General features: G+C 43.1%; 1 protein-coding gene across 1 annotated transcript; it reads left to right on the top strand.

Annotated features, from left to right (window-relative positions):
- Nucleotides 1-74,377: 74,377 nt before the first annotated feature.
- On the top strand, nucleotides 74,378-126,305 carry LZTS1 (leucine zipper tumor suppressor 1). The gene is made up of 4 exons (XM_004763331.2): nucleotides 74,378-74,594; nucleotides 116,852-117,329; nucleotides 118,623-119,426; nucleotides 121,946-126,305. Exons 2-4 carry the CDS (start codon nucleotides 116,985-116,987, stop codon nucleotides 122,615-122,617), a joined length of 1,821 nt encoding a protein of 606 aa, XP_004763388.1. The 5' UTR covers nucleotides 74,378-74,594; nucleotides 116,852-116,984; the 3' UTR covers nucleotides 122,618-126,305.
- Nucleotides 126,306-144,179: the final 17,874 nt, after the last annotated feature.

Here is a 144,179-nt window from a genome sequence, read left to right as displayed (position 1 = left end):
CTTCCTTCTTCATTCCTACCCATGTTCCAGGTAGTTGACATAAACCATATGATATACATAAAGTCTGTCTACTGGTAGTCAGAGTACTCAAAAGCATACCTAGATGAGAATATATTGGTTTCATGATGATCTTAGCCAGTATAAGAGAAAGTAAAGAAAAGGCAAAAAGAAGAAAGGAAGTGAGGAGATGAGATCTGGAGAAACTTTGTTTCCAAGATTAAGCCATAAGAGCAGAGGTGACATTAGTAAGAGACCTAGGCAGGTGACATGGGCAGACGGCATGGGGTGGTAAAGGAAACTCTGGTGTTTGCTCCCTGTCATCTTTATCAGACCCCTAGGTTATACCAGTGTATAATCCAAGTACAAATAATGTGCAGTTATAAAACATGGTTTCACAAGAAGGCCTCTAACTCTCTCTTCAGAATATTGTCACCTCTAAGCCCCTCCTGCATAAAAATTCTGGGATCCCCAGCATTCAGGAAATCTGCTGGGAAGTCCTGACTTCCCAGCCACTCTCAGATAGGGTCTTCCCCAAAGATAAGTCAAAACATCATGATGGGTGATGGGTGGCCAGGGGTTTCCCAAGTCTGGAGGGAGCTCACTTCTTACCTTGCCCCCCAGAATACCATCTGGCTAAACCTGGACCACCAACAAATAAACACCAGAACCTACAGAAGTCAATCAATCCTCCTTTGTGGTCTGAGTCACAGACGCGTATCTGACATCAGCACGCACGCACACACACAGACACACACACACACAAACACACATACACACACATACATGCACACACTCCCACATGGGCCCTTCAATCCAAGGCCCATGGGAAAGACAGGCATCTGTGCAGCCCAAGGACCCAGCTTCTCCAGGCTGCAGTAGTATTCACAAGGGGTGGGACTAATGGGAGATGCCTGTGTGTTATACAGTTAAGAAGATAAAATGACCTGTAAGGCTGGTAATAACCATCGCTATGAAGAGAGGCGAGCAACACTGAAACCATCATGCTAGGAAAAAGAAATGATTGTTCATACTTCTTATATTCACTGTCCCCACTGGTCACAGGAATCATAGACATGTTTGGTGATCTACTTGGACTTAGCTGGGGCTGGTGAGGAAACGAATGGAGCCAGGCAAGGATGGGTTTATTTTAGTTCAGGCAGGCATCAGGTCAGTGCTAGGCAGTGTGGCACAGTGGTTCCCAAGCCAGTGTGTTTCAGAACTACCCGGGAGACTTTCATACCAAGACACAACCTAGGGCCCTTGTGACACTTGCAGCATCAGCATCAGATATCTGCAATGATGTTTAAGGTTCCCCAGGTGATTTTGCTGCAATTTGTCCAGGGACTGGCGTTTAGAAACCACTGCAGTGGGGGATATAATGGAAGCATAAGATCTAGTTTGTCCTTATGGAACTTATCAGATAAGCAAAGAGGTAAGACTCATTCATAGGATAGAGATTTAATTATTCCCTCATCAATGTTCACAGAGTGCTTTTATACGTATCTCTACAGTGCTTTTGTTTCCATGGTTTGAAAATGTTTGTTCGTCTCTCTGTGAACTATTTGAACTATTAAAAACTATTGTGTTTATTCACTGTGGGTACATTTATTCACACAATCATCTAACCACTTGTTCATCCTGTTACTTCGACAAATACTGAGTCTCCAGGGTGCCAGGTGCTTTTCTAGGTGCTGGCAATGCAGCAGACTGACAAGTCACTGACTTCCTGGAACTTATATTCTCGAGGGGCTGAGGGCGGGGAGCAATAAAATAAACCAATGAATGAAATGAGTGTTACAAAGAAGATAAAACAAAGCCATGGGAAAGAGATGAATCAGGAGGCCAGGAGGCAACATTTAATAATACTGTCATGGGAGGCTTCTCGAGATAAACCCCAAATGATGATGACACAGAATTAGTGTCATGAACATCTGGAAAGAACACCCAAGGCAGAAACAGAAAGTGCAAAGGCTCAGCAGCTGGAATGAATTGGGGAGCTGCAGAAACGGAAAGCAGAGGAGGGGAGGCTGATCCCAGCAGCTGGTAAGGGAGAAGCAGGATGTGGCTGGGGGAGTGGGCAGGGGATGAACAACAAGAAGCCTTGGAAGCCGTGGCGGGAGAGGATTCTATTTTCTGTGTGATTCTAAGTGCAATAGAACACCACTGGATGGTGTTAACCAAGGTGATTAAACCATATGATCTGGTTTCCTCCTTTAAAATTCACTCAGTTTTGTGGAAAATGGCTTACATGAGAGCAGGAATCTAAGTGGGAAGCCAGTTTCAGAAGAATGGACAGGCAACAGTGGAAAAGGCAGAAGGAGCACCAGTGCAAATAGGAGACTGGCACAGCACACACTTTGGTGGAAAAGAAAGGAATCAGGGATGACTCCCAGATTAGTGATTAAGCCCAATATCTGGAACATAATAATAAGCATTCAATAAATGATCATCGAACAGTTGCATAAGTGAGTATGAAACAACTCGACACCAACATGTCCAGGGCAGGCAAAAGTACTTTGGGCCATCAAGAAAGATGTCAATGTGGATTCTGATTGTCCAGGAAATGGGATGTGAAATTTGACTCAAAGATGAGGAGCACAAGGATAGAGAAGAAAACACTGGAGGAAATTCTAGACCAGAACATTAAAACAAAACAAGACAAAACTGGTATGTTCTCTTTTTTGGAGGAGGGTGTTTTTTTTTTTAGCTCTGGGATTTCTTAAGGGATGAGAGGTCCGGGAAAGTACAAAGGCAGCTGTGTTGGCAAAGCAGAAGATAAAGATGCAGTTGGTTGGATATGAAAACAGGAGAAGAATATGAAGCCTCTTGAAAACCAGGCAGTAGTTTGGATTCAAAAAGCAATAGAGATCCATCATGCCTTCTTGTCTAGGAAAGCGGCATGCTAGCAGCAGGTGACTTAGATCTTGAATTTAGATGGCCTGGGGCTGGAAGTCAGGGACACAATACTATGAGACCGCAGATCAGATAGAATTAGAGTAACCTAAGCAATAGGTCCACCAAACTATCCTCTCTGGAAAACAAAAACAAGAATATAAACAAAAAGCCATAATGTTCCAAGCCTGGGCTCCAACTCAGAAGAGAAACACATGTATAGAACCAGAGGTCCTTGAGGTCTGCCAGGGGGACAAGGCAGGAGAAGAGGTGGGAAGTAGTCATTTGAGAGAAAGTAAGTCATCCCTGAGCCAATAAAGCAGCACTCAGCAAAGCTTGAAGAGGACACAGGAGTTTTTAGCTGCAGGTAGCTGGGTGCCCTGGAACAATTTGCATATTTTCCTTCTCCTTCAGATTCCAAATCTAAGTAGAATTCTTGGTCCTCCCCAGGGCATTTGCAACTGCCATGAGTGGGCCATGTCTATGGAGAACATACTCCTTTGGAGATTCAAAGACCAGCCATGACCAAAACCCAGCCTCCCAGCCCTTGCAGTGTGTGTAGAGATAACTCGGCAGAGAGAGGAAGACGGAGAAGTAAGATTTTTTTCTTTTCATGTTCAAGATGCTGCTGGAACATGGCTTTTCCCATGATGTATGTATCACAAATCTAAGAATTTGAGGACCTCACCCCATACCCCAGTGGGTCAGAACTACACTTGGTCACTTGGAAGTTCAGACCACAGGGAAGAGTGATGGACTATGGAGTCAAGCCTCCTGAATAGAAAGGAAATGACAGAATGAAAGAGAATGGAGGCGGCAGCAGCCCATGATGGAAACTTGTCATCTTACAGCCTGGAAGTTGTCTGGTTTTTCCAACGAAGGAGTCAGAAGAGGCAGGAGCAACACCCAGTTAGGCAGGAATACAAAGCCAGATTCCACTAAAGAGGTTGGAATGGCTCTAAATGATAACCATCTGCTCAGGGGTCCAGAGAAGCCTAGTTGGTTGGAAATTTTTCATGGTCAGGCCTCACTGGGCCTCCTAGATGATCATGCACCAGTCTTCCCTGTGGTTCAGCACAGATGGCAGCCTCCACCCCCTATTTGTTTCTGAAGGACAGCAACTAGTTTACGGACACAGAGCCAGGGACCAGGCATGTTCCTTCCCACCCCAGGTTCCTGGCCTGTACTGCCTATACTGTAAAAATGCCACATGTGTGTGCTTGCACTTGTCAATCATGCAACATAGATTTCTTTAAAAAAAAAAAAAAGATTTTAGGGGAACCTGGGTGGCTCAGTAGGTTAAAGCCTCTGCCTTCAGCTCAGGTCGTGATCCCGGGGTCCTGGGATCGAGCCCCGCATGGGGCTTTCTGCTTAGCGGGGAGTCTGCTTCCTCCTCTCTCTCTCTCTGCCTGCCTCTCTGCCTACTTGTGGTCTTCATCTGTCAAATAAATAAATATCTTAAAAAAAATTATTTATTTATTTGAGAGAGAAAAAGGATGAGCAGGGGAGTGGCAGAGGGAGAAGTAGACTCCCTGCTGAGCACGGAGCCTGATACAGAGCTCCATCCCAGGACCCTGAGATGATGCCTTGATCTGAAAGCAGCCCCTTAACTGACTGAACCATGTAAGGGCCCCTCAACAGACATTTCTTGAGCATCTAATACGTGTCACAGTGTTGCTAAGATTGGTACAGAAGATGAACATGGCAGCGTTCCTTACCTCCAGGGGAAGACAGTTGGGAACACAGATCACAATCTGTAGAATACTGCAGCATTGTTACAAAGAGAGAAGCCCAGGTTGCAATAGTTAGAGAAATTTTATCAAAGACAATATATTTGTGCTGTCCTTCATAGGAAAGGAAGGATTTTCCCCAAACAAAAAAGAGTGAAAAAGAAACTCCCAGAAGAAGAACAAGAATGTAAAATGTACAACATCTTGAAAGAGTCTAGGGGGAGGTCCAGGAATAACAAGAAGTTTTCTATGGCCTACAGCAATGACAGAGAAAATGAAAGTGCCTCCGTTAGCTGTGGGCAGATTATGAAAGGCCTTTGCTAAGGTGTCTGGATTCCTAAGCAAGATAGAGACATAATCAACAGTGCATCAGAAACAAACAGATGCTGACATCTGGTCCAAGAACTTAGGACGGCCTAATTGTTCCCAGCAGATCATGTCCTCCCCACGACAATTTCAAAGGCACTTGCACACAAATGACATTATTCGTTGTGCAAGCCCTGTATTACCTCAATTCAGGACTCACCAGGAGAAGCTTCACTGGAACGTGTGACTTAGGTTCAAAGACTTACGTAGGAACTTCTATTCTCTCTGGACCAAACACATGGGTATGTCTTGTGAGCACAGAGCAGGAAAGAAAGAAGGGAATTGTGTGACTAGGCCCTGCCTCAATCCTTAATCCTGCTGCTTGTGCCCAAAGTGCTGTGGCTAGATCGCCCTCTGGAGGCAAGAGGCAGAAGAGCACCAAATCTGAGTGCAGAGGACTTCAATGGGGTGACAGGAAATTAAACATTATCCTGAGTACCATGTAAAAGGTGACATTCTGACCCCGGTTTTCCTTGTGATCTGTCACTGTGATCTCTGGAAGAATCCTAGATATAAACAAGGCTCTTTCTGCAGCACAGGAGCCTTCCTTCCATACCCCAAATGTGAACTAACCCAACCACAAGTCTTCCAGGTGTTTCACTGTTCCAAATTTTCAAGGGACGTATAAAAGATACACAACTATATCACTGCATTGCACCCCAGAACCCAACCTCACTTCACAACACTAAAGATATAAGCAAAGCGTTTGCATTTCCCAGAAAAAGCTAATTCCAACATTGTTGCTGGTCTGAAATACAACAGAGTTGTAAATATCTACCAAAGGAGAAAAAAGAGACTCCTAAAGAGAAACTCACCATTGAGTTGACTTGGTCACCATCTGCAAATCTTAGAGAAACTTAAAGCTTTAATGAATCTGCTCAGGTCTGAGACAGGTGGCAGTAGAAGCCATCCAGGGTAATGGCTCAGTAATGTGACCCACTAGTACCCACGGAGTGAAGGGTAGGGCGGGAAGGGACTAAGCAGGTGGACCCTGGACTATGAGATCAGCAATTCCCCAGAGCATCTCCAAAGGCCAAATGAGAACAGTTTCCTCAAACGTTCTATTCCCAGGACATTGAGCTTCACTTCCCCAGTTGCAGCCCAAGTATCTTCTATTACCAGGTTTCCTCCTGCAACAGGCTTGACTTCCTCAAATAATAATATGAAAAATCAATTACCTCTACTCATGACATCTTCCCTCATGCTTCCAGCTATAAATTACGTTTTTTTTTCTCACTTAGAAAACCCCTGGCCCTTATCTTATCTTTGCCTTTCTTGTAATTGTGTGTGTGTGTGTGTGTGTGTGTGTGTGTGTGTGTGTAGTCTCTCTTTTCTATTGAAAGATTACAAACTCCTTGAGGACAGAACTAGGAACAATTAAAACTGAGATCCCCCCTCCCTTCTGTATATAAGAGAGACTCCATAGAGCTCTCCCTTGGAGTCCACTATTGTTTTGCAGGTCCCACTACTCTCAAGGTGGCCCCAGGTAATCTTGAGGGTCAGACACAGGTGGCAGAAGTGGTCATACACATGCATAGCAGGAAGTGGCTTGGGTGGTGTGCTTCGGGGAATGCAAGGAATTTCCCAATTTTGTCCCCAAACGTCCTACCTCCAAAACCTGAAATTCCACCAATTAGTAATACATTCTTTTCAGTCTTTGAGGTTTTTCTCTTTTGCAGCCCCATCTTGAATAAAGCCTAAATAGCCCATAGAAGGAAAGCATCATAAGTTCTACCCACGCAACAACTTAGCAAGGGATTCACTGGCTATGAGATGTAAGTAAAGCTGACAGGAATGTGTGACTGCGTGAGTGCTTCAAGGGCCTGGCATTACAGCAAAGATCTGAGAGTATGAAAATCCATGAGGGAAAGGCTTGTTTGTTTTCTTTACTTCTGTAACCCCAGCACTTTTTATGGTGTAGGAACATAGAAGGTGCCTGGTGAATGTTGTTGAAAATAATAGATGAATAAGAATGATGGGGAGAAGTCCAGAAGACAGGTATTCTCCGGGGGAAGGTCCGAAGGCCAGAAAACAATTACCTGGGGAAAGGATTGCTTCTTTGTTGTTCTTATGTGGCTTCATAGTAGCTCAGACAGCATAAGAACTGCTCAAGAAACTCACTACAACGGATGTATCCTTGCTCTCTACAGTCTGGCATTACACAGGACTAGCTGGCCCTGCCTGTCAAAACTCGCCACCAGGGGGCAATGCAGACCGACTAGCAAGGTTTTCTCATCTAAATCCCTGGTGGCTGACGGCTGGAAGCCCCCAAATGTTATTTGGGACCACCAAATACAGCATCCCCCTCCCTGCGCACTCATTAATATCAAAATGTCATCTAATCAGTGTTGTTTCTCTGACCTGTAACAGAGACAATAGTTAAAAAGTCAGACTGAGGGACTGAGTGGCTCAGTCCCTTGAGCATATGCCTTTGGCTCAGGTCATGATCCCAGGGTCCTGGGGTAGAGTCCTGCAATGGGCTCCCTGCTCATCTGGAAACCTGTTTCTCCCTCTGCCTGCCACTCCCCTGCTGTGCTCTCTTCTCTCTCCCTCTCTGAAAAATAAATAAATAAATAAAGTCATCCTGAAATCCACTCAATCAATAAAAATAGTGGCCTGGGGGGTACCTGGGTGGCTCAGTGGGCAAAACCTCTGCCTTCAGCGCAGGTCATGATCCCAGGGTTCTGGGATCCAGCCCTACATCAGGATCTCTGCTCAGCAGGGAGCCTGCTTCCTCTCTCTCTCTCTCTGCCTACCTCTCCACCTACTTGTGGTCTCTGTCTGTCAAATATATAAATAAAATCTTTTTTTTTTTTTAAATAATAGCCTATATTTGGGGACAGGAAGAAGAAAACGAAAGCTGGTACTAAGCTCACTGTAAGGAACATATATTTTTCTAAGCAACACTAAGGTATTATCCCTATGGAGCCTAAAGCACCCCACAGATTATTCATATTTAATTGATAATTAATATGCAGGGAGTACCACACAATATCTATGAAAAGCAAACATAAATTTTCTCAGGATTGATGCCAAGCACTAAACTGTTATCTAACATTTGGAATCAAACTGGGTCAGGGTCTTAGATAATAGTCTGACGCCTTTGTTGTTAAATGGTAAAAAGAGGTTGAAAGTAGGAAAGAGACATGCCCAAGTCAAAGAAAGAAGCAAAAAGGAAATATTTATTAACTTAGATATTGTATCCCATTGAACATATATAGTACCATACTTGTTCAACCTCTACCAGACCAACACCCATTTTCTCAAATGAAAAGACAGGCATAGAGAAGGATTACAACACTGTGCTTTATTTTACTCGTTCTTTCATTCCTTTATTGAGCTCTTCCTTGGGCCAGGAACTATGTAAGCAATAAAGATAAAGTAAGAATATAAGACCTAAGTTGAGAGGGACAGAAAGACACAGAGATTTTCATAATTGAGTGTAGAGACAGATTAGCCTCAGTTCATCTCTTAAACCAAGGCTATATTTTACTGCCTTCCAGTATGTAGTTAACACAACATTTCCCAGGGCAGGATCTGTCATGTCCTCTTTGTATCTCCAATATTAGACTAGTACTTTGTTGTCCTCTATAAATGAATATGCCAAATGGATGGAGATATAGATGGATGGATGGATGGTGGGCCGGCAGATGAACAAATAAGTTTATTCTAAAGACCATCAGTCAAAAAGGAGAAATAAATGAAGTGAGATAGTAAGTAGACCTTATTTATAACTATATTCAGTGAGATAGTAAGTAGACCTTATTTATAACTATATTCTTATTATCTGCACAGATGTTTGATCTCTTAGTATGCTATAAACTCCTTTAAATCAAAGAACTTTCCCTTGTCCACCACACAATGTTAGGTATCCTCAGTAAAATTTGTGAAATCAAACAGAATTTTTCCATGTTTGACTTCATTCTCTTTCCTGATCCTTTAACAACTTTGTACAAGAGAGTGGGTAGGTTCTTCCACCTTTCATGCAACGGGAAAGACAAAGCCACAGAAAAGTGAAATGTATAGGGGTCTAAACACTGAGTCTTAAAAAGCTAGCTTCTGGAGCAAATCAGTGAGAGAGCAATAAGCCTTTAGAAGAAGCATCCCAGAGATCTCAGCCTTGAGGACTGAGAAGAACCTCCCACCTGTGTCTGGAGGAAAGCTCCAAGTCTGAGTCCCTATGAGCTAAAAGTGTTCACAGGCATCCACACATGTGAGAAGCTAGTCACCCCTGCCAAAGAGACAGAAGTAGGAGTGGGGCTGGCTACTCTACAAGAGAGGGAATAGAAACCCAGGGAGGGGCCTCGGTGGAGTGGCAAGTATAACCCTCCACAGCTAGCCCAGGAAGCTCAGAGCTTGTCCTCCTTACACCCCTCTAGCCCAGCAGGGATAAGGGTAGAGGTCATCTTAAGGGGTCAAGATCCAGTTAGGTACAGAGAGACAAAGAGAGAATAACCATAAAAACAACCTCTTCCAGACATACAAATGGGCAACAAACACATGAAAAAAAATGCTCAACACCACTTGGAATCTGGGAAATCCAAATCAAAACCACAATGAGATACCACCTCACACCAGTCAGAATGGCTAAAATTAACAACTCAGGAAACAACAGATGCTGGCGAGGATGCGGAGAAAGGGGAACCCTCTTACACTGTTGGTGGGAATGCAAGCTGGTACAGCCACTCTGGAGAGAACAGTATGGAGTTTCCTCAAAAAGTTAAAAACCCAGCAATTGCACTGCTAGATATTTATCCAAGGGATACAGATATAGTGATTCCAAAGGGTACATGCACCCTAATGAATATGGTAGCCATGTCCACAATAGCCAAACTGTGGAAAGAGCCCAATGTCCACCAACAGATGAATGGATAAAGAAGAGGTGGTGTGTACACACACACACACACACACCATGGACTATTACTCAGCCTCAAAAACAATGAAATCTTGCCATTTTCAATGATGTAGATAGAACTAAGTGACATAAGTCAGTCAGAGAAAGACAACCTTATGATTTCACTGCTATGTGAAACTGAGGAGATAAAACAGGTAAACATAGGGGAAGGGAAGGAAAAAATAAAATAAGAGGAAGACAGAGAGGGAGGCAAACCATAAGAGACACTGAACTCTGGGAAACAAACTGAGGGTTACTGAAGGGGAGGGGAGTGAGGGGATGGGATAACTGGGTGATGGGCATTAAGGAGAGCACATGATAGGAATGCAGAGTGGTAGAGCCACTGTGGAAAACAGTACGGAGATTCCTCAAAAAGTGACAAATAAAGCTACGTTGTGACCCAACAATTACAGTACCAGGTATTTATCCAAAGTATACATATACAGCGATTCAAAGGGGCACATGCACCCCAGTGTTTATTGTAGCAATGTCCACAATACCTAAACTATGGAAAGAGCCCAGATGTCTATCAACAGATGAATAAAGAAGATATCTATCTATCTCAGCCATCAAAAAGAATGAAATCTTGCCATTTGCAATGATGTGGATGGAATTAGGGGGTATTATGCTAAGCAAAATAAGCCCTCTAGGAAACCAACTGAGGGTTGCTGGAGGGAAGGTGGGTAAGGGGATGAGATAACTGGGAGACGGGCATTACGGAAGCTACATGATGTAATGAGCCCTGGGTGTTATGTGCAATTATGAATCACAAAATTCTAATAATATACTATATGTTAATTAATTGCTTATAATTTTTTTTTAAATCTCTCCCACACCTGTATTCCTATCTCTTTTAAAGAGATTTTGCTTCACTTATCAGGAAATGGAGTTGATGTCTCCTTTCCCTGAATCTTAGTTTGTCCTGTGACTTGCTTTTACAAACAGAAAAAGTAGCTATAATACTGTATGACTTCCTAGTTGATGTCTCAGTAGGACTTGTGGGTTCACTCTGGTTCACTTAGATTAGAATTCTGCCATGACCACATGACAAGGCTGAGCCAGCTTTCTTGAGAATGAGAGACCATGTGCAGACAAAGGCCTGGATAACAGCAGGCACTGACCACCGGACATGTGGGTGAGGCCCTCTCAGACCACCCAGGCCCACCACATGTCTGCAAATATATTAGTGCCCTCTGCCAAATGGGCCAAGTCTGACACCACCTACTGGTCTTTCATTTTCTGTCAGGATCTTCTTTCAGAGTGAAGCCATTCCAAATTGTTGATCTGCAGACTTGAGAGGAAATAAAATGACTGTTGCTTTAAATGTTACCAAGTTTTGGTATAAAGCAAAGATTGTAATATATGTACACGTGTTTTTGTGTCTATGTGAATAGCTGAATGTTATATAGATACCAATATCAGAACTAGTCAAGTAAATAAAGCCTTAAGATTCAGATTTTGGGGACGCCTGGGTGGCTCAGTTGGTTAAGCAGCTGCCTTCAGCTCAGGTCATGATCCCAGTGTCCTGGGATGGAGTCCCACATTGGGCTCCTTGCTTAGCAGGGAGCCTGCTTCTCTCTCTGTCTCTTCCTGCCACTCTGTCTGCATGTGCTCGCTCTCTCGCGCTCTCTCTCTCTCTGACAAATAAATAAATAAATAATCTTAAAAAAAAAATAGATTCAGATTTTGTCTTCTGAATCCATTAATAAAGAATTTGTTTGATGGAGCTTTTTACCTCTCTTTTCTTTCAGCAAGAGAAAAGAATAATTAGAATTTGGAAGAAATTTACCTAGTTCTTCAGAATGTCAAAGATGTAAAGGAAGGGTCCAATCTATGGGTTTTTCTTTGATGCATAAAATGCTCTACAGCATAAGGTCAAGGAATTGAATTGGAAACCAGGCAATGATGGCTTGAGGCCTGGTTTTACCACTCATTTACTGTATTTTTTTTTAAATAAGTGTACTGTTTTTCAACAGGTTTTTTTTAAAGATTTATTTATTTATTTGAGAGAGAGAGAGAGAGAGAGAGCACACTAGCAGGAGGGGCAGAGGGACAGGAAGAGAGAATCTCAAGCAGATCACACTGAGTACAAAGCCCAACTCAGGGCTTGATCCCATGACCACGAGATCACAACCTGAGTCCAAATCAAGAGTTAGACGCTTGGCACCTCTCATTGACCGTATTCTTGAGCATGATCAGTTTCTTCTCTGTGTACCTCAGTTTCCTTATCTGTAAGAGGAAGTTTCATTTCATAGCCTGTAGGCCTCTCTCATCAGTAACATTCCTTGAGTTGCTGGTGAGCATGTGTTAACCCTTTTCATTCACCCCATCACATATTCCTTTGAGTTTATAAAGAGCAGTAGATATGGATGGGGAGTACATTTGTCCCTTTGGGGGTCAGAAAATAAGACTTAGAAAAGGGAGTTGAGACCCTTTAGATTATACCATAAAGCAGCAGGGGAGTCAGAGATAGAATATACACATAGCATCTGCATTTTGAAGATTGGCTCAGACACCTGGGTTATTTTGGGGCTTGGATCCAGAGAATTGCATATAATCTGTCCAGGAAACCTAGGTTAGAACTCAAAGGACATCATGATCTTGAGTAGGCCTCAGAAATGGCTGTGGAAAAAGATGACTTTTTTTCTTGATACAGGTCTGATTGGAATGTACAAGGATAAATCATGCCTGCTTTCTCTGCCCTCCATCTATTGCCACCATTTTTCTGATGATGGCAATGACCATTCTCCACAGAAGGTCTATCTTCCTAACCACCTTATATTGACAACTTTATTTGTGTCTTTTCTTTGATTTTTTATTTGTTTCTTTTTAAATGTGAAGAAATTAAAATTCAGAATGGTGAGGTACATTGCCCAATGTGACATAATTAAGAATTTCAAAGTCAGGAAATAAACCCAAATTTGTCTGATTCTAAAACTTACCTTTTCTGCCACATCATTCAATCCCTGGCACCATCTAAGAGTCTTCTACTTCCTACAATCTTTTCCCAGAGCTGAGGCCAAGTAGGGGAAGGGACTCTGTCCAGAAGAACATATACACAACACCTACATCATAAAGCTGTCCTGAAAACCGAGCCACTTATGAACAGGGCAACAGCACTTCTTGATATGGCTGTTTCAGATCCACCTTGAATAGAACCTGGATTGGATCTACTTCATCTTAAATTCTAAACCTCTGGAAAATTGAGATATTATATAATTCCTGTGAATAAAGAAACATGAATAACTGCAAAAGCTTGGAGCCCCTGTCTGAAGCTACATAAGATGTGGCTTCAGTCCCTCCTCCCAAATAAAAAGCAGTCAGAGATTACTACTTATTAGGCACAAGTGCAAGACTGCGGGCCCCAACCCAAGGGAGGTTAACCTCTGGACCAAATAAAAAGACAAATCATGTAAAGGCTGAGCTCTGTGAAACTAAATGACAGTACAACAAGCATAAGAAAATAAAGATCCTTAAGAGCTAGAGAGGAAAGAGAAGAGTTCATGGAACAAGAGAAGTTTGAGCTGAGACTTGAAGGAAAAAAATTGGCTCAAAGAAGGAAGAGCCCTCAAAACATTGGGAACAACATGAGAAGCAGCTTGAGTGAGAGGAATGACCAGGCTTATATAAAGGACAGTGAGAAAATAAACCTGTGTGAGGACTAAGTCATAGGAGGAGGAGATGGTAAATGGCCTCATAATGGATTGGAAAGTCAGTCGTTAGCAAAAGGGAGGGATTTGGTACCTAGGCCCCATTCACCTATCTATCTCACTCTCTAGAAGACTGAAGCCAGTGCTCCTCTACCCACACCAACCAAGAGGCAGACATATGCATGTGTTCATATGCATGCACACACACCCCCTACTTTGTGTTTGCTCCTATCAGAAACCAGCCTGTGAGATCTCTGTGGATTCCTGAGGAGGGTGGGGAGGGCCAAGATAGGAGATCATTGAGGCTCTAATTACATATCTTTCAGGTGGAAATTTAGTAAAACCACAGACTTGGAACAACATAAAAGTGCATAAAACCGTCTCATCCGTTCATTATGCAAAGGAATTGCTCATTTATGGAGTTTGGATTACAGTAGAGAGCTCATAAAGCAAAACGATGGTGCTTTATGGAATCCCATAAGTACCAGCATGTTGTTCTTGTCATGAAGAGCACACCTGTTGGATTTAGCCTACTCAATGCTGTGGTAGGTCCCCCACCTACTGAGGAGTGGCGCCACAGTGCCATCCACCTCCAGGAGTGATGAGGAAGAAAAAGCACCAAGGAGAAGCTAGATGGAAGAAAAACCACCTATAACAATTCTGAGATCATAAGGAAAAGGTTCCACTAAAGAACTATTTATTCTGAGGAAAATACTGTAAGTGATGCACATATTGTCATACTGGGGGCAAAGGAGTGATGAGGAAGAAAAAGCACCAAGGAGAAGCTAGATGGAAGAAAAACCACCTATAACAATTCTGAGATCATAAGGAAAAGGTTCCACTAAAGAACTATTTATTCTGAGGAAAAAAATACTGTAAGTGATGCAAATATTGTCATACTGGGGGCAAAGGAGTTAGAAAAGGGAGATAAGACTTAGTCACTGCCTTATACACTAACTGAGTCACATATTTGTGATTCATGGAATTCTCTGGCACTTGGATCCCCCACTTAAAAAAAATCTTGACTTTTGGGGGGAGGAGTCAAGATGGCGGAGAAGCAGCAGCAGGCTGAGACTACTTCAGCTAGCCGGAGATCAGCTAGATAGCTTATCTAAAGATTGCGAACACCTGAAAATCCATTGGCAGATCAAAGAGAAGAAGAACAGCAATTCTGGAAACAGAAAAACAACCACTTTCTGAAAGGTAGGACCGGCGGAGAAGTGAATCCAAAGCGACGGGAAGATAGACCCCGGGAGGAGGGGCCGGCGCATGGCAAGCGGCAGAGCAACCGCGCACAAAATCAGGACTTTTAAAAGTCTGTTCCGCTGAGGGTCATCGCTCCAGAGGCTACCCGGGGCAAAGCCCACACGGGGTCAGCGTGGCCTCAGGTCCTGCAGGGTCACAGAAGGATCGGGGGTGTCTGAGTGTCGCAGAGCTTGCAGATATTGGAACAGGAAAGCCGGCTACAGAGACAGAGCCGACAGTAAGCTCGCAGCTCGGGGTGACCTTGAACCGGTCGCAGGCTCGGTGAGCTCGGAGCGCGGCCGGAGGTCAGGCAGACGGGAGTAACTGGGCGCGGTTCTCTGAGGGCGCACTGAGGAGTGCGGCCCTGGGCTCTCGGCTCCTCCGGGCCGGAGACCAGGAGGCCGCCATTTGTATTCCCGTCCTCCGGAACTCTACGGAAAGCGCTCAGGGAACAAAAGCTCCTGAAAGCAAACCCGAGCGGATTACTCACCCCGGCCCCGGGTAAGGGCGGTGTAATTCCGCCTGGGGCAGCCACTTGAGAATCACTACAACAGGCCCCTCCGCCAGAAGATCAACAAGAAATCCAGCCGAGACTAAGTTCACCTACCAAGGAGTGCGGTTTCAATACCAAGGAGAGCAGCAGAATTCTAGAAGAGGAGAAAGCAAAGCACAGAACTCATGGCTTTTTCCCTGTGATTTTTTTTAGTCTTGCAGTTAATTTAATAATTTTCTTTTTCATTTTTTGTTTTTTTTTCTCGCCTTCGGGTAAAATTTTTTTAACTGTTACCTTTTCCTTTTTTAACGATTTTTTACTAGTTTATCTAATATATATATATTTTCTTTTTTATATTTTTCTTAGGTGTTTTCTTTTTTTTTTCTCTTTTTTCTTTTTTTTTTCTTTCTTCCTTTTTGAACCTCTTTTTATCCCCTTTCTCCCCCCTCACGATTTTGGATCTCTTCTAATTTGGTTAAAACATATTTTCCTGGGGTTGTTGCCACCCTTTTAGTATTTTACTTGCCCCTTCATATACTCTTATCTGGACAAAATGACAAGACGGAAAAATTCAACACAAAAAAAAAGAACAAGAGGCAGTACCGAAGGCTAGGGACCTAATCAATACAGACATTGGTAATATGTCAGATCTAGAGTTCAGAATGACAATTCTGAAGGTTCTAGCCGGGCTCGAAAAAGGCATGGAAGATATTAGAGAAACCCTCTCGAGAGATATAAAAGCCCTTTCTGGAGAAATAAAAGAACTAAAATCTAACCAAGTTGAAATCAAAAAAGCTATTAATGAGGTGCAATCAAAAATGGAGGCTCTCACTACTAGGATAAATGAGGCAGAAGAAACAATTAACGAATTAGAAGACCAAATGACAGAGAATAAAGAAGCTGAGCAAAAGAGGGACAAACAGCTACTGGACCACGAGGGGAGAATTCGAGAGATAAGTGACACCATAAGACGAAACAACATTAGAATAATTGGGATTCCAGAAGAAGAAGAAAGAGAGAGGGGAGCAGAAGGTATACTGGAGAGAATTATTGAGGATAATTTCCCCAATATGGCAAAGGGAACGAGCATCAAAATTCAGGAGGTTCAGAGAACGCCCCTCAAAATCAATAAGAATAGGCCCACACCCCGTCACCTAAGAGTAAAATTTACAAGTCTCAGTGACAAAGAGAAAATCCTGAAAGCAGCCCGGGAAAAGAAGTCTGTAACATACAATGGTAAAAATATTAGATTGGCAGCTGACTTATCCACAGAGACCTGGCAGGCCAGAAAGAGCTGTCATGATATTTTCAGAGCACTAAATGAGAAAAACATGCAGCCCAGAATACTATATCCAGCTAGGCTATCATTGAAAATAGAAGGAGAGATTAAAAGCTTCCAGGACAAACAACAACTGAAAGAATTTGCAAACACCAAACCAGCTCTACAGGAAATCTTGAAAGGGGTCCTCTAAGCAAAGAGAGAGCCTACAAGTGGTAGATCAGAAAGGAACAGAGACCATATACAGTAACAGTCACCTTACAGGCAATACAATGGCACTAAATTCATATCTCTCAATACTTACCCTGAATGTGAATGGGCTAAATGCCCCTGTCAAAAGACACAGGGTATCAGAATGGATGAAAAAACAAAACCCATCTATATGTTGCCTCCAAGAAACACATTTTAAGCCCGAAGACACCTCCAGATTTAAAGTGAGGGGGTGGAAAAGAATTTACCATGCTAATGGACATCAGAAGAAAGCAGGAGTGGCAATCCTTATATTAGATCAATTAGATTTTAAGCCAAAGACTATAATAAGAGATGAGGAAGGACACTATATCATACTCAAAGGGTCTGTCCAACAAGAAGATTTAAAAATTTTAAATATCTATGCCCCCAATGTGGGAGCAGCCTACCATATAAACCAATTAATAACAAAATCAAAGAAACACATCAACAATAATACAATAATAGTAGGGGACTTTAACACTCCCCTCACTGAAATGGACAGATCATCCAAGCAAAAGATCAGCAAGGAAATAAAGGCCTTAAACGACACACTGGACCAGATGGACATCACAGATATATTCAGAACATTTCATCCCAAAGCAACAGAACACACATTCTTCTCTAGTGCACATGGAACATTCTCCAGAATAGATCACATCCTCGGTCCTAAATCAGGACTCAGCCGGTATCAAAAGATTGGGATCATTCCCTGCATATTTTCAGACCACAATACTCTAAAGCTAGAACTCAACCACAAAAGGAAGTTTGAAAAGAACCAAAATACATGGAGACTAAACAGCATCCTTCTAAAGAATGAATGGGTCAACCGGGAAATTAAAGAAGAATTGAAAAAAATCATGGAAACAAATGATAATGAAAATACAACGGTTCAAAATCTGTGGGACACAACAAAGGCAGTCCTGAGAGGAAAATATATAGCGGTACAAGCCTTTCTCAAAAAACAAGAAAGGTCTCAGGTACACAACCTAACCCTACACCTAAAGGAGCTGGAGAAAGAACAAGAAAGAAACCCTAATCCCAGCAGGAGAAGAGAAATCATAAAGATCAGAGCAGAAATCAATGAAATAGAAACCAAAAAAACAATAGAACAAATCAACGAAACTAGGAGCTGGTTCTTTGAAAGAATTAATAAAATTGATAAACCCCTGGCCCGACTTATCAAAAAGAAAAGAGAAAGGACCCAAATAAATAAAATCATGAATGAAAGAGGAGAGATCACAACTAACACCAAAGAAATACAAACTATTATAAGAACATATTATGAGCAACTCTACGCCAATAAATTTGACAATCTGGAAGAAATGGATGCATTCCTAGAAACATATAAACTACCACAACTGAACCAGGAAGAAATAGAAAGCCTGAACAGACCCATAACCAGTAAGGAGATTGAAACAGTCATTAAAAATCTCCAAACAAACAAAAGCCCAGGGCCAGACGGCTTCCCGGGGGAATTCTACCAAACATTTAAAGAAGAACTAATTCCTATTCTCCTGAAACTGTTCCAAAAAATAGAAATGGACTGAAAACTTCCAAATTCATTTTATGAGGCCAGCATCACCTTGATCCCAAAACCAGGCAAGGATCCCACCAAAAAAGAGAGCTATAGACCAATATCCTTGATGAACACAGATGCAAAAATACTCAACAAAATACTAGCCAATAGGATTCAACAGTACATTAAAAAGATTATTCACCACGACCAAGTGGGATTTATTCCAGGGCTGCAAGGTTGGTTCAACATCTGCAAATCAGTCAATGTGATACAACACATCAATAAAAGAAAGAACAAGAACCATATGATACTCTCAATAGATGCTGAAAAAGCATTTGACAAAGTACAGCATCCCTTCCTGATCAAAACTCTTCAAAGTGTAGGGATAGAGGACACATACCTCAATATCATCAAAACCATCTATGAAAAACCCACTGCACATATCATTCTCAATGGAGAAAAACTGAAAGCTTTTCCGCTAAGGTCAGGAACACGGCAGCGATGTCCATTATCACCACTGCTATTCAACATAGTACTAGAGGTCCTAGCCTCAGCAATCAGACAACAAAAGGAAATTAAAGGCATCCAAATCGGCAAAGAAGAAGTCAAATTATCACTCTTCGCAGATGATCTGATACTATATGTGGAAAACCCAAAAGACTCCACTCCAAAACTGCTAGAACTTATACAGGAATTCAGTAAAGTGTCAGGATATAAAATCAATGCACAGAAATCAGTTGCATTTCTCTACACCAACAGCAAGACAGAAGAAAGGGAAATTAAGGAGTCAATCCCATTTACAATTGCACCCAAAACCATAAGATACCTAGGAATAAACCTAACCAGAGACACAGAATCTATACTCAGAAAACTATAAAGTACTCATGAAAGAAATTGAGAAAGACACAAAGAAATGGAAAAATGTTCCATGCTCCTGGATTGGAAGAATAAATATTGTGAAAATGTCTATGCTACCTAAAGCAATCTACACATTTAATGCAATTCCTATAAAAGTACCATCCATCTTTTTCAAAGAAATGGAACAAATAATGCTAAAATTTATATGGAACCAGAAAAGACCTCGAATAGCCAAAGGGATATTGAAAAAGAAAGCCAACGTTGGTGGCATCACAATCCCGGACTTCAAGCTCTATTACAAAGCTGTCATCATCAAGACAGCATGGTACTGGCATAAAAACAGACACATAGATCAATGGAACAGAATAGAGAGCCCAGAAATAGACCCTCAACTCTATGGTCAACTAATCTTCGACAAAGCAGGAAAGAATGTCCAATGGAAAAAAGACAGCCTCTTCAATAAATGGTGCTGGGAAAATTGGACAGCTACATGCAGAAAAATGAAATTGGACCATTTCCTTACACCACACATAAAAATAGATTCAAAATGGATGAAGGACCTCAATGTGCGAAAGGAATCCATCAAAATCCTTGAGGAGAACACGGGCAGCAACCTCTTCGACCTCAGCCACAGCAACATCTTCCTAGGAACAACGCCAAAGGCAAGGGAAGCAAGGGCAAAAATGAACTATTGGGATTTCATCAAGATCAAAAGCTTTTGCACAGCAAAGGAAACAGTTCACAAAATCAAAAGACAACTGACAGAATGGGAGAAGATATTTGCAAACAACATATCAGATAAAGGACTAGTGTCCAGAATCTATAAAGAATTTAGCAAACTCAACACCCAAAGAACAAATAATCCAATCAAGAAATGGGCAGAGGACATGAACAGACATTTCTGCAAAGAAGACATCCAGATGGCCAACAGACACATGAAAAAGTGCTCCATTTCACTCGGCAACAGGGAAATACAAATCAAAACCACAATGCGATATCACCTCACACCAGTCAGAATGGCTAAAATCAACAAGTCAGGAAATGACAGATGCTGGCGAGGATGCGGAGAAAGGGGAACCCTCCTACACTGTTGGTGGGAATGCAAGCTGGTGCAACCTCTCTGGAAACAGCATGGAGGTTCCTCAAAATGTTGAAAATAGAACTGCCCTATGACCCAGCAATTGCACTATTGGGTATTTACCCTAAAGATACAAACGTAGTGATCCAAAGGGGCACGTGCACCCGAATGTTTATAGCAGCAATGTCCACAATAGCCAAACTATGGAAAGAACCTAGATGTCCATCAACAGATGAATGGATCATGAAGATGTGGTATATATACACAATGGAATACTATGCAGCCATCAAAAGAAATGAAATCTTGCCATTTGCGACAACATGGATGGAACTAGAGCGTATCATGCTTAGGGAAATAAGTCAAGCGGAGAAAGACAACTATCATATGATCTCCCTGATATGAGGAAGTGGTGATGCAACATGGGGGCTTAAGTGGGTACGAGAAGTATAAATGAAAGAAAATGGGATTGGGAGGGAGACAAACCATAAATAACTCTTAATCTCACAAAAGAAACTGAGGGTTGCTGGGGGGAGGGGGTTTGGGAGAAGGGGGTGGGATTATGGACATTGGGGAGGGTATGTGCTTTGGTGAGTGCTGTGAAGTGTGTAAACCAGGCGATTCACAGACCTGTACCCCTGGGATAAAAATATATGTTTATAAAAAATAAAAAATTATATAAAAAAAATCTTGACTTTTAACTTATTAGTTTTTCTACACTTTATTATCTATTTTCCTTTTAATTCACATTAAAATTAATTTGGGGAGGGGCGCCTGGGTGGGTCAGTGGGTTATGGTCTGCCTTTGGCTCAGATCGTGATCCCAGGATCCTGTCATTGAGCCCCACTTGCTCCCTACTAAGTGGAGACCATGCTTCTCCTTCTCCCTCTATTGTTCCCCTGTTTGTGCTCTATCAAATAAATAAATAAAATCTTAAAAAAATCTTTGAGGAATGATTAAGTCTTAAAGATCACTTCTCAAAGTATTGTCTTGTGGAATACTAGTTGACAAGAAATAAAAAATGTTTGGTGGATAAATACATTTGGGAAATCTCAAATTAAATCCACACTCCATACCATACCCCTTGGATTATATAGTGAGTGAACATTAACTTTAAGGTGTTAAAGGCTCTGAGAAATCTTACAAAAATGAAATTTAAATCTGTTTAACTTGTTATTTCTAAAATCTAACGAATCAAGAAACTTATTTTTGTTCATTTATTTATTTTTTTATGTACAAAAAACCTACAGTTGACCCTTGAACAATGCAGGGTTTAAGAGTGTTGGCCACCCCCTACTTCCGTGCAGTCAGAAATCTGCAAATAAGTTTAACTTTTGGCTGCCCCAAAACTTAAATAATAACAGCCCACTGTTGACCAGAGCCTTCACGATAACATAAATAGTCGATGAGACATATTCTGTATGTTCTATGTATTATACACCATGTTCTCACAGTCAGGTCAGATGGAGAAAAGCAAACTTAATTTAGAAAGCCGGAAGAAAGGGGAACTTTGGGTGGCTAAGTCAGTTGAATGGCCTGACTCTGGATTTTGGCTCAGGTCATGAGTGTTGTGGGATGGAGCCCAAAGTCAGCTTTTGGCTCAGGGTAGAGTGTGCTTGTCCTTCTCCCTCCCCCTCTGACCCTCCCCTTCTGATCCTGCCCCTGCTCACACCCATCATCTCTCTTTCAAATTAATAAATAAACATTTTTTTAAAAGAAAACCATAACCCTTAAGAGAAAAATGCATTTACAAAACTGTAGTATATTTGTAAAAAAAAAAAAAAAAAAAACAAGAAATCTGTGTATAACTGGACCCATACAGTTCTGACCTGTATTGTTCAAGGGTCACCTGTATTATCATCCTGAAGAACAAATGTTTTATTAGATAAGTTTTGAGAAATAATGACCTTTTGGCTCTTTTCCATTTTCTGTCTCCAGATATAAATTTGAAAAATTGTTCAGTGACTTTTCAATACCTATTGCTTGATCCTTTTGTTTTAGTACAGCCTGGTAAAGTTCTGTCTTAATCCTCTTATACAGAGTCTTATTACTTACTCATAAAGAGATATGATTACCGGGTTTCGGGGTAGAAACAGGGAACTCATGAACTGCAGGTTTTCTGAGACCTAATAATTCATGTCCTGGTCCCCAGAGATAGGAGCGGAATCAGAATGTTCTGATCAGGAGCACTTAGCCACACCTGGGTACCAAAAAAAAACATGTTAGAGTGTCCAGTGTTTGTATGTCAGAAAGCAATGGTGAAACCGGAAACAACCCAAAAGCCCATCAACAAGTACCTGGATAAATAAATTGTGGGTTATCCATACAAAGAATTAGTGGTACCCATCAATCAAATGAATAAACTGTGATATTGGCACAACAGGAATGAAACTCAACATCATTATGCTGAGTGAAAAAAGAGGACATACTGTATGATTCAGAAATGTAAGATTCTAGGAAATTCTTATCATCTAGAGTGACAGAAACCAGATCAGTGATTTCCTAGGGATAGGAATAAAAGTAAAGGATTGCAAAGAAGCACCAGGAAATTTTGGACAGTGGATGATGGAAATGTTTGATCTTTTTTTTTTTTTCTCTCTAATACTTTTATTTATTTATTTATTTGAGAGAGACAGAAAGAGAGAGAGGGAGTGTGTGTGTGTGTGTATGTGTGTGTGAGTGAGAGAAAGAGAGAAAGATAGAGTGAGCAGAAGGCAGAGAGACAGAGAATCTGAAGCAGACTCTACGCTGAGTGCAGAATCAGATGTGTGAGATCATGACTCGTACCAAAACCGAGATGACACCATCCAGTTCCCCGGAAACAGTTGATATCTTTATTGTGGTGATGGTTTATAGGTGTATACATATAGCAAGACTCATAAAAATTGTACACTTATAGATGTACAGTTTATTGCATATAAGCAATATCTCAAAAAAGCTGTAAGATAAATTGAAATAAATAACATTAAAAAACATAACAAATTAAAATATTTTCTCTAGGAAAAAAAATTAACATGATGAGAAATATATGCCTGGCTTGCCTCTGATTAATGTCTTTAGTCATCAATGATTTTTAGGTAATTGAAGTTGGTAAGAAAGCAAATGAATGAGTTCAGGACCCCATGGGCTTCGTTTCTATATGCTGCTATCTACATTCCTTTGTAGACCACGTAGAAAAAAGTAACTCTGTCTTTCATACTCTCTTGACAATGGAAGAAAGAGGCTTTGAAAGAATTTTATCTGGTTCCTAGAAATTTCAGGGACACAGAAGAAGAGGCCTGTCCATTGACTTTTCTTTCATAGCAATAGCAAAGTTTCTCCAGAGCTAGTGTGATCTATGGGAATGAACTGAGCTGATGGTTCGAGTCAAGCCTTAGCTCACCTTCTCTCATTGTACATCTTTGGTGGCATCATTTTTTCTGTGTGTTTTGGATAATCAGACATTTCACAGATGTAACAGATTTAAAGAATTAAAAAGGTAGCTCACCTTAGGGGGAAATAAGACAAGAAAAGAGTCTCTTCATTCCTAAAATAATGAGGTGGGAAAGTTCCTTCTTATCTGACATTTTATGGTTCTTTGAATTTTCCTCTGCAAGTAAGAATGGCACTTTGAGCATTCTAAATGCATGGATGAGTTTGAGGAAGAGGAAAAAGAGATGAATGGGGACAAAAAGAGGAATTAGCTATAGTAATGCTAAAAGTCTGGTCTTTGTAGTTGGACAGACCTTAGCTTCACCCCTGAATGGTGACAAGTCATGGTGAGCAATTCACAGCTCTGTGTCTCCTCTGCAAACTAGAGTTATTAGTAACTACCACACCATTATTCTCAAAAGTAAGTGAAAAAAAAATGTTTGTAAAAATACCCAGTACAATACATATATAGGGGGAAATGTCAGTTTCTTCTCTATCTTCCAGAGACAAATAGCTCAAAAAACATTTTGCTAAGAGGCCTATAAGCTTACTGGCAACTATAGGTCCAAAGTATCCCAAATCCTCAGAACTGATTCAATGACAAAACCTAAGCCCTCCTCAAACTATGAGGATCCTAGAATCCTCTTTGTTTCACTGAATCATTTAAGGTGTTTTTTTCCTGGTGACTCATTGCCTCTGGAAGGAACCCCACAACTTAGCAGGGCCTTTCTTCCCCAGCTATTAGGCTCTTTTCTTCCATGCCATTTTCCCAGGCTCTAAAGGGCTGCTTTTGGCATTTTGACTTCAGTTGCCCACCACTCCCAATCCATCTTCAACCTTGTTTCCTTCCTTCTCTCCTTCCTTTCTTCCTTCCTCCTTCCCTCTCTCTCTTTCTTTCTTTCTTTCTTTCCCATCTTCACTTTTTTTTTATTAATTATTTTTATTTTTTTACAAACTCCCCTGTTCAGTTTTTAAGGGGCAGCCCAGATCTAATACACCTCTAAAGATCAGGATGGTGAAAATAGGTAGACAATGTCAATTGAAGGGACCCCTTCCCCTTGCCCCTTCCAGTATCTGGTGGTTGTTTTCCTTGGCAGTAGACATATCACTCTAACCTGTGCTTCTGCCAACACATGACATGGCATTCTCCTTATGCATCTCTTATCCCTGAGTCTCTGTGACCTTTCTTTCTTATAAAGACACCAGTTTTATTGGATTGGGAATAACCTAACCCAGTATGAATTCATCTTAATAACACCTGCAAAGACCCTATTTCCAAATAAGTTCACATTCCAGGGGTCTGGATAGGCATTAAGTTGAAGGAGACACTATTCAGCCCAAAATAGCATCCTGGATGTCCAATCCACATGAAGAGAATAAATCCTAGAGACTAAAGTAATCTAGTCTAAATTATATGGCCAATTAATTAATGGCAGAAATAAAACTGGCATTTAGGCCTTTTGCTCCCATATCCAGGGTGGTTTCTAAAGCATCAGTACATGTCTCCAAGGAGCACCAATTTGGCTCCAAGCTCAGGGTAGGGAAAAGCAATGATTTAATTTGGGAGGCTTCCTATGTGAATTAGGATTATTATAATAATAGCCAGTATGTACTAGGTTTTAGAGGCATGGTCTCTAATGTCTATGACAATAGTTAATGTACTCAGAGAGCCTATTATAGGCCAGCCACTATCTTTAGCACTTAAACATGTATTAACGTATTTAATCTTCCCAACAAACTGTCTGTCTGAACCCATAGCTATGTCCATAATCTACCACCCAACTGGCTTGAATGAGAATTTAGAGTGAAAATGGCACTTTAGATAATCCCTTCCACCCCCACGGAATGCCTTTGAATAATTTAAAACTCAGTGGAATTTGAATGTCCACCTAGGCTGAGAATGAGGATACCACAAAGGATAGTTTTTTTATCCAAAAGCCAGCTGCAAGACAATTGTCTGGGAACCTCCCAAAGCCAAATGTTTAAATGTGCCTGTAGATTGAGACAAGGAATGGTCAGTTAAGCTCCTTCCAGGTGATTGCTGTGGTTTCTGGCCAGGGCAACCAACAGATGTGTATCAGCAGCCTCTGCCAGTCAGGATGCAGATGTGGAACGAATCTCTCTGGCATGATGCTGTTCTAAAACAAGTAGAGGCAGAGAAGAGGAGAGCAGCTCAGATCATCACTGCAAACAGCTCAGATTTTAAGGGCTTCTAGCTGATTCCAAAGGCACTGGCTCACCACTCATTACATGCTGAGGGACTGTGGGCAGTAATTAATGATTTTCTAATGACATCAATTAAAAACCAAGTAAAGAGCTCAGTAGGATGCATTGACTCTCAGAGAGAAAGTACAGAAAGAAGGGCAGGCCTTCTCTTCCTGGGCATTTGGGGATGGAAAGCCCTTGTGGATGCCACAAAGGATTTTCAAAGGGACTGGAATTTTTTTTGCCTCTGCCACTCCCTTCGTAATGATAGTTCTTATTTGAGGGAAAGCATATGTGAAGGATTTGGGCTCTGAAGAGGACTTATTTTAAGATCACACGCTGGGTGCTGAACCAGGTTTTTAGAGGAGTCTGAACATACCCCTACTTGTCTGTATTTGGAGTGTAAAGAAAACAGAAGTGATTCTCTCATTTGTAAGGATACTAAGGAAGCAGCAAAGATCACCGACCTGGAGACTTGAGACCTGTGGCTCTCTAGCAACTCTACCACTGTCTTACTATGTTACTCTGGATAAACCTTTTAACCTAACTATATCTGAAATTCCTCATTTCTCATGTATGAATGACAATACATGGGGTGCCTGGGTGGCTCAGTGGGTTAAAGTCTCTCTCTGCCTTCGGCTCAGGTCATGATCCCAGGGTCCTGGGATGGAGCCCCGCATCTGGCTCTCTGCTCAGCGGGAAGCCTGCTTCCTCCTCTCTATCTCTCTCTCTCTCTGTCTCTCTCTGCCTGCCTCTCTGTCTACTTGTGATCTGTCAAATTAAAAAAAAAATCTTTAAAAAAAAAAAGAATGACAATACATGTTCTTTTCTTCTCTGTGGGCTATTAGAGGACTTAAATAGGCCAGTATACACAGAAACATTTTTGAAAAGCACAATTTTGATAGTGAGGACAGAAAGTACTGATGACTAAGAGCCAAGAGGAGCCACTTAGCTAACCAGCCAACTAACCAGCCATGGGAAACTGGGAAAGTTATCATAAAACTCTAACAGTTCACTACAGTTTTGGTTCGTGGAGTGTTTTGTAATCTACTCAAAGTGATGAACCTAAGGGCCCAGGAAAATGCCCAAGCAAGCATTAATGTTTGCACATGACTTCAGAAGCTTCCTGGCCTTTCTAGGATTATCCATAGGCCTCCAGCAAGTTCCTGAACCCCAGATCAAAAGTGTCTGCTCCCAGGACCAGGAACATGACAATAACAGCCCAGATTTGAGCTAATATACCTTGAAAAAGAATGTGTCACTGGGGCCATTCCTAGCAGACTGAAAGTGAGGAAATATATTATTTCCTATATTTCTCAAGATTACCATGAAAGCAACATGATACATGGTCTATTTTTCAAGCAGTATTTAAGGGTAACCTGCAGCACTTTCCTAAGCATTATCTAAGATACAGCTTGTTCTACAGTTTATATTTCCATATGTTCCCATCTACCTCCTGTCCTTTAGAGATTCATAGAAATTTGTGGGTACAGAGGCCCACCCCTGGTGTTTTCAGCACAGTCATGAACTGATTTCCTTTTTATATCTCCGCCGTTATTTCAATGGGATTTGGGAAGCAGGGTAGACACTCAGTCTTGATCCAGAAGCTCCTCTTTTCTTTCAGATGGTATAAATCTCTACCATTTTCACTCCTGGAAGGCCAGGTTTGCTTTTGCAGTGTCATGTCAGGCCATCCTGAGCCCTTGAATGCCAGAGTCCCTACAAGGGACAGTACCATCTCAGTCAGCATGAGCCAGGATAGCAACAGGAATATAGCACTTAAACAAATGTGTATCAGCAGCCTCTGCCAGTCAGGACGCAGATGGGGGTCTGGATAGGCATTAAGTTCAGCAGCAGCCATATCTTAGTTGACACAACTTGAGCAGGAATGTCTCAACATGACAGGGGACCATTTGCAGCAGTGTGCATATGTCCCTGTGGCTGAGATCACTGTTGTGCTTCCTGAGAGACTATGTGGCCTCTGCTGTTTGGGCAGGTGTGAGCATTCATGCTATGTCCAAGTATGTGAGTTTACACCCAAGAGTCAGGACAGTACAGAGGTCAAGAAAGCATACTCCAGAAGTACTCAGCTGCATGATGTTGAATAAATCCTCTAACTTTTTTGGGTCTCAGCACTGTGAACTATAAGATAGGGGCAATATTTACTTCATGTTGCTGCTATGAAAATTGAATGGGTTAATACAAAGTGCTTAGAAAAATGTCTAGTAATCATAGTAAGCAAACAATAAATGCAAGTTATTTAAGGATAGGAATAAAGGAGTATTACTGAGTGAGTGTTTGTGATCCCCTAAAATTCATATGTTGAAGCCCTAAGCCCCAATATGATGGGGATCGAGAGATTTGGAGGTAGGGCTTTTGGGAGATAAGTAGGTCTAAATTAGATCATAAAGGTGGTGTCCCCATTATGGACTTAGTGTCCATGTAAGGGGAAGAGAGACCAGAGCTCTCTCTTTCCACCATGTGAGGACACAGTGAAAAGGCACCCATCTAGAAGCCAAGAAGAGGGTGCTTACTGGGACAGAATCTGCAGGAACCTTGACCTTGGACTTCCCAGCCTCCAGCACAGTGAAAAATAAAAGCCTGTTATTTAAACCACCCATTGCATAGCATTTTGTTATAGTAGCCCAAGCTTACCTAAACAGGGGGTGTAATAGAGTTCTCTAGAGAAACAAAACTAATAGGATATGTGTGTGTGTGTGTCTGTGTGTGTGTGTCTGTGTCTGTGTGAACAGACATACCTCATTTTCCTATGCTTTGCTTTATTGTACTTGCCAGATAATTGTGCCCTTTACAGATTGAAGGTTCAAGACTATAGTGGAAATGACTGCAGGTGTGGTAGAGATAGAAAAAGAATAGAACTGGAAGTGGAGCCTGAAAGATGGGATAGAATTGTTGCAATCTCATGATCAAATTTGAACAGATGAGGAGTTGCTGCTTATGGATGAGCAAAGAAATTGTTCTGTTTTGTTTTTGAGATGGAATCTACTCCTGGTGAAGATGCTGTGAAGATTGTTGAAATGACAACAAAAGATTTAGAACATTACACAAATTTACTTGATAAAGCAGCAGCAGAGTTTGAGCGGCTTGACTCCAATTTTGAAAGAATTTCTACTGTGCATAAAATGCTATCAAACCTACTACAGAGAAATCATTCATGAAAGGAAAACTCAGTGGTTCAACCACTGTGTCAAATTTCACCATTGTCTTTATCTTAAGAAATTGCCAGAGCTATCCCAACGTTCAGCAACCACCACCCTAATCATCTAGCAGCCATCCAACATCAAAGCAAGACCCTCCAGCACCAAAAGATTATTGTTTGCTGAAAACTCAGATGATGGTCAGCATTTTTTTAACAATAAAATAAAAATAAAGTATTTTTTAATTAAAGTCTGTAATTGTTCTTTAGACATAATGCTATTGCACACTTAACAGACTACAATATTGTCTAAATGTAACTTTTATATGCACTGGGAAACCAAATAATTAAATTGACTGGATTTATTATGATTCTTACTTTATTGTGGTGGTCTGGAACTGAACATGCAATATATCTTAAATACAGGTTTGCTTGTATTTAAAAATTGGTGTATGTAAATGTGGGGGCTAGCAAGTCTAAAATCCATGGGGTAAGACAGTAGGCCAGAGACCTAGGAAAAAGTTGATGTTGCAGCTTGAGTCCAAAATCAACCTGGAGGCAGAATTCCCTCTTCCAGGAGGGACCTCAGTCTGTTTTTTCTTAATGCCTTTGACTGAATGAGGTCTTCTACACCATGGAGGGTAATGTGTTTTATTCCAAGTCTACTGATTTAAATGTTAATCTTATCTAAAAACTATCTTCACAGTAACATCTAGACTGCTTATTGACTAGTTATCTAGGTGCTATTGGCCTCACAAGGTTGATACATATTAGCACTAGAATTAGCATCACAAGGATGACTAAAGATAATGGGCAGATGTACATGTTCTCATCTGGGTATACTTCCTCAGTGGCAGATGGACACATACCATATATTTAAAATGTCACAGAAGTGATATCTGTCTCTGGATTGGGGTATCCTGTCCCTAAATTTGCTGAAAGTAATTGTAGAGGGCTATGTGGGCCCATGTCATTAGCACACTTTGAGCAGCAGCTCTCAATGGAAGCCAGATAGCAAGGGTCTGCTCTGAGGGCAAGTATAGTCTCAGAGCCCTCTGCCTTGGACAGGGTCCAGGAGGCTGCCACTCAGGCCTCCCAATAATTGTTTTCTGCTTGGTGATTTGTGTACATTATCTCCTTTGGTCTGCATGGCCACCACGGAAGAGGCTGGGTAGGGATTCTTATGCCCATTTCACAAAGGCATGTATATAACTAGAGACTACCAACTAATAATCACAAGAGTCTAAATTAGACCTTCACATTTCTGGCCCTTACTTCAAGGCATTTTTTTACTACATTAAATGGTGCTCCAAGTCTACAAATGGGCTCAGCCTATGATGTCAGGGGGAGGGAACCAAAGGAATTAAGAGGAAGCAGAAAATATTATCTCAAGCAAGTCAGTTCACCAATCTGAGCCTTAGTTTCTTTGTATACAAAATGACACAACTAAGTCATAAGTTCCTAAAGGATGGAAACCTTGTCTTTCCCTCCTAATACATCCTTGTCCAGTGTGTTATATGGTGAGCATTCAGTATATGTTTGCTTAATAGAATGGTAGGTAAGAGACTGTATTGGTTTGTTAGGGCTGCCATAACAGAGTACCATAGATTAGGTGCCTTGAAAAACAGAAATGTGTTTTCTCATAGTTCTGGAGCACTGAAGTCCAAGATTAAGATTGGTTTCTTCTGAGGGTTTTCTCCTTGGCTTATAGATAGCTGTCTTATCCCTGTGACATAGTCTTCCCTTTATGTGTGTCTATATCCTAATCTCCTCTTCCTATAAGAACACCAGCCATAATGGATTAGGACCCCACTTAACAACCGCATCTTAATTGCCTTGTTAAATTCTAAATACAGTCATACTCCAAAGTACTGGTAGGGGTTGGGTCTTCAACCTATAAATAAGGGGGTAGAGGCATAAATTAGCTCAAATTACTCTAGTCTCTAGAGTAATTCTAGCTCTGACATTTGACTTTTCTGATGGTGAATCAGGAACATTGGCTAAGCTTTCCTCCCACTAATAAACAGTTTCTGGTGAAAATTGCATGTTAAATTCAACAATAGAGAACAAAGAACCTGATTTTTTAATTGACCAAAGACCTTAACAGACTTCCCATAAAATAAAGTATATAGATAGCCAAAAAGTGTATGGAAAGATGTTTGAGGAAATACAAACTTCAACAACAGTGAGACACTACTACACACCTATTAGAATGGCCAAAATCTGGAAACCCAAAAACATCAAATGTTGACAAAGATATGGAGCAATGGAAACTCTCACTCATTGTTGGTAGGAATACAAAATGGTACGGCCACTTTGGAGGATAGGTTAGGGGTTTATTACAAAACCAAACATAACTCTTAAACAATCCAGCAATTTTATTCCTTGGTATTTACCCAAAGGAGTCAGGTCCACACAAAAAGTTGCACATGGATATTTACAGCAGATTTATTTTATAATTGTCAACACTTGAATCCAACCAAGATGCCCTTCAGTAGGTGAATAGATAAATGAAGTATGGTATATCAACACTCTAGTAGTATTTAGTGCTAAAAATAAATGAGCTTTCAAGCCATGAAAAGATATGAAGGAAACTTAAATGCGTATTACTAAGTGAAAGAAGCCAATCTGAAAAGGCTACATGCTGTATTTCAACTATATGACATTCTAGAAAAGGCAACATTATAGAGACAGTAAAAGATGAGTGATTGCTAGGGGTTGGGTGGAGAGAGGGATGTGTAGGCAGAACATAGAGAATTAATAAGGCAGTGAAAAACTGTGTGACATAATAATGGTGGATACATATCATTATGCATCCGTCCAAACCCATAGAGTGTAAACAGCAAAAGTGAAACCCACCATAAACTATGGACTTTGGGTGATGCGGATGTGTCAGCATAGGTTCATTTGTTAACAAACATAACTTTCTGGTAGGGTATGTTGATTAATGGGAGAGGCTATGCATGTGTGGGGGAAAGGAGTGTAAGGAAACTGTAACTTCCTCTTAATTTTTCTGTGAACACTAAACCTGCTCTAAAAATAAATTCTTTAATAATGTATTTTTTTAAAAGATGACACTCCACTCTTTATATAATAGCCTGGCAATGGGCAAAATCTGGGGAGAGAGGAGGGAAGAAGAGTGCATAGTCCAGTGATGTTTGGCCTCCAGCAAGAAACCATGTCAATCAGCCAAACAAAACATTCAGGCTTTAAAAAAATAATGAGGGGAAACTGTTCAGAATAATTTACTATTAATAGTAAGAGAACAACACCATTTAAGGTATTTAAGTATTTTACGATCATGTAAAACCATGTATTTTTAAAGCTTATCATTTGTCAAATATAAATTTTAAAAAATGAAAATGTCAATGCATTGTAGATATTTATTAGTGTCTATTCCTAGGCCTGGTTGGATTAGAGCCTGGATGTCTTGACTAGGCGGTACATCCATGTAGTGCATACCCCTCAATAATAAAAGGGTGTGAATTATCAGTAAATGCAATTACATGAGGAATCTCAAAGCAATATGCTGTTTTCAATCAATAGCAATCATGCAAAGACTAAGGACTGTCCATTTGAGGCAGACACAATTGTACTGGAGATACAAAATTTCTTAGCAATCAAATGGATATAGTATTTGCTTTTTTAAATTGCAAATTGTTTTCTAAAACTAAAATAGTTGCATTATTAACTAATATACTGAGTGAGAGAAGCTGACAAAAAAAAATGTGCTGTATGATTCCATTTACATAAAATCTAGAGAATGCCAACAAATCTAGAGTGAGGGAAAGCAAATGAGTTGTTGTCTGGGCAAGTGGGTATAGACAGAGATAGGAGGGCAGCTTACCAAGGACATGAGAAAGGTTTTGGAGATGATGGGCATGGTCACTATATTGAGTTTGAAGATGGTTTCACAGGTGTATACATTTGTCAAAACTTATTAAAGAGTACACTATAAACACATGCTGTTTACTATATGTCAATTTTACCTTAATAAAGCTGTTAAAAGCAGTTCTGGAGACATGGAAACAATTTATCTTACAACCTCAAGACTGCAGAGAGAATACCAAGAAGACTGGAGACAATTTGCCCATAGATTCCTGAGAGATTCCAGGCACACAGGAACCCATGGTGAGAGGAGATGGTGAAAAGAAGATGAATGGATGAAAGTCCATTCAGAGAGTGTGTGGACCCCTAGGTCCCTGCCCCACCTCATGCACTGTAGTGCCTACTCCTCCAAGACTGGACTAAAGATAACATGAATCAGACTCAAGTTCCTGGACTCAGGTATCTGAACTGAGGGAGATTCATGGAAACTATTTTTAAAGCTGGGTAAAACCAAATTGCCCATCTGTGTAGTCCATCAGGACTTCCTTATCTTTAAGTAGTTTTGACAAAAGGAGGCCCAGAGGACCACAGTGAAACCTGGCCGACAGCCTCCACTTCTTGAAAGAGAGCATCCCCCCACTGTCCTGAAAGGAGGACAGGACTCTCTCCAAGGCCCTGCTTGGGATACTGGTTCTATGTCCTGGACCTCCTGTCTAACATGCACTGTCATTTCCTTTGAAACATTATCAACCAGCTGCTCAAAGCACAAGAGAGGGCAGGCACATGGATACCTAATTAGCCCTTCTAGTTCAACTACAGATTGCAGCCTTGCCCAAGAGCAAGCTTCTTAACCTTGGTGTTCTGTGTCCTCATCTAAAGCAGGGGTAATAACTACTTAGCCATAAGGCTTTGGTGGTATTGGCATTTAGAACATTGCTTATACTCTGGAAGGATCTATAGCTATCAGCACTTTTGTCTCATTTGAGGAGATGTTGTTCACACTCCTTTCCTTTTCCTTCTGGTTTAACTGAATTTTCTCTTTCAGGTCTTCAGACTGTGGGGTTTCTTCATGCCTGTCTTCAGGTCATCACCAGCTTCTGAGTTTTGATCTGTGCTCATTCTACCTCCTGAACTCCATCAAAATATCTTCTCAAGAAACTGGGATCTTCCAGGGACTTGACTTTCCCCTTCTGGCCCCCTTCTACCCACCTCCCCCATCCCTACCAGGTGTGTACATCCCCAAAGCTCCCACCCACATCTCTAAGCATCATAGCCCCGGAGCACACATTTCCCCTCTTAGGTCCCCAGGACCTGCGGGGAACTAGACCAGCTCTTCTGGGCACACTTCTCAGCTTCATATCCTTCATCAAATGCCCATTAGTACAATTGGCGTCTGTTTTGATTACTTCTGTTTGTTATTTCAGATAGTTTATTTGTTAGTTTTAACACACAGGATTTGGGGGAAGGTCTTTGTTTTCATGAATTGACTATTATCTGTAAACTAGAAACTGTTGCTATCAAATACACAGATCTGAACATGACATGATGTTACCTGATACTTTAAAGAGGAGCTTAAGAGATGGCTAAGGGCCTGAGGGATTGCCTTTTACGAAGCTATAAACACCACATCTGTGTCTAGAAAATCCCCCACCGGTGTCTGCAACACTTGAATGGGGAGATACGTGGCAAGGGAGGAGAAGATGAGGCACTTGACAGACTCTAAGCAAACTTTCTCTCAGCCCTCACCTACCCTCAGTTTTTTTCCTTGTTGTGATTGCACAGGATTGTTTATTATTTGGATGTGAGAAGGAGAGGCAGAGTAGTGCAAGGCAGGTGGGGAGCAGGACAGGCAGAATAGTGCAGGGCAGGTGAGTAGATGCTGGTGTTTTATTTCCAGAGTTTGAGCCTGGTTCTTCTGCCTAATGGCTATGAACCTCAGGTAAGGCACTTAACTTCTCTGGACCTCAGTTTTCTCATCAGCAAAATAGTGTAATTAATCATATCTATCTCAAAATTGATATAGAGAACACATGGGATAATCCTCACTCTGTTATATGAGCTGTTTTATCTACTCCAGCTTTTTTTTTTTTTTTTTTAAATTTAAAGACTGAGAGAGGAAAAGAGAGAGATACCTCACCCAAGGCTGAAGGGGCAGTTGGATCAAGGAGATTAAATCCAAACCTCCAGACTCCTTATTCAAAAACTTCCCACTAGTAGCACATTAATGGCCCTGAGCACACTCTATTAAAATGCAAATGTTCCCCAGAAGGCCTAACTCCAAGTCCTTAGCACCTTAATGTTAGTGATGTGCATTGTGTTAACATCTTCTTTTTTTTTTTTTTTTTTTTTTTTTTTTAATTTAACTCAGTCTGGTTAGAAAGGTATACAGAAAGAGGTTGGGGAGGAGCAGACTTCACTCCTGTGATTTTGGCAGCCCTTCTGACAGTACATGTTGCCTCAGGGGAAAAAAAAAAAAAAAAAAGCTGGCTCCTCTAATGTCATCATGGAACAAGGTTGAGATTCAAGTTTTAGGATCAGACAGCACAGTGGAAAGTGCTGCTCCCAAACACCCTGCTTCTGTGATCTGACTACCTCAGAGAAGGAAACTGGGAACAACTTGTGATCTAAAACTGACTTCTGAGGTGAGCCTGGGTGACCACACAGGCAGGAGCAGGTATAGACCACTTCAAAGACCTTAGCCATTGCCCAGGCAGGACAAGGCATAGATTATCCATTAACTCTTTCATTAATTTGTTCATTCACTCAGCCACATGTCATGAGTACCTACTTTGTGCCACAGATGAATGAGAGTCCCAGACCACAGAGAATGGGTCCTATGATAATTGTTTACTGATGTGAGAAACAAAGGCAGAAGAAAAATTATTAAATTTCCTTACTACCTACAGGTTCCTTTGACAAGTTCTTGAAACAAGCAGAGTGACATTCAGCTAGGGACTCAACGCTTCGATGTTAATACTTTGCTAAGTGAAAAAGGCAACCTTAGGCTGACATATAAAAATTCCTTTAGAAATTTCCTTTAATTTTAAACCCCCCAAGATACGCGCTGGCAATCATCCACCAAGCACGTGGCCAACAAATACACATCTGAAGGGTCATATTACCCCAGTGAAGCTCTTTCCACCCACAGATCCTGTCCCCATGCTTTAATAAAACCACCTTTTTGCACCAAAGATATCCCACTAATTCTTCCTTGGCCATTAACATCAAATCCTAACATCTTTCCTACATCATTGACCACTAGCAGTGTCATGGGCTCCTGATGGCAGTCAGGCCTCAAACACCCAGATCCAGAACTTTCAATCAAGCCACCAAGATGAGGTTATAAAACCTGCTGGTAGGAAAGAATATCCTATCAATATCAAGACAAATTGTGTTATGAATATTGGATAGCCACATGTGGAAGAATGAAACTGGACTACTTTCCTACACCATACACTAAAATAAACTAAATAAACTAAAATAAACTCAAAATGGATGAAAGACCTAAATTTGAAACAGGAATCCATCAATAACCTCTTTGACCTTGACCACAGTAACTTCTTACTAGACACATCTTCAAAGGCAAGGAAAATAAAAGCAAAAATGAGCAATTGGGACCTCATCAAAATAAAAAGCTTTTGCACAGCAAATGAAACAGCCAACAAAAGTAAAAGGCAACTATGGAAGAGGAAAAGATATTTGTAATGACTTATCAGATAAAGGACAAGTATGCAAGATCTATAAAGAACCTATCAAACTCAACACCCCCCCAAAAAACAAAAAATCCAGTTTAAAAAAAAAATGGGCAGAGACATGAACACACATTTCTCCAGAGAAGACATATAAATGACCAAGAGACACATGGAAAAATGTTCAACATCACTTGGCATCTGGGAAATCCAAATCAAAACCATAATGAGATACCACCTCACACCAGTCAGAATGGCTAAGATTAACAACTCAGGAAACAACAGATGTTGGTGGGGATGCAGAGAAAAAGAAACCCTCTTAACACCATTGGTGGGAATGCAAGCTGATACAGCCACTCTGGAAAACAGTATGGAGTTTCCTCAAAAAGTTAAAAATGAGCTACTCTACAACCCAGCAATTGCACTGCTAGATATTTATCCAAGGGATACAAAATATAGTGATTCCAAGGGGCACACACACCCCAATGAATAAGGTAGCTATGCCCACAATAGCCAAACTGTGGAAAGAGCCCAGATGTCCATCAACAGATGAATGGATAAAGAAGAGGTGGTGTGTGCACACACCATGGACTATTACTCAGCCTCAAAAACAATGAAATCTTGTCTTTTGCAATAATGTAGATAGAACTAAGTGAAATAAGTCAGTCAGAGAAAGACAGTTATCATATGATTTCACTCCTACGTGAAATTTAAGAGACAAAACAGATGATATAGGGGAAGGGAAGGAAAAATAAAATAAGAGGAAGACAGAGAGAAAAGTAAACCATAAGAGTCACTGAACTCTGGGAAACAAACTGAGGGTTACTGAAGGGGAGGGGAGTGAGGAGATGGGTATTTGGGTGATGGGCATTAAGGAGAGCACTTGATATAATGAGCACTGGGTGTTGTACGCAACTACGAATCACTAAATTCTACCCCAAAACTAATAATACAGTATATATTAACTAAATTGAATTTAAGTAATTTTTTTTAAAAAACCCTGATGATATTCATGCAATACTCCCCAACAAGGAAGGTAAACCAAGGGTTGCATAATGGGATTGCTCCCCTCTCCTGCTTCTAGACAGAAAATTAACACCATAGGTTGTTTTTGTCCTTAATTAAACTCTGTAAATTTGAACCTACTTCTTGAGCTCTTTATCCAGGGAAAGATGGACTAGAGGAAATATAGGAAGAAAAATATTCTGGCAAAGAGGGGGTGTTGTGTTTTCATTATTCGACTCACATTTCCAAGGACTTATATGGCTTTGAAATTATATTTCACTTGATCCTAATGAACTCTAGGAAGACTAAAGGTTACAGGCATATGTTTGTTTATTATCCGAGGCCAGTATGAAGGGCAGAACTGGAATTGGAAACCAGCCCTGCCTACCCCAGAGGGGCCCAGACCCTTCCAAGGTGCAGCTTCTCAAGACTGTCCAGGGCCCCACCAGCAGGCCTCTACCCTCACACTGTCACTCAGGCACTGGTTCCTTAGTCCTTCTCTCCTCAGATGCATTGTGTCTTTTTTTTTTTTTTTTAAAGATTTTATTTATTTATTTGACAGAGAGAAATTACAAGTACACTGAGAGGCAGGCAGAGAGAGAGAGAGAAGGAAGCAGGCTCCCTGCTGAGCAGAGAGCCCGATGCGGGACTCGATCCCAGGATCATGACCTGAGCCGAAGGCAGCGGCTTAACCCACTGATCCACCCAGGTGCCCCTGCATTGTGTCTTATATCCATGAAGAAAACCCACCCTCAAATAGAGGTTCCCACCCATATTTTGGTGTTACCAAATCACCCAGTATCCTTGCCACATAGTCTCTCTTGTTTAAGAGAATTCATCAGAACAAAAACCTAACGTGAATTCCATGATGCTTTACAATTAATTCATATTTTAATAATCACAAGTATATCTACACACATTTGAAAACAGCTTCTTCAGAAAACATTACCCATTCACTCTGACTAAAATATTCCCTATGCCCACGGAAGTAGAAAATATCTTGAAATAATTCGACTTAAAATCCCCAGTGGTTCAGATTGGCTGAGGGCACTGCTTTCCATCTCATAATCTTTTCTACCTATTGAACCATCAGAGAGATCTGTTACTTGGAAAATGCTTTATTTTTTTTTCCCTGTTTATTACAAGCTAGAATTTTACCCCCAACACAGTTAGTAGTTAGCACTGAAAACCCTCCTGGCCATCACACTCATTCCCAAAGTTATTCTGACCATCTTTTCTTTCATGACAATAAATAACACAGCAGAAAAACATTTTGTAGTACCCAACAGTTTACACAGCACATTTATTATATTAACTCATTTAATATTTTAATCAACCCCACGTAGTTATCTTTGCCATTTTCCTCAAAAACTGGGACTCAGAGAGATTTAAACAACTTGCTGAAGGTAGTCCAGCTCATGAACCTGAAAGCAAGACTCTGATCCTAGGGTGACCTGTTCTCCCCCCTACAATATATCCCTCCCCACCCTCCCTCTCACCCCGCCACCTCCTTTACAATCACGGCAACAGGAGCTCCTTGGCTGGCTCCGCATAGGTACTCTATTTTGGTTGTATAGGTGGAGTGCCAACATGCCTGTCTTCACTGCCCACATGGCCTCATTCTCTTGCCCATTTGGCTTCTTAGGCACCACACCAGCAAGAACTGACAACCGTGTTGGTAATAGGGACTGTTCTGCTTTCCATTTCCTATCCCAAGAGGCTCTAGGAGACACAGGAGCAGTCTTTGTGAGGAAGAAATCACTGCTTCAGGGAGCAAAGGTTCATGGGCACAGCCTCAGAAAAAAAGCACCTGCAAAGGGCATTCTGACCCGTTCAGCCCTTGAGAGGTTTCCCTTAGACCATTAGTCCCATTTGCTCCTCTACTGAAGCCTCGGACCAGAATACACAGTTTGAGGAAGTGCTTCCTTTGTTCTCTCTAGGTTTGTCTTTCCCTCCACCTCCCTTCCAAATGGCTTCACCTATAGCTGAAATCCTACCTCTGGTGTCCAGGGGTCCAGCATCCCAAGCCAGTCTGTCTTTAAGATTCTGTCCCACCCACACCCCATCTCCACAAAGGTCTCAGCAGCAGAGCTGGCTACCACACTCTGAGGTTAATCTTGAGTGTCCTCCAGGCCCCTCAGGTTAATTGCCAAACAAACAACTGCCTAATAAAGAGGTGTTTCTCCTTCCCTACCCAATACGATGAAGGGTGGGACAGAGTTTGCACCATCAGACCCAAAGGCTGTGGCCCATCTGGTCTCTCACCCTCCCTCTTCTACACTAAACAATTTCAGGCAGCGGATGGCCAGCTGGTCTGAGGCCCTAGGGACCCCTCCCCCTAGACTCACCAGAGTGAGAACCCACCCCCATTCAAGGGCTGACAGGGACCATCTGTGCCTGAGCTCCAGGAATTGGCCAGGCAGTGCCCCACACCTCCAAGCTCTCCAAGCTCTGAGGAAATCTGCCAAGCCCTCAGCTCCTCCCCTACAGCCCCTGATACCAAGTATAATCAGCAGTTCTCCTGCCTTCCCCCACCTGCCTGAACCAGAGAGCAAGTGCCAAGCCTATCTGATTTCCTGCAATCCACCCTGGGGAAATTCAACTGCTTTAGGGCAGGAGAGAAGCTTTTGGCTTCTGATTCTACAGCTCCTGGTATCCAGACAATTCAGGCTGCTGACACGGGAGAGATATGAAGAAGGAACAGAAACCAAGAATAAGCCTCCAGTCCCACCTTGGACAAAAGAGGTGTCAGCTAATATCGAGAACACGGAACAAAGAAGAGGAATCCTGAAATTTTACAGATACAACTTCACCTTTTATAAAATTCAAGAGCAAAAGAGTAGATGATATAGTTCTTTAGTCCAAGACTTTTATTTTACAGATGAGAAAATGCAGCTCAGTAGAGGGTGTGACATGGTCACTGCTAACTTATGGCAGAAACAGGGTAAGAAGCCATCTCTCCTCTCAACCCAGGGCTCTCCCCGCCCCCTTATCTTCTGTTCTCTCTCACTGCAGAGCTCCCTCATCATGAGTTCCATACCTTAGACTCCCTGTGTATAAACATTCTGCTGCATTGAGAAGGGCACATGAAAGTCTTGTGTGGGAGACTGTCCTGCAGATGGTTATTCATGGGTTCTCCATCTCTGTACAGAGGAAGCACCCCTAAAGGCACTCTCTCCCTCCTCCAGCAAGTGAAATTGGAGTCCTGGGGTGTGTAAGGCAGTGTGGTATTGTGGGAAGAACTCCTGAAGACAGCAACTGGGTTCAAACCTCATTTCTGACATTTACCAGGTCTGCAGTTCCCATACAGCTATACCCCTTTTACCTCCTGATCTCATATATAAAATACATACAGAAACACCAACTTCAGCTTCCTTGTGCACAGTATGAGATATCTATTTTAAAAATACTGCCTTGGGGTGCCTGGATGGCTCAGTCATTAGTCACCTGCCTTCCACTTGGGTCATGATCCCAGCATCCTGGGATTGAGCCCCGCATTGGGCTCCCTGCTTGGCAGAAAGCCTGCTTCTCCCACTCCCACTCCCCCTGCTTGTGTTCCTCCTCTCACTGTGTATCTCTCTGTTAAGTAAATAAAAAAAAATCTTTTAAAAAATAAAATTAAAATACTGCCTTGACAGCTGTTCCTTGAACCTGCCCTTGATAGGATGCTTAATGATCTGAGGTTGTTAAGAGTTCTCTATTATCTTATAGACCTGGACATCTGAGCTACTCCAAACTAAGAGAAGGCCTGTAGGTGAATGTAAATGATACATACTCTTTAGATTGGGCTCATCTCAGGAAGTAAAGTTGCTTCCTCTGGCTTTCTTCATTGATGCATACGATATGTCTGTGCTCCTCCTTAAATGTTATTCCTTCTACCTGTTCAAATGTGCTCCATCCATAACTGCCATCTCTGCAGTGAAGAGCCACCCCCAGAATATTCCAACCTTCCTTGATATTCTCTAAATTCTCACTGTGATCCAGCTTGTCATTTTCTTTCTTCTTGTCTTTTAACAAGATTGTAAGTTCCTAGAGAGCAGAAATCATATCATGTTTATTCTTAAATCTCTCTCATAGTGGTCTAGTGCAAAGCCAAATATATGGATTAATCGAGGGGTCTTAGTTTGTGTAAGACCATTTCTTCCCTCACCCTCATGTTCCTGTTATGGTTCTTCTATATGTCAGTAAAATAAAACTACAGCTCCAAGAAGATGGGTACAAAGGAGAATTTAGCCACATGCCTGAATATTTGAGGCTTTCTTTGTTCATTCATTTATTTCTTCATTCACTAAGGAGGAGAGAGTACCTACATCTGCCAAGTATAATTCATGCCTGCTGGACTTTGGCCATAGATAGGCACAAACCTGGGACACTGCACCAGAACTTGAGATAGAATCTTTGTATCAACAATAATTGCTAGATGGTTTTCATGCATTAATGATTATAAGAGCTTTACCTCTATTTACACATATAAACCTTATAAGCATCTTTCAAAGCAGGGGCCATCATCATCCCCATTTTGTAGGTAATGAAACTGAGGCATAGAAATGTTAAGTCACTTGCCTAATGTCTCTTGCTAATAAGGTACAGAGTCAGATCAAAACCAGGCCATCTGGCTCAGGGACCATATGCCTAAGTATTTCACCGTATTACATGTCAGGTAGGAGTCATGGGGCATCTGACGGTGGAGGGACACAGGGGTGGGGGTGGGATGCTTTTGAGAGACTACAGAACCCTGATAAGGTAAAGCGATGGAGAGTGCCAGCACCTCAATCTGAGCCACTCCTCAAACCTCGAGAGCCCCTCCTTAAAAGGACATCTTGAGCCCCTCCTGTGAGCTCCCCCTTGGAGCTCTGCTGATACAGTTTCTGAGAGGCAGCCTGTCATTCCTGTCTGCCTGAAATTAGCCAGGCCCCCAACACAGGAATCCTTGATTGCCACAAAACCTGCCCTTACATTTCTATGCAATTTCACTCTGCACTGATCTGGTAAAATCCCCCAAAACTACCCCCACACACTTTCAGATCACCTAATAACAGCCATAGAATCTTTTTCCTCTGTTCTGTGGGTACGGTAGCAATGAAAAGGGAGAAGTCTGGTGAGGACATGAAAGATAATCAGAAGATGATAAAAAAGGAGTGGATTCTCATAGTATTCATTGCTGAGAAAACTGGGGTTATAGTCAAGGGACCCACCACCTCTTGGGCAGGTAGGAAACCAAAACCCTGGTGGGACACTAACAGAGAGGAAGAGAGAAGCTCAGAGCTGTGTCTAAAGTGATGTCTTGAGCAGTTAAGGCTGTGCATTATTACAGAGTGAAGGCCACTGCTAATAGTTATGGCTGAGTGAATGTGAACAGGGAGTGGCTAGGACACAGGAACTGTAGGACCTACAACAAACCTATATGCAAGTGGAGATTGCTGACATTGTCCATATAGATGTTTAAAGCAGTAATTCTTAGAGAAACCTTTACCAGCTGTTGGTTCTATAGTCACTCTTGGAAAAGCAGCCCCCATTTCATGTCAAGTCAAGTACAGACTGAGAGATAGCATAAGCCCAAGCCAGGTAAGCCAGGTTTATGCCTGATGGTATGAGATTAGCTGATCAGGTAAATAAGAAGAATTGGGCTTGCCTAAGGAAAACCAATGGAAGTAAAAGGAGCCAAGGACAGTCTCTTCACTCCATTATTCCCTTGTTAACTTTGACAGTTCCAGGTGCAGTTCACCAGTGGGAACCACCCAAACTGGAGGGGGTGGGGGGTGTGAGGATGAATTATAGTCAATAATGCTTACTCTGATACAGCATGTGGGTATTTTCCTGAGGGGCTTTTAGGGCCTATCAGTATGTAGCCCTCCACTACTTCTCTGAATTTCTCCCTTACCAGTCTCTCCTGCCTCATTTTGATTTGGCCACACTAGCCTCCTTTTTATTCCTTGAACACATCAAGCATGCCTCAGGGCCTTTGCACTTGCCTTTCCCTCTGTCTAGAATAGTCTTCCCCTCAGATATCCAAATAACTGCTCTCTTTCTTTTGGTTATCTGTTCAAATGTCACCTTATAAGAGAGGTGACCTGATCTCCCCGTATATAATTCACCCTCCCCTAGCAGCAGCACACTCCTGTACCCTTAGCACTGCTTTCTTTTCTCCAGATACCCATTGTTACCTGATGGCTGTGTGTGTGTGTGTGTGTGTGATCTGCTTGATCCTGATAAAGTCCAAGCTCTCTTAGAATAGACTAAGTTTTAGGCTCCTGGGTGGCTCAGTCAGTTAAGCATCTGTCTTTGGTTTGGGTCATGATCCCAGGGGTCTGGGATGGAACCCCACATTGGGCTACCTGCTCAGCAGAGAGTCTGCTTCTCCCTCTCCCTCTGCCTCCCCTGTTTGCTTGTGTTCTCTCTTGCTCTCTTGCTGGCTCTCAAATAAATAAATAAAATCTTTGGGAAAAAAAAAAGAAGAAGAATAGATTATGTTTTATTCATGGCTGTATTTCTGTGCCCAGAACAGTAGCCGATAAATAGGAGGCACTCAAAATACTTATAAAATCAAAGTGAATTCTCCTCCTTTAGTCTCTGAATGATTTCCTTTTGAATTGGGCCTAGATATTTCCTTGTTTGTTCTTAATGTTCTTCATTTATTTGAGCAAATAAACAAATGTGTTTTCTGAACGCATCAGTAAAAGGTAGAAGATGCTATTTCCTTTAATTGCAAAGTGATCAAGGCCCTTGAAACAAAGCTTCACTTCTATTCCTACCACCCCCATAGCAAACCCCCACCCCCAAAGTGTGAACCCTCTGCCCCTCCACAAACTTTTCTGACTCATTCTTGTCTCTGGACACCAACTGGTTTTGTGTTCCCCACCAAATATGAACTCCCTTCTGTTTATCTAAATCCTGCTCATTTTTCATTTTTCCTTTATCTCTTCATTGTTATCACCATTCTGAATTCTTATGTCTCTTCCATATTGTTTAACACTAAAAGTTTAGAATGTAATAATCTTATCTCCCTAATTAGACTGTAGTTCTCTGGGGATAGACAAAATGTCCTCCACATCTTCTGCATCCTCCTGGGATAAACCTTGTGCAGGGAGGGAGTGCCTCTGTGTTGACCAATTTCTCAAAAAAAAAAAAAAGAATTATAGGACATTGTGGAACTACATTTCTCTTTCTTGCTGATGTGGCTCCTGTTATCCCCATATTAGTATCTCTTAGATCACTGAGTGAGATAATGAAAAGCTTAGAGAAGGAAAGTCTAAGGCAGAGATCCTATGGCCATTAGGTCACTTAGTCAATAAACATTAATTAAAGGTCCAGCACTGTGCTAGCCAGTTTGAAGACAAATTTTAGAATCACAGAACATTGAGCTAGAAGGCACCTTGGAGAGTGTATCGTCCAAACTGTGGTATTAATTAGGGTACCTAGGTGCAAGCAACAGAAACTAACAAAGGCTTCATTGTGCTGGAAAGGAATGTGTTAAAAGGATGGTAGGAACACTGAAGAGCCCAGCCTAGCACTGTACTTCTAGGAGTAAAGCCCGACATAATGGTCAGGTGAGAAAATAGTTGCCATGCTCATAGACACTAGACCCTGAAGCTCTAACTGTGGTTGTTGTTGCCCGTTTGCAAAGTTACCACCCCCAGGAGGGTGATCCACTATCCTTGCTTCCTTTTGGTTCAGACTCTGGCCAAAGCACATCTGCCTCAGAGAGCCTAGGTTATTACTCTCTACCCTGCTGCAAGAGAGGGCCAAAAACAAGCATATTTTCACATTCTTTAGTGAGATGTGGGCTCTGCTTCTGACCAAAATTCTTTAGTGGAGAACCCCCTAAGGAAGGAAGGTATTCAATGGCAAATGTCCACCTATTCCTCATACCACAACAGAGGCAATGGTGATCCACAGAGATAGAGCAAATGCCCCAGGCCACATCATAAATTGTTAGTAACTAGGACAAGAATCCAGGTCTCCTGACTCCTTGTCTCAAATTCTTTCCACTCCTCTATGTATAAAAGAAACAAGTAGTGAAAAGATTAGATAAAAATTAGGACAAATAGCAGGGATCAAATGACAAGTGACCCATTTCCCTGGCATGGTAAAAACCATCTCTTAGATTTGATCACTATTCTGTTTTTAACATTTACTCCTCAAAACAGCCTGATCTCAGACATCACCTCCTCTAGGGAAGCTGTCCGGAATCACCAAGATCTTTGGTTCTGACTTAACTCTAATTCAGTCCTATTTATGTGGAAATATCTATGTATGTGTCTCCTCCTCACCAGGCTGTGAGAAATTTGAAGTGTTTATTGACTCAGGAAGTATTTTAAGAGAAGCATCACCATGAATGTGTATAGGAAGGACTACAGGACACTCACATTTATGAATCCCTATAATACTGGCCCTCTTCTTGAGTCAAAGCTATACCTGTCATCCACTTCTTATTTCCAGGATGCCTAAAATCACCTTCTCCAAGTGTGGCATGGCACAAAACACAAATGCTAAAGGCTAGCACCTTTGTGGCCTCACGAAGTCTTGGTCAAGTCTCTTCCTGGTACTGGTAGAAAACTAATGGCAGAGTTGGCAAAGCAGGTCTATGAGCCCAGGAGGCTGATGTCTAAGCTGGGCAGACTCTGACAGGACAAAAAGTGCAGGAAGGTACCTAATGCAGAAATAGGTTCTTGACACCTAAGGCCCTTGGAAACAACAGGAACAGGCATGCAGAGACCCTGAGTCAGCAAGACAGATGTCACAGGAATGAGGTAAGATCTCCCTGGAGGGACAGGTGGCCTTCTCTTAACCTTGGAATGAAAATACTTTAATATTCATTTGAACACCTTTATAAGTTCACTAAAACACTCCCTAACTCTTTAGGTTAAGCTGGGTGCAGCCTCCACACTGACCATCACATGACATTTGCATTGCTATCTCTGTGGCTTCCCATAGCTTTTGCCAAGCTCAAGGAATCCTTATACTCACCCTTTTGAATTCTTGCATCCTGTAAAACCCAGTTCAGGTGCTAGATCCTCCAGGAAGCTTCTTTGTTCATACCTAGTTCCCTGCTGACATCTCAGAGAAATACTGGTTCTACCACTGGCTTTGACATTTCTTTCCTATTGTAGTCTATACTACATTATTTTCTGAGGATAGAACATATCCCCTAGACTAAATTGTAAGTCTTTCAATGACTAACCATGTCAAAAATTCCTTTTTCTAAACATATTGCACAATTTTATTGCACATAACAAATATAAACAATACAACCCATGAAATATTATCTTCAAATTCTATATTCTACATTATTTGGCTTCCACTGTAAATGACTTACTGGTTTTTAAAAACCTCTTTTTAAAATATAATCTAATTATCAAAATAGTACATACTGACAGGCATATATATTACATTCAAAATAATACAGACACCAGAATTTGGCTCAACCAAGAATTCTAAGACATTTATTCCTGGTCTGCCTATAGTTATGAGACCCCCAAAACTAAGATACTCAACTTCCCAGCACCCTTTAGAGCTGAAGAGGGCCAAAGAGCACACTTCTCAACTTTGGCCATTAAGATTGAAGTAGTGGGCTATTATGTTCCCACTTTCCCAATTTTATTTCTTTTTGCCGGGAACGAAGATATTAACACTGGAATTTCAACAGCTATCTTGTGGCTCAGGTGACAAATGTGAGGAACTATATTCTTTAATAAAAACTGAGATATTTAATTATATTGTTTTCTATGGTTATTTAACCATATATCATGAACATATTAAAACCTTGCCATCAAGAAGCATTTTATAGCATTATTTTAGGTGATACATATCATAATTTATTTTATTAACTCCTTTCCACTTGGTTGAACATAAGGTTCTTTCTAATACATCACTTTTTATGCACACTGTTGTATAAATATCCTGGTAGATAAGCATGTGCATAAAAGATTTCATTAAAGACTTTTATCCCAGAAAAAAAATTAGTAAAATTTCCCAATCTTTAAGGGAGGTTTTTGATGCACTATGCTAATTTTCCTTCTACAAATTTTATACTATTTTTCCTAATAGCACAAATAATAAAAATTTTAATGAAATGTTTGTAAATAATTAAAGAAAAATAAATGCCTAAAAAAATCAAGCTAAATATATAAGCTTTACAAGTATGTCAGAATTAAAAATTTTTATGTGGAGATACAAAAATGTATCCCACCATCATCATCACCACCATGGCTTCTGTCTACTTCTCTATTTTAAGAGAAATACATGGACAAAATCCAAAAAAATGCATTCCAAAAAATAAAAAGCAGTCAAAATGAAGATGAAATACATTCCCTAGGGAGTTTTGCATGGGAAGATAAAGGGGTCAAGTATTTGAAGCACATTTTTCTTGAAGGACATGGCCAGATTGAGAGAAATGACAGAGGGAGCAGTGTTGTAGAGGCAGGAAAACATGGAGAATAAGATTATATTCTAGAGTAACTGAGTTACAGACTCCTAGGATTCCGGAGCATGAAAGAATAGGTGAGGAGAAGGGAAATTGATAAGAGAGTCTATAGAGTACACTTAACATCCTCTTGAATAACTGTGAGAGACACCAGTAAGAATCTGGTGTCCTGCTTAGATTGTTGTTCTTTACATGTGACATAATTCCATGACGAGACTATATGAGTTAAGGCTTTTAAAAGGGTTATCCAGTCCATATATACAATGGAATATTATGCCTTCATCAGAAAGGATGAATACCCAACTTTTGTATCAACATATATGGGACTGGAAGAGATTACGCTGAGTGAAATAAGTCAAGCAGAAAAAGTCAATTATCATATGGTTTCTCTTACTTGTGGAGCATAAGGAATAACATGGAGTACACTGGGAGCTGGAGAGGAGAAATGAGTTAGGGGAAATTGGAGGGAGAGAGATTGTGGACTCTGAGATATAAACAGGGTTTTAGAGGGGGGAGTGGGAGATGGGTGAGCCTGGTGGTGGGCATTAAGGTGGGTAAGTATTGCATGGAGCAGTGGGTATGGTGCAGAAACAATGAATCTTGGAACATGAAAAAATAAATAAATAAAATTACCAAAAAAAAAAAAAATTAAAAATAAATAAATAAAAGGGTTACTCAAGATACAGTTTACTCATCTTTAGCTTGTTGCCCACTACAGCCATCCATCTTTTCTATTTTCAACCTGCATCTTCATGATGACAAAGATCCTTTTAAGACTCACTCCACAGGGGAGCCTGGGTGACTTAGTGGGTTAAAGCCTCTGCCTTTAACCCAGGTTAAAGCTCAGGTCATGATCTCAGCATCCTGAGATCGAGCCCCACATGGAGCCCTGCATAGAACCCTGCATCGGGCTCTCTGCTCAGCTGGGAGGAGCCTGCTTCCTCCTCTCTCTCTTCCTGCCTCTCTGCCTACTTGTGAGTCTCTGTCTGTCAAATAAATAAATTAATTAATTTAAAAAAAAAGACTCACTCCACAATGATTTCCAGCATCTTTAATGTCTTCACCATCTCCTCATCCCACACATCAAACAAGAAAAATATGTCAGTTTTGTCAATGTAAGGATTTCCTGTTTTATTCCTAGTATTATTAACTTATATCTTATCTTTTTCACTTGTTGAGATCAGTCTAGCTAGCAGTTTATAAATTTTACTTATCTTTTTAAAGAATAAAATTTTATTCTGTTTTGTTGTTTTTTGTTTCTTCTATTTCTTTGTGATTATCTGTTTACTGATTTTTGCTCTTTATTTTCTCCTCTATGTATTTGCTTTGGTTTTATATGCTCACTTTTTTCTAGTTTTCTAAAGTGAAAGAGTAGCTCATTTAACTGGGTTTCTTTTATTATATCTTCAAGTTCAGTAATCTTTTTTTTTTTTTGCAGTGTCTCTAACCTTCTACTAATCCCATCCAGTGGATTTTTTATTTCATATTTCTATGCTTTATTCCTAGCAGTTCCATATGTTCTTTTTAAATATATTTCTTTTACTCATATTTTCCTTTAAATTATGGGGCATATTTGGATTAGTTGTTTTAAATGTCCTTATCAGCTAATTTTATAGATTTTATGATTTCTGTCATTTCTGGGTCTATTTCTATTGTCTGATTTTTCTCCTGATGGGTCACATATTTCTTTTCTTCACATACCTAGTAATTTCTGATTGAATGCTAGAGATCATATTTTATATTTTTGTGTGTTGAATTCTTTTTTAAGGTATTGGGAGATTGAACTTTATTCTGGCAGACAGTTAAATACCTTGTGGATATGCTTGATCCTTTGAAAGCTTGTTTTTAGTTTTATGAGAGTGGGTTTCAAGAAGTCCTTACACTATCACTAGTTTAGCACCACTATTAAGATAGGACACTTCTGAAGTTTCCACTATAAGCCCTGAGTGCTCAGTGAAGACTTTCAATGCCAGCTGATGAGAAGCTAAATACTCTCCAGACTGTATTCATTTTAGTGTTTCCCTGAATTGTCCTTTGGCTGGTCTGGTAGAATTTTACTCTATGCATGTGCAGTTTAATATTGAGCATAGATCCAAAGGCACTACTATGTGGATTTCTGAATCTCTTTTTCCATGTAACACTATCTCTGGCACACTGTTACAGAAATGCTGACTCCTTTAGCTTTCCCAAATTCTGTTCTCTGTTTGCTCCACGACTTTTTCTTTGTGCTAACTTTGAAAGTACCTCCCAGCAGAAAAGTTGAACAATCTTAGAACTCATATTATTATTTCTACAGTACAGTCTAGGGACTACAGTCTTATTCTATCTATCGTCCAATGTACAAAAACTATTGCCTTTTTTTTTTTTTTTTTTTTTTTTTTAGTTTTCTAGTTGTTCACAGCAGGAAGATGAGTATAGTCCCAGTTATTCTAACATAGACTGATCTGGAAGTCTTATATCTGTTTAATAAACTAAGCCACAAAACCTTCATAGGTTTGAGCAACAAAGAGCTCTAGAACAGTCCCCCAAGGACCCAGCATGGTTCTGACAATAGGACCTAATTATGAGACACCTCTAAGAAGATGAAATGCAATGGAGAAAATTCAAGACTGCTTTTATTATCACCCTTTTTCACCTAGGGAGCTTTTCTTGGCTAAAACATTAGAATTCTCTGTATAATATTTGGGTTTCACAGCTCTGAGAAGAGCAAATAGAGAAAGTAAATTGAGGCCTCACCAAGTGATTCCAAAATTTTTATAAACATAAACTGTATATTTACATTTCAATAAGTAAATTTATGATAAAATGAGTTCCAAAGGTATATTTTTCCTTGCTTAATGCAAGTCCTTCTCATTGATTCTTTACTTCAAGTTAATACAGACTGTCTGCTGGAATCATTTTGATTAAAGTCCGCTCAATTCCCCTTCCTGAGGATCTCATAGAATGAAGGAGATATGACCAATCTTTCTGAGGTATCAAAGAAAATTGACACTTTCTATGGTCTCTTTGTTCTGATTATACCAACCTAACCTTCAAAAGTCTATCTCACAGCTATCACCCAAATTCTTCCCCATCACCTTGCTCCTGGACTACTACCACCAGTCATCCCCACTTTAAGTCAACCTTCTCAAACTGTTTGTTAATAGTGCCTATAATTCAACTTTAATCACAGCATTCCCTGGTTGGAAAAACTTTATAATTCTTGATTGTTATAATGTTTTCCATAATTTGGCCACAGTCTTCCCTCCTAACGTTCTGTCTCATGTTTTTCCTTCACTGTATTCTAGCCAAGACATGAATTTCTCGTTCCTGTGCATGAACCATAATTTCACAGCTTTTTTCTCTCTCTTAGTTCACACTTTCTTTTGTCTTTCTGGAATATTTTCCTTATCCCAAATATTTGAATATAAAAATGTTACCTATCTTTACAAGCCTCACTCTAAGACAATCACATTCATGAAAACTTCAATATTCTTAGAAGAAATCTCTCTTTCTTTTCTAAATGATACTTAATCTAAATTTCATTTATCGTATGTATCACTGTCTTCCTTATATTATAACCCCTTCGGTAAACCTCTAGAGCATAGAGTCTGTTTATCATTCTTTTTTGTTATTCTTTAAACTTTAAATGGACTGAATTGCACATATGGGTTTTCAGTAAATGTTTATTGAGAGAAGGAGCAATTGATTGGATACCTCTGTATAATTCTTGTTGTTCCTAATGGTTAATGTAAAATGTATTAGTTTGAACCATATAAAATTGCTGTAGATTCAAAAATAGTCAAATATCAGCAATTTAAAATGATTTAATTTTGTACATTTTCTTTCCCATGTTAATGTGAACTACCCTTTCACAAATTGTATTACATTATTAAAGTCAGAAGTTGTCTAAATTAATCAGGGCTAAAGGACTTTCACTAATGAAATAAAAATGTCAGAAATAATTGTTTATGAGAGCAGAACTGAATACAAAACTGACACATATCTGTTAAAGATCTTGTATATGTAGAAAACTAGATGTCCATTCAAGTCAAGCTAGCTTCCAAAAGGGAAGTGTCAACAGGATATTGGAGAATCTCAAGGTCTGAATAAAGTGGCACTGGTAAGAGTAAGAGTCAGGACAATTTTGAAGGCCTCAGCAGCAGGAGTTTCTGGGCTTTCATTTCTTTCTTTTTTTTTTTTTTGTTTTTTTGTTTTTTTGTTTTTTTGTTTTTAACTCTTAGCCTGTTTTGCTTTAAGTCTTAAATTCCTGACATATAGCATTTTGATGACTTGGCAAAGTAAAGGATCTGCCAATCCTTTAGTTAAGGTGAGAATATTGCTTGGAGCCTGGTCCTTTGGACTAGGAGGTAGAGAAGACAATGGGTATAGATACATGATTTTGAAAATAAAATGCATACAAATTCAAAGACATTTGTATATGCCATTCCAGGGGAGATATTTCCTCTGCTTTTCCTTCTGGAGAAAAGTTAGAAAATCTTCAAGTTAGATCATCTTTATAGTATTTTCAAACTTAACATTTTCTCAGTCAATAAATCATATGTGGCCAAGTGTTTTCTTTTTCCTTCTCCAACTTAGCTTATGGTTTTTCAAGTTCATCTGTAAATGGCAATTCTTCAGTTTAGGATGTCTGAGGTGGTAAGAGATAAGAGAATTTGAATTACTGACTCAGGTTGATAGTGAGAGAGCTGAGATGAGCTCTCTTTTTATAATCCTTTTACTCCATTTATAATCCATTTATAAATTTATATTTATTTATATCTTTATATTTATTTGTTCAACATCTACTCTGCAACAAAATTTAGCACTTAAGAATACAAAAATCATAATACCCAACATTGGTACATACTGTGAGAAATACAAAGGAATATAAGGAAAGTTATGATCTGATGAGGAAACACAGAGGCAAGATTAATAACTATGCAAGTTCAGTGACTAAGGGTAAAAATGTGTGTCTCCCCAGATGTAAGTGCTAACATAGATTATTTCATTGCAAAATGTTACATGGACATAAACCATTATTTGTTACAGAAAATTGGCAGTAACCACATCTACAGATCCCTGCATTTCTGAGTCATCTGCCAAAATTTGGAAATAGTGTTCTTCAAAGCTCACCTTGAAAAGTGATTTAATTCTATTCTTTTATGTCTATCCTACTCTCAATGCTGAAAAACAGTGCGTTGGGCCTAAGGTCTGAACTACCTCACCATCCCCTTCCTACCAAGGAGAAACCAGAAAGCTTTCCACAGTCTTTGTCCACAGCCTTTAAAAGGGAAATAAGACACATGCAGGGGGAAAAAGCAGCCTGAGGAGTTGAAAAGAGATATGAACTAGGAGCCAGGAAACTTGGTTCTGGTCTTACCACTGGTCCTAACTTACTGTCATGTTTTGAACAAGTCTCTTAACTTCCCTATGTCCTACTTTTGGCCCACGTATAAACCGAGAGGGGTAGGAAAATTTTAAATTCAATATTTATTATGAACCCCTAAGCAGTTGACCTTGATTATTTCCATTAAATGCCTGTGGACAAAATTGAAAGCCTAATTTCAAATCACAGACCTCCAGACTGTCTAATAAAAAATTAATGGTAAGTCATCTCTTCTCCTTTTCCAAACGAGTTACATATCTGATTATATGGACCAAGTACCTCCCCTCTCTGATGCAGTGAAACTCTCAAAAAAAGCTAAGAGAATAATCATTTGGGGGATGTGATCACAGCTCTGACTGAATTTTAACTTCTTGAAAACCATCCCTTGCAAAGGCATTGTGAGACTTAACTGTGATTCTATATACAAAAGCTCACAAACTAATCTGGCCTATAAAGCATTTCTACCAAAAGTTTATTGTTGAAAGCTGTGGGCTTTGATAAAGTGTTACCCAGGGACAAGTCCCTCTATTCTAAAAACCCTCCTCCTCTTCTGCCTGTTTATGCTCTTAGTTCCGGTGCCAGCTCTGACTCACAACAGCACTGTGAATATCCTGACTCTGGTGGGCTACAGGGCCTGAGATGTTTATTTCATTTCCCTTTTATTCCATACTCAGCTGGGCTCTCAGAGATGGAAAGGGAAGGGAAGCAGCCCACGCTGATTCATTAGCCCAGAAATATTTACTGAGCACTACCCAAGTACTGTGCAGTATGAGGAGACATAAAGACATGTTTCAAGCCCAGGGCTTCAGGCTGCTCCCAGGCTTTGTGAGAATTCCTGTCCTGACCACCTTAAACAAGGTCACCAGTCCTGAGAAAAAATACTTTGGCCCTTGGAATATGTAGGGGAAGAGGAGGGGCCTAGTATAGGAGGTTGCTGGAAAGTGCTTATGACCTAGGGGCCTCTGTGCATTCATGCATTTAAACATGTCCCCAGAGAGGACAAACTTCTCTCCAAATGTGATGACTTGGAGAGTATGAGGAGTGTCCTGAGGCAGGGCAGCAGAAATGTGGGAGAGGCAGCTCTATGGCTCTTCTGCTCTCCTCTGGCCCTGACACTAGGACCAGCCTGGAAGTCCTAAACTTGAAAGGACTGAAGTCACTGTTTTGCATGTTTTAGGGACTGGGTCAGCTGCCTTTTCTCTGTCAAAGCACTCTGTATAGTTGATTCACAGAGACAGGGAAGGGAGATGTCACAAGTCTAGGGCCCTAAGAACAGCACAAACCAGAAGTTGTGCGGCTTAGCCTAGGGTATCTCCTCACCACACTGTCTCCAGTGAGCTTTTGGCCCAGTCTAAGGCAGAAAGAATAAAAGCTGCTACCAATTCTGGACCACATTCCAGGGACAAGATGCTATACTAAATGCCTCAGCTGTATTATCTCATTTAATCTTCACACCACCACTGCTTCCCACCCCTCCCCTCTCAGCAAGTTATAATTATCTCTACTTAAGAATGAAGCAAAGGGGCGCCTGAGTGGCTCAGTGGGTTAAGCCTCTGCCTTCAGCTAGGTCATGGTCTCAGTGTCCTGGGATCAAGCCCCGCACTGGGCTCTCTGCTCGGCGGGGAGCCTGCTTCCCATCTCTCTCTCTCTGTCTGCATCTCTGCCTACTTGTGATCTCTCTGTTTATCAAATAAATAAATAAAATCTTTAAAAAAATTAAAAAACAAGAATAAAGCTTGGGGCTTTATTAACTAAGTTAAGGGGCTAAGTTAACTCCTCTGAGTTCATATAATTAACAAGAAAAGGAGGACAGATGTTAGTTCATGTTTATCTGAATTTGAATTTTGTGCTTCTCAGTACCTGATATGGTTAACCATAAAAGAATCTGAAAACTCCAGGAAGAGGATAGACGTGGAGAGAGGGTGAGTATAGAAGCAGGGGGAAGATAGAGAAGAACTGATCCAGTTCAACATGGTAGGAGCCTCAGGTTTGGTTTCCTGGAGGTGGCATTTGAGTCCATGCTCAGTACAAAGTGACAGGGGGAATACCTATAGACCAAAATCTTGAGCAGAGATTCTCCAGAGATGGAGAACCCACAGTAGGACCTGTGAGAGCTCCCGCTTTAGAGCTGCATGGAGGATCTCTAACTTGTCTAGGCAGAAGTGTACATGGAGGCATGACACAGTGCCCCTGAACTTTCGTGAGTGATGGTGACAATATGAGGGGACCACAGGGACAGGGCAATTCAGTTGCGATGAACTGTACAATAAGCAGCTATAGGCATTGAGGGAACATGGCTGGCTTTCCAATGCCTGTTGTTCTTGATATTTCTGGATCCAGCTTTCTCCAAGTTCCTTAATAAAACAGCAAAGGAATTAGATGAGCATGGAGAAGTGAACATTACCTCTGCTTGATGCAGGCCTCAGAAATATCGTTAAGAAAATTAAAATGTTCATTGATTTCAATGACATCAAGTCTTGTTAGGTGGAAGCTCAACCCAGGGCAAAATCAATGAAGCCCACTCCTTTTCATACTCATACATATTGCAGAAAGAATCATGAGAATGGTCTCTGCCTTTAAGAAATACACAAATTCTTTTGCCTTGTTTTCTTAACAGCTTTATTGAGATAGAATCTGTATAGCACACCATTCACCCAGTTAAAGTGTACCATTCAGTGGCTTTTAGCATGGTCAGAGTTGTAATGCTGTCACCACAAACAATTTTAGAACATTTCATCTTTCCAAAAGAAACCCTGTTCTCTATGTGTAGGCACTCCCTATTTTCCTTTAACACCCTATCCCCCAGCCAGAGGCAACCACTAATCTTTCTGTGTCCATGGATTTGCCTATTCCCTACTTCATCCCTTTTTATTGTGAATAACATGCTATAATATGAATATAGCACATTTTATTTATCCATTTATCAGTTGAAAGACAGTTGAATTGTTTCCACTTTTTGGCTATGAATATTCATGTATAAGCTTTTGAGTGCATATAAATTTTAATTATCTTGGGTTTATAACTAAAGATGAAATTTCTGAGCTATATGATAACTTTATGTATAACTTTTTGAGGAACTTCCAGACTGGATTCCAAAAGAGCAGTACCATTTTACTTTTTTACTAGCAATTTATGAGATTCCAACTTCTCCACATCTTCACCAGTACATATCATGATCTCTTTTTGACTAGCCATTCTAGTAGCTATAGTATCTCACTGTATTTTGGTTAGGTTTTCTTCATGACTATATTGAGTAAATTTTTATGTGTTTATGAAGCATTTCTATGTCTTCCTTGGAGAAATGTCTATTCAGATACTTCACCCATTTTCAGACTTCTTTATGTATTCTGGATATCTGATGTCCCTTTTCAGGTATATGATTTGGAAACATTTTCTCCCATTCTGTGGGTTGTCATTTCACTTTCTTGATGAAATATTCAAAATTTCATTTGCAATACAATAATTTAAATTAATCTATTTTTTATTTTGTCAATTAGGCATTTACAGTATTTGGTGTCATATCTAAGGAATCATTGCCTAATCCAAGGTCAGAAAGATTAAGAATTATTATTTTCTTCTAAGAGTTTTTTGGTTTTATCTTATACATTTATATTTTTTAAATTTTATTTTTTATTTAAATTCAGCTAATTAACATACATTATATTATTATCTTTAGAGTTAGAGTTCAGAGATTCATCAACTGTATATAACAGCCAGTGCCCATTTCATCATGTGCTCTCCTTAATGTCCATCACCCAGTTACCCCATCTCCCCAAACCCCTCCTCTCCAGCAACCCTCAGTTTTTCTCTCATGATTAAGGGTCCCTTGTAATTTGTCTCCCTCTCTGATCTCTTTCCATTCGGTTTTCCCTCCCTTCCCCTATGAGCCTATGTGCTATTTCTTATATTCCACATTGAAGTGAAACCATATGATAATTTTCTTTCTCTGATTGACTTATTTCACTTAACATGATACCCTCTAGCTCCATTCACATTATTGCAAATGGAAAGATTTCATTTTTTTATGGCTGAGTAATATTCTGTTGTATGTATATATCACATCTTCTTTTCCATTCATCTGTCAATGGACATCTGGGGTCTTTCCATAGTTTGGCTGTTGTGGACACTGTTGCTCTAAACATTGGCGTGCAGGTGCCCATTTGGATCACTACATTTTGTATATTTAAATTTATCATCACTTTTGAGTTTTTTTTCTTGGTGTTGTAGAAAGCAGGGATCCAAATTCTTTTTTTTTTTTTTTTTTTGCATGTTGATATTTAATTGTCCTGGTAACATTTGTGGAAAACACTATTCTTTCTCTCACTTACTGCCTTGGCATCCGTGTGGAAAATCAATTGCCAGTTAATCCTATTGTTGGAGAAGCAGGTTGCATAACTAAAAAGGAGAAGATACTCTATGAGACTTGAGGCAGCCATAGGTATTTCTAATGTTAGATTTAAGGGAAAACATTCAGATAGTTAACTATTTCAAAGAGAAATTAAACAATGGTAAGGATGGCAGAAGGTTTAGAGGTAGAATGAGTTGGAGAGCATGATGATAATAATAATAATAATAAAATAAAAAGCAAGCATAACAATGTAAAGGGTTTATTGGTTTGTTCATTTTTAATATATCTCTAGAGCAAAAACTAAGGAAAAGAAGACATGGAATCCCTGTTTAGGAACTAGTTTGCATAGTCAATTTATTAAACATCGTTCTTATAATCCTTTATAATATAATTTCTCCTACATGGATGGTGGACAATTCCTCCTCACTTTATTTTTTTTTAAGATTTTATTTACTTATTTGACACAGAGAGAGAGAGAGAGAGAGAGAGTACAAGCAGGGGGAGCAGCAGGCAGAGGGAGAGGGAGAAGCAGACTCCCTGCTGAGCAGGGAGCCTGATGTGGGACTCCATCTCAGGACCCTGAGATTATGACCTGAGCTGAAGGGAGCCACTTAACTGAATGAGCCTCCTTCTCATGTTAGATGCTTCTTCTAAAGGGAGATGTGATACTCCTGGTTTCTCTTTACTTCTTACTTTCCAGGGGAAAAGGTACCATTTAATTGGGTTAGTGAATTAAAGATAGTAAACTAGGAATGCCTGGCTGAGCTCATTTCTTCCCTTTTCCTCTTAAAAAAAATATTTATTTATTCAATATAAAGAGAGAGAGAGAGAGAGACAGCACAAGCAGAGTTAGGGACAGAGGGAGAAGCAGACATCCTACTGAACAGGGAGCCCTAGGCAGGGCTTGAGTCCCCAGATCATGACCTGAGTGAGCCAAAGGCAGACGCTTAGCTGACTGAGTCATCCAGGTGCCCATCTCTTTTTCTTCTGCCTATGGGGAATTGCCATTCTCTTCTACTCTGTGCTAGGTCTTATGTCTGGAGAAAAGGAGGGGAGTCCTCCCTCAGATTGACATTTTCTATTACTTGTTGGATATGTGTGTATAATTCAGGAAATTAGAAAACTCATTTGCCCACAGATGTAAGTCATGTTTTATATCTTTGCCCTTATCTACATCAGAGGTGAGGTGGAAAAAAAGAGGTACCTTGATTGAATCCACTGAGGGACCTCATCATTTGGTGCATAGGGCAGAAAGTTGAATTTTCAGACCAAAATGACATATTGAAAGTCTTTTGATGGGGCCAGGGTATTACAGGAAAAATAAATTATTCTGACACTTGTCAAACAATGATAGGGAAGACTTTATTAAGGGGGCCTATTATAATACTTATGGGGATTACCACAATGGGGTTTTGTCATAAGGGAGAGAGATTGGGCTCAATTCTAAATACAAAAAGAAAAAGTGGAAATTAATAGCCAAGGAGCAGGGTAGAGACTGGCGGATGGAAAGTTACTAACAGGAAACGCCAGAAGTAAGGGGATATTTTGATAAATCATCAAAAAGGATTCTTGCTGCAGATGGCCAGGATGATCAGATATTACTTGGGGGGTGATACGGTATGAAGAACCTGAGTAGATATCAGGAGTGATCAGATATCAAGGATGGGGGATTCTGGATTAGCTGATTTAGCAGAATTCTTGATAAAACTGAACTCTTAAGAAAATGTGCAAGGACCAAGCCTAGTTGAAAAAGAGTTCAGAGGAGTCAGAACAGAGATTGATCAAGGAGAGAATGTTTGTCTGGGCTTTGGGGAAACAGAAAGTCTATACTGTAATAACTAATTGTTCTATCAACCAATCAAGCTCCTTAAAACTGAGGTATATGAGGCTTGGCATTGGATTAATAAAACTCTAAGAGCCTGAAGGAATTAGAGTGAGGGTGCAGCTGCTGAAGGAATTCCAGTTCAACCCAACCATCAGGAAGTTCTCTGGCTGAGTCTAAGCAGTAAGAAAATGCAGAGGATGAGTTGTAGACTTTAATTTCCTTGAACTTTAACTCATAAAAGCAAGCAAATTTGATTATGGAGATTAGTTTCTTTGAACTTTGACTTGGCAAGGAAATTTAGTCTTTGAGCTTTATATTCCCCTTGGGAATTTGATAGTAAGTGACATTTATATTCAAATCTGGGACATTCCTAAATAACTGACGTTTTATTATTGAATTGTCTTTATAGAGTGTATAATTGAAAAATCTTAGTGGGTCATTTAATTTCATTATAAAACCTTTGGTATACTATGTTGGAAAATGTGATTAGATATATTTGGGATGGGACAGCACATCAATTTTCAACCATGAGTACAAAATAATCTTGGATTTATTTAACTAGGGGACTGTTCTGACCAATTTCAGAGTTCAAGGATAAACTAAACTAACCTACAGAGGTCCCAGGAAGATACTCAAAGAAGCCATAGCTGGTCCCTGAGAAGTGGGTGTTCAGGGGACAACACAACTGCCTTGATTTAGCGCTGGTCTCCAATCTTGAAGAGGAAGGCCATGTTCATTTGTTGACTCAGCTTAATGGCTAAACCCTGTGGGTTAAACATCTAGAGTTGTTTGGGAGAAATACTTCATCCCCATTCTTGGTATTTCTTTTAATGTGAAGTGTGGCATTCTTGACTTCTCTCTATCTTCCCACAGAAGGGTTTCTTTGTATATTAAGAAATACATTTGTCCACCGACTCAATCCACATTCTCCAATCTGGTCTCTGTTAGTAATAAAGATGGTATATCACGTTTTCATCCCTACCTACTTTTTCTTTGTCCTATCAACAGTTGGGTGCTATGCAAAATAGAAAAGAATGGTGCGATTCAAACCCCCAAAAGAACATTATCTTCAAATTGTATAGTAGTTTACAAGGCTTATTTCCCATATGCTTATATATGTGTATGTATGATATAGTATCTATAAAATATAATTTTATAAATATTATAAAGGATGATATATTTATATTAGGTTTTTAAAATATAAAATATATTTTAAATTATTCATAATAGTGAAAATATATATTATGTTTACAGTTGTCCTTGAAAAAAATTGGTTTGAACAGTTTGAGTCCACTTACATGTGATTTTTTTTTCAGTAAGCAAAGTGGAAAAATTTGGGGGGATTTGCAACAAAACTTGCAGACAAACCATATAGCATAGAAATATTGTAAAAAATTTAAGTATTTTAAGTATTATTGTAAGAATACAGTATATAATAAATACATATAACATATAAACTATGTGTTATTCAACCATTTATGTTATCAGTTGGGCTTCAGGTCAACAGCTGTCTATTAGTAGTTAAGTTCTGGGGAGTCAAAGTTTCACATGGATTTTCACCTGCACACGGGTTAGCACCACTAACCCCCATGTTGTTCAAAGGTCAACTGTATATGAAATATATGTAAGAATTATATATGTAATATATTAACATATGTATATATATATATACATACCACACATATATACACATACATACATGGTTTTGTCATTTGCCATGTAAACATCTAGAATGTACATCTATTTGACTTTTACCCTGATTAGCAATATTTGTAAAAATAAAAGTGACCCTGGTTCTCAGACTAAAAGCAGTGATTCTCAGAGTGAACATGTTTTAAAACCACCTGTTAAAACATAGATTGGTAGCCCCCACACCAGAGTTTCAGATTTAGTAGGTGGGATCTTCTTTAGTAGGTGACACCAGCCTGGGAATTTGCATTCCTAAGAAATCCCCACATGTTGAAGATGGTAGGAAGAACAATAGGAGTATATTGATACCCCCCAGAAACATCTATCTTTCAAGACTTTAGTTTCATACTTAAAGGACTTCTCTTGACATATTGATCTTAACATATATTGTAATGAATATAACCAAGTTCTGATTTTATGAAGCCCAGCCACTAGTTGATTTCACCTTCACTCTTTGCTTACTAGCAACCAGAGGGGTAATTGTATTCCACTTTTGAAGTACACAGCCAATGAAACTTGGCCAAGTACCATTTTTAATGGCAGTCTTCGAGTTTTGAAGAAACTATAAAGCTTTCCCAAACCAAGAGTGCTGCAATGGCTAACCACAGGGACCACAGCTGTACATGTCCCTACCTCTTCAGAGAGCCAGACTCTGAGTCTTCCTTTCCAGTTGGGCTTCAAAGGTTGGATAGAATGACAAGAAGAGAAACTCAACACCTGCCAACTCTCCTTTAAGTTTGGACTGTATCTTTGTTAATGCGTAAGACATTCCTGTTATAACAGGCATCATTTAGATTAAAAGTAGTAAATCTCTTTTGGTTCAAGTGACAAGTGGTTGGGATCATGATTCTTGCTTTCAGCATACATGTAAAGTGGAAAGGTGAAACTACTCGTTTTGTAAGGGAAGTACCAGGTCTGAAACTGAGACATGAAAGGATAAAACTCAGAAAATAGAAAACAAGTATTTTAGCGAACTAAATCCCTATATAGGTAAGGAGAAAATTAAGAAGCACTCAGACACTATTAGTGCCTTCAAGAGAATGTGTTCTGGGGCCTGCATATCTACACTCTCTTCCAAGAGATTCTTATGCTTGTTCCCATGCAATGCCACATCCTGCCCATAGATGATTAGATTAAGGATGGAACCTGATCCAAATAGCCAGCACCATACAGACACTTGATTCTTGAGAGGGATGGCTGACTTAATCAGATCTTTTAGGAGTTGAAAAGCAGCAAATGCAGTTGACAAATAGTGTAGAAGTGGAAAGACACAGAGAAAAGGCAACTGGAAGAAGTCAAGAATAAAAAGAAGTCAAGAAAAAAAAAAAAGAACAAACCACAGGGAGACATAGGAGGAAAAGAATAGAGAGTAGAATAGGAAGAAGAGGTAGAGAAGTGAGAATACTTATGTGGCAGATGGGTCCCCAGGGTTGTTCTCATTTTGCTGCTGCTCTGGTCATCTCCTCTTCCCTCCTCTGAAAGCCCTTTGTGGGATCTGCAGAAGCTATTGTTATCCTTACAATAAACTCTTATAAACTAGGATAACCTGAACAAGTTTCTAGTTCTTGCAAACATATCTTTGTTAATAGAAATGGAGATAAAAAGAAATTATTACAGATTAGGATCCTGGACCAAAACCAAGATAATGAAATCTAATACAAGTAAATTGTGAATAACTTCATTTTCAATGAAGTTTTTTTCAATTAAAAAAATTAATCAGGTCTGACTGGACAATAGATCATATAGACTTGAGGGGACCTCAGTACAGTGCATCTGGTAAAAAGCAAACTCCATCTTACCTTGCTTTAACAGATGTTTAGTGTGTTGATAGAGAGAGAGAGAATAGCTGCACTCTGCCTTGGGCAAATTCTTGGGTTAATGTGGATTCTCCACTGCCCCACACTTTATAGAGATCCTCACTAGAAAGCCTATGGGCACACAGCAACACAGATGGCTAGCAGCAGCACAGATTAGGTGTCCTCCCTAGCATATTCCTAGACATCCATGTACTTCCTACAGCACCTTGCTACACCTTATTTTGTTTGTTCAATGACCATAGTCCCCACCAGACTGCAGGTTTTAGAAGAAAAGAACACATTTGTCTTGCTCCATGCTCTGTTCCTAGTACGTAGCACAGGGATGACTATGGTTGAAATACTTGAGGGGAACCTGGGCAGCTCAGCCTGATAAGTGTCTGATTCTTGGTTTCAGTTCATTTCATGATCTCATGGGTCATGAGATCTAGCCCTGGATGGGGCTCTGTGTTCAGCTGGGAGTCTGCTTGAGATTCTCTCTCCAACCCCTCACCCCAACTCTCTCTCCCGCAAAGAATAAATATTTTTTTAAAAAAGGAAATACTTGGAATATCTTGAAATGTTTGTTGAATAAATAAGAAAATCACATTGCATGATTAATGGTAAAGTAAAATGGGTACATTAAATTTGGAGAAGAGGAAACTCCTATCCATTAGATTTTGGACTTCTTACACTAGATTGTGGTTTTCAAATTTGCAAGATTTTCATGTGGAAGAGGGAATAGGCTTATTAAGTTCTCAGGTGTGCAGAATTAACATGGTGTTGGGGATAAAAATACCAGACTGGCAGTCAGAGCCAGAACTCACACCCCAACTCATGAGAGAATTATTACTTAGACTGGAGCCATCATTTCATCAGTTCTTCCTTTCTAAAAATATTTTATTTATCTATTTATTTATTTATTTATTTATTTGATTTATTAGATAGAGAGCATGAGCAGGGGAAAGGTCAGAGGATGAGGGAGACAGAGAATTTCAAGCAGACTCTGCACTCCATGTAGAGCCTTACATGGGGCTCGATCACCCCTGAGATCATGACCTGAGCTGAAATCCGAAGTCAGATGCTCAATCAACTGAGCCACCCAGGTGCCCCTCATTTCATCATTATTAAGCTGCAACATTTAATGAACCATTAAATGATAGGTAAATATTACTAGGAGAGAGATTTTTATTTTAATTTCACCAAATTCCCCAACACATACAGATGTCAAAAATAGAATAATCAGAAATAGAATGGTTTGTGAGTTCTTTGTTAAAATAATCAACAAACAGAATTGGCTAACTTCCTGCTTTGTGTATCATAGTTAGGATTCTTGCGCTGGGTGAAATGTTGTACAGGATAATTTTTACCCCTATCAAACTCTAAGAAATTCTAATTACAGGGTGATTTTTTCAGTTTGGATCAAGAATGTGAACCAAAGAAAGAAGTGGCTTCTGTTTTATTCTGTGGTTTGTTAAATATGCAACTTAATCTTACCAAGCCTCTGTCTTCTCATCTGTTAAGTGGGGATAATAACACCTGCTCTTCATACATTAAAGGATTGGCCAAGATCAAATGAGATAATGTTTGCACTTCAAAAGTATAAAGTGCTCTACAAATAGATTAAGTCTCTGCTCTGGAGGAAGAAAAGAAAATCCTGCAGCACCATGTCTTCTGATGTCCAGGCCAAAATTCTGTCAAACTAAAGTGAGACTGTTTTTCCTCAAATCCCCCTAGACATCTTAGAGATAGTTTTCACCTCCCTTTCTCTTTCCCTGCCTGGGGATAATAAGACTGTTAACTTGTTTTTTGGTTGTGGTGATTTCGCTTGCTACGTAAATGTCAAGTTCCACTTGACTAGAAGTTAATATATAATGTCTTCCCTTTCCTCCTGAGTACAATTCTGTTAAATTATCTCTTTATGCTCACATTGATTTTTTTTTCTTCTGCTTTTCAGTTTTAAGTCCTAAAATAGCATATTTTACCCTACTGCTTTACTGCTTTCAAGGCAATAATGATGGTGCCTGGCATTGTGGGAGTTTAATGCAAATCTAGTGAAGTTGGCTGTGCCTCAGCATAGCAGGAGCACTGCCAAAGGGGCGTTTATCAAGGATGCCTGACAACCCCAGAAGTCTAAATTACCTCACATTTGCAGCCTTTTCTTCACTATCCTCCATCACCTTTTTGCAGACTGAAGGAAGCACAAGACACATTTTGTTAGCCCCATTTTACTGAGAGGAAAATGAAGGTACATAACAGTTAAGTGCTTTTATAAAGTCAGGAGGCTGATGCTGGACTTGAGCTTAATAATTTGGCTTCATATTGGCGAATTACTCTTAATACTAAGCCTTTAGCCACTGTAAGATATTTGATGATTCTGCCTTTCCCATGGGTTGGTTCTACTCCCAATTCACTCTTATGATATGGCATGCAGATATTTCTCTTTTTTAAAAAAGATTATATTTATTTACTTGAGAGAGACAGAGATAGTGAGAGGGAGCATGAGCAAGGAGGAGAGGGAGAAGCAGGCTCCCTGCCAAGCAGAGAGCCAGATGCCAGGCCTCAATCCCAGGACCTTGACACCAGGAGCTGAAGCCAGAGGCTTAACCAACTGAGCCATCCAGGAGCTCCAGCATACAGATCTTTCAACCCCTGCCCAGTCTGGCTAGGAAAGGCTTCGACATTTATCATGGCACATTTCTAGACAACCTAAAAGAGGCCCAGGCTAAGAAAGGATCTTCAGGACAAGAGGAAATAACAAGGAAAGAAAGCTTGTCCTTGTGAGATTTCAGTGTTTGGCCCTGAAAGCTTATTAGAATATTGGGGAACAAGTATATAGTAAGGGCTTAAAGCCTGCATCAGTGGGGCAGACCTGGAGTGAAAGGGATGCATCCGCCTTGTGTCTACAGTGACTTGAGTTTTAAAAGAACTTTTATATTGTCACCTGATTTGGTCTTTGTGACAACCCAGTGAGATATATGTGACACATGTGTATGAAGAGTTGCTCTGTGCACTTTATAGGTAATCAGCTGAGGTTAAATGACATCCATGGTCATAGCTAATAAGCATCAGAGCTAGCCATGAACTCTGACCTTCAGATAACATTAGAAGATTTTGTCTTGCCTGTAGGTGAATCTCAAGTACTGACTCTCACTTACTTACAGGAGTATATTTAGGAAAAGAATTTTCTTAGGATCTCCCAGAAATAATACTATAGAAGGAAGCACTGTCCACTATCCTTCCTCTGTAAAAGGCTGAGCCTACATTATTAATGGTACATTCACTCACACATTCCCTCTTGAAGGCCATGGAGACCTCTTTTCCCTAGATCTGGTTTTTTTATGAGAACCCCAAAGACAGAATGTGTTTTTAAACCAGTTAGAGAACTCCCCATGCCCAGAGGGAGAGGCACTTTCCCAGAATACACTCTTGCACAAGGGCCCCTTCTTTTTTGTTTCTCCCTGCCTCACCTACACCTCAGTGGAGAGTTCCTCACCTTCCTCCCAACACTCTCTCACTACCAGAACAGTCAGCCTGCCAGCCCACACCTCCTGCCTTCTCCCCAAGCATCCTCTTCCTCAACACAGGCCAGGGACAGGACAGTAAAATCAGGTCTGAGGGTGGGGGAGTCTGAGAAGTTCTTCTAAGAAGCTGTGAGCCAGCCAGAGTGGCCCTTCCCCCTCCCAGCCCTGGGCTTAGCCCTGCAGCAGTGGTAGCAGGGAACCTTACCACTGCAAGTTGAAACAGGACTCCCCGCCTCCCCTCTCAGCTTTAAATAGGATTAATGAGAGAGAACATTCTAAACACTGCTTTGAGAGGTTCCAGAACAGGCAGCAGGCTACTTCCTCTCAAGCTGCCATCTTGGACAGGGTCCCCTGGTTGCCTTCCCCTTAACTTGGAGCTCTTTTGTTCTCGGCAGGGAACCTAACCTTGGAATCTCAAAGACAGGATGAAATGCTATTGCCCTCCTAGGTGCCTCCTCTACCCACTGATAGTGCCAGAAAATTCACTCTTGCCTCATTCATTAGATTATATTCTTTGAAAAAATTCAAAGATTTTTGGAAAGGGAGTGAAAAGTGGAGCTGGGAAGGAAGCGATATAAAGCTGTCAGTGCCCATGCTCCATTCACAGCATTCATGTATCCCCAATAATTTTAGTAAACATATTTTAATCTACTCTATATTTGTGTGTATGTGCCCTTCCCTGTAGAATTATATTGTCAATAACATTCAAAAGTGCCAGAAACAGAGGATAAAAGTAAGAAACGACCCAGCTGAGTTTCTGACTTGGGGAGAGTAGGTGGCAAAGAAAATCATAACTAAAGGGGTTTCCTGTGTGACAGGTGCTGTGCTAAGCACTGTGAGGTAGGCACTAGTACTAGGAAACATCCAGAAAACTGATGTTATTTGACATTTTGTCTTGATTGTTTCATGAAAGCAAAAATCTTCAAAGTTTACCAAGAACCTCTTCTGGATGGAATGCTTACCTGACAGGGGCAACAGACCTTCTTTCTTGTTTCTAGCAAACTTAGCTAAAAAGAGCCACAGGATGCTGGAAAAAAACCTCAGAGAATAACTGTGACAGCCACCCACCACCTCCATTCCTCTGTCCCTTTCTCTAGCTCCTCTATTTTTGCAGGCAATGAGATTGAAGTCTTTTCATGATAACTATGGTCAGTATGGGGATTAAAGCAAAACATGTACTCAACACCTAGCCAAAGTACAGGGAGTGGGGTTAACACCAGAAGACTTAAGGGGAGAATGGCAATGCCTGTTGAGAAGTGCAGTGACCTGGAGGATTCAAATAGAAATCCAGGCAGGCCAGTGGGAGCCCAAGCCCAAGGTAACCCCTCATCCCAGAAGACCAGTCTCTGATTCTACTGTTAGGGTACAGCATTGGCCTGTCTTTCTAGGATCACCCCCACACCAGAAGCTTCCTGAGAAATGACTGAGTAAATGTGTAAGTTAAATTTCAGCACTGAGGGTCTCAAGGCGCTCTGATATTTTTTTCTTCCCCCTGGGGGGGAAGGAAATGATCATGCCAGCATTCCTCATAGGGGAACTAAATGATTTCCCAGAATTCATGGTCTCATATGTTCTATTTCTTTAAATGAGTTCAGGGCTACAAGTAAATGTGAGCTTGACAGGGTCCATTTGGCAAATGGACCCCTCAGAACTGACAAGGGTCATGTCAACTTCTTCATCTGCATGCCATTGCTCAGCCCTGGGGAGAAATTAGCCTAATGCCAATTAGTCTATTAGTTACCACCCATGAGCTCAGCAGCAGGCTGAATGTTATTGGGGATATAGAAAAATAAGAGGCAGTCTCTGTCATCATTTAATCATTAAGTATTTGTTGAGTACCTATCATGGGCCAAGCATTGGGTTGAGCACTTAAACACCTACTAGGAAAGTGAGACACATTCACATGAAATAATGGAACACAAACTACAAAGTGCACAATGAATGAAAGAATAGCGGACATGGATGTGCTATTTGATAAGACTTCAGTGAAGTGGAGATGGCGATCTAGGAGGGTAGGTCAGGACTTGGGGAGGGCCTTGGAAGACCTCTATTATGGTTTGAATGAGAGCAAGGGCTGAGAGGTGAATGTGGCCTTGATGAAGATGAGGAGGTAGTATAGAACTGAGACAAACATGCTGGATTAAAGGGTGAAATTAAAGTGAGTAGGTAGGGAAGGGGGCAACACTATGGAGATGTTGGAGACATTATCTCTTCTGCTTTCAGTGGTTCCTGGAAGTTTTCAATTCATTTTGGGAGTCTCTAGCTTGGGTAGAGCTAAGAGTCAACTCTAGTGAGATAGCCTGGAAGAGTAGAGAGAGCAAAGGCTTTGGATGAAACTGCATTCCAGTCCTTTTTCCTCCACTTACTAGTGATGGGATTTGGAGTACATTATTTAGCCACTTTGAGCTGCAATTTCTTCAAAAACAGATAATGATTTCTATGATTATTAAATAAGATACTATAGATAAAATGTCCAGATGAGGTACATAATAGGCAAGCAATGGCTGTTTTTCTCCATGGCTTCCCTCTTCCCCCTTGAAAATAAAGGTAAAATGCATGGGTATGTCCCAGTATCTATTCCACCCCAGCCAACTGGCCAAAGACAATAATACTAGTCTCCTTGAGTTTGTCAATGATTGTTAGATGATGTCTCTAATCCTGTCTAGTGTCAACTGAGAGCCTTCCAGGAAAGGTTTCCTTGATCTTAAGAAAGAGATGCAGGAACAAAGGTCCTTTATTCCTTAACCCATTACTGGTTCTGGGTGTGATAACTAGGCTGGCAGATCCAACCAAAGTCATGAAACAACCACCATGAGGGCAAAGCCCATAGTTCAAGAATGGCAGAACAGAGAGATGCAACGATCTGATCTATGATGACATTGTGAGGCCATGGAATGAACTAACCTGGAAGCTGATCTCTTAATATATTAATTGATGAGATTTTTGTTGCCTGTTATTTACCGGTTTAGTTTATGCTTTTTTTTACTTATAAGTAGAAACATTCTCCTGATTCACAGTTTCAGTTTCAGACAAACTAGTTAAAACAACAGAAGAGATAGATTACAGAAAAGGTGATAGGCCAGGCCCTTTCACAGCTAGGATCTTGAATTAGAATAGCCTATTTATCCTACTGAAATGGTATTTGGGGTGGTGCAGGACATGTCAAATCGTAATACTTCCTCCTTATTTCTCTGTAATCTAGTGCAGCCCTGCACTTGCAATGAATGGTTTGCTAAATGGTTGTCACATGAACCTTGTCAGCTGATGGCTGAAAAAAGCCTATTCACACTAGAAGCTAATTAGTTCCATTTGAGCCTGGTTTTGCATTGCCAAGGTAGCTGGTTTGCTGCTCTCTGCTCAGAGGAAGGCTGCCTTCCTCTGGTCTACACTAACCAAACTAAACCGCAGCCAGGCACTGTATCAGTTATAAGGTTTCTGAGAAAGTTACAGGACACATGCTTCGAAACCCTAGGGTCTCAGCTCCAGTAAAGCTGGGAAAATTTCTCAACTTGCTCTTTGACTCAGTTTTCCTTTCAGTGAAAGAGTGGAGTGGACATACTTCTTAACATCAACTTGAGCATGTTTGTGTGAATGAGTCATCACTGGATAGGAATTCTGATGTCAGCAAGTTCTCCCTAGAGCTCCTAAAGGTGTTTTATTCCTTCTACAACTTCCCGGGTTTCCTGAATATAGATTAAGTACTCAAAATGAAGTTCCAAAAGATAATCCCACCAATGATAATAATTAACTGTTCCTTGGAGTTATTAGGTACTTTCTAGGAAAGAAAAAACATTATTTGCATTTTATCCTATTTGTCTTCATAAGCCCCAGAGAAGTCAAGGAAGAGATGTTCCTCCCAACACAAATAAGAGTTTACCGAAGTTCAGGGATAAGAGAGGCAAGGTGCCCAGGGATGTAAGGGTAAGGAATGTAAACTCTAGTTGTAAAAACTTCACACCCAGGGAAACTCCAGGGAAATTTTGTTTGTTTGTTTTTGTTTCTGCTTATTCTGGAGGGAGACAGGACACTGATGGTACTTCCTTTAAGGTTAAGAGGCATTAGGCTGTCCATCAAGAAAATCAGCCTTCCTATACTTTCCTGGGGTAGCTTGGAGATAAATGGAGTAGTGGCTCGGTGACATATCACTATATTTTCTCATCTATTTTTGCAGCCTCAGTTTAATATAGTTAGCTTTTTGAATTTTTTAAAAGATTTTTATTTTTTTAGAAGCACCTGGGGGGCTCAGATAGTTAAGCATCTGCCTTAGGCTCAGGTAATGATCCCAGGGTCCTGGGACCGAGCCCTGAATTGGGCTCCCTGCTTGGCAGAGAGCCTGCTTCTCCCTCTCTCTCTACTGTTCCTCCTGCTTGCGCTCTCTCGCTCTCTCAGTCAAATAAATAAGTAAAATCTTAAAAAGAAAAAGACTTTTACTTTTTAAAGTAATCTCCATACCCAACATGGGGCTTGAACTCACAACCCTGAGATAAGAGTTGCATATTCCATCAACGGAGACAGCCAGGCATGCTACTATAGTTAGGTTTTCTTATTCTCTAACACAGGTATCTGGTTTTTTTTTTAAGACTTGAAATAATGTTTAATAATTATTTGACATTTTTTAACCTTTCTTACCAGATTCATTCTGACTGTTTCTCCTCATCTTTGCATCATTGTCACAAAATAGGTAAGGCTAATGTTAATAGGCCCATTTTACCAATGAGCAAATGGAGTCTCAGAAAAGGTGTGACAAGACCACAAATTTGAAGAAGTGGAAATAGATGTGAATCTTCTGTATTTGAGTCCATGCCTCTCTCTAAAACATTGTTTTTCTCCCTTCCATAGAATTCCTTCAAATATTGTATGAGTGCTTTCTGTGTACCAACAATGTCCTGGGAATTCAGTATTGGACAAGAAAGATGCGGTCTTTGAACGAGAAACTTTTAGAAAAGTTGAGCACACAAACAAGAAGATGGGCAGTTATTTAAATTTTAATAAGTGAAAGCACACTGAGAGAGGCAGAGGCATTTCTAATCCAGAGAAAATGTTGGGTTAATTGGTCCACAGGCCTGCTCCTATGTGACCAATCTAAGGCTCTAGAAATGAAGGACAAAATCATAAGCCAGAATGGTAAACTGACTGAATCTTAGGTGGTGAACAGATGAGGGAGGTAGGGAATTGTTTACAAAAATATGTTTTGTGACCCAGCTTTCCAGACTCAGCTCAGGCAAGGGAGAGCCTGAAGGAAGCAGAGGTTTGGATGGGACAACCAGGGCCCAGTTGGGGCAGTACTCCTTCACTAAACAAAGGAAAGAAGAGGTGCCACATTGAGAATCCCACCAGGGGTGTTAGGAGCAGACACACCCAGTCATTGCATTACCATACCCAACAGCTGAATCAGGGAGCTAATTATGGCTTTCTACTTCTGGAGACCACATTCCTGAGGCTTTCATGAACACACACACACACACACACACACACACATGCTATACCATGGCAGCTCTCCTCTCCTTACTCTCCTTCCTTACTTCTACCCCCCCTTTCAATGCACCCTACTTTACCTCTGAAGAATCCCTTGCACAGGGTGCTTCTATTGTTTCATACTGTATCCTGGTTCCACCCCTCACATACACACCAACACACTACCCACACCCTTTGTCTAACTCCGTCATTATAAGAGAGCTACATGCCATGCCTTATCTTCCACCAAGAATGTCTCTGACCGAGAACCACAATACATCAGTGCTGGAGTACCCTTAAAGAGTCTTACCTAAACTACCCACTTTGCAGATAAAGAAACTGGCCTAGCCAGGAACATGGGTTATCCAAGAATATTTAAATAGTAAGTAGTAGGGCCGAAATGAGGAACAGGCTTCCGGGATTATTATCTTTCCCCTTTCATGGAATTCCACATTTAAGAACACAAAAATGAGCTTGACTGAAATCTGAAGCCTGCCTGATACCTTATTCTACCTTCCAAGATTCTACCCCCACCCTTTTTTAATGATGAGATGTTTGATTTATATTAATCTATTCAGCAAATGTTTTTGAGAAACTCCCATTTGTGAAGCACCATATCTGTCTCTGGAAATGTAGAGTCCAGTTCCTGACTCTAGATAGCTCATAGTCTAGGGGAAGACAGACCTGCGGTCACAGCCACCATGCAAGCAAGTGTACATATGCTGTGCCAATGAATGGGACAAGAGACCTGGAGCTTTAGAAAAAGGACCTGTAATTTTGACTGAGGTGATCAAAGATGGTATGAATAAGGATTGCATTTTAGGTCTCAAATGTTGACAGGTAAAGAAAGGTCTTTCAAACAGGGACAAATATGTGCAAAGATGGAAGAGAAGAGGTGATGTTCTGAGAAGGCTAAATACACTTTGGAGTTGATACAGAGAATTTGCAATGTTACCTGTAATAGCTACCATGTGTATGTACATACCACATGCCAAGGATTCTTATTTAGTCCCTCCAGCAAACCTATAAACTAGGGATTGGTTCATTTAACAAGTAATTATAACATGACTATGATATACCAGCCAAGCTCTAGGTGTTGAGGGTACATTCTGTGAACAGAACAGACCCAGCCCCTCAGCTATGAACAAAAAAGAACAAGTCCCTGCCCTCAGGTTTACATTCCAGGAATTGTTACCCCCATTTCATGAAGGGGAAAAAAAACACAACAAACAAACAAAAAAGCCCTGGGATATAAGATGTTTAAGGCACTGGCTCAGGGTCACACAGATGATAATTAGCAGAAGCTGTCTGTGCTCTTAAACTATGTTGTGTTTCCTTCCAGGAAGCCTGGAATTGAGAGTTGGGATGTTCAGGATCAAGATCTGAAGTAGTAAGGATCTCTTAGGAGGTTCTGAGCAGCCGGGTGACTGAAACAAAATGGTGTTGCTTCTCTTTGAGCTATCTTCCCCCACAACACTTAACAGTCAGAGACCAACCACCTCAGTCTTCTGTCCTCCACACAGACATACCTCTTTTGGCTGAGGATGACATTCCCTGAGTAGAGCCATGCCTGGTTTTAGCAGATTAGCCTGGGTGAACCCTCAGGACCAGCGTCTCGGGCCACACCGGGTACCCCAATTAACTGGACTTTTGTCCTACCAAAAAGCTTGTGAGTTTGGTTTCCTTCCTAGCCCAACTGCTAGAAGTCTGAAGGGAGAGTGGTAGAGAAAATGATAATGTTAAAAAGGTCCTGAGTGAGATTTATAGCTATAAACTTGGAACAGGCCCCAGTTTTCACCCGAAACCTAGTCCCCGGGAGAGAGCTGAAAAAGTTTGCCTTTGAAATGTCTCGGGAGTGGGAGTGGGTCTTCTGGGCTCCGGTCTGTAATCCCAGCTTGGTCACTCAGCGGCTCGTCCCGTCTTTGAACCTAGAAATCCAGCCTTTTCGCTGGACTTTGGGGTTGCAAAGACAGGGCTGGGGAAAGGAAACTGGTGAGTAAGAAGAAGCGGTGAAAAGCAAGCAAGGAATACGGGGCGGGGGGTGGGAAGGCGAAAGCGAAGGAACGGATCCAGGAAACGCGAGGAATAAGAACGGAGAGCGCGCTAATAAAAGGAAAAAAGGAAGGGACAAGAACAAGACAGGAAAAGCGGGAGAACGGGAAGGGCCGGCGGGTGGAGAGAAAGACTCTGACAGGGCCGCTCGGCGGGGTCTGAGGGAAGTGAGAGCGGAGAGATAGAGGGCGGCGGACACGGAGGAGCCGAGAGGTTCGGAGCAGCCCCAGCTGTCAGCCGGGAACAAAGGCAGCCGAGCGGCAAGTGAGAGGCTGCGGGCCGCGCCTCAGCCAATGAGCGGCGCCGGCGGAGGCCCCGCCCCGCCCCGCCCCGCCCCGCCCCGCCCCGCCCCGCCCCGCCCCGCCCTCGGCTCCGGGACCCGGCGCGGAGGCTGGCGCGCGGGGAGCTGGCAGGCGGCGGGCGCGCGGGGAGGCCGAAAGTTTCTCTGGCCGCCGGGTCCGGTGAGCCCGAGCCGCGGGCTGCGACGGCGCCGCGGCACCCGCCGGGCCGGCGGCTCTGGGAAGACAGCCGGGAGCACATTGTAAAACACACTGAAAAAAAATTCTCAAGTCAGTCCGAGGAGCAGGGGGCCAGGTAAGGTGCGGTAGACGCGGGGTCTTCCTCGCTCCTGCCGCGGCTGCACGGGCATTCCCGGGGGAAACTGCGCTCCCCGCGGCGTGCGGGTGCGTCCGTCGGTCTTTGTCTGTGTCAGGGTCTGTCTAGGTGTCTTTGTCTCCGCATGTAACTGTCAGGGTCTCCACTTCTGCGAGGGTGGGTGCTGCTGCTTTGGTCCCAGCCTGGAAAAAGGGATGCTGCGTCTGTCCTTCTGTCTTTGTCTCCGTCTCTGGCAGGCTGGTTTTATCTGCTCCCATCCTAAATCTGATCTTGATGGACATTAAGTGTTGGGTGACACTGATGTCTGAGATGAGGAAAAGGGGAATGTGCGTGATCCCGGAGGGACGCAGGCCCCAGACAGAGGGCCTGACAGCTGGGGTCAGGCCACTACACTTTCTGTCTGGAACTTTGGTGATGGGCTGTGTCTGCACTCACAGGGTGGCAGGGACACTGATGCAGTTAGAGGTTTGGAATGTCTCACTGAAGGTATATGTCACTGGGGCTGAGGTGGATAGAGAGGGTGTTGATGAACATGGAAATTGGCCCCCTGGAGTTGTGGGCCAACCAGGATCAGTCCTGGACTTGCCATTCAGCCAAATTAACACACACAGTCCCACACCTACACACAGGCTACATTCACTTCTTTCTCTCACCCACCAAAGGCAGCCAGGCCCTGACTCCCTCCCCACCCCTGCGTGCTTGCGCGCGCGGGCACACACACACACACACCCCGTCTAACATGCTGAACTCCAGCTTTCATAGCATACAGCTCAGTAGCAACAGGCATCAAAACACCATAGGCCAGAGGATCTTTGTCCTTCCTGCTCCAAGTGGAAAGGAGTGAACAGTGGAGCAAATGAATGTTCTCCTGGCCCAGGAGTGTGTCAGGCCTAGAAAAGTGCTTAGGACCTGCTAGCTTCAGAGCCCTCAGTTCCCCAGAAACAGAGTGCTTAGGGATCTGAGCATCTGTATTTCCTGGATCCCTTCTCTCCCATTCACACCTTCCTGCCTTGGGTCCATTCACATCAGCCCTGCTCTTGGGTCTTAAGTGCTGACAAACTAGCGTGGAGGCACTGAGCTCTGGAGAGCTCTTGGCAAGAGCTGTGCCAGATAAAGGGTTTCCTGCTCTGCTGGAAGCACCACCTAATTGCAATCATGGGAACCAAGGAGTCCAGCCCCAGATAGATGAGTTGTGTGCTTGGCAATTCTTCCAGCACCAGAGACCCTTGAGAAGAGTCTGTGGGTAGGGCCTAGAGAGTGTTTATAACCTGAAGTTGTTCCAAGTTCAAAAACAATTTTCTGTAGGCATGCTGGGGAAAATACAGGTGCTGAAGTGTGTATATATATGTTGAAATGTGTATGTATATGTATACACATGTACATATATATACACACATATATGTACATATATACACATATGTATATATGTATATGTATATATATGTATATACTCATTTGAAAATAGGTATGAGAGACAGCGTTTACAGGCAGGAAGGGTGTTTGTGTTCAAGGGTGGAGAATAGCCGAATGTGTGGGTGGAAATCTGGGCAGAGGCATACACACTAATCAGGTGTGGTATTTACACCTTATATTTATCCAGTGCCTTTCTTCTGAGGTGCTTTCTGCACATCACAGACGTTATCTCATTTGTTATCTCCTTTATCCTCACAACGTAACTACCAGGTTGGCATGAAACATAGTTAATTCTCTGTGTTCTACCGTGAAGAACTGAGGCACCAGAGGGGCAGGGCTTTCCCTAAGGTCCACAGCTAATGCAGACAAAATTAGGTTTAGCAAGTGGAAGTCCAACTATGAGGTCTCACCTGAGAGGATGTATGTGTGGACATTCACTCCTCATGAAGTGAGAAAAAACCCAGGTAAGAGAAAAAATGCAACCTTCCATGTGAACAAGAAGGATGGGACATTTGAGATGCTTGTTATTTAACATTTATGGCCCCCTCTGTGCACCTCACAAAGTAAAACCTTTTTGTGCAGCAAAAACTATTCAGCTTGTGCATTTGGGTGTCCGTAGAGGAGCCTCCTATCTGTCTGTGTGTGCCCCAGTAGATGTGTGTTGCTGCCGTTAAAGGTATGCCGCTGTACTGTGTGTGTTGGAGAGAGCCAACGCTTTGGGAGTATGTGGGGGAAAGACTGGCCAGGGAGTTTTGAGAAGCCATGTTTCTGCCTGTATGGACAGAGGTAGAGGGGCTCCATCCATATAAAAGTGGCTTTCTAATCCTGAAAATGTATTTATATGTCTTTGCACTTATTCGACATTCACTTCATAAATACTCATTGGGTGCCTACAAAATGCAAACCTCTGGGCCAGGCAATGAGGCTACAAAGACGAATAAGGTAATGAGGGCAAATCTCTGGTTAATCAGCTTATAGACTGGTGTAATCAGTAATATTTAATGACACATAATACCGTTCACTAAGTGTACTATGTGCCCAGTACTCATTATTCATTATCTCATTTAATTCTCAGCACAGCCCTGCAGGGTGTGTATGATTTTTAAATGAGGAGAGTTGAGTAATGTAGCTAGGGTAGAGAATGAAAGAGCAAGGGTTTGAACTCCACTCAGCTTAGACTTGGCTCTTTCCGTGTTCTTCTCTTACCTTTGAAAATAGAAATACGTGTTTCTTCGCTGTCAAGTATTCTTGCCCTATCCCTCTCCCTCCACCTAACAAGCTCCCACTTGGACTTCTGGTTTTAACCATGAGAATCAACTCTTCCAGGAAATCTTCCCCTCTCCTTTCCCTTAGTCTTCATTACATGCCTTCCTCTGAGTTCCTACCATCATTTCACACTATCCCAGTATTGACCCACTGGTCCTGAAGAGCCTGCAAAGTTCTTAGAGACAAAGATGCCTGACTCAGACTATACTGTTTGGCTACTATGAGTAGGGGGCTAGTAAATGCTCGTTTAATAAAGTAATGGGAAGGGGACGAGCTGTCAGAGACAGTTGGTAGGGAGCATTTTCCCAACAGCAGATTTCTGCAGGGACACATTTTGTTGGTGTGGCCTCTGGCTTTCCTGCCTCTATTACTGGGTCATCTCCTTCAGAGCCTCTGCCTAGACAGGGCTCCTCCATCTCAGTTTCTGACTTTAGTTTGGGAACACAAGGAAAACCTAGCCCCCACCATGCTGCTAAGCTGGACACTCTATCCCAGGGTCAGTCAACCAACAAATATATACCAGTGGGAGTTGCTAGGTATAATATAGAGTTAAGGTTTTTAAAATTGTCTACTTGGAAACCAAGGAGGACAGTGGTTCCAGAGCAGTAATGAGGTGTTTCTAGGGGTTTTCCAACAAAGAAGTATCCAACTGTCTGGGGAATCTTTAGGCAATTTAAGTGGTAGGTCTTTGAGTTTGCTTTTGAATAGATCTTTATGCTACTGCAGTCTGAAAATCGCTGATCTAAAATAGACACGCTGTTGTTTGGAATGTGAATTGCAACCATGTTTGGGGAGGTAATCTGGTCATGATTTGCCCAAGGTCACATGGTTTCAGTCTGGTGACTCCCTTCCCATGCCCTTTACACCACCCCATTATTTCTCAGAGCAGGGTTGCCACATGCCTTCTCAGGGGTTTGTGATGATTTTAGTTTCCTTAAAACTGTACTTCATTATTTTTTCAAGGTTTTACCCACTCAAGGTGCCAGGAAGGTGGGGGATTTAAAAAAAAAAAATGGTTCAATAATGGCTTGAGACTAAAATTTGTGACGAGAATTAAGAGGAACCAGCACACACGAATCTTGACAAGAACATTGAAAATTGGATTGTACTAACTTTGAACACAGCAGCTGCTGAGCACGAGGGAGGTGAACTCAAAGACACCAAGGAAAAGGTAGTCATGAACTGAACATTGAAGTTGAACCTCAGGAAGGTATAAAAATAGTAGACATATAGCAGCAAGGTCATAGTTCCAAGATGCAACCTGAGACCTGAGGAGATGGAGCTTTTTCTTCCCAAGGGAACCCAGGTGGGAGCCTGTTTCCTCCTTCCATGCAGCTCAGCAAGACACCCAGACCAGACAGAGCTGGGAAATAAAGGATGGGAAATAAATCACCTCTAACAACTGCCTCCAGCAAAATGAGTGTTCATATTGGCTCTAGATCCCCTTCTCCAAAGATTTAGAGAAGTGGGTGGAGATGTGTCAAAATCAAGCATGGCTGCTTTGGGCTTTGGGCTAGCTGCCGATTGGCAGTGCTACCTCTGTATCGGCAATATCCATCCTGCTTCTGTAGCTCTCCTGCTTCCTGCCAGACATCAACTTCCACCCAACAATCTATCACCATCTCTAGGCTTCTGGTAATAATAATCTTAATAATCCTTTTTATTTGTTCATGACTTCACAGTTTAAAAAGGGACATTATTATTATTATTAGTGTTGTTGTTGTTAAGTATCATCAATCTCTTGAGAAGATATATTCCACAATTTGGCATACGAGAAAACTGAATGAGCTTATCCAGGGTGAAGGAGTTCACCCAGGATTTTAAGTGGAATGCTGGAATCCGAACCCAGGTGTCCTGACTCCCAGTTCTGAGCTATAATCACCCAATTAATTAGCAAACAGAATGTGAGTGTGTGTGTTTGTTAGCTAAAAGTTAAAATTAATTGTTCTAGTCAATCCAGTAGACTGGTGATTTTTCTTCCTAAGTGTTAGGCCAAATTGGTGTCTAAGCAGATATGATATGGGTTTTGTCTAGTACCTGGAACAAAGATAATAAAAAGTTGCCCTATCCAGATCACCCATAGATATGCTTCCATGCACTGTGGGAGAAGATAACTGCCTTCAGGATGACTGCCAGCAAACACACACACACACACACACACCAAATTCATTCATTCAACTCTTCCACTGAGACATGTTCTCCTCTTCTATCCACACTCACAGTCACATTCCATAACATGAATCCTCAGACGTCCCAAGATAGCAGGACCTGGAAGAGCCACACCTATGTCTACTTGCATTGGCCTCTCTGTGGCATGATATAAAGTGTGCTTGGGCTAACCCTTCCTTGATGCCACAGAACCTCAGTTTCTGCCATGCCCAGAGCAGTCTTTTGAATTTCCATCTTTCTTCAGAACTTCAGAAGCTCCCCAGGTCACAGTATTCACCCGGCAAAGAGGGATAATTCTAGGTGAGACTCTCACACTGAGGAGTACTCAAGGACACAGGCCCTTCAAAAGTGTCAAAAGTGGAGCTGAGATCAGGGTGAGGGTGGGCATTGCTTTGAAAATCAATTGGTGTTTAAGGATGAACCCTGCCCTGTGCATGAATCCAACTGTAAAGCACAGACTGCCAAGTGGCTGAGGCAATCCCTGCCTGAGGCGCCAGGGCAGGGCAGTGCACTTGGCTCACTGGCCTGTTGGCTTTGGGGGCATCTTCCTTCTCCTTGCTATTGCAAAGCCATTTGCTGCTAAATCACCCTCCTCCTGGCACCCTGGACTGCTAAATTGGTCTCAACTTGCTGTACTTCCACCCACTACCTTAGTCATTATTCGCTGGCAGCATTCAGAGAGTGGGTGTAAAGCAGCTGAACATTATATTCCTGCTGAAAAGAGAATTGAGTATAGGCATGCAAGGGAAGGAGGTAAGAGAAAGCTAAGGAGGCAGGGAAACAAAGCTTGGTTCTGCCAGCACCTTTCCCGGGTAACTCCAATAACGCAGGAGTGTTGGGTGGTGAGCAATAGGTGAGTGTGTTCTGGCTAATAGGATGAAACACAGGATTCTAGGGTGAGAGAGGTACACTCACTATTGAGGGGCTGCACCTGCCTGGTCTGGAAGGAAGAAAGGACATCAGCTGTGGGGAGAGAAAGACCCCTCCACCCCAGCTCCCTGTTCCTTAAATTTTGCAACATGTACTATCACACCCATTGAGCATCTGTTCCCATGTATTATTATTTAGCTTCTCTATCCTTCCTCCCTACCTAGATTTTAAATCCCTTGAAAGGAAAATGTGTCATGTCTCAGGTCTATAGCACCAGGCTCTGGACACAGTCAGGGCACAGCCCCAAACGGCTGAGGGTAATGGTGATGAGGCCCTTGGTGACCCTTCCATCTCAACCCATTCAGATCTCCCTGTGCTGTCCAAGGACCACAGAGTTTGAGAACCCAGGCAGGCAAGAGGAGAAAGAGTAATGGGAGAACTTTCAAGGCTGGGTCTACTATCTCAGTGGGAAGCTTCAGGGAGGGAAAGGGTTATACCACATAGGAACAGACCAGCTAGGGAAGTAGAAACTTAGAGACTTTCTGTCCTGGTGCAGAGGCTCCACGTGATCTCCAGCCAACAGATGGGGCACTCTTTGTCAGCTCATCAGCACCCGCGATTGCACTGGGGCTGGTAGGAGGTGGAGAACAGAGTTGGTTCTCATGTCAGACAGCAGAGACAGCATCAGGCAGAACAGAGTGACCTTGACAGGAGGTTCTCTGAGTCACTGATAACATTTGTTTGGTCTCCCAAGGAGGGGGTTGGAAAGGGAACACAGCACCAACACAAGCTGGCCTGGAACCTGATGGATCGTCCAACCCAGGTTCCTTCCCTCTCACTCTCCCCTTAAGGAAGTTAATAAGAAAACCCTGAGTGTAGAAGCCACCACACAACTAGGGAGGCAGGGACAATGGGGGATTCACAGAGTATGTCAAGGGATAGAAGTCTAGGGGAATGAGCCCTGAGATTGGTCTTCACCTTCTGCCAACTTCTAAGATGCAATCTGACCAGTGGGTCTGGGGGATGCCTGTGCTGGGTCCACCTGGCCACCTCAGCAGCAAAGTCAGGGACAGCATTGTTTCAGAAGGATACTTTAACCGCTCAGAGCACCTCCCTTATTTATTGAAACCTTCAGACATTCCAGCTTTAGCTTTCTTCTTCTCTTTCCCAGTGAAGGGCATCTCAACAGTGCATACACGAAGGAGCTGGGAAGGATTAGAATGTGCTCACATATTGAAGAGACAGCCTTCCCCAGCCCCAACACTTGAGTGGCACCAGCAGGCAAACTGAACTGCAGGAAGGTGGGGAAAGTGAGAGCCACCAGGCAAAGCCCCAGCCTCCACCTGCACTGAAAAGGCAGTGCTCCACTGAAGGGAGCTGCCTGCTCACAGCTGCCTACACTTCTCCCCTCCATGGGCCTGCAGCTACTTTGCTCAGAGGCACTGCTCTAGCAGGGAGTAGGTATGGGCAAGATGCTTGGTCTTTCCTGAGACATTGCCTCATCTACCAGGAGCACCAAGCTTTCAGCTCCTCAGGATTTAAAAACTTCTCTTGACTTGAGCTACTTCTATGCTAGAGCAACAGATAGGACCTCCAAGCCCAAGGTTCCAAGATTTATCAGGAAACTAAGAAGACTGTGCTGATGATATGTCCAGTACTCTGCATGGAAACACACAATCTCAGACTTGAAAGGACATTTAAGTTCTATACTATGCCCTATTCTCAATCCCCCCAAAACCCTTCTAGTTACATTCTTTTAAAGCCAGAGAAAGCTAGGTTCATATCAAACACTCTACCAGATCCTAAGAGGAGCAAAAAAATGAGACACACTATTCCAGACAGGCTTGGTACTGGGGGAGACAACAGATGCATTGGAAAATATCACTCTACAGAGATCACTCTACAGAAGTACCCTGTGGTCTGAGTATGATTTTAAGAGATGGAATGGGGTAGGTGGCAAAGATAGGGGACAATAGGTGGTGGGAACAAAAGCAAGTTAAATCAAATTGAGAAGGGCCTTGAACATGCCTTGGGAGTTTGCTTGTTATTTGGTAGGCAATGGGAAGTGATGTGATAGGTAGAGGAGTGGTTTATAGTAGACCTTGGTTTTAGGACATTAATCTAGCAATGGAGAAAAGAATAGATTTGAGGGTGGAGAGGATTCTTTCTAGGAAAAAAAAGATTATTATTAGAATGACTTTCTATCCTCCTTCTTATCTCCAGGTTGATAGCACATGTTCCCAGAGCTCTGACATAGCCTGGAAACATAGGGTGCCAAAGCTTCAAGGAGAGGAAAGTTCCTAGTCTAATATCAAAGGTCCAGGTATCTGTATGTCTAGAAAATTATTTATGATGGGATACATGGGTAACCCGTTGCTTTGCACCAATTTGGATGTGGAATCACAGGGGGCCTTTTCCTTGTTTCTTGTTTGTTTGTTTTTTGTTTGTTTGTTTGTTTTGGTTTTTTTTTCAACAGGTGAAGACTGGGGAGGAACTTGCTCAGGGCCCCACAGCTCGTTAGTGGCAGAACCAGGACTGGTGTTCCCCCTTTACACTAACCCACTGCTATTTGTGGACAAAGATAGAAGGGCCAGTGGAATTCATCAGATTCTCAAATCTTTAGTGTTAGACAGGTTTGCCTCAGAGGACATATGAGAACATGTCAATAATGAGGTGTTCTCAGTCTTAGTGGATTTCCCCCCTCAAGCCAAAGGAGTCCCTTTATTTTGGTGACAGTTAATACTCATGGCCTCCATTTTTCTGTCCTTGTATCTCTGGGGTCTCCAGATGTTTGATTTCCTTCCTTTCCTCCTCTTTTTCATTTGTTCTAAGAGTTCTAAGACACTCCCATCTAATGTGATAGTGAAGGTTTACTATGCCAGTCGCAGTTGTGACCAGTTGTCACCTTTCCAAAATGAAAATCAAGTTTGCTGTCTCTGCCTCATATGTACTCAATTTAAACCAAACCCGAACAAAATGGGAAGGTTGTTGGTGCCAGTGAGCTATGCTAACCACCCAGACAGTTGATGCCACATTGGGAAAGAGTCCCAGCCACAAGACAGGTGTGCCTCCCAGTGCCAGGAGGGGCAGGTCCGGTCAAGTAGAGACCTCCTTTGATCTCAGAAGAACAGGGTACGGGGGGTCATCCTGCTCACAGGATCAGTGAAGATCTTAGAACATCACTCTCTCTCTTCCTCTACCTACCCAGGAGCTCCCCTTGTGTTTGCTAAAAGTTGAACTAGCTAAGGGCAAGACCATGGCAGTGTCCTCTGACATCTCCAGTGAGGTAACTGACCCCTGGAGACAAGGCTTTGCTCAGGAAACATTTCAGCTCATGCCATGATCCCTTAGTCTCCCAGAGAAGTTCATCCTCACCTGGATAGCAACCTACAGCCCTGGTAGATAAAGCAGGTAAGTCCTAAAGGTGAGGCTTGGCCTTTGTCATGCTTGCCAACCCTTCCAGGCAGGTTTGGGAGTGGAGAGCAAAAAGAACATGATTTTTGGCTTTGTTACCTAATAACTGTATGGCATCAGGCAAGTCACCTAGCCTCTCTGAGCCTCGGTTTTCTCATTTATAAAATGTATTGTGTCCTGGGGAGAATTTTTATGAAAATTACATGATCCAATATAAGTAAAGGCATGTGAAATGTAACAGGAGCTCTATTTTCATGTTTCCTCCCTATCCCATCAGCTTCAGGGGAAGGAAAGCAGATATGAGACAAAGATGTCTGTGCAGAAAGGTCATGAGCCCTTGGTGTAGGACATGTACAGGAGAGCAGGGAGGGGAAACTTTAGGATCAGGCAGTGCTGCCTGACAACTACTCTCTTATCTGCTTACTCTGGCAGAGGGAGACAGTTGCAACTAAAAGCAAAATGGGAGCGGAACACTTCTGACTTGGCCACTCTGAATCTCCATCTACCTTATCAGTTTGACTAAAGTGATGAAATTGTGTAGAGCAGATGAGTGTGGCATCATTGAATGTCCTAAGGCGGGGACTCGGTATTGAAAGGAGGTTTCTTGCTCACATTGGCTTACACCAAATGTATGGAGGACAGGAGGTAGGAGAGGGGAGGTCTCAGAGACCCTGCAGATCCGCTGGGTTTTCCCTCCACCCTCAGGAAGACCCCACAACCCCATCTGGAACATGTGTGGAATGGAGTTAGGGGAGGAAGAGTTCTCTCCAAAGTTAACGTTGGATACAAGGGGGTTTATATTGTGCCTCTTTCTTTTTTTCCTCTCTTGCCTCTTGCTTCAAAGCCAATGCCTTTCCCATCTGGATCATTTTCTGGATTATATAGCACATAAGGTCAGGAAAAGGGGAGAAAGCAAAACAAATAAAACGAAATTTCTCTCTGCATTTAGTTTATGAGACATGCACAGATGTAAGAAAGCCCAGGCCTGGCTTTCTCACACAGGAGAATGAAGAAAGCTGAAGAGTCTAATTCTGCCTTGGGAAATTAGACAAACATTATTCTGCCTAAACAGCATTAAACAAGATGGGGTCAGGCAGTCTGGATGGACCAAGGAGGAGTTGCTCCTGTCTTGACACACATTCTGTACCAGGGACACATACACAAATCCTTCCATGGGAAATGAGCAGTCTGGCATTTAATGCACCTTCCACCTGCCTTTGCATCTCTCTCTGTGCTGTTGTTTTTTTGTTTGTGTTTGTTTGTTTTTCTTCTCCCCCTGCCGTTTTTTTGTTTGTTTGTTTGTTTGTTTTTAATGGAGGCCACTTAATGGCATGGCCTAGAGAGTTGAGGTGATTTCTTCCATGGCACACAGCACACATCTGTTAGGTCTCTGATCTGACATTAGAACCTGCATCTTCAGAGTTCAGCAGTTTCTCCATTCTAGCAGGTTTGTATCTGCTTGGGAGAAGACAGTGCCTCCAACAACAAGAGGCTCTCCTGGCTTTTAACAACTGGGAGAGGTGATGTTAGCTTAGTTTTGGGGCTGTCTGATTCTAGGGCCAGAATAGCTTGAAGAGATCTTAATGAGCTATCCAGGAACAAGGGAAGCTATGGGACCTCCCTCCAGCAGCCTCTGCCCTCCTCCATTAAGCAGTGGTGGGAATCTCCAGCCTGCAGAAAGAGACAGAGTTCAAAGAACTGCCCTCTGTACCATCCCTGGGACAGAAGCTATAAACTCCCACTTGGCTGCCCTTCATGGATTCAGAGGCTGATGAGAAATGTGGAACCTGTTAGAGAAACACAAGGCAGCCTGGAATTAGGCCTTACTTTCATCAGCATAAAGTGGTTTCAGGGACGACTGCCAAGGGTTAAAAATTATGGTGCTATGAGGTCCCTGATTAAGATGACTCCATCTGCAGGGCACTAGACAGGTGTGTCCCAGGATAGGAAAATAGGATGAAGGAATGAAGACAAACCAAGAGCTCTTCTCTTCTTCCTTCCCTCCTCACACATTTTCTGTCAGCCACTGAGAACCCCACTCCACTCCCGGGGCAGGCCCTGGATCAGCTCAGGAGTGGGGATAGGGAGGCAGGTGGGGTTTCTGGGATCTGGTCTAATTGCAGTGCTCTCTCCATGCCTGGCCCAGACCTGTGCTGGTTGAACAGCCCTTGCAAGGCAGCCAGGATGCATCTGCAGGGGTATAGTGGTGGGAGGACCTCAGAGATCAGCCACTTCCCCCATGGACCAGAAAGGGTTTTTAGGGTCTCAGTCTTTGCAGAAAAATATGTTTCCACATTGAATCATAAGGGTGTGCCAGTAGAAGGTAGAGTCTGTTTTCTAAGACATGACTGTGAAGCTTTCTCTTGCCAGAAGACCACAGAGTGTTCAGTATGTACCAGATCCAGTGCAAGACGAGGCATTGCTTCGTGCAAACCAGCCCCTGTACTACTTCACATTTACTCCCCCTGTTCCAAGCCAGTGAGTTGATATGATCTTTTGGATTCCCCCTCTCTGTCCGCCACTACCCCCTACCCCTCCATGGATGCAGGTGAGTAGGACTTTTCACACAGGTGCTCCTGTTTAGTTTTCCTCAAGGAGGTGGCGACAGAAAATGTGGTCTGAACAGGAGCAGCAAGAGACAGGAGCAGGCATCACATGCGTTGGCCCTAACATGCCTCGCCCAAGAGGACCTTAGGGCCTGAGACCTGCAGAAATGCCTCTGGGGAAGACAGAGGTGTCTGATCTCATTTACACCCTGGGGCTGGCCTGCTAATAACTGGCTATGACTCAGAGCAGGGGGAATGAGATGTCCCCCATCCCATAGCCCTCTAAAGGTTGGGGGCTGCTAGCTCAAGAGGCTAGGACTGTTCCCCACTATTTATACCTGTGCTGCTGGCTATCTACTCCTTTGAATGTACTGAGTTCTGCTGGGCATGGCTCTGTGCTAGGCCCCAAGAATACTCAGCATCCTCAGGGAGTTTGCTATTTATTTGTTACATTAGTGATTTCTAAACACTTTAAGAGCAATTCCTACAAAAAATGGATAGATGATTACTCATATTTTTAGAAAATCTAATCTTTAAAGGCCCCACATGGAAATGTCCCCAGTTATTTGGCTAATTAAAGGAAAGTGGAACCCAGAGACCAATGAAGTCAGAGAAAAGTATATTAAGATTAGAGCCCAGAATGCTTTGAGTCCAAAAGTTCCATATGTTAAAAAACAAAAACAAAGATAAAAATCTATCTCCCATTTACTAAGCTCTTAATTTTATCCCAGCTCCCTTACAAATAAAACTTCACTCGATACATACCAGAAACTCATGAGGAAGGTACTACTGTTAGCTCCAATTTACAGACAGGGTTGGAGGCTTGGAGAGGCTGCAGTGGTGGCCCAAGACTAGGAGCATAAAGGACTGAAAAGGATTAGGGACTGAAGCCAGAGTGCAGGGGGAGATGATGGAGGGTAACAGGTCAGGGTTAGGGTAAGGTCTGGAGGAGCAAGCCTGTGGGGAGAGGGTTGGACAAGGGGCAGCAGGATCACTGGCTGGTGCTGAGGTCTACAGAGCACCTGATGCCACTAGAGGTAAACAGATAGTGTGTATGGCTAGAGCACTGTTGACTGCAGCCCAGGTTCAAACCCAGGCATTGACCCTTGTTAGATATGAAATCTGAGACCTCATTTTCTGCATCTGTTTTATGAGAATAATAATAGTGTCCTCCCTCAGTGTTGGGGTACAGCTTGCTCCAGATCATGTATGTATAGTCCTTCATCCAAACCTAAGGAGACACTCAGCAGATGGGAGCCTAAGAGGAACTCTGTCCCTCAGGTTACCATCCAAGGGGACTGGACTCTGCTAGCTCAGCTTGGGCATCTACCTCTGGCTAGAGGCAGTAGGAAGGTAAACTGGTAAACTGTCTCCCAACAACCTTTCCCACGCAGGGGTGACCTCCTTCTTGAGCCATGGGAGGCTGGCTCTCAGCCTTTCAAAAGAGGCTTCTGACAGCATCCAAGTCCTGATTCTTGAGGTGGGGACTGAAGAATCACCCAGCTGTGTGGGGGAGGGAGCTCTGCTCAAGGATCTGCCAACAGGGACAGTTTCATTCCCTCCTCTCTGCAGGAGGAGAAAAAAGCTTCAAGCCTGAAATGGAAGTGGAGGAGTCTGTCCCCCTGGGGACAGAGAGAGGTGGGAGCTGAGCCACACCAGTCTGATTCCTACCTCATCTTTCCCCACCCTTCTGGATGGTGGCCCAGCACAGGTGGCCTGAGGGATATGAGGGCACCAGAGAAGTTCTCCCACTCCACCTCTGCACCACATTCTGGGAGCACTGCTGAAGCCATTTTGCTGATACCATTCTGCCATCTCCAACTGAAAATTGGCACCACTCTGCCAAATAGAGGGCAGAGTCATAGAGGACAGAGTCAAGAACCAGGCAAGCTCAGGAATACTCTCTAGAGCCAGGAAGGAAAAGAGAGTAGAAGGTAGGGAAAGGAAAAGGGTAGATGGGCAAGTTTGTAGATTTATCTTCTGGTCTTCTTTCTACTGAGTGTCTTAACTTGAACTACTATAACAAAATATCAGAGACCATGTAGTTTGAATAATAAACATCCATTTTTCACTGTTCTTGGGGTGGGAAGCCTAAGATCAAGGTGCTAGAAGATTTGGTGTCTGGTGATAGACCACTTCCTGGCTTGCCTTCTTGCTATGTCTTCATGTGGTAAAGAAAGAAGTTTCTGGTCTCTTACTGTTCTTATAAGGACACTAATCCCATTATGGGGGCCCTACACTTATAACCTCATCTAAACTCAATTGCCTTTCAAAGGCCCACCTCCAAATACCATCACACTAGGGTTGGCAGTCAACATATGATTTAGTGGAGCAAAACTTTAAGTCCATAGCACTGCACATTTGTGGGGTTGCCATACCCAGCTGTGTGCAGGCAGCAGAGGGAACACAAGGCAGGTTGGGGTCAGGGTCTCTGCTTCTGGAGGTGCAAAGCCCCAGTGAGGAACTAGATGTAAATTCAGGAGACGTGTTAAGGAAGGTACACATGGTGGGTTTGCATAGCTCTCTGCCGCTCATCCCCATCTGACATTGGACCTGTTCTTTGTTCCCCCTGAGCCTCCTTCGTCATTGGCAAATTGGGAGAAAGAATCACTTTCTGCCTGGGTCATTGTGAGAATTTTTTAAGTGAAAATCTTAAGTGCACAAAGCATAGGCGAACAAACTGATGAATTTTCAAAAATGTTTTATATAAATAGAACCCAAAGCAAAAAATAAAACTTTAAAAGTATCCCCCAAATCCCTCTTGTTCCCCTTACCTCTGTAATTCTATCCCTCATCCTGATACCGTAACTTTGTCCTCTTTATCAACATTTTCTTAATAAGGCCATATAGCATGCACCCTTTTGTGAGACACTGGGCTGTGTTGTTATGTGTAATGGTAGCTCCATGGATTTCATTGCCCCACAAAGTTCTATGGTTTGAATACACCATGGCTCATTTATTTTACTGGGGATAGGACTTGGGTTTCTGTGTATTTCCACTTTGGGACCCTTACACATAATGCTGCTTGGTCTTTTAGTAAACACATGGGAACATTTCTACATATTCACCTAGCAGTGAACTGCTGGGTCATAAAACAGGTATATGTCCAACTTGAGCTGATACCACCATTTTCCTAGTGTTGCTGAGCATATCTGCTCAGAGGATGCCTCATATCTGCTCAGAGGATGCCTCATGGGTTTCTGGCTTTTTCATTTTGTCATTGTTGTGGTTGTATTTAATTAATGGTTTTAACATGTATTTCCCTGATGACCCATCATTGTGAATACCTGTTTATACATTTTGGCCATTTGCATATTTTATTTTATGAAGTGACTAATTAAAATCTTTCATTCATTTTTAATTTGGTTTCTAATCTTTATATTAGAGATTGACAAAAGTTCTTTTTTGTTGAGAGTCCTTTGTCAGATATGTATATTAGAAATACCTTCTTCCACTCTTTGGCTTGTCTTTTCTCTCTCAATGGAGAGCTTTGATGAACAGAAATTCTTAACTGATCAGTATTTTTCCTTTATGATTAGTATTTTTTATGTCTTGGTTAAGAAATTTCTGCCTAGTCAAAGGCCAAGAAGTTGTTCTCCTTTGTTTTCTTCTAAATAGAAACTTTAGCATCTTACCTTTTGAGTTTACATCTGCAGTTCATCAGAAATTATTTGTATGTGGTGTGAAGTAGAGTCAAGATAACTTTTTTATAAATGAATACCAGTGGACCCAGCAGCAATTAATAAAAACAACTTTTATTTTCCAATGGCTCTGTACTATCCCCTTTGTCACAAATCAACTGACTATGTCCATGTGGGACTCTTTCTGGACTCTATTCTATTGGTCAGTCCATCTACTTTTATGTCAATACCACATTGTCTTAATTATTGCCACTTCGTATGTCTTGAAATCTGGTAACATATACCTTCCAGCTTTGTTTTTTTCAGAATGGTTTTGTTTATTCTTGGACTTTTGCATTTCAATATATAAGCTGCTGGGATTTGGGTAGTGTATTGACTCTGTAGATTGATTTGGGGACAATTTAGTTCTTTAGAATATTGAGTCTTCTAATTGATGAACCTGACATATGTCTGCATTTGTTTAGATTTTCTCTATCACAACAATACTTTACTTTAAATAATTTAAATGATAATTTATTTTATTTCATTTTTTCAAAGATTTTATTTATTCATTTGAGAGAGAGAGTGCATGAGCAGGGGAGAGAGGCAGAGGCAGAGGGGAAAGCAGACTCCCTGCTGAACAGGGAGCCTGATGTGGGGCTCCATCCCAGGACCCTGGGATCATGACCTAGCCAAAGGCAGACGCTTAATCATCTGAACCACCCAGGTGCCCCTTAAATGATAATTTAATGTAATATATAATTATATAATTTAATAAAATAATTTAAAAAACAATTTAAATAATACTTTCCAGTTTTCAATGTAGAGACCATGTACAACTTCAGTTATTTTTAAAAAGTACATTTTTAAATGGTATGTTTTTAAAATTTTTCTGTTTATTTGTTGATAGTATATAGAAGTACAATTGGCTTTGTATACTGACATTGTATCCAGAAACTTTGCTAAATTTATCGCAAGGATTAAATGAGATACTGGGTAAACCCTAAGCATACCTGTTGGTGGGAGCTCACTAACTCTGATCTGTGTGCTGAAGAACTGAAGCAGATCAGAGACTCAGTAAGAAGGTGTGGATAGTGAAAAAACATCAGATTAGGAAGGTCATTGAGCTCTGAAGGGAATGAGTTGCCTGTTAATTACAGGAGGGAAAATCCCTACAGAGAGAAACAATAGGAAAATAAGAAAATCATCTAGAATAAACTTTGAGAGATATTCAAGAGATCTGAATGGATTCTAATGTTGGTGCTGCACTTTATAGTTTGTAAAGCCCTTCCACATCTACTGTGTCCTTGATTTTTACTGCTCACCTATGAAATCACCACTTATGAGGTCCTTATGCCATTTTCAGGGATAAGGAAAGGGGCTTAGAGAGTTAAGGGGCTTGGCCATGTCCTCTCCCTGAGAAAGTACTGGTAAAATAAGTTTCAAGCACATGACTTTTGACTTTATTACTTAGTGAGGAGGTTTTTCTAATGCTGTCAGATGGTAGCCTTGGTCCTAATGAGCTAGGCCATGGGAGCAGGAAAAGGTTATCAGGAAGATAAGTGAGGCAAGTGTTGAAATCTGTGTTTATAAGACCTTTGTGCAGAATGGATTAGTGGGAAGAGGAGGCAGGCCATCTTGAAGGTCATCACCACGTTAGGCATGAGATGATGTAGGCCCTCGGGGAGAGAAGGGAGAGCAAATACAGAGGAAGGAACCACAATGGACCAGGTACCCACTGGATCAGGCCACAGCTCCCCTTGAGCAACACATACTCTCCAATTAAAAAAGAGTGAAACATGGCTTGTGTTTAGCCTCTCTTGGCTAATCTCATGATTAAAACTAAAACCAAATCAAAACAATGAACTCTTTTTTCCTCACCTGTTCCGCTAGACACCCCTCTGCCAGCTCCTGTTACACACTGACCTTGGTAACCTTCAGGGGGCAGTTCTACTCCAGCCCCCCAGAGATGGCCCACCTCGGTCTATATTCATATTGGGAGTTCTGTCCTCTTAGCCAATGACTCCCTTTCACATGGCTCTTGTGCAGTCTGTTCTTCCTTAGCGTGAGGCTGAACTTGCTGGTGGGTGTGCACAAGAATTATTTCTTTCCAAAACATGTTTAGATGCTGATCTCACTGGAGCTTCTCAAAGTGTCTGCATTGGAAAGAGCAGTTGAAGTGCTGCCCAAGAGCTGATGATCAAAGGGAGCCCCAGAGAGAATGACTCACTTAAGACCACACAACCAGTCAGTGGCCCAGAGGAACAATTCAAGGCCCTAGTCTATTGTCCTTTCTACTCTATCTTTAAAAAAAAAAAAAAAAAAAAAAAGAGTTGGGTTGTCGATAGCTTGGACAACTCTGAAATTCCTTATGTGGGATCAGTTTTGCCTCTCACAGAAGCCAATTGTGGACTTGGAAGATTTCCATATATCCTAGGCCTGAAGGAAGTACTGCCTCTAGAGACTTCTATCCTTCCTCTGTTCTTCCCACCCCAGTAGGGAAGCCTAGAGCTGGGCAGGCAGAATGTGGCTGCTGCAGAGACCAGATTCAGTGAGGGCAAGGTGGGAAGGAAGGCTGTCCTCTAGGGTCTACAGCTGTCCTCTACAGCCGGTTTCCTCTGAGTCCTTCCTTCCTGCACCCCAACCCAGCTAGTGTCTCAGTAGTATTTTCCACATTCTCTCCTCGCTGGTACAAGCTACTTCTCTACAAGAGACATAGTCCTCATCTGGAATGAGCCATATATCTGCCCCTGAAACAATCAGGTGGGGAGGAGAAACTGAAGCACAAATGGGCCGCCTGCTTACAAAAGGCTTTCTGTCAAAATTGCTGAATGCATTTCTCTCTGGGTCTCCAGCTACACCATCCCTTTACCCAGACACACTTCTGAGACATACCTGAATATCCAAGAAATGTCTCCTCTGAGGCCATTGAACATGCTGGAGAGATCACTGGGCTTAGACAACTTCTATCGAGCTTCCTTTCTAGAGGCATCCCCACTCCACCCAACTTTTGAGGCCCCAGGGACACTCTGTGGTGGGTGAAGATGGAAGGAAAACTGCCAAATCTGACCTAAAATATCTGATAGTAGTAACATTTATTGAGTCCTTATTATATGCTAGATGCTGTCAAATGCTTTATATATGCTATCACATTATCTAATCTTTAGAATAATCCCAAGGTGTTCTTCAGTGGTTTACAACTGGTTTACCTCCCAGGAAACATTCAGCAACGTCTATGGCATTTTTAATTTTCACAACTGGGCAGGAGAGGTAGGGCAGATGGTGGGTATAATAGGCATCTGGGAGATATATATATATATATATATATATATATATATATATATATGCATATATGTAGAGAGAGGAGGTTATATATATATATATATATATATATCCTCTTATAATAAAGAATTATCTAGTCCAATCTGTCAATAACACCAAGGCTGAGAAGCCCAACTGCAACTTATAAATGCTAAATGATAATCTGGTGTCAAAGTAGTGAAGTAGCTTCCTTCCCCAAGGTTCTTAAAGGTAATCAGTGGCAGAACTCTGCTGCAGTCCATATCTATCTGTTTTTTTAGTTATAAAATGCTCCCTTTCCAGAGCAACTGACCACCAGGTCCTATCTGCCCTGGGAAAGAACAAATGTCATTGTCTCTGACTAAGCAGTCAATTTGCATTTGCCTGACCAGCAGCCAAATGGGTCATAGAGGTATGAGCCACTCCCTCTTCCCTCCAGAAATCTGGGATCTCAGAGTAGGTATGGTATGTACACATGCAGTGGCCTTTTGAATGCCAGGGTACTACCAAGAAGCTCATGGGAATCAGAAAGACTGTGGGCCCTGGTGGGGATCAGGGAATGTCTCCTTCATGGAAGGGCAGGGCTAGAATAGGTCCTGACAGGCCTGGTAGTGGGGTTTCAGTACTATGTGGAGAACTGGGATCCTACACCAGGGAGAAATGAGCCTGCTCCGGGGCCAGGCTGGAGGGGTACTGTATTGTGATGGGTAGACAACAGATCATAACAAAACACCACCATTCCCCTGACTCTCTTCTCTTGTATCTCTTACTTCATCATCTTACTCTTGCTCTGCTTCCTCTCATGACTTTCATCATAGTCCCAACAACCATCTCTTTAACTATTAGCTTTAAAAATGTGGAAAAGACACCATTTTTGCCAAGTTGCTGAAGTACAGTGACTGTTCTCTATGCTTTTGCCACCACCTGGCCCCTAAACAGTGATTAGAGAGAATATATAAGCAAAGGGTGAGCTAAAGATCATAGGAGCAGACCTAGTTGGTAGGAGTAGAATTTGATTCAAGGAGGACATAGCACATAAGCCTGGTCGAAGGTACTTGAATAAAAGGCTAATGGATAAGAGGAAAGCAGAAACTGGATCTCAAGAACTAGCTGATTCTGGGCAGAAAGGAGGAAGGGGAAGGGCTAGGGAACAATATCTTGGAGTGATATAGCTGATGGTGTTTCAGTGAAAGATGCTGCCAGGAACACCCCCACCCCGCCCTCCCTGCCTTCTCTGCAGAGGTCGCCAGTTCTGATATTTCTTGAAATAACATTAGTGTGGTAGACTCCCCAGCTATTAGAGGGGGAGGGCAGTCCCACATTCAGGCAGTGCTGCTCTTTATTTTAAGTGTCCTCGCTGTTAATGGGATGTGGGGTCTGAACACATGTGCACGCGTCTCTGTGCATGTGGCAGCAGGAGGAATAATCCCAGTGAATGTCAATGAATAGACAGGGACAATGAGGTACAGTGAATGAATGAATTGTAAGTCGCCTTTCATGAGGCCTGAGTGACAACTGAACTCCAAAGGAAGGGTGCCAGTGGGAATGGTATCCACATCCAGAAAATTAGAGAGGACTTCTATGCCTGACAAAACAAGGCTGCAGAAAGAGCTGGAGTCCCTCCAATTAGCACCAGGCAGATAAAAGCAGGAGGAAGGGCACACTCTTTGTGTGGGATCCTCTAAGAAGATCAGGGCCAATTCCTAGAAAGAAAAGACTGAGAAAAGTAGGGGACTTCAACCTCATCTTTACTCTGATGACATTTGGTGGGGTGGGATGTGTCTAAGGGAATGAGAACATCTTCCTTGGACAAAGGGTCTTTTGCTCTCCTCCTGTGGTCAGTAGAAGTTCTACTCCTTGGGATGGAAGCTGGCTGGGGAATGGGAAGCTCAGTCTGATTATAGCAATTTCTGAGGCAAAGCTAGGTACGTATCTGCCATTTTATATTTTCCTAACATCATCCCACTAACATTTCTTTTTCCAACTTCTTTGAGCCTCTCTGGCTTCCCTCACTCCTTCACTTAACAGTCATTTAGCTGAATATGTGGAGATAAATCAAAGTGTGAGTCTTTGAGAAGCCAAAAGCCTAGAGGGATTGTAGACAGGTAAAGAACAAGTGACTTGAGAGAGAACATGAAATCAGTGCTGCCATAGCTTCAGGTCCTCTCTTGTGAAACCACGGACAAAGAGGGAAGAAAAAGACAGGAAGGCTTCATGGAGGAAGCAATATTTTTGTGGGATCCTGAAGAATGGGTATTCACAGGCTGAAGGCTGGGTCACAGGGGCAAGTTGTGAAAGAAATTCTAAACTGAGCCAAGCGAGCCTCTGAGGGTATTATGTACTGAGGGGTATTTGGAGGAAATGGTGAGGCACCAGTGGAGAACTGGGGAAGAGAACTGGAAAGGGGGGCTGGGACTTGGGTCATGTGGAGTCATGAATGAGAGTGCAGGTCTCTGAGAAAGGAAATTAAGACAGTTTTTCCAAGGGGAGAAGCTGAAAAGGATTTTAACATGAACTGATCAGGTCTGCATTTTTGCAAGGTAATATCTAGGTGCTGTAGTGTAGAAGATTGATCGGAGCTAAAAGAAACCTAAGGGAGGAAGTTGTTCATTCATTCATTCATTCATTCATTCAGTGAGCATTTATTGAGCCCCAACTGTCTGTGTACCAAGTACTTTCCCAAATGATACAATGGTGAATAAGACATTTCAAGGGACTCACATTTGATGGTATTATTTCTACACTTCTTTCCTGAGGCACACCAGGACACTCCTGAATGAACAGAGGAGATTTCACACAATTCTCTTATTGCCAGCTTCCCTCCAGTCCCAGAATTTCCCAACTTTGCACCAAGCCAGAATTGGCAATAGACACACATAACTCTCTGGGAAATTTCCAGGATGCTGACGAGTCCTTCTGTTTTGGATCTTGTACAAGATTCTAACCCCTGAGATAGGTAGAAATGGAGAAAAACACAATTTTAGGACAGTTTTCCCACCTGAGGTTGATGGAGTTTTGTAACCCTCTCCCCTCCACCCTTCAACTCTCTGAGTGAAAATCCTCCAGAGTGGAAGCTTCAGAGTGAAAATTCCCAGATAAAGGCCCAGTTCTTAAACCATTTTTTTTGTTTTGTTTTGTTTTATTAAAACAAATACCAGATTTATACTCACCTTCAATCCTGATGTCTGGTCCTGGGGACCCCTTTAACAGTTGTTCGCTCTTCAAACCATTATATGTTAAAATGTATAAAATAAAACAAATATATCGCAGGTTTATATTGTTTCTTGATAACCTTGAGGCATCTTGTGCTTTTTTTTTTCTTCTTTTTTTTTTTTTTTTTTTTTTGTCCTGGTGGTGGTCCCAGGGTAAGGGATAGGGGTGTGGCTAGTAGCTTTAAAGACATTAAAATGTGCTCCAGTCCCATCTCTTCTACCTTGCTCAGATGCACCTAGCCACACACCTCCTTGCTACTAAGCCCAGACTTCTTTTAGTTAATAATAGCTCACCCAGCCTGTGATGCCTGCACAAAAGAAATCAGGTCTCCATAACCAACTGCTATGATATAATCTTTGCCTTCATCTCCACTGCTGTTACCCCACAGTACCTTCCCGCTCCCTCACTCAGCTCCCCCTGGCTTTCCAATCACTATATTTACATCACAATGAAGGCCCATTCCCCTCCTCCTGCTGCTATCCACTTTCCCTGTTTCCTCCTTCTTCCTCACTGGTCCATTCTCTTCCCCTCCCTCCTGGTTTCCCTTCACCCCTGTGGATCCCTCCCCTCCCACATCCACTTAGACCTCCTCCTCCGGTTCAGGCCCTTGCTCCACTTCCTGTTCTCCTCTCTCTGGGTCTGCTTGAAAGCAGGGAATTGAAGAGGTTTGGAGATGGGAGCTAACAGATAGGATGAATTCTTCCATTTCTTCCCTCTCTCCTTGCAAATTAACTCACCTCTCCTCCACACTGTTCTTTGCCCTGCACTGTAGCCTGACAGACACTTCCCTCCACAATCCCAAGACCTGAGTGGTAAACCATTTGAAACACATCCAGCCATTCTTTCTTTATTTTCTGTTGAGTCAGCCCAGGGAGCTGCCCAAGGAGGAGTCAAGGGCCAGGTCAAGGTGTTATTGAGGACTAATTCAGTCTTTTTTTGTGCTAATCCCAATTTCTTGACTAGATAAGGCCACCAACCCATCTGGGTTTTACTGAGACATTCCTTGTTTTAGTACTACAGTCTACTATCCTAGGAATTTCCACAGTCCTGGCACAACTGGTCTCTTCACAGAATGGAACTCAGAGTATAGATGACCTAGAAAATCACAGCACCCATAGAGATGTTGAATCTAGTGCACACTCAGCTCCATCAGGTTGTGTCATTCAACTGTACTCTTACCCTGCAAGGAAGTCCAACATACAAACTTGCGAATTCCAACACACCTGCAGATGGGCACCAGATACTCAGATAGGACACCACTCAGGCACTAGTGCTACACAGAGAAGCTTTCTTCTATAAAGCATGATGGAACCAAAATTGTCATAACTGTGTTCCAGGCTACCTTGTGTGTTCTGGGGGTGGCAGTTAGGGATGAAAACGTTTGTAAACTCCCACTGTGTAGTGTTTTCTGGTGTTCCAACTTGGAAAGGATAGCTTGTGGAACCCACAAACCATAACATAGAATATGATTTTTTTTTTTAGAATATGATTTTTAAGCACATGCTTATCCATTTATTCAACAAACACATATTGAGCCCTGGGCTGAGAGAACAGTATATAAAAGCCTCGTGATTTATTGAGAAAGAGGTGTGAATACAGAGGACCTGAATTACAGTGTAATTAACCCTGTTAGAAGAACAAGCAGAGGGTGTGTTAAAGACATAGGAAGGCCTCCAGTGGAACCCCTGTCTCAGGAAAGTCTCAGGAACTTAGGCCTAGGGAGCAGCATGGAAAACCTGCGGAAGAATACTACACATCTCATACTACATATCTCAAGTCAGTCAAAATGGATGGAGGGAAGGGTCAAGGGAGGGAAGGCAGCAGTGCCATATAATATGGAGATACAAAGATAAACAGTTCTAATCATGAAGGCCTTCTCTGCCATGGTAAGAAATTCTCATTTTGTTCCTTGGGCAATAGAGAAGCCTTGGGAGAGGCTGGAAAAGAGCAAATAACAGGCCTGTTGATATGCCAAGGGAAGTATGATAGAAACTTAGACTAAGGGCAGTAGAATTGGAAGGAAATACTGGTTTTCAGGAAAATCACTAAGAAGACAGGAGTTGGTAATTGGTTAGTTATAGGTGTGAGAAGAAGGAGCAAAGGGTTTTGGGCTTGATCAAGTTTCTCAGGGTCAGATTTCTGGCTTGGTCACAGTTGTACTGTTCTCCAAGATAAGGAACCTAGAAAGAGGGACTTGAGGAAGGTGGGTAACAGGAGAGAGAATGGTGAATTTCATTTTGCATATGTTGACTTTGAGATGTGGTGGCCCATCCCAGTGAAGATGGCTGACAAGTAGTTGGATATTGAAGTCAGGAGCTCAGAAGAGAGGCTTGTCTATGGCTATGGACACATATACAAAAACCATTATTATGTGGATGCAGCTTTAGCCATCAGAAAGGATGGACAAACCAGGAGCAGAAGATAGGGTCCAGGATGGAAACCTGAAGAACACCAGTCTTTCAGATCAGAAGAGGGAAGAGTGACAGAGAGAGAGAGAGAGAGAGATGCCAAAGGGAAAGCCAAGAGATCACAGTATCATATAAGCCAAGGAAAGAGTATCTCAAAAGGAATGGACTGGGGGAAAAAACCTGAACAAAGAAACATGGAGTGACTGAGAGATCAGAACTATTTGTAACTGTTAAAAAGTTGGATTTACCAACTGTTAGAAAGTTGGGTTGGATTTACCACCATCCCTGGAGAGCATCTCTTGTGGATTATCAGGGACAGAGACCAGGCTTTGGTAGACAGAGGACAAGTAGGAAATGAGCAAATGGCAATAGTGAGTATGGTCTTCTCTTTCAAGAAGCTTGTTTGTGACCAGGAGGAAAGGCAGTAATTCGTGGGGTGGGGGGTGAGGGGATGATGTTTAGGAGCTGCTCTGCTGCTTTTGAGTTGGCAGACTTCTACATGTGTAAGTGCTCATGAGATGGAGTAATAGAAAGCCAGAACTTGGAGAAATAGAAGGAATAGAACATAACTGTTAGTGCCAGACCCCTGAGAAGGTTGGAGATGATGGAATCATGCCATGGCTAGAAGGATTAGCCTGTGTGAAGACATTCCATTGTGACAGGCACAAAGGAGGCAAGAATCACTTCAAATGTAAGTGAGCTTATGGGTTCAGGGAATTGAGGGAGTTTGCTCCCAGTGCTTCTACTTATCTGTGTATTGTAGAGATGAAGTTGCCTTCAAGGAGTAAGATGCAGAGGTGGTACAGGGCTTACAAGTTGAAGGCTTAATAGATGTGACTTGAGAAATACAAAAGGCAGCAGTAAAAGCCTGAGCTTGCTAAGAGATCTTTATTCTTTGGTGTAGACACTAGAATCCAGGCTCAGAAAGAGTTTATCAATTTAGTTGACAAAATCACTACTCAGGAAAACACAGTGCAGAGTAGAAGATGGCAGGGAGGGCTGGATCCAGTAAAGGCAGATAAGCATTGTGCCTCATATGGGAGGAAGCAGCACAAACAAAGGCATGGAAAAGGGGAAAGACTAGATGGGTCCCTGGGAGCTGTCAAAGGTGTTAGGAAGGAGGTCACTCTAGATGTCAGATGCAACTCTGAGTGTCCATGACCCTGAGTACTGGGGCCAGTCAAAAAGAGTGCTTAGCTCGTGAAGCTTGTGATTGTAAGATATGAAGTGAGAAGGCAGATTGAGGTTAGATTGTACAGGACTTTGAATGTAAGCTAGATCTATCATTTTCTATATTACATGTTTTTTGTATTTCTGTATTTTATGTTTGTTCTGCTCACTACTGTATAGAGTCCTGATAGTGAGTACACATAGTAAATGCTCTCCAAATACTTGTGAATATCAGACAAAGGCAATGATACTCCCAGCAGCTCACCTCCACAGTGGCAGATCTCTCTACCTATCCAAGTTACTGCTGACACCTGACTGGGAGGTGACACTTAGCTGTGCCTGCCCCACCATGCATTTCAATCCTGCTTTTACCGTTCTTGCCCCATGCCTAGGCTGTATGAGGCAATAGTCAAGCTCTGGCCTTTGAACCAGAGTCCTGGGTTCTAGTATCTAGTCCTGGGTTCTAGCTGTGACCCCTGGAACTCTTCTTATAATACCTGTCCAGGGTTGTGGTGAGCACAGATGAAATATGAACCCAAGACAACAGTTATTTCTCCAAAGAAGACATATAGTCAACAGACACATGAAAAAAATGCTCCATATCTCTTGGCATCAGGGAAATACAAATCAAAACCACAATGAGATATCACCTCACACCAGTCAGAATGGCTAAAATCAACAAGTCAGGAAATGACAGATGCTGGCGAGGATGCGGAGAAAGGGGAACCCTCCTACACTGTTGGTGGGAATGCAAGCTGGTGCAGCCACTCTGGAAAACAGCATGGAGGTTCCTCAAAATGTTGAAAATAGAACTGCCCTATGACCCAGCAATTGCACTATTGGGTATTTACCCTAAAGATACAAATGTAGTGATCCAAAGGGACACATGCACCCGAATGTTTATAGCAGCAATGTCCACAATAGCCAAACTATGGAAAGAACCTAGATGTCCATCAACAGATGAATGGATCAAGAAGATGTGGTATATATACACAATGGAATACTATGCAGCCATCAAAAGAAATGAAATCTTGCCATTTGCAACAACATGGATGGAACTAGAGCGTATCATGCTTAGCGAAATAAGTCAAGCAGAGAAAGACAACTATCATATGATCTCCCTGATATGAGGAAGTGGTGATGCAACATGGAGGCTTAAGTGGGTAGAAGAATAAATGAAACAAGATGGGATTGGGAGGGAGACAAACCATAAGTGACTCTTAATCTCACAAAACAAACTGAGGGTTGCTGGGGGGAGGGGGTTTGGGAGAAGGGGGTGGGATTATGGACATTGGGGAGGGTATGTGCTTTGGTGAGTGCTGTGAAGTGTGTAAACCTGGTGATTCACAGACCTGTACCCCTGGGGATAAAAATATATGTTTATAAAAAATAAAAAATTAAAAAAAAAAAAAAAAAAAAAAAAAAAACCACAATGAGATACCTCTTCATAACAGTTAGAATGGCTAAAATTAACAAGACAGGAAACAACAAATGTTAGCAAGGACATGGAGAAAGGGAAACCCTCTTACACTGTTGGTGGAAATGCAAGCTGGTACAGCCATTCTGGAAAACAGCATGGAGGTTTCTCAAGAAGTTAAAAATAGATCTTACCCTATGACCCAGCAATTGCACTACTATAGATTTACCCCAAAGATATAAATGTGATGATCCAAAGGGGCACTTGAATCCCAATATTCATAGCAGCAATGTCCACAATAGCCAAATTTTGGAAAGAGCTGAGATGTCCATCGACAAGTGAATGGATAAAGATGTGGTATGTATATACACGATGGACTCAGCCATCAGATAGGATGAATGCTTAACATTTATATTGATTTGGATGGAACTGGAGGGTATTATGTTGAGTGAAATAAGTCAATCAGAGAAAAATAATTACATGATTTCATTTATATGTGCAATATAGGAAACAGCATAGAGGATCATCGGGGAAGGGTGGGAAAACTGAATGGGAAGTCATCAGAGAAGGAGAAAAACCATGAGAGACTCTTAACTATAGGAAATAGAATTGCTGGAGGGGAGGTGGGGGGATGGGGTAATTTGGTGAGGACATTAATAAAGGCACATGATGTGATGAGTACTGGGTGTTATATGAAACTGATAAATTATTAAAAACTACATCTAAAACTAATGATATGCCATAAGTTGGCTAATTTAAAAAAAAAAAAGAACCCATTGCAAAGGTGATGAACCTATAAGTTCTCATACAACCCATGTATCACTATAGGTAAATCACCTGTGTCCCTTAGTTATTTCCTAGTTTCTTCCTGTTCCTTGTTTCTTCTTCTTCTTTTTTTTTTTTTTTTAGAGACTTTACTTATTTTTTTGATGGAGAGAGACAGTGAGAGAGGGAACACAAGCAGGGGGATTGGGAGAGGGAGAAGCAGGCTTCCCAGTGAGCAGAGAGCCTAACATGGGGCTCGATCCCGGGACCCAGGGATCATGACCTGAGCCGAAGGCAGATGCTTAAGGACTGAGCTACACAGGAGCCCCTATTCCTTGTTTCTTATAATCAGTGAACACTTAGTGGCTGAGAGGAGAGGATGGGAACCTAAAGATGCCCTTCCTGACATCCTCATCCATGGCCTGGCCCTCATGGGAATAAATAATGGCTGATACATAAGGTGACCATATGCCCCAGTTTATGTCTGTTGTCCTGGTGTAAAGGAGATACTAGTGTCTCCTTTCACTTTTAAAAGTGTCCAAATTATATGGTCACCCTACTATAGCCTGTGCTCTGTTTATAGCTTCTGTGTTCACTGGAAAGCTTATGTTTGCAAATCAGTGGCTTTACTTGGACACAGAGATAACCAAGTCTGGCTGGCAGGTTGGCTAAATAACATGTTTATGCAACATATGTATCTCATTGGCTACAGTCACCCCATCTTCTAGTTATATTACCCCCAGGGCAGAGAATGGGAGTCCTATAGCCAGTATGGCTGGATGGGGTAGGTATTAATGGGAGTTCTCATACCTTCTGCTCTCTTCTACCTGACTATAATATAAAAGGTTATAGTAAGCAAGTTGTTCAGGTGTCCTTGAAGGACTCTGTGTATAAGGGGGTTTGGGCCAGACTTCTTTGCCCTGGTTTTGCATTTTGAGAGATTAGCTTGATCTGAGAAGCACCTAAAAGGTTTTTAAAGCTTTTGCAACTTTACTGGGGCAGGGACAATATTTTATACTCCTGACCCAAACTTTTTAATATCTGGCTCTTTCTGACACTCCAGAAATCTCTCTGTTCATTTCATAAGCCCTGAATTGGGAAGATGGAAGTGGGAGAGAAAGGAAAGGAGGAAGGCTGGAATGAAGGAAAGAAGATAATCTTCTCTTACTGAAGGCAACTAAGATTTTCCTCAGGGCCTTGCGTGGATGGAAAGGTTGAGGGGATCAGGAGACGGTTTGGGAGAAATGGGGAGTTAGAAATTATTCAGTTGAAATCTAATTAAAATGCTCACCTAACTCAAATTCACAAGGATTTACCCAGCATTTCCTCAGAATATAAAACAAGGTCCCTACCCTTAAAGAGCTTACAGTGATAGTTCAGGTCAGACTATGATTAATACAATGATAGAATACAAAGAAAATATCATAACAGTTCTCAAATTTCCATTTCCTCTGAAAGGCCATTAAAACACGGATTTTTGGTCCCCAGAAATCAGCGTTGGGATGGTTTGAGAATGTGGATTTCTGACAAGGCTCCTGATGAAGCTGTTGCTGGTGGTATGAGGGCCACAATTTGAGTATCGCTGCCAAAGAGGATCTAGACATTCACTACCTCAAATTTATGTGAGAAACTCCACAGAGGAGGCAACATTTGAGGTGGGGCTCAAAAGATAAATAGGATTTGGGATATCAAATGATAGTTGACAGTTGTTGAGCTTATGATAAGCGGGGTGCTGTGTCTAAGTGTTCTACTTGCATTTTTCATTTAATCCTCAAAGATATTGGATGAAGTAGGTATGGTTATTGTCCACAAAGGCACTGAGGAAATAGATGACCCAGTGTGCTTTTCCAGGTCAAAATAGTGAAGGGACACAGCATAGGAGATGTTGTGCTGGGTTCTATAAGACCCCCTAGGTCTCAACTTCTGTTCTAAGTCCCCCAAGAGGAGTTGCCATGTGCCCAACCCTCCGCTCCCCTAGAGTGCAGGGAATGGACATTTGTGGTTTTGGATTTGATTTCCTAGTAGGGAATAAGACTGGCATTGCTTCCTTATGACATAGCCAAGGAAGGCCATGGGAGGAAGAGGTGCTTGTCTACCTTTCCCTGTGATGTAGCCAAGGTCAGGGAGGTCATTCCTGGCAAAGAAAAGTGTGTGTGGAAAGGCACTGACTGGCAAGTTGGGGAAGCATAAGCCATTCAGCATCACTGGAGCATGACAGGGAAGGAGGGACAGGAGCAAAGCTGTAATAACTCTCGATTCCCAGCATCTCCATACAGCACTTCAGAGTCTCTTTAATGTGTAACACTTACTAGAAGGTATCACAGAGGTGATGAGGAGAGTAATGAGGGACTTAGGAACAGTCATGGGCCAACCTTAGAGGATCCTTGGGCTTTGGAGAGAGGTTAATTATCTCACTCTCAGGACCAGTGACATCAAACTCCAGGAGGGCAGAAGGATTGCCTTAAGCTCACCAGAGGCTCCTTTGCAAGATGTGAGGTTTCAAGTTCACTGACAGGAACACACTCTGGAATAGAAAGCAGGGAGGTTGAGAAGTCAGGGTAGAGGTGACAAAATCAAAATTCCCCAACCAAACACACCCAATGGTACTGAGAGAACATTAACTCCAGATATGTGGAGACTCATCAGGAATGGTCACAGGATTCTCATGTTGTGCATACGGATCCTAACAGATAGACTATGCCTTTAAGCACATACAAACACACTCAAAAGCACAGAGATAACTCCAAATCCCAAAAGCCACAGTTGTTAAGGGACCAGGCTGAACTCTTCAAGCCACTCTAGGTCATTTCCAGTGTCCACAGTCAGGAATCTGAGCTTGGCCCTCCACCAGGGCTTTCCTAATTCCAATCCCTTTCTGAGTACCAAACCTTCCAGATATCTTCCCTGCCCCCCAGAACACGTTTGTATATATTGGATATACTCATTGGATATAAAAGCCAGTCTGTGGTAGAGATGAGGGGAAAAGGGAAGGGGAGCTTCTTTAGGACAAGCACATTCTCCCCCCACTTCATCCATCCTCCATCCTCCTCTCACAATTCCCTATATTCTTTAAGAGTCATTGCCTTCTGCTATAAGGTCCTCCTATTCAATTTCCCAATTGGTGCTCTTTCCCAGGGGTCTTGTAGGTGAAAAAGGCTAGTACTCTGCCTGCTTCTTTCTATTCTGTCTTGCTACCTTTTGTACCTTTTCACACCCTCACACCAAGCAAACTCAGGAGCTCCAGTTTTCCACTGATTTTCTGTGGAAAGGTACTACTTATAACCCGGGTTCATCTTCTGTTTACAGCTGGTGATGACCCATGAAGTCACAGGTTGCTGGTATATGGCATATGGCATGGGGGCTTGATTTCATCTTTTGTCTGACACTTTTGATCTGAGGATTTTTAAGGAGTATCTCTCAGCATAGAATAATTCCACTCCAGCCCTTTCTTTTCTCCTGTTTAACAAATATGTAAGTGAGAAGAACACCAACTAGGGAACCAGGAAGCCAAGTGTCTAGCCTCAGCTCTGCTCCTACCTTGCTTTGGACAAATAACCCAAACTCTTTGGGTATCAGTAGCCTCTTACTGTGGAACACTGAAGCAGTACCCCAGGGCTTTAAAAGCTTTTTCCCTTCTACTGTTCTATTTATGATTTGGTACCAAGTGTTTTTTCATCCTGCTTGCCCTGGGGCTTCAGGCCCCTTAGGAGGGGTTTCATGAATAGGTAATTAGATGTTTGTCTCAGTGATCCTCAAAATCATCTCACTGTCAGGTGGCCCTTTCCCTCCCCCAGGCTCCTGGGATGCAATGGAGGTAGCTCACCTGTCATATTTTTCTCTGACCAAGGAACCTGCTCTGGAGAGTGAAGAGAACCACAGTATGGAGCTGGGGATAGGTGAAGGAAGAATCAGGTTTTTGGTGAGGTGTAGCCACAACAGCATTCCACAGAGTCAAAAATCCTCAGGGAACTTGAAGACTCTCCCATCCAAATCAAGATGCTAGGTTGTCTAATTTGTCAAAGGCTAATCAGGTGCCAACTTTGGTACCTGGACCAGGGCTGTCATGTAGCTAATAGTGTGTCATCACCCCCCTTTCCCAGACCATGGCCCACATTGCTTATTTATTACAGATTCTTTCCTACTGAACCTAAATTTGGCCCCACAATACTTTAGGCAGCCACGAAGATGGCAAATGTAAAAACTTGTTTCAATCACTGTCTAAGACCTTATTGGTTCTGACCATCAGTCACTTAGATGCAGACCTATCTTCAAATCCACCTTTCCAGGAGGTGCCCTACTCAGTATGTACTCTAGGATGGTAAGGGTTTGGCAGGAAGGGGGGCTATCTGACCCCTGCATTCTGGCCTCCAAAGTCCTAAGGGTCCTGGGTTCCTTATGTCTGACCAGATGAGATGGGAAGGAGCCCAGCAATTTTCCCAGACCTCATCTGGATATCCCACTCACTCTCTCATTTAAGATCAGAGTCACTGTTTTCTTTGGATGCTACCCCCTTCACCAGGGGAAGTGGCTCTCTTCACTGGGTGCTGCCCTGCTCACAGGGACCCTTGTGTCTACTGGCACCTGAGTCATGAATGTGGATGAGGCTTGCCTTCTGCTTTCTCACAGGGGAGCAGCTGCTGCACTAAAAGCAGCAGGGTTAAATTTGCATGAGTTTTGCATGTAACTGTGGCTTTATTTTTGGAAGAGAGAAGGGCAGGTTGGGATCGGTGGGTAATCATGTTCCTGAGGAGAAATGTCAATCATCACAAGCTGCCCACCGGAATGGAGGAAGGCTCTGCCACAGCTGAAAGCTGACGACCTGCACACAAAAGGCTGCCAGGCAGAATGGCTTTTGATTCCTCCTGAGCAGTGGGAAGCAGAATTGCTTCCGATTGTTCACCCCAATGGAATGACTCAGCCTGCCAGTGATTTCCCTTTCATTTTCTGCCTTTTCACAGACCCAAGTGCACTTAATTGAGAGCTGCGCGGGCTTCTGCTCCCAACCCTCAGGCCACGTGCTCCCCCTCAGACCTCAGCCACTCCTCATGCTGCCCACACTCCTCCACCGCTTCCTCCTCCATTCTCGCCTCCTTTTCATTCACCAGTTTACTCAGAAAATATGTACTGATCTTTGCACGCGGAACCAAACCAGGCATTAGCCAACCAAATTTTGGGGACTTGCAGACTGAGCTGAGATGATTAACCTGCCCTAGCGCTGGTCCCAGCCCTGGACCCTCATCCAGAGCAGTAAATGGGAGGAGAGGTCAAGAACAGGAATACAAACACTGGAATTCTAGATAAGAAAAGCTGAATCAGTCAATATACTGTGGGTGGAGGTGGGGTAGCAGAGGGTCAGGGGGAAAGTCATCTTGAACAGGGAATCTGTTAACTCTGGGCACCTGTCCCATTTTAATTCCAGAGAGACCTCTGCTGGGGAGCTTGCTAGGGGCCCACCCACCAGCCAACCCACAGTCCCCACCCCCTCCTGTCCCAGCTGGCAGATACCACAGAGCTGCTCTCACATCTCTGTAAGCCCCAGCTGCCCTCTTGGAGGCAGAGAGGCAGGTCTGGCTGTGGCAAGTCCCCATGAATCTAGCCATGTCAGCCACAGGAAGTGGTAGTGGGAGTAGGGGTGGTTATCTTTCCCTAAAGACCTGCTTTTTTTTTTTTTTTAAATGTAGCTCACACACAATGTCACATTAGTTTTAGTTGTATAATACAGTGATTTGACAAGTTTATCTATACTCACCACAAGTATAGCTACCATCTGTCACCATACACTGCTATTACAATATCATTCACCATATTCCTTATGCTATGCCTTTTATTCCCATGACTTACTCATTCCATGACTAGAAGCCTGTATCACCTGCTCTGCTTCATCCATTTTGCCCACCCCCATTCCCCTCTGGCAAACCTCAGTTTGTTCTTTGTATTTATAGGTAAAGACATGCTCTTTTAACTTCAAGACATGAGAGGCTCTGGTTCTAGCATCTTTTCATACTGACTTGTAATTTCACAAGCACTGGTTTAAATTCATCCCCTATGTACCATTCTTCTTTCTGGGGCCAAGCATTATCAAATATGTGATTTCATTTAATCCTGTGAATGCCTGCTCTGTGAGTTAGGTATCAGCTGTGCTCATCTGACATATAAGGAAATAGAGATGCCGGAAAGTTAAATCTCATGTCAGATGACAAAACAGATCCATCAATCTGTGATCTTTTGCTGAAGTCCTAATGCGATAATGCAGGTAGAACGTACCTAATTGAATGGTGTTTGATGATTCCTCCTGTGGACACACAACTGTGCAAGCACAAGTCCTGTCTTTGAGGACTTTGCTTAAATGAGCAAAGAAGTTCTAGCCGGTAGGTCCAGAAAGTGAACTGCTTGTTTATCTCAGAGCTGGGGTGAGGCAGAATTAGAGAACTAGAACTCAACTTTCTTGACTTCCCCCCAAGAATCTTTCCATTATAGAACTCTCCCCGAGAACAGCAGTTCTCTGCATTTTGGGGCTATCAACACCATGCAGACAGAGAAGCAGGAGGGAAGACTATGAAGACAATGCCAGAAAGAGGGTAACCTGACAGCCCAGACAGCATCTTCTGCCAGGGTATCTGGTGTGGGTATATGTGTGTGTGTTGGGGGGTGGTGTCTTAGCTCAGGCTGCTATAATAAAATACCACACACTGGGGGGCTTAACAACAGGCATTTATCTTCCATGGTTCTGGGGACTAGAAGTCTAGGATCAAGGCACTGGCAGATTTTCTGACTCCTTGGTCACCTTCTTGTTGTATTCTCACTTGGCAGGAAGAGAAAGGGAGAGAGAGAATAAGAACAAATGAGCAGAACAAGGTCTCTGGTCTTTTCTTGTGAGGGCACCAATCCCACCATAAGGGCCCTATCCTCATGCTAATTGAAATTTAATTACCTCCTAGTACTATTAGTTGCATTGGGAGTTATGGTTTCAATATGTCATTTTTTTTTAAGATTTTATTTATTTGACAGATCACAAGTAGGCAGAGAAGCAGGCAGAGAGAAGCGGGGGAAGCAGGCTCCCTGCTGAGCAGAGAGCCTGTTGTGGGACTCGATCCCAGGACCCTGAGATCATGACCTGAGCTGAAGGCAGAGGCTTAATCCACTGAGCCACCCAGGTGCCCCTCAATATGTCATTTTTATGAGGGACACAAACCTGCAGTCTGTGATAGTCAGACAATACAGTGAGAACTTTTACCTCACTTCCATACAAAAGAATGAATATTAAGAAGTACTCATGTACTGAGGGTAGAGAGAGCTGGCTCCAATTCAGCAAACTCCTGCCAGTCCCTTCTGTATTTTCAGTTAAACCAGTGCTGCTTTTTAAGCTCTTTATTTAGGTGTACTTGTCTCGTTTCTCAACCAGATCCTTAAAAACAGACACTGCCTTGTATTTCTTTGTCTTGGCCAAAAACTTGGAACAGGACTGGGAAATGAAGGAGAGGGTAAACTTACTTTGCCCCAAGTGACCTGTTGACTCAAAGTCTAAAAGATGGAAATTTGGATTGAAACTTGATTTGGATTCTAGTTTTGAAGACTTGGTTTCCTATCTACCTGTTGTGGGATCTCAGTTTAAGTCATAAATTCTCCCTGTGCCTCGCCTTCCTTTCCACAAGCTTGCTCAGTAAATCCCTGTGTTCCCTGTGAGTTGATTTTATTAAAATCATGTATTGAGCACCTACTGTGTTCTTACCACTGTGCTCAATACTATGTAGGATACAAAGAAGCTTCAGCCTATCCTGCTTTCAAGAAGTTTAAAGATAATTGGAAAGATAACCATTCATCCCTGAAAGATTCAATAGTGTAAGAGCTGTCAGTAGGCCTTGAAGGTTGAGTGCTTACTGAGCCAAGCACTGAGTAGCAACTGTGGGCCCAGCAGAGAGGCTTCTTGTGGTCTTCAGGTCTTCCCTAGGGCCACACTAGCCAGGCCTGGAAGAGGGCCATATTCTTCCTTTGAAAAGAAGCTACAGTTTCACTGCCAAATCAAATTCCTTGTGAGAGGCCTTGCCCCTCTTCTTCTCAGCACCCAACATGTTGCTTGACATGTGGTCCATTCTCAAGAAACAATGTAAATTATTAACAGTGTGAAGTTCTCCAGCTTCCACAGACAGAACGAAACATGAGGATGCACAGATGTGGTTCCCATGGCTAAGTTATCCTAGACTGGTGACATCCCACCAGAAGGAAGGAGGCAGTTGCAATCAGATCTCTGACCCCAGCCCAGCAAACACCAGCCATTCCTGGAGGCAGGTCAGCTCCCCATCTGTGGCTGGGGCCCATGCAGAGCCTCCAGTGACCTCTGCCTTCTCAGTCACTATGCCGACTGAGTGATCCTCTGAATGGTACAGTACTGTCAGCCCACAGGATGGAATCTCATTTGTATCAGGCAGCCTTACACACACACACACACACACAAACACACACACACACACACACTGCCCACAGCCCCTCTTTACACATGCGGCCTATATACAGCCCCTCCCCCAATCTGGAAACTGGAACCCAGTTGGTCATATCCCATTGGTAAAATGGGAATTTTGAGTCCAGGACTCCCTGTAGCCTCTGTGTAGTAAAGGAGTTGGGGTAAAGGATCTCTGAGGTCCTGCTATCTCTAGCATTCTGACACTTTGACCGTGGAAGATGCTGTCCTCATTGTCCAGACTCTATTACCTGCAGCAGGATGATCTCTCTGTTTGGTCAAAACTCCTTTACTGCCCTCTCCCATCACAGGGATGCTGCCTCTCACCTCTGCTCTGCGAGTGGCACCCTCTTAATATCAGCAATGTGCCACTTCCTCACCCCAGAGTAATATGGTGAAGTGTAAATTGGGGTCACTGCCTCACTCTTGCTGCCCTCTTGTGATTACGTACTGACCAATAAGAATCTCAGATGTCACCTCTCCTAAAAATTAGACATCTAAGACTCAAAGAAAATAAATCCTAGAAAGCTTCCCACCCATGTGGAGAAGTAGTTATATACAAGAGGGTTTTAGCAACAAAATGGAAACATCTGAGTAAAGCGCAATGAATGAATGTGGTGGGATTACTGCACAGCATGTAAAAGAAGGAACATGAACTGGTCCCAGATATATCATGTTGAATAAAATAATCAAGGTTGCAGAATTATACATACAGCAGGATACCATTTATATAAGGTAAAAAAGATACATGGGTATTCTTTATGTGATTTAAAAATCTACGATAGGGATTCTCCCAGTGAAAGAGATATGGGGGAAAGGAGAGAGAAGAAGTAATGCGGATTTTACCTTTGAGATGTTTTATTTCTGAAACAAGTAACATTTTAACAATTGTCAATTCTGCACAGGTTACTTAGATTATTTTTATGGTATTTCAATATTTTACAAATGGGTTGAAATTAAAGTTAGTGGACAAAGAATGCTCTAAGGTACAGAGCAAACACTGCTGAGATACCTTGCCTGGAAGGAGCCTTGTCCATCACAGTCTAGGTGGCTCTCTCCTCCAATGCCTGCTACCTTTCACCTCTTGGACTATCTCTGAAGCAGTTCCAAAATCTTTTCAATTCTTAGAAAGCAGGGTTGCAGGACCGTGGAGTCTGAGCATGGGATGGTGGAGTGGAGGAGGAGGTGCATTCAGGTGATAGGAAGTGAGACTAGATAGTTTCTCTAGTTTCACTTCCTTTCCTTGCTCCCATCTCCCCAGACCCAGAAGGGAAGCAGGGAGTCATCAAGTAAGTCAGTAATCCAAGACAAGCAATTTGTTCCTCCCAGAGTCTCCAGCGAGCACGGGCTTTGGAATCTCCATGGGACGGTGCCAGGCCAGGTACAGAGATGCCCCACAGCAAGGCAGTGGGTTCCTGCTGGACCTTCCTGCAGGACCACTCCCTGGGCAGTGACTGGGCAGGGAGGAGAGGCGGGAGGGAAAATAACTCTTCAGAGGCTGAGTATGATGATCTTATGAGTGACTGCTCCAGACAGGGCAAGGGGAAAGGAGACAGCTGGCATAGATCCTCACTCTTCCAGGCCAGAAATCTGGATTCCCGTGGACAAGGCCATACCTGCTTTTCCTTGGGGTTTGGGATGGGAGGATGAGTAGTATTCTTTCTCACCTTCATAAGTATAGACAGACCCTTTTTCAACTCCACGTCTCCATCTCCACATTCCATAAGGGGGATCAGAGAGAGATGTCACTCTGGCATGAGCCCTGGCTTTCTTTGGGAAAGAGAGTGCAAAATGGAACGGGGTAGGAGCAGCTGTGCTGGGAGTAGAAGCAGCTCAGAAGGGAGGGCTTTCCAAGATTCCAAGGTCTTCTTGGTTCTGTTGTAGTGGCCATACTGAGGGCAGGCAGGGGGTGGGGTCAAGTAGGGGACAGAGAGGACTGGCCTGTTACTGGGCAGTGGGGAGTCTCCTGAATACCCTGGGGCCATATTTTAAGAAGTATTGGCTAGGGGGCCTTTTTCTCCCAGATGTTTTTGGCTGTTCTTTTCTTTTCTTCCTTTCTCTAAACCTGGAGTCTAATTCTTGCTTGATTCTTTCTGGAAAGTCAGTAGACAGTCATGAAGGTCATGAAGGTCGCTATGACATGCTCAGTGAGAGGTTCTGAGGCTCTTTTATTCTTCCTCTCTTGTCCTCTTCCCTCTTTCTTTCCCCTTCTCGAACCTCTAGGATCTGCGTGATTGCTTATTTTTACCCCAGGTACGTACAGTAGTCGGGGCCAGTAGGGATTTGTTTCCCAGGAACACAAATGTGCCTCTGCCTTGTCCTTCCTGAGTGGATAGATAGCAAGTCTGGCAGTGGTGGGTGGATGGGAAGACCTAGGGTTTGGGAACCAGGATGGCTCATAGCCACATTTTCTGTGATGCTCTCTCCAACTTGGTAACAGAACAAGTGCAGACACTTAAAAGTAATTAGTTTAGCTTCAGGTGTATCTGGGGATAATATCAAACTTCAAAGCTCTTCTCTGAGTCAAGACCTAGGAAGTGGAGAGTACGGATCCGGGTCTGTGGGACAGGAATGCACTCAGAGGTCACCATCCTGCACCCACTCCTCTCCTGCACTCCTTGGCATCATTTGTCTAACTCCTTTCAATCCTCTAGGGTGTACCACAGTATTCATGCATTACAGGTCATTCACATTGCTGCTTATGGGAACCAAGAAGCTTACCTCTTCCTAAAACATTATTGTCATCTTCCCAAAAGGGAAATAAGGCTATGGCTAGAGGCCATGGACCCTGACTTCTCCTCTAGTCTTTCTCTTCCCAATGCCTGGAAAATTACTTTGCTATCCAGGACAGGAGCCCTAACACCTTCCTGCATATGGACAACAGTAGAATTTTTGCTTCTTAGGATCTGAAGGCCCAGCTAAGCAAGAGATGGCTGATGTGGGGGTGAAAACACATTTTGTCATTGTCAACTGGTAAATTACCAGAGGAGTTCTGTACTTCTCAGTAATGTCACTGGAGATTGGGATGCAGGAAGTTGCATCCCAATGGAATGGAGGGCACTATTTCTGGAAAATGAGGTGAGGCATTGAGGATAACAGAAGGATGATGAATGCTGCAGAAAACAATGATAGATACCACGGAAAATGCCTGCCAGTTATGGGGTGCCTATTATATACTGGGCATTTAGCAAATGTACCAGTCCTATTAGCTTATTTCGGTGTCTCATAAACTTCTCTTATTAATCCTATGAGGTAGGCATAACTGTGTTTCTTTAATTCTAAGAGACCATCAATTTAATAAAAGCATTTCAAAGAAAACATACATTGCATTTACGCCTGATATGTTGTTGTGTTGTGTCTCTACTAATGGAATATAGAATGCACTTATAACATAACCACTTTACAGTTCAGGCTAAGAATGCAAGTTTGAATTCAGGCTTTCTTATTCAGCTTCTGAAGAGTCCTGTCTTCCACTATGCACATATAGTGCTCTATAACCCACCTGGGACTTCTTTCACAATTTAGGATTAATGGTTTAAATTAGAGCAGAATAAAGAATGCAAGGTTTCGGGGCACCTGGGTGGCTCAGTGGGCTAAAGCCTCTGCCTTCGGCTCAGGTCCTGATCCCAGGGTCCTGAGATGGAGCCCCACATCGGGCTCTCTGCTCGGCAGGGAGCTTCCTACTTTCTCCCTGCCTGCCTCTGCCTACTTGTGATCTCTGTCAAATGAACAGATAAAATCTTTAAAAAAAAAAAAAATTTAAAAAAGAATGCAAGATTTCTTCTGCACTTCCTATTCTATTAAACTTATAGTTCCCCCATCATCTATCTTTTGTCTAAGAAATACTCCTTCACAATGCATGACAACACAGATTTTCCCAGCTTTGAAAGTCATGTGACCTATGCTTAGCAATTTGTCCAAATTTGCAAATGTGCTGATGTTGACATCCCAATATATTCCTCTGTGTGGTGACTGGCAAGGTTGTTGTTACTTTCAGCATTGGTTATAAAATGCATTCCTATTACTTTTCTTTAATTTTTAAAATTCTAATTCCAGTATAACGTACAGTCGTAATTTAACACTTACATGCATCATCTTTTTTTTTAAAGATTTTATTTATTTATTTGACAGACAGAGATCACAAGTAGGCAGAGAGGCAGGCAGAGAGAGAGGGAAAGCAGGCTCCCTGCAGAGCAGAGAGAGCCCAATGTGGGGCTCGATCCCAGGACCCTGAGATCATGACCTGAGCTAAAGGTAGAAGTTTAACCCACTGAGCCACCCAAGTGCCCCTACATCATCTTTTATGAGTGAAATCATATGCTATTTGTCTTTCTCTGCCTGACTTATTTCACTTAGCATAATACTCTATAGCTCCATCCCTGTCATTGCAAATGGAAAGATTTCATTGTGTTTTACGGCTGAGTCCATCATATGTATGTACGTGTGTGTGTGTATACACAGTGTTTTTCACATTTTCTTTATCCATCCATCCCCCTTGGGCTGCTTCCATAATTTGGCTATTGTAAAAAATGTTGCAATAAACATAGGGTACATGTATCCTTTTGAATTAGTGTTGTTGTATTTTTAGTGAAAATACCCAGTAGTACAATTCCTGAATTGTGCATTCCTATTACTTTTTAAAAAAATTTTAAACTTAACATTTGGGGGTACAATTATTTCCCTTTTCTTTCTCTTCTGAATCCTCTTCAGTCAGGCCTTTGTTTCCAGCCCTCCACCCAAACTGCTCTTGTGAAGGTCATTGACATCCTACCTCCACATGGCCAGACCCACTGACCAACTCTCAGTTAGCAGCAGTAGCACTTGACACCATCCTTATGGAACAGTTTCTTTCTTAGTTTTCCTCCATCAATCAGAGCCTTCTCAGTTTCTCTGCCTCATTCCTCCTCACCTCCTGACCTCCATGAACCAGTCCTCTGACTTCTCTTACCTTCCTGCCTTCACTTCTGTAGTTATGTCACCTACTTGCATAGCTGGTTTCTATAATAAACAGCTTTTACATGGAAATCTGCATCTCTCCACCCATCCTACTGCCTACTCTACAGCACTCCTTGGATGCCTAAGAGACTCTGCAAACTTAATGTCTTAAACCAAGCTCTTATTTTCCACCCCACCTCATCCTAAACTGGCTCTTTTCGTGGTCCTTTGTATCTCAATAAATGACAACTTATGTCCTCTTGTTGCTTGGATAAAAATATCGAGGTCGTCCTTGACTCCTCTCTTTCTCTCATTCCCTGCATCCAGTCCTGTAGCTAATCCTGTCATCTGGACTTTAAAATTACATCTAAAATGCAAGCCACTGCTACCACCCTGACACATCCATGTTAGCCACTCACCTAACGTATCTGACACCCCTTCCATCCAAGCCTATCAGCAGCCATTTTTCTAACCTGCAGCCAGAGTGACTCTCTGCAGCCCAAGCCAGATCAAGTAATCAGCTGCTTAAAGCCATGCAGGGGCTCCTTATCTCAACCAGAGTTAAATCCCAGCCCTGTGTCCATCCAGGCCCTATGTTTCCTGGTACCTGCTAGTTTTAACTTCTGCCTGTCCTATGTCCCAGCCAGGGGCATATTCTATTCTGCAGCCAGACTTGTCTCCTGACTGGTCTCATATATGCCAAGCACAGACCACCAGAGGAACTTAAGGCTTTTGTTCTTGGGGTTTCTGAGCATCTTCTCTCCTCCCCCAGATTTCCACCTGGCTTGCTCACTCATTTTCTTGAGGTTTCTTCAAATGATACCATAACAGCGAGGCCTCCTTTGTGCTGCCTGTGAAAAATAACCACCTCCCAGAATTCTATGCTACTCAGTCTGCTTCATTTTCCCCCATAGCATGTATAACACTAAGGATAGTAGACACGGATTTGTTGATAGTCTGTCCACATGATACTGAACACAACCCAAATGCAGGGACTGTAGCCATGTTAGTCACTAGAGAATATCCCACGACTTAGAGGAAGGCCATCCCAAAGGAGGGTGTCAGTGAATGTTTGTGGACTTAGCAGACAAAGGGAGAAGGAACAAAGAGTTAACAGTCAGCCCTGAACTTTCATTAGAGGCTTTCATTAGAAGAAGCATACATTTCTCTACTACTCAGACCTAGCAGTCAGAACCAACTCCTCCACATCACCATCGAGGACTGTGGAATGACTGGCCCATCTCAAGCTGACTTTTGCCTTCTGTCCCCTTCCAGGTGTACAGCTCTCCCAGGCTCTGTGAGGCTTCTGCTATGACCACAGTTTCTTCGTGTTACCAGGACTGCCCTTTGCTGCCGCAGCCACACCAGATCCCCATCCTACCCTATCTATCCTTGGCCCCAAGTCAGCATGGGTAGTGTCAGTAGCCTCATCTCTGGCCACAGCTTCCATGGCAAGCATTGCCGGGCTTCACGATACAAGTTGGGCAAGTCTTCCCATCTCAAGAAGCTCAATCGGTATTCAGATGGGCTGCTGAGATTTGGTTTCTCCCAGGATTCAGGCCATGGCAAGTCCAGCTCAAAAATGGGAAAGAGCGAAGACTTCTTCTACATCAAGGTCAGCCAGAAAGCCCGGGGCTCCCACCACCCAGATTACACTGCACTGTCTAGTGGGGACATAGGCGGCCAGGCTGGGGTGGAGTTTGGCCCATCCACCCCACCCAAGCTTATGCCCTTCTCCAATCAGCTAGAAATGGTAAGCAAGGGTCTCTGGAAAGGGTGGGTGGGTGGGAAAAACAATAGAGAGCCAAATGAGAATGAAGAGAATGGAGGCAGGGAGGGAAACGGAGGTGATGATACTAACATTTATGCCTCCAAGAGGCGAGAGCAGGGGTGGTAAGGACAGAAGTGCTCACCACAGAGATCAAAGGCTGGATGAGGGAATTGAAGCCCTGGCCAATCCCCTAATCTGGGAGAGTACCCAAGGGGTAAGCCCTAAGCAAAAAGGAGAAATGAAAGCCTTTTTGAGCTCTACTAGAATGCAACTGGTTGTCAAAACAGGACCAACAGCAGCATTTTCAAGTGCATGGCAAGAGGAGGGTGCTCTGTTATATCTGGAAGAGCGGATGGAGAATCCACTTGGAGAGAGGTTGCAGAGAAGCTGCTAGCACACTCCTGGAGATGGGCCTTTCCCTCACTCACTCCTCCTGTGGTGCAGCAGCTCCTCACTCAAGCTGGGCCTTGGAAGTGTCTTTGGCTGGAAAAAAGCCAAATTTGTTATCATCGGGTTAGCAAGGATGAGGTTAAAAGAGCCCTACATACTCAGAAATCTGGCCCTTATGCCATTTTAGACTTTCATGGGTCCCACCAGTGGACCTGAAAACAATTTTCCTAGTTAATCCTCTGCCCCCACCTGGGGGGATCAGTCCATGGCTTTGATATACTAGGAAAAGACCCCCCTAGTTTGCATCAAGCTTTATGTTTTTCAAATGAAAGGGCTTGTAGACTGTAGTCTATTCTCCCAATGAAAATGACAGTTTTCAGAAAAGTATTGTTATTTCAAGTGATTTCCCCCAGCCTTTTGATACTGGTCACAGCCAGTTTTCTCACTCCCGGCCTACTGGAAGGGGCAGTGAAGGTGAAGAAGGGCCTGACCTCCACAGGGACACCTTGTTCATCCAGCCCAATGCTCACACCTTACACCACACAGAAACCCAGAGCCAGAGCCCTGGCCCAGGGATCTCAGCAAGTGAACCTAAATATGTTGTTCATTTTCTCAGGAGGGCTGGGACAAGCTCATGACAGGCTGGCAATTTATAAAGCCAAGTACCTCAGTAATCCTTAAGGATATCCCCTACGCACAAAGGAATTTATCCTCCTTGAGAAGGATTCACCATATTTAGCTGCTTCATAGCAACAGGCAAGGTTGCCTATGGCTAGGACCAAGAAGGATGCTATGTGGCTGGCACACATACCTAGGCAAGGGAGGGAAAGTTGAGAGGGGAGTTGAAGGGAGACACGGGATCAATATGGTTGTTTTCCTCACCAGGGCTCAGAGAAGGGTGCAGTGAGGCCCACAGCGTTCAAGCCTGTGCTGCCGCGGTCAGGAGCCATCCTCCACTCATCCCCTGAGAGCTCCAGCCACCAGCTGCACCCTGCCCCTCCAGACAGGCCCAAGGAACAGGAGCCAAAGCCCAGCCTGTGCTCTGGGGCACTGTCTGACTCCGGCCGGAACTCCATGTCCAGCCTGCCCACACACAGCACCAGCAGCAGCTACCAGTTGGACCCACTGGTTACACCAGTGGGGCCCACCAGCCGTTTTGGAGGCTCAGCCCACAATATCACCCAGGGCATCATCCTCCAGGACAGCAACATGATGAGCCTGAAGGCTTTGTCTTTCTCTGATGGGGGTAGCAAGCTGGCCCACCCAAGCAAGGCGGACAAAAGTTCCTCATGTGTCCGTTCCCCCATCTCCACAGACGAATGCACCATCCAGGAGCTTGAGCAGAAGCTGCTGGAGAGAGAAGGTGAGCTCCAGAAGCTGCAGCGCAGCCTTGAGGAGAAGGAGCTGGCCTCCAGCCAGGCCTATGAAGAGCGGCAGTGGCGCTGCAAGGAGGAGCTGGAGGGCCTGGACCAGAAGTGCAGCAGCAAGTTGAAGCAGGCCTCCCAGAAGAGCCAGCGCACGCAGCAGGTGCTGCACCTCCAGGTGCTCCAGCTCCAGCAGGAGAAGCGGCAGCTCCGGCAGGAACTTGAGAGCCTCATGAAGGAGCAGGACCTGCTGGAGACCAAGCTCAGGTCCTACGAGAAGGAGAAGACCAGCTTCGCCCCCGCACTGGAAGAGACCCAGTGGGAGGTGAGGCTTTACCCTGTAGGCTTGGGTCAGCTGTTTGCTGCCGGTCCCTGTTTCTCCCGGTCCTAGCCCATAGTGTTTGAACACAGGCTGCCTAAGCAAAGTGAGCCAAAGTGCCAGCCTTGCGACCTAAAGAAGGAGCTCCATGATAAACCATGTTGGGGAATACAATTAGTGTTAGTTTCCTACTCTCTCCTACCCCAGGGCCTCATGGCCTCTGGAATTGAATTTTCTAAGAGTCATTGACTGAGAAGCTGGAACCAGGAGAACAGAGGCCTCGTGGGGCAATCTGAGGGCTGACCCACTTCATCTTGCAGGAGGCTCAAAAGAAGCATAAGTCATGCTCGAATCTGAGTTCACACTGGTTCAAGAGACCACAAGAGAGCATGGTATTAGTTATTTTTGAGAGAAAGGACCTCATCCACTGGTAAGAGTGACCTCACTTATGGCAGGTATCACTGACTGAGTGGCTCATTCCTCACAGAAGTGTAGGTGGGGCTTTGATTTGGTGGGCTGCAGTGGAAACATAAAAGTACAAGAGAAGGGCACACAACACCTAGAAATGAGGCTTTGCTGGAAAGCCTCCTTAACCTCTACATCCTGCTCTCCAGACAGTAGCTTTCCTCACCTGAGGGACCTCTCAAGGTAGTGGGAGTGGGGTGGGAAGGTAGGGCTGTAGGCATAGCTACTCTGTCACTCTCCCCAAAGACTCCTACCCTGGAAAGGAACTGAGGAGGCATTGTGTCTGGTTAGAGCAGCACCACCCCCAGGTCCAGCTACCTACATGCACTGGAGCTTTCTGTACTTACTCTAGAAATTAGAATGACAAGAGTCATCAGGGATGGATTCCCTCAGAGGAAAAGGATCCCTTCTGTGGCAGAGATGAATGGGGGACTGGACAGGTGAGAAGGGAAAATCACTTGTGTTTGCCAGGTCTCCTAAAGAGGAAAGGATGCTGGCAGTGGGAACAGTGCCTTTTTTCTTTCCCATTGATGCTGGGACAGCAGACCCCACCCGATCCCTTGTTTTTCAGCCAGGGCTCAGGACATTTGGGGCATCTCAGAGATAGAAACTAGTCCTGGCGCTAGGCAGTCATCCTTATTTGCCCAGTTCCCCAACTAAGCTGGGCATTGCTGTGACCTCATTCCCAGATTGTCCAGTCAGACTGTATAGCAAAACAATCAATACAATAACAGATAATATATTACAAACATAGTTAGAATAATAATAACTATCAAGTGTTTAAGTGCCAAGCCCTAGTCTCCCTTAGTTCTTATATAAGCCTATGAAGTAGGTACTGTTACTAATCCTTAATTTAGTTAAGGAAACTGAGGTACATAGAAGTTCTAGTAGCAAATAGCTGGTTAAATCACTTGCCGATGGTCACCACATAACATGTATCAGTGCCAGGATTTGATCTTAACACTTTGGCTCCAGAGTTCACATTTTTAATCACTACTCCACAGTGCCACAACACTGAAGTAGTGTGTCACCAGGATCAGCCCATTTTATCATACGTGATCCAGCCAGGATTCAAAGGCAGGCCCATGCCTCAACCATGACTCTATGTTGTTCCCTCCATGAAGCAAATATAGGCTTAGTCTTAGAAAGGCCTTCTTGGTCCCACACAAGCATTGTCGGTGGAGTTCAGCATTGCTTCCTAAATGGTACATGAGAACAAGGGGTTGGGGGTTACTACTGTGAGTGAAGTGAGGAGAAATTAGGGTGACTTCTGGTCTGATCAAAGAATCCATTTTGTAGAGGCCCAGGACATGACCCTCAGTCTGTCCAGCTTTCCCCCAGGCCGGCAGGAGAAAAATCACTCTTGGGATACAGCCAACCAAACTGGTCCCAATCTTTTGAGCCACCTATGACCACAAATGGCCAAGACCCTGGAGACTCATGGATCTGAATCAGTGCTTTTGGTTTTTTCTGCTGCTCTTGGCCAACTTCAGAAAAGAAATAAGAATGGGAAGAGTGGAGAGGTGGGGCCAGGGGAGAACATAGTAGCTCTCTGTTTGGCAGATCTGAATTTGACACTCTGAGCCAGGCACATTGCTAGTCATTGGAGTGCAGCGGTTAATGATTGAAGACAGTCTTTATCCCAGTAGGAAGGGAGGGCAGCTGGGTGTGCACAGGGGTGAGGTCAGAGGATATGGGCACAAGCATGAATGATAGAAGTTTGGCAGACATCAAATCAATATCATTGATGTTGAGTGTGGAAGATGGAGCTACCAGTAGTGATCACGGATTTACACATAGTAAATAGTAAATCTTTGGGTACAGATTCAGATTTAGACTGTGATTTGGGATTGAGGCTGCATGTGGACAGATCAAGTCAGGCCACAGAATGAAAGGAAGTGCAGAGAGGGCGCAGCCTTCATGGGTCACCCAGACCATCATGCTCTTGAGACTGTGTCAGGACCAGCCTAATTCCTCAGGCAGTTAAGATGTTATTTGCCCCAGGTAAGGACCTCCTACATCTTAACACTTTCTCTTCTCCCCAACCCAACCCTTGGCAGGTGTGCCAGAAGTCAGGGGAGATCTCTCTCCTGAAACAGCAGCTGAAGGATTCCCAGACAGAGATCAATGCCAAGACTAGTGAGATTCTCAGTCTGAAGGCACAGCTGAAGGACACACGGAGCAAACTGGAGGGCATGGAGCTGAAGACTCAGGATTTGGAGAGTTCTCTGCGTACCAAGGGCCTAGAGCTAGAGGTCTGTGAGAATGAGCTACAGCGCAAGAAAAATGAGTCTGAGCTTCTTCGAGAGAAGGTGAACCTGCTGGAGCAGGAGCTTCTGGAGCTCCGGGCCCAGGCTGCCCTGCAGCGAGAGGCTGTGTCTTTGGGGCCAGGACTAGGGCCTGGGCTAGGCACTACGTTCTCTGAGGACATCCCCACCCTGCAGCGGGAGTTGGAGCGGCTACGTGCGGAGCTGAAGGAGGAGCGGCAAGGCCACGACCAGATGTCGTCAGGCTTCCAGCATGAGCGCCTGGTGTGGAAGGAGGAGAAAGAGAAGGTGATCCAGTACCAGAAGCAGTTACAGCAGAGCTACCTAGCCATGTACCAGCGGAACCAGCGCCTGGAGAAGGCTCTGCAGCAACTGGCCCGTGGGGACAGTGCAGGGGAGCCCTTTGAAATTGACCTTGAAGGGGCCGATATCCCCTATGAGGACATCATAGCCACTGAGATCTGAGGGGCCTGCTGGGAGAGGGAGAGCCAGGGATCTGACACTGGGATGCAGGGGTACAGAGCCTGTCAAGGAGGGCTCCTCTCTCTACTCCCCTGCTCAGTAGTAACTCAGGCCTCTGTGAGAGGCCTTCTCCAGGGCACAGACCTAGGATTATCCGGGAGAGGGGAGAGGAGGACTGCTACATAACCTTTCCAATCCTTGCCCACATTCCAGCATTTACCATCCCTGCAACCCACTAGACCTCCAGCTTCCTTAAGAAATGGATTCAAGGATCTCCATCATTTGGTTAAGAGATCTCTAAACCTTGCCTTTTGTTCAAAAATACTCGGACCCTCACCCAGGTGGTAACTGCTGTATTGGCCAATGGCCACCCCAGGACAGAAGCTCCCCTCTCTCTCTTCCCACAACCACTTTTTTGTCCCTGGACACATTGGAATGACTTGAGAGTAGAAAGAAGCCATCTGTGATCATAAACCTTGGCACTTGACCTGGTCATAACCTGAGCTGTTTTTCTTTGGTCTCAGAGCTGTAGGGGTTGGATCTTGGTATGGAGGACCTGGCTTAGCAACATCAGAGCTATCCCAACCCTGGAAAGCCACAAAAAGAAGGGGAAATCTGGGGCATCCCAGGAATGTCTAGACTCAACAAAGCCCAGAGGGAGTCAGAGGAAAAAGCCAGGTAGTAAGGGTCAGACCCGCCTGTGCGCTGCTAACTGGAGGTAAGCAGTCTTTGGACAGCTGGTAACCTTTGACCTCAGTGACCACTCTTTTTAAAGCCATAGACACTGAGGCCCTATGGTGGGGAGGATTGAATGCACTGTGACATAGGGAAGGTATGGCTTTCCAAATGTCCCTGGGAGAGCCTCCAGATCTCTCCTCATGGGGCTAGAGGTAGGGGTTTCCCCACTCGGTTTAAATTGGCCAGTGCCTACTCTGAACTTATTTTCTTCTCAAGAATCCAGCCTTTGCTTGACCCAAAATAACCTATATACAACTAAAATGGTGCAGGAATGATCTGACATTTCCCTCCTTTGCCTGTGGCTCAGTTTATGGGCACACCCTTTCCCCTTTGTATTTCCAGTCCTAAAGTCAGACAAGACTCCTTTCAGGTCAGGAACAATCTCCAGAGTTTGGTGGCCCAGAGCCCCAGGCAGGGAGAAGAGACACAAATACAGCCTTATGAACTACCCCAGGGCCACTGGCTAGCCTCCTTCTACCTGGGCCCCACAGAAACTACCAATTATCAAGAATCCAGGAGCTTCAGTTTTTGGGGGGATGGGCCAGTGCCTGGGGGAGGCTGGTGTCTCTCTTCTGAAGATGTGCAGAGCTGGGGGAGAGAATGGTGGAGTTCCTCAGTAGCTTAGTTCAGAGAAAGAAAAAAATATATTTTTTTTGGTCTTCTTTTTTTCTTTCTTATCTTTTCAGAAGCAAGCCAGATCTAGCAGGCAACCAGAACCGTTCCATGTTCTATTTTTGACTCAAACTACAGCTGTTGTTCTTTCTTAGGACAGCCAAGCCTTGGTGGATTCCTGAGCTTCATGCCTGCTTGCTGAGGGGGTTTCACTGAGGTAGGAGGGATGAGCGAGCCTGGGTATTTAGCAGTCTGAGACCAAAACCCCTGATTCTGCCTCTCCGACCACAGTCCTTGCAGGACCCAGAGTGGGAGTGGGAGCTGCTTCTCATCACCCCCTGCCTTCGGGCTCTGCCTTCTGGCCCCTGGGGTTAAGCTGTGCCTGTGACAGAGGAGCTTTTCCGGAATTTCAAGCCACTGGTCTTAGTCGTAGGCCAGATTTAAACCTGAAATGAACAGGTTGAATGCCCCCCTTCTGCCTGGAGGAGAGTACCCTCCACTGGGCACAATGTAGACCCTCAAGTCAAAAATGTCCCACTCCCTGTGCCATGCTGTGAGACGGTGGGAGAGGGATAGTAAACTCTCTTTCAATAGAGAAGGCAGTTTGAGACCAGAAAACAAAGGAGGTGACTCCACACATTCTGCACAGACTTTTATTCAGGGTAATTTACTGATGGGAGAATTGGGTGGAAGATGACTTATTCTCCACAAAGTCTGGAACTTAGTGCACAGATTTTATAAAGCTGTGGGACACAGAGAAGGGCGTTATAGTGAGATCAAAGGGTTTGCATGCCCTTAATTGACAGCTAACCTTTAATTAGATCTGTGGGACCACCTGTGCCCCAGGAAGAGGGAAGACTATGTCCTAACAGATTCACGGGGGACCCAAACAAGCCTTCCCCAAGCCCAGCTTTGGAAGGCATTTCTAAAGTATGTATGTATGCTAACCTCCTAGAGGCCCAGAACACAGCCCCAGGAGAGGTCATCCAGCAAACACAAGCAAGACTGGGGGCCAAAGATGGAGTCCGTATCGTCAGCACCACTACACACAGCCCTCACCCCCTCTATTTCCACCAGCCTGTGCCTTGTTTGAATTATTTTTCCCAGTGAGGCTGCTGTGAGATAAAGGGGCTACTGTTCCCTCCCCAGGTTGGAGATACACTACTCCCCACCCGCAAAGAGCAACCAAAAACCCTGTGCCCTGTCCTGCCTTGCTGAGAAGAGATGGGTGATAAGCCCAGGGGAGGACACTGAGGGGCAACATCTGTGCTCCACCATGATGTGACCATACCAAGCACTCCACATCCCTGCCTAAGGCCAGGATGCCCCCCTTGGGCCGCCACCTGCTGAAGACCCCAGGGTGGGCCACAGTGGCACCAGAGTGCAACAGTGTTCTGTAACATAGTGACCTTACTGCCATGTGGTTTTTCTTCCCTTCCCTATGGAAAAACATCATTACTATTCCCAGGCCATGCCAAACCCAGCCTCTCCTGAAGGAGGATCTGAACAAGAGGCTGAGCAGGGACTGGGAAATCAGATGATGGGGCTTCAGAGCAGACGGCCTGGCCCAGGGCCAGCCAGCATGAGCTCGTTGCCCTTCGCTCTGAATACTCCTGCTGGCATGTTTGCTTATTCAGTCAGATCAACCTGCTCTGCTCTTCCAAAGGATGCTTGGCCTGAAGATGCTCTGGCTGCCTGCAAAGAGACAGCAGCATTCAGTACCTCCTCACCCAAAAGGAGACTCTGCCTCCAGGCCTTGCAATGACCAGACCCTGGCAGGACACCCCTGGAGGTATGTCTTCTGGCTGCTGTGTCATTCAGGTAACTCCTGCTGGGGTGTGCACTCTGATCCCCATAGGCACTGAGCTCCATAGGGACTGGGGAGGGTTACCTCTCCCCTGAGAAACACTTGCTGACCCTCTACTCCCTGTCCTGCTCTTGTCCTGGCCCAGCCTGGACCATCTCTTGCTGATGAAGCAGCAGCTTTGTGAGAGGACTTTTTTCCTGTGGGTCCTGAGTTCTCCTAAGCCAGAGCTGCCATGGCAGGAGGCTGTGTACTCTGTACAACAGATGCTTCTTGTGTGATCAGTCTTGTGCTGAGTCTGCAGACAAAGCTGGAACCTCCAGCCAAGGCTGGCTTTGGATAGACCGGCATTTGGAAGAATATGTACATAGTTATTTTTCTCTGGGTTGTTCCTTGTTTTGTTTGTTTGTTTGATTTGCTTTTGACAGCTTCATTTTGTTTTTGATGTCCCTTTTTGGCCATGTAAACTATTTCTGATAATTTTATGTTTCTATTTATGAATAAAGAATGCCATTTCTCATGCCCTCCAGAGCTACTTTCGTCTCCTCAAGCTACCCTGCTTCTCTAGGCTAGGGCATGGCAGCTCCTCCGGGCGCCTCCCTCTGGAATAGGAAAGGTGATGTCCCTCCCTGCCAGTGAAGGAGGTGCAGACAGCTTTGATGAAGGCAGTGTTGGCTGGAGGAAAGCATGGGCCTTGGCATCAGCTAGACTTCCAGGCAGTCTGAACCACTCTCCAACCCTGTGGTTTTTTCTGTGAAGGACCCTACCCCAGCCCCAACCTAGGGCCTCTCCTCCCTCTCTCTCCAATTCCTTGGCCTATCAAAGCCAGGCTCTTTGGCTAGAGACCAGAGTGGCTGTTGTTCTTACTACCTCAGGGCCTCCCAGCTGGGAAGGTGCAGTCACTCTGGTGGTCATCTGTCCAGGCTTCTCCGTGCCAACCTGCCTCGTTCACCTCGACAAGCATTCCCAACTGCTCTGGGCTCAAATCCTACACACAAAGGGCTTCGAATCAGTTGGCAGGAGACAGAAGGGACTTGTAAAAAGGAAATGGAACACATGAGGGATAAATGGCAATGCCTTTGAAGTGGGACAAGTCAGGGTCTCCAAGGAAGGTGGCAGGCAAGAAAGGGTCTGGGGGCAAGTATGGGACAGAAGAGGAGTGGGCAGAAAGGGATAGACAGGAACCACAGCTGGGATAGGCATTCACACCAGCTTAGGGCTCCCTTCCTGTCTATACAGGTGACAGGAGAGGCAGGAGGCCAGGGAGTGGAGGATATCCAAAGCTCAAGGAAGGTCAGGCAGCTGAGAAGTGACCAAATCAGGATAGGAGCCTGTATTTGTCTAATTCCAAGGTCCAGCGCCTGGACAAATGGGTCATATCAGCCCTGGAGTAACCCTTCTTGTTCTCTGTCCTAGAACTGGCTCATGGTGGGTAAGTTGTTGCATTGGTGGCTCCCACTGAATTCTGCCTTCCACTAATCACACCCCTAAGTGGCCCCCTCCCCTTTAGTTTTGGCAGGACCTGAGACTCACTTTTTTAAAAAAATAATTGAAGTCGGTAGAAGTGATGCTCCACCAGTTCCAAGTTTAGAAGGCTGCCTAAGCTTGGAAGCTTTCAATTTTATTTTCCTGGGGGCCCTGAACTGCCAATGTAAAAAGCCCCTCTAGTCTGCTGGAGAGACCTCCATGGAGTGGGAGGGATCCTGTTGTCCCAACTAGGCTCCTGATCCATCAGACCCCATGGAACAGGGATTTGCTTCTCCCACTGCCCTTCCAGAATGAGCACATTAAATAGCAGTATTTTTAAACCACTGAATCCAAGGTGATTTCTCATGTGGCAAAGAAATAGATAAACAGACACTCTCTGGCAACCCCCTTACTTGCCACTTCAACTAGACTCTGTCTGTTGGGCTAAGAGTAATAGAAAGGCAGGACTCCTGGAAAGGCATGGGGCCATGGAAAAGACTGCTTTAGTGGCAGTAAGTGGCAGCAAAGTAGGGAGCAAAGCCTTCTCCTTGCCCATCTTCCCCTGGAGTACTGTTGAGGACAAAGTCTTTTTTTTTTTTTTTTAAGATTTTATTTATTTATTTGACAGAGAGAGATCACAAGCAGATGGAGAGGCAGGCAGAGAGGAAGATAGAGGGAAGCAGGCTCCCTGCTGAGCAGAGAGCCCGATATGGGACTCGATCCCAGGACCCCGAGATCATGACCTGAGCCGAAGGCAGCGGCTTAACCCACTGAGCCACCCAGGCGCCTGAGGACAAAGTCTTTCTTAAACTCCAAACCTACTTCCCATTTTAGGGGGAGAAAAAAAAAGATCAAAAGGGAAATGAGAGTGAAAGAGAAAGAGAAAGAAAAAAGGAAAAAAGGGCTTCTTCTCCCCTGACAATAAACAGCTGAGCCTCAGCCTGACCAGCGCTGGGAGCAGTCTCAGGGTTCTCATGACTTCATGAACAGAGTATGCACACTTGTGCCTGTGAGGTGGGAGGCAGGGTGGCCACCGTCCCCAGATGGCCTCCACAGAAGGTGTTTTCTGAATTACATGAAGAAGATCAAGCTGCCTCCAACTTTCTCTCCAATCCAGGTGTCAGAGGGCCTGAAACATCACCATTTCATTCAGTCATGTGTGCATGCATGTATTCATTCAACAAATATTTATTGAGCTTCTATTTTATGCCAAGCCCTATTCTAGATGCAAAATAATGAAGGACCTTTCTCCTTAGGAACTTTCACTCTGGCAGTAAATAAATCAGATGATTTTCAATTCAATCAGGGAAGTGCCATGAAGGAAAGAAACAGGACAATACAAGCTGGCTGGGCACAGGTGGTGCTACATGGAAGGCTGGCATGGGGGAAATCAGTACTGGGAAAGGAAGGTTGAAGAGCCAAAATGTCCTCTTATTTCAACATTTTGGGAGACTGTGTCAGTCTTCATCCCTTCCTGACTTGGATCTCCCTTTCCCACCCCACGTTTCCTCCTTTGGAAATCCCAGCTCTTGCTGGGGGCCTCAGCAGACACTTTCTCCACAGGGAGCTAGCAGCACTTCACCCTCCTCAGCCCTGAGCCTCTCCTACAACCTACAACCTCAGCTTCCTCTCCCTCAGCTCCCTCTTCCTCCCAGTGAAGAGCATGGGAAAGCTTGAATTTGGCATCAAACATTGTCCTTCCACACAGGAAAATTAAAAACAGAATTTTGTGAAATGACACAATCCTTATATGGATGCTAATGTTAAAATAGCATCTCTTCATGTAACATGATTGAGAAATGTTATGCTTCAATTATTGTATCCATATACACATTGTTTAATGTCTGTTTTGGTGGGAGGGGTTTGCTTTGCTGGGGCTTCGAGCAGTTTATTCAACCTACTGTGTAATCCAGATTATTCCCGCAGGATATCTCTCTTCCACCAGTCTTTCCTTGCAGTTTGGAGCCATCCTTGACCCACTGCCTTTCCATCATCCTTTCTATCCAATCAGATCCTAGATCCTGTAGAATCTCCTTAAAGCCCTTCCTCCACCCTTATTTCTTCCTGCATCTACTGGCCAGCCAAGGTCACCAAAAGACTCCCAGAGTGCTAAGACCTCTTAGACATCTTCTGATTACAACCACCTCACTTTTATAGATGACAGAAGAGATACCCAGAGAGGAGAGAGGACAGCTTTGAGGTCACACGGCTAGTGAATGAATCACACAGGTAGAGGTAGTCACCTTGACAATCTAATAACCCCACTGATTTCTTTGCTCCCACTCTAGTCCATTAAATCTGTTTACATAAAAGATGCAGGTTTATCACCTAACCCCAACCTGTTGCTTCTTCCACCATGTCTCTCCCTTGTTCAAAACCTTCAGGGGCTCCCCCCAACCTCCAAATGAAGTTAAATCCCCTTACCTGGCCTCAGGTCTCTCCACTTCATGGTTCTGACACCTACCCCTGGTAAACCTAGAGCACTTTCCTGAAACATCACATCTACCATCAATATAAGCTCAATAAATGCCACGACATTCCTCTTGTCAGTTATAATCTTTGTGAGAAAAACCTGTTCTGTTCCTCAACACTGTGTTCAACCCTAAGATCTGGCCAGAGATACCCTAGTGGAACACAGTGTGACAAAGGGTCAAGTGCCCAAACTGCAGAACCAGAGCTGAGTTCATGTCCAGACTCCGTCACTGCTGAGCTCATGACATTGGATATGTTACTTAACCTCCCTTTGTTTCAGAGGATTTTTTGACAATTAAATGACATAATACCCATTGAAAGGTAGCTAAAGTATTGCTATTATTTTTATTGCCACTATCATGATTTATTGCTACCATTATTATTTGTTAATAAAATATCACTACTTCCAGCTGTGCTAAACTACACTGGTGCCCAATACTCCAGCAGACTCAGCAAAACCCTACCCCTTGAGAAAGAGCTGACTGTTCTAGTCAACCCTTTGCCCAAGTTTTTCTCTCCAGCTCTCAACTCCAGAAGGCTGACTTGTGTGGCAAAACCCCTGGGAGAGAGGGAGGGCATGTAGCTAGGAGAAGAAAGGAGCAGAGAGGGCTTATGTTAGGCAGCATGTGGGGCAGGTCTAGGCTGGAGCCAGCTGTGCCACTGACCAAAACCCCATGCCCAAAGAGAGCCAATTAGAGTCCAATTCACACCCCTCTAAGTATAGCCTTTCCTGTCAAATAGACCTCCTTTAGCCCAGCAACACCATGCCAGCTCTAGCACACACACAAGCGCGCACACAGAGTCCCCACTGTATTGTTCCTTCAGTGTCCACCATCCCCCACTGCCTCCATTATCACTAATTGAGCTGTAAGTCAGCTTACAGCATTTGTAATCAGTGACAGGTGAGGCAAATTAAATTTCTCACACCAGAAGTAACAGTACAATTTTCCTGTTACAACCCATTACCGGCAGGCACCCTCTAGGGCTGTGGGCCGCAGAGCCAGGCAGTCCACACCTAGCCTGAGAGTTCCAGGTCTGAGATTCCCTTTGCTTGATCAGTTCTTCAGGCAAGAAGACAGGGGCACAATAGAGCAGGCTAGGGAGTGAGCGCAAGGGGGGCACAGCCCATTCCCAGGAGAAGGGGGCTGGATGGCTTCTCAAGCTGGTATCTGCATTTCTTATTCACAACAACCCCACATTTTACATATGACGGATCTGTGGGGCCTAATTGTGGCCACAACACAAGTTCTCACTGACACTAGCTGCTTCTTCCTTCTGTCTATATTCCAGCCCTTGGATCCAGCTGTCCCCGACTAGCCATAGAAGGTTGTATTCTGAGCTCCTGTTCCTCACTGTTCCACAGACTGAGAGAGGTCCCACAACCCTCTCAATGCAGGCCTTTTCCATCAGAATCCTGAAATTCCACTGATAGAAATGCTCTTCTTTGGGCTGAGCTTTCAAAAAAATGAGTGTCCCAGGAGAGGTGACATTTTCTGAGGCATTTTCCAAAGTGGAGAAGAACAGAGTTACAGCAGACATCTGGGCTCCAGGGTGGTGGTGAGGGGAAGAGGGTACAGCAAGAAAGCAGAGGTTAGTAGACAAATGTCAGTTGGTTCAAGGTCATCTTGCTTTTCTCCCCCATTATCCACAAGACAGACCCAGGCTTGCTAGATCCACCCATCCTCCAACCCCTGAAAATGACAATCTCAGCAGCTTAGAGCTTGGCCTGCTCTGGCCCCAGCTTTTGTCACCACCAGTCTAGGATCAGCCTGAGAGGAACCTCAGGACAATCCACTGAAGCCCTTTTATATATAGACAGCCCAAGGGAGCCCTGCCCACTCCAGGAAAGAAGAAATGAGGAGGGACTGACACACCCTCCAATCCCACCAGCCTTCTGCACCAGCTTCTCTGGCCCTGGCCCCGCCCCTGCCCCTGCCCCTGTGGAAGCAAATGCTTTCCAGGGAATTTCTGGCTGTGGCTCTCATTTGGCTTAGCCTCAAAAACTGTACTTAGAAAGCAGGAGGGGCCATGGTGATGCCAACTGGCCAGCTCCAAGCGAGAACTAGCATCACAGAAAGATACAGCTACAGGAAAACGAAAATAAAAGCCCCTACCCCAAAGTGTTGTTTCCCTAATCTCATTACCACCTCCCTCCTCCTGCCTCCTGAGCCCAAGAAAAGCAAAATATTCTCAGGTTCAATTTCATATTGCTATCTTTAAAGTATCTTAGTTTGGGCGCACCGAGATGGCTCAGTCAGTTAAGTGGCCAACCCTTGATTTCAGATCAGGTCATGATCTCATGGCCGGGGAATGAGCCCCATATCAGGCTCCAAGCTCAGCAAAAGTCTGCTTGAGGATTCTCTCCTTCTCCCTCTGCCCCTCCCCCTGCTCACACACACAAACACACACACTCTCTCAAATAAATAAATAAATTTTTTTTAAAAATCTTGGTTTGGTAGGGTATTTTTCTACTTATTGATTCTCAAATAGCACAACTATATCAGAAAAGGAAAAAACTTAGGAAGATAGATCATTCACTTTTCTTCTGCACATGCCCATATACTCACATGCCTATGAGCACGCACACACACTCACACACATACACAGAAGTAGACCAATTAAAAAAAAAAAAAAGTGTTCCTTTTCTTTAGTTTCCAGATGTTTTTTAAGTTGTTATTGAAATTTACAGCTGCAGGGAGGACTTCACTTTGAGGCAGTCGCAATAGAGGCCTTAGCAGATCCTCACGCAAGATGAGCTGAGAGGGCTGGGCCTTATGCAATCTTCTCACCTGTCCCTCCATCCTAGCCATCACCTGGGGACCCCTGGGAAGGAGTGTGGCTATGGTCTAGAAAGCTCTCTGGTGCCCAGGGCAAATCTCAGAGAGGGACTCCTCTGAGAGCTGTAGCCATTACACTGCTAGCAGGTGAGAGAATGAGTCTCTTCCTAGAGGGGGAATCTGGGCCACCTACCATGGCCTACACCATGTCCCCTATGCTCCCTTCTCCCCATCCTCTCTGCATCCTTATAATTGCCACCCCCCAACACTGCACCACAAACCAAAGCATTATGGATGCGGTGGGGGCTCTAGGCACCCTCCAAGCCCTCATGGACGGCACCAAGACCCAAACCAAGGGTCCTGGGTAAAGCTGAAGTACAGACTACATTCACAACTATCCCTTTCCTACTTCCAAAATACAATTGTACAGATGCTCAGAGATGCTTACTGCCAAGAACCAAACTTGTTTATAAACTTGGACAGATTACAGAGGACAGAAGGAACATTTGTTGAGTATTTCCATTGTGCTTAGTTGACACACACTTTTCAGGATCCTTGGATGTCTCCAGCAATTCTCCAATGGCGGAACTTCAGGTGCACACAGGACAGCTAGTCCAACCAGAGTTAGAGTTGGCCAGGGAAGGAGGGCTCAGGGGGGGTTGTGCTGGGTTGTGCTGTGTTGTGGGTTGCCCAAAAACTAGCTTGCCAGTTCGGCTGTAGTTAACTTCGAGCAGTAGCCCAGAAGCTGGCCCAGCAACTTCTTGGCCACACTAGGTGTTTAGTAGTTGGCAGACGGCTATGGATGTGGAGTCAGACTTCCCATGGATCTTCATTGCCAGTTCCCCAAATGACCTTGAGCAAACCCTTTAACTCCAAGGGCCTGGCTTCCCATACCCAGATGGTCCTGGTGATCTGGAGGGTACATAACAAGTCTCTTACCCTTGGGCTGCCTGGTGAAGCCATCCCAGACAGTAAATAACAGAAGAAGTAGACATTTCCAGATTATTGTGCTCTACATAGAGGATAGGGAAAAGGCCTGAAGACAAATGACTGTGACAGTGGGGAGACTGGCCTGGGGGGGGGGCTGAGGTCTCTCTATGCAATAGCCTAATGAGGTGAGTAGAAATCATGAAGTCTGCTTCAGCATCCTGGAAAGAAGGCTGGGCCAGGACTGTGCTGGGGAGGGATCCTCTCCCCATTGTGTCCCCAAAAGGACAGGCACAGTAACAGTCCCTCCTTTCTCTCAGAGGCACAGAAAGGAGGGAGCCCAGAACTATGGACCCTGTGGAAAAGCATGTTGGCTACATGGTTTCAGGTCCATGCCCCACAGAAGCCATGGCAACCCTGTACTGTGATGTATGCTATCCCTATTTCATAGGACCATGAATGACTGGGACACTGCCGCAGTCACCCATGTAGCTAATGACCTTTGGAACACTTTCTCCTGGCTCTGCCTTGGTTGTCTTTCCCCCTCACTGTGCTCCAATCTGCATCTCCTGAGCTTATCCAAACTGGCTTGCATTCCCTGGAATGCTGATGGGCAACATTTCTGAAAGAAAACTTCAGCTTCCTGGTGATTGGGGGATTGGGCGGGGCGGGTTGTGGGTAGGGATGTAAACTCACCCTTGGATCCCAGCAGCCTTCCCTCTGACCCATTAGGTCACCATGGATGGTGCTGTTACTGTACCTTAATTCCCAGGAGGCCCATCCCATGGGGGCCAGGGAAGGGCGCCAGGGCTTGTTCCCTCCACAACAGAGTGCTCTGGGCTTATAAGGAGGTCCTTGCAAAATTATGCCAAGAAGGCTGGTGTGTGGATAGCGAGGCCCCAGAACTTCAGCTTCCTGCTCCTGGGGAAGTCAGGGAAGTCAGGGGAGCTCTGGAGCTTGTTTCCTCTTTAGTTAAATAAGGATAATGCCACCTCCTTTTCAGGTGTCTGTTACTGTCCTAGGGCTGCCTAATGAGCACCACAACACCACAAACTGGGTGTCCTGAAAGAATGGACATTTATTCTCTCGCGGTTCTGGAAGCTAGAAGTCTGAAATCGAGGGGTTAGTAAGGTCTTGCTCCCTCTGAACCCACCAAGGGACAACGCTTCCTTTTCTTCCAGCTTCTGCAGCCAGCCCCACATGTTCCTTAGCACCATCACACCTCTGCTGGCATCTCCCTGACCTCCTCCATGTCCCTCCCTCACCAGCATTCACTGTGTCTCTCTGCTCTTCTTTGAGGACACCAGTCATATCCAATTAGGGGTCTTCTCACCTTAATTAATGACATCTGCAATGACCCTATTTCCAAATAAGGTAGTGGGGGTAAGGACGCCAATATATCTCTGCGGGGGACACAAGCCCACCCATAACAAGGGCTTATTGGGAGGTCTGAGATCAAAGGGCATCAATACAGCATGGGAGCTGGTCCTCCAGCTGCTCTTGCCCAGTGGAGACTGAAACAAACCCCATCCAAGCAGAGTGTCGAGATAGAGGAAGGACCTGGGAGTCTCCAGTCAGTGCCCCTTAATTCGGGGGTGGGGGCGGGGGTTCGTTTAAAACTGCTCTCCCCCCAGTTAGGGAAGGGGTGGGCCACAGTGGATAACTCACTCCAAGCAACTTGATTTTCCCCAGAATAGATCCAGGTCCCAAGAGTGGAGCAATGGGGCCTTGTCCCCCTTTGAAGTGCAAATGAGGGCCCCTCCATGCAGCCTCCCTCCCACCCCCAGAATAATCAGTGCCTAGCATCTGCCGCCTGGTTCTGCCCCTGCCGGAAGTGTGCCCGACAGCTGCTCCGAGAAGCACAGGCTCAAGTCAGGTGGCTGGAAGGATCAGCCCCCAGGCAGTCCGGGTAATCGCCACTTAGTGGGAGAGAGAATTAAGAAAACAGTGTTTAATGTGCTGGGCGGCAGCTGCGGTCCTGCTTTGCCATTTGCTTAGATACCTGCTGTCCCCACAGGGGCTGTGGTGATGGGGGAGGGGAGGAAGGCATGAGGGACTCTTTGTTTCACAGGCAGCTTTCTTCCAGGCAGCCTTCGGGGCATTTGAGCTATTTTACAAGAAGGGGATAGGACACTGGATGGTTTTGATAAGAATCAGTGAGCGAATTTGGTCTTTAGAAGGCACAGACATCCCTTTGGCAGAAGGGGCTTCCTGCTCCTGGTAACACCAGTAACACAGTAACACCATCTGGCTCACCTCCAACCCTAAAGCCAGAGCCAAAGCCCGCACCCAAGACTAGGCAGGGCTCTGCTCCCAAACCTGGAGATTGGGAATCAGCACAGATGTGGTGACTGTCACTGGTACACCCCACTCACAGTGGGGCTGCGGTCAAGATAGCTATAGTACAAGCCTTAGTTTTCTCATCTGTACAATAGGAGTGGGTGTTTCTGCATGGATCATGGGGAGGGGCCTGAGAAAGTATATATAACACAGTGCCCACCAATAATATCTAACAGGCTCTTTCCCCATGAGGATGCAGGAGGCCTCGGGAAAGGTTAAAGTCGCAACACCACCCCTGGAAGGTGGCTAAGGGACTTGGGAAAAAAACATCAGGCAGTCTAGGTCTCAGTGCATCCTCGGTGCTCAGACAGGCAGGAGACAGACTGTTCCCTTCCTTCTTCCTCCTTCCACCCCCTTCTTCTGTTCCTTCTCTGCCCTCGTCCCTTTACTACTTGACAGGGTCACTTGCCTCTTCCAGGGCCACAGTGCTGATCTATCTTGGCTAAGGTTAACAGGGCATGGTCTCCTCACAGCTTCCAACCTGAGAATGAAGCAGGCATTACCTGAAATGCAGGGCCTACCCAACATTTGACATCTCTGATGATCAAACCATGAGCAGCAGTGGCTGGGGCTTGTGGTCCAAGAGCTGGGGTTAGGGCTCCCTCTCTCAAGCATGTCCAATTGCTACCTGGGGCTGTGCCAAGGCTGCCTTCTGAGAACTTCTTGGGGCAAGACACCCTCTCTTGGAAGGGAGAAAGCTATGCCACCGAAACTCACTGGAGCTTGAAGGGCAAAGTCTTTCTGGAGCTGATACCTGCTCCTACACATTCCTGTGTCCCTCAGAAGCCTCAGGATCCTATCTTGCCCTGAAGCTATGAGGGCTCTCAGTCACTGCCATCTCTGTTCTCTGAGACCTGGTCCTTGGGAGATACCACATAGCAGAGATGAGAGGCCTTCTTGGGTTGGTGGGATAGTCAGATCTCCCAGGTCCCAGGTCCCATGCTCTCTTGAGGTCTCTCTGCTGATCTGGTTGGGAGTGATGGTGATGGGTGGGGAGAGAAGACAGTACAGAGTCACTATGAGATATTTTGTTTTGCTCTTTGACAAAAGTTGCTAGTCCTGACCTCTTCTTTCCCCAAACACTTTTGTTTAGGAATATAATCCTGGTAGCCCACTAAGAAACTCATATGACTCACCTTTATGGTTATAGGTCTTATTTCTCTAATAAGACTTAAGGTCTTGTTCATGAACTTCTTATTCTAAAAAACATTGTCTTTGGAGAACAAACTCTGAGTTAAACCCAGGTCAATTGTATACCATCTATGTGATCTTGGGTGAGTTACTTAACATCTAGCTTCAGTGATGACACTAATAAAATAGAAAGTATCTCACAAGCCACCATACAAAAGATGTGTTAGCTTCTTCTGAATACTCAAGGTTTAAGGTCATAAACTCTTAAGAAATATGAAGCCTTGATATTTCTACTTTGTTTTTAATCATGCATTATAAAGTAGCTTTCATTTGCTTTTGATTTGTATTACCACCTGATGATTATAGGGATGACTCCTGATCCAATTGATTTATAGTTGAGGAAGCTAAAATTAACTGATTTGTTCATTGAGGTGGAGGCATTAAATTTCTCCATAACTGTGAATCAGTTGATGATTAATTTAAAAAAAAAATGCTTTTCTTATCTTTCCTTTAAAAAAAAAAGGCATACTACTACACACATAGAAATGAAGGATGAGAGAGTAAACAGTACTTCAGTCAACAAGAAAGAGGCAAAACAGAGATTCAAACCTAGATATTCTGCTAGGTATTTGGTGGTGTTTTCACTTAATCTAACAGTTTAGAGTAGGTATTGTCCCCATTTATATGATAAGCAGGATCAGAGATGGTAAATAATTTGCCTAAATTCTGATAATTTGGTGGTAGAATATAGATTTCCTCTTGGACCCATTGTTCTCCAAACCCCATGATTACCCACACTAGGCTGCCAGTCTGAGGACTCCTCATCACAGCCAAGATACAGAATGCCAGAAAGGTATGCAACTAGATTTCAGGAGCCCTGAGTTTCAGTTCTTATTCTACCAGCAAATCCAAGTAATTATTTGACTTCTCTGCTTCTTGGATAAAAAGGAATAAGGTTATCCTGGCCTATCTTAGGATAGTTGTAAAAAACCCAACGGTATGGTGGGTTTCATTGGGGTTGGGAGATGGTGCTGAAAACAGCAATACACTGTATCATCCAAGAGTTTCTGGGGAAAACACTATTTTCCTTATTTCTTCTTTTTACATGGTAGCAGCATAGAAGTAAGTGTTCTAATCTCCTAATTTTTTCTAATTTGTGGTGACATCACTTCTGGTATGTTCATTCTTGGGTTTTAGTGTAAGAGAAAGACAGGAAACTGAGCAGACAAGGCAGGGCTGGAGAATCTTCTGAAAAATGTATCCTGTGTTCCCAGACCTAGAAAAACAGGAGTTCTTCCATTCCAGGTTTCTACCCAGGTCTGTGGGGGGGGAAAGAGCAATGGTTTCCTAATACTTATTCTATCCTGTCCTAGAAAGGAGTTCATCACTTATAGAGAAATTGATTAGGAGTAGAGTTTAGCAGTGGTCTTGTCTTGGGTAAAATGTTTCATTCATTGTGTGAAAATTCTGGCTTGGAATCCTGGCTTAGAATCCTGGAGTGGCATTCTGTGGGGGTTGGTCTGATGATATATAAGGGGAAGGAAAAAGCCCTCAACACCTAAGCAAGATGATTAGAAAGTCCCACTGGATTCCCAAGAGGGGTACAGGGCACAAGAAGCATGGCACACTGGCCCAGGTCAAATCTGAGATCCTGGGATTTAGAAATCATGTGGGTTTCTTGGTTCCCCATCCAATGGGTGACCTTGAAATAAATATATCTTTGCAAAGTAAAAGCCCTGGATTTCCAAAAGAAACACAAATGGCTAAAAAGGTTGGGAATTTTGTGGTAACTTGATTTCCTTCAACTATTAAAATATATGTATTTTTATGCATTAAATTAGCAAAACTTACCCTACTCCATGATATTAAAAGTTAGGATAGTGGTTTCCCTGGGGAGGGAGCAGGGAATGATTGGGTTACTGGAAGGGAGCATAATGGTAACTTCTGAGGTGCTGGAAATTTCCAGTTTATTGAGTTGTGTCTGGTTATATAGGTGTGTTCACTTTGTGAAAATTCATCAAGCTATATACACTAATGATTTATGTAATTTTCTATATATGTTACTTGAATGGAATTTTTTCTTAATAAAATTAAGGTTTTGTTTCTGATTCTGTTTAGCAAGAAAGAACACCGAGTGCTGGTGAGGGCACAGTGAAATGAATACTCATACACTGATGGTAGGACCATAAGCTGTCATAAATATTTGTTAAACACAGTCTGCCAATACAAGTCAAGAGCTTTAGTAATGTTTGTATTCTTTTTCCTATACTTATGGAAATATCTTGAGTAAGTATCTCAGAATACAGACAATTATTTACATGCCAACAAATTCATCACAGCATAAGTGAAAATTAGAACTGTCCCAAGTGTTAGACAATAGAGGAAATATAGTCTGTTTATGATAAAGTGTTATATAGTCATTAAACTGTATGAGTGCTTGGTAAGTGCATCTTCTTAGGCAACTACGTAAAAAGGCAGGATGCAGCATTTATGTCTCTTAGTTTGGACTGTATTTAAGCACTTGATCTCATAGTAAGAATTCTGAGTTCTAGAAGTCACTCGCTTCTCAAGCAAACAGAGTTTTTTGGCATTAAAAAAAAAAAAAAATCCCACCCTCACACATGGCTGATGGGAATGTAAAATGATGCAGTTGCTTTGGAAAACAGTAGTTCCTCAAAAGATTAAATGGAGTCACCACATGCCTCACCAATGCAATGCTACTTCTAGATATATACTCAGGAGAAATGAAATCTACGTCTACATAAAAACTTGTACATGAATGTTCACAACAGTGCTATTTAGAAGAGCCACATGGAAACAACCCAGACCCATCCATCAACTGGTGAACAGGTAAATAAAATGTAGTACACCCCTACAATGGAATATTATTCAGTAATAAAAATAAATGAAGATGACACATGCTTAGACATGGGTGAAACTTAAAAACATTAGGTTAAGTGAAAGAAGCAGTTACGAAGGATGATTTATTACATAATTCCATTTATGTATAATGTCCAGAATGGGCAAACCCACAGCAACTGATAGGGTTGGGGGAAATAGGGAGTGCCTTCGGATTGGTACAAATTTTGGGGGGGAAATAACGGAATGTGTAAAATTGATTGTGGTGATGGCTGCACAGCTCTGTGACTATATTTAAGAACACTGACTGGCATGTTCTAAATGGGTGAACTGTATGACATGTAAATTATGTATTAATACAGCTCTAGTAAAACACACACACACACACACACACACACACACACACACACACACGAGTAACCATTCTCCTGCATGATCTGCAACTCTATGACCTGCAATGGTCCAGGGCACATTCCAGTGCTTCAGGCAATGATCTGTCAAAACAGATTCTCCTGTAAACTATGGTGTGCAGTCTGAACCTGTGATTAAATTTCTCTCTGCCAGCCCTTATTAACTTAAAACCTCTTTCATACTTGTGTAGTTTCGTTTTGTTTTCTGTTTTTTTGTCTTTCAGAATCTTTGGCAAAACACGCAGGTGTTGTGCCTGGCATTTTTGAAGCCAGGGTGTACACTTCTTGACTCAAGTCACTCTCTAGATGGCCCAGAAATGAGCAATACAAACCTTTCAGCATTTACTCTGCCTCTGCCTTCCAGTAGGATGAGGGCTTCTAGCTTTCCTCATACCTCAGCCTGCTCTCCTTCCTTGCCCTCCCACAGGGTTCAGCCTGACTCCTCTGGTTCCTGAGGTCTCATGATGGAAAGGGGAAGAGAAGCACAGAAAACAGCTAATGGAAAATAGTTTCCTCACACCTGCCTGTGACCTTGATCAAAGCAGCTGAAGGAGATAGAAGTAGTGGGCCAATGTGAGGGGGCTCTTAAGAAGTACTGCCAGGAAACCGTAATTCCCTTCATGGTAGTTGAAGAAATCTGAACAAAAGAACTTTATCTGAAATTATTGTTGTTACAAGCTGTGTTAACTCTGATAGCACACAGGTTAAAACATATAGCTGTTCTGTATTAAGAGTTTGTAGTTTAACCACACCTCCTGTTGACATGATTCTCATAATCTGATAGAATCTATGGAGAAAGAAGCCATAATTGCCATGGGTTTTGGCTTAACGAGATTAACTGGGCAAAGCCACAGCTGGCAAAGCCATGATTGTTAAGGTATTCTTTATGACAGAGTTGTTTCTCTGAGTGGGGATTATGGGATTTTTATTTCTTTGTCCTTATCTGTACTTTTTGAGTTTTACTTGTACAGTGAGTATCTATTAGGTAAACCATTAATGAAACTTCCCTAGTGCTTGAGTTCCACCTGAGAACTACTGAATAAGCAGATCCTAGGGGAAAGTACAATAGAACCAGAGAACAGAATGTCTTGCCTCAGAGCACATTGAGATTTCCAGTAACCTAAGCTTGAATCAGAGTACTTGCCTCAATGGGAATTGATCCCAAAGACCATGTACAGTGTTTCCATGATTTTGGTTCCAGCTATATGCTTGGAAGGGTACTTGATTATCATGAGCTGAGCCTCTGTTTTGGAGAACTTCTCCTTCAGAATGCTAGTAACAGAAGTACAAAGATTCCTGTTCTAGGAGGTTAGATATGGTTCCTAATCCTATTCACTTACTAAAGAGGTAAAAAATTCCATCACCCGTAAAGTAAGGAAACTAGGAAAATTAGAAGAATTCTTAAAAGTGGCAACTATCTTCAAAGTCATGTAGGGTTATCACATGGAAGAGCCCTGGGGGACAGGCCAAGGTTAAAAAAAAAATTTCAAAAAGGTAGTTATAGAGAAATTTACCTTGACTTGGGAACCCGACCATCAGAGAGGTTAATTCCTAAAACAGACTGCCTCCTGAGACAGTTGCGTTAACCAGAACCAGGTTTCCATGCTTTTGATGTTTAAAAGGGCCTTCAATTATCAGGAAAGTTGGACCTCCGAAATCCTTCTAACCCAGAACTTCTGAGTCCAGTCCTGGGCTCTTGGCACCGATTTTGGTTTGCTTTTATTACAGCATGGCCCCGTATAGCCCCCAGGTTAATGTGTAGTCCAAAAAACACCATGTGATTCAATGAATCATTGATTGGCCTATTGCTGCCGCTGAAGTGTCTGGAGCAGTGTTGAGCCAGTACAGGGCTTTGAAGAGCTGCTGCCCTCTTGTGGACGTGAAGAATATGACGCTCAAAAGTAATCAAGACACACTTGAGGTTATAGTCCACACATAGAGCCTGGTCTTACCTCTCCTCAAAAAAGCTGAACTTTTTGGTGTGAGCCCTGAAATTCCAGACCCCAGCCCCTCAGGGCCTTTTGTTCACATTCACCACACACTCTTATGACCCATAGAATACTGGAACTCTAGTCACAATGTAAACTCCTGGTTTCGAGTAGACACAATCCGGGGATGCCATTTCAGTTTATGAAGTGAACTTTAACATCACACTATGGAAAGAGCACTAGATTAACTTAAAAGACAGATTCTAGCTCATGTTCTGCCCTTCCTTATTTTCACTTGAATAAGTCGCAGATCTGTTACATGTATAAAAAGGTTTTTGATTTTGGAGATGTAATCCTTTTGGGAAGTGGTCAAATATATGTGCACTACTTACAGCTGCTCATCAGAGCAAATGGCTGGATGTTCTGTTCTAGACTAGGGGATCCCCAGGCTTCTAACGAAGGGAACCAGACAACTGGAAGTGTTGCTCATTTGTGTCTTCAACCTCAGATATAGCCACAGGCAGAATCTCTTCTTTTCCCTTCCTCAGGAACTGTAGCAGACGGATCAGGGACAGGCAGACTGATAGGTTGTTCAGGTGTCCGAAAACATTTACTAAGTTTCCCAGGCAGGTTTTGCCGTTCTTGCTGAGTATACAAAGCTCTGGGACTGATTAGTCACTGAAAGTGATTTCTCACTGTTCCAAAACATCAAGTCACCTGCTCACTTAAGCACTAGACAGGTGTTCAACCCCAACTTGGTACAGGATTTGGAATAAAACTAGAGTTGGTAACTGAGTAAGGCACATAACTTTCATTTTTAAAGCCCATTTCTTTGTACTTAAGTTTTCTGCAAGGGATAATTTTCCCTCAAGAATTCCCTTTCCAAGTTTTTCTTGTAGTCTACGAATGGTATATTTAGTTTGGTCTGGAGACTATTTTCTGTTGTTTATAGATTAAGCAAACTTTCCCTTACTAGTGTTAATGATCAGAAAATCTTAAAAGCACACAATACTTTGTTGACCTCAAACATCTGAAAATAAAACAGCTTGGTGAGGAATTTATTACTTTGAGAACATTTTTTCACTTACATGAAATCTCACAAACTGAAGTGACAGTCAATTGCAAGCAATAAATGTTTAATGAGTCATTTAGTTAGGCTGACCTTTTGAAGATACCTTTTCTCTTCCCAGGTATTTTAAGCTGACTGAAACATTCCCTTTTTAAAATGACGTAATCACAGTGGGAGTCCATGTTAAAGACCTCATTTTAACTGGTCCTTTAATTAGGTCTTATTGCTGGTACAAAAAGTTGTATTAAGAAAATGTTTCCACTAAAAAAAAAAAATAAGTAACAAGGGTGCTACTAAGTCAACTGTTGCTAAGAATTATATAGTAAGTCAAATCTACCTTAATAAAAGTTTATTAATAAAAGCCTATTGTGAGGGCCTACCCTGGATCAGGCACTGTCTTGTTTGCAGTACTAGTACTAGACACTGTCTCATACACAGAATCTCTGGTACTTCTAATAAACCTTAAAAGGAATCTAGGCAAAAAGACTCAAATTTGTTAAAAAACGAAACAGGGTCCTCCAGTTATTGGCAGAACCAGAACTAGAACACAGGTCTACCTAGCTCTTGCCTGATTGTCTACATCTCCTAAAATTGAAGAGGGGAGAGAAATGGAAGGTCCATGATGCCACACACCCTGGTCCTTAACCAGCATGTTTTCTTTATATTCTGGACATCTATTTAAGATTTTATTTGAAGCAAGGCTTCAATATGTATTTCATTTTCTATTTATCCATCCTCTATCACTCACTGCTGATAGATTTGAAACAAAGAATGCAACACCTGTAGTAACTCTTAAGCTTGGATCAAAATATAGTGTATGTTGGAAGATCTATTACTGTGGAAAGCACCTGAAAGGGTAGAAAGGGCAGCCTGAAGACAGAAGGATATAAAAATTGGGCCATGTCCCTATAACACAGGGGGCTGGCTCACAACACTGGTTATGATGTTCAAAACTTATAAATCAAAGAGGTGCATTATTATATATTATATATCCATTTGTTGATATTGCTTTCCTGATTAGAAGATACAGA

Source organism: Mustela putorius, unplaced genomic scaffold (assembly GCF_011764305.1).
Source record: "Mustela putorius furo isolate JIRA1106 unplaced genomic scaffold, ASM1176430v1.1 tig00003937_pilon_pilon_pilon, whole genome shotgun sequence".
NCBI lineage: Eukaryota > Metazoa > Chordata > Mammalia > Carnivora > Mustelidae > Mustela > Mustela putorius.
Note: the sequence above shows the minus strand (reverse complement) of the source record. Positions and strands in the feature narration are given on the sequence as shown.

What these genes read in the sequence shown, in the direction of transcription:
- LZTS1 (XM_004763331.2), top strand. Translation starts at nt 116,985, where the DNA reads ATGGGTAGTGTCAGTAGCCTCATCTCTGGCCACAGCTTCCATGGCAAG. An exon ending in TCTCCAATCAGCTAGAAATG is followed by an intron (nt 117,330 to 118,622) that starts GTAAGCAAGGGT and finishes TTTCCTCACCAG; the next exon opens with GGCTCAGAGAAGGGTGCAGT. An exon ending in TGGAAGAGACCCAGTGGGAG is followed by an intron (nt 119,427 to 121,945) that starts GTGAGGCTTTAC and finishes AACCCTTGGCAG; the next exon opens with GTGTGCCAGAAGTCAGGGGA.